Source organism: Coloeus monedula (assembly GCF_965178545.1).
Source record: "Coloeus monedula genome assembly, chromosome: 5".
Classification (NCBI taxonomy): domain Eukaryota; kingdom Metazoa; phylum Chordata; class Aves; order Passeriformes; family Corvidae; genus Coloeus; species Coloeus monedula.
In genome coordinates this window covers 47,361,539-47,505,717 of record NC_138785.1, presented here as the reverse complement: position 1 = coordinate 47,505,717, position 144,179 = coordinate 47,361,539, and the positions used below count along the sequence as shown (strand labels likewise).

Here is a 144,179-nt window from a genome sequence, read left to right as displayed (position 1 = left end):
AATGCCCAATCTGGGCAGAAATCATGCTATCTTTGGTGTTTTTTCACACATTTTGAAGGTATTGCTTCCTTCAATTTTTTTACTCCCAAGTACTCATTCTCTGAGAAAAAACCCAAACAACAAAACAGTAGAGGAAGCTGTGTGAGTCTAAACATCTAATTCCTTTTTAACAAGAATCAGTAACTTTATCTGGGGGAAGTAAGTCCACAGACCCCAAATTTTATGCATAGTTTCTTGTTTTGAAAGCAATGTAAATGGTTAAGAAAACAGAACTTGTGGTTTTTCTTTTTTCTTTGAATAAAGACTTATGAGCTGGAAAAACTCGTGGTGATTTCAGTCTCCCGTTTCTCGGAAGCTGTTGCTTTTGCTGTAGGACATCTCATTGGCCTCTGTGAATCCATGAGGTTTACAATCTGGCAAAATTGCAGAATGAGTGCCTATTTTGTGAAAAGATTATAAACTGCAATGGTTCAGTAAGGACAATATCCTTTAGGAAAGACGAAGACTGAAGAGATAGGGACCTGGACACCTAAATGCATTGCATCTCCCTGGATATGTATCCTGCTTCTGTGGAGGTGTTCCACAACATGGACTTAGCTGGTCAGGTAATACTTAGCCAGTTCTGTGGTACTTACATCCAGACACCTCTAAAGGAAGGTGATGACGGAGCATCACTGAACACAGAAGTGGCTTTGGAGCTCCCCCTTCCACTTTCTTACCAAGTCATGCTTACCATTTGCTAACAAAAACATACTCATCAATCAGTCACTGCCAACATGGGCACAAGACATCTGCGTTCACTCAGAGGTGTGCTCTTGATGCCATGGCTTGATCCCTCATCTTCCTTTTATGTGGTGACTGCTACTGTGCTCCCTGCCATGGTAAATGAAACTGCATGAGTAGGAAGTTATCTCTTCTGGCAGCTAAACAGATTTTTAACCACATAGTTTTAGCAATAGCCAAATCTGCTGGATGGTCAGCTTTCAAAATCTTGAGCTTGAATCATTCACCATGACACACAGGTACTGATATTAGTGGAAAACTTTGGTTCAGGACTTGTGTTTTACTAGGAGTAGTCTTCTCAACCAGAGACAGAAAATTTAACCTACATTACCCATTAACACAGCAGGTTCAGGCCCTGATGTTGTGCTACGTATGTGGGCTGAGCTGAGACTACTTCTGAGAAAGATGGTCACAGCTTTTTCCCCAGACATCCCTGTGGATTTCTTAGAGCCAGCTTTAGTGCTACTGTCCTAGAGGAAACACAGTTCTTTCCCACCCTCAACAAAGTACTGGTTTTAGGGCTAATGTGAATACTGCTGGCCAGCTGGTGCCTCAGAAATGGCATCTGAAAATGAAGCTGAACCTTTTCCAGCATGATCCAGGCAGCACTGGAAGGGATCCCATGCTACACCTCCAGGCATAAGTTGTCACTTCTCTTTATCAGCATAATCATACAGTTACAGTGAGTTGGTCAATTGAGTGCATCTGGCAGAAACAGACCTAATTCCAAGAAACAGCTTTTCATCAGCTCAGATCAACAGACCAACACAACCCATAATCATGCAATTACTAGACAATAGGGAACTTATGATAAAAACTGGGAAGCATAGATGAACTCCTTGTTGGCAGTGAGCAGTCAGGTCTGATTTGGTATATCATGAAATTGCACCAGAATGCTGCTGCCTCAACTGAGTCTAGTGGACCATGTTCCCTGCAAAGCTTCCTGTTTTCCAAAAAGTCATCCTCAGAACTGGCATAAACAGCAGTGTCACTTGCCTTTGCAGACTGAATCACATTCATGGTTCCCTCTTTGTACTCTCCTGTTCCTTCCTGAGGGCACACAGTCTGGAGGATTGCTCTGCCAACAGTTTTCACCAAACTTGACTTCATACAAATTTTGCTTTTCTTCCTCCATTTTGGAAGCTGTTGATTAAAAAAAGCTCATACTACTAAAAAGCTAAGTCCTGATCTGATACAATCACATTTCAAGACTCTGTCACGTTTTGACCACTTGTGAGCACCTCATGGCAGTAACCTTGTTCAGAACACCAGCAGGCTTTCAAATGGAGAGGAAACCTTTCCAGCAAGCTCTCAGGGAGGTGTGCTGGGAAGGCAAGAGCAGATGGGGAAAGAGGCAGCTTGGGGCTCTGGCCTGTTTGATGGAAATGAAATAACATCAGCAAATTTGTAAGAGCTGACTGAGGCCTTTTTCAAAGAAGCACAACAGCTGCAGGGCTGACTTTGAGGCTGTCATCCTGTGCTGTGCGGTGCACTTTGACCATGCTCTCACAAACACCATCTTCCAATTACAGGCAGGCTCGGTCACTTTGCTGGAGAAAACGTGGGGTGAAATGATACACCAGCGCTGCAAGACATATAGCAGTGAGCAACAAGCAGATCCACAGTAAGAGTAATAATGATGAGGATGTTTATAATTAATAAAAGCAACAGCATCACAGCTCAGAAGAAGAGGTGGGAGAAGTAATAAAATTTAAAAAGGTTCATTGAAAAAAAAACATTTTTCAATATGCAACTTTCTTTGCTAAAGAAGGTAATTTAATTTGGACATCACCTCTAACAACAGTTGTGATTTGACCCCACAAAGGTGCAGTTGTTAATGGTTTGTTTTAGTTCAGTCTTGCAAGGTCCTGCCCTTGCTATTCCTAAAGAGGTTTCAGCATGCGTCCTCAGTTTTAAACATATATGTATCTCCCATGGCTTTCACAAACAGGAAGAGTGTTGTGAGGCTGACATGCACTACGTTGACATGCACTATGGGACTGCAGCTTGGACTCAGCTGCAGCACCTTGTGAGATCAAGCCTTGCACGATTTGAAGCTGTGACTCAGCATGTTGTCCTTCATTATGGTCTCACTGGACTCAGAGAGCGGAGCCTAGGCTGTGCATCACTTGGAGCAAAGCAACTTTTGCAGTGAGAGCAGGAATATGTCTTAAAGGAGTGAGTAATTTTGCTGCGCGCTGCAGTTTCCACTACAGTGCCTTACTTCAAGTGCTGTTTCTTGCCTCAGGGAATATTTTCCCACTCTCTGGTGTTTATAATAATGAAAAGGCTGGTCTTGGTTTGGAAAGAGCAATGTGTGCAGATAAGATAAAATTGCTGCTGAGGAACTGAGAGCAGTCCTTTCCTTGCATTACCGTTTGCCAAAGGCCATCGTCTCGTACCCAGCCTCCCTCTATCTCAGGAGCAAGCAGCAGGGCCCAGTGCTGTATATGCTGCTCAGCCAGTTTCCCAGACATCAGGAAATGAACGTTTTGACAACTTAGCCAAAATAACAAAATAGCTGAAGTTAACAGGATAGCAGCTGTGAGGACTTATTTCTCACATGGGGCTTACCCACAACTGTTATTGCATGCTGAGGTGGAATGATGGGACACTGAGCTCTCCCTTAATTTTACATATTTATTAATAGAAATAGTTTCTGTAGCAGCAGATAGGCTCACACTCTTAAAGTTTGAGGTCTGAAGCCCTCTGACTGCTTATAGAGAAAAGGCACCAGCAGTCTTTCTCTATCGCAACACTAGCATTTTCTGTCATCATTCAGGTGAACACATTTGGAAGGGGAAGGTTAAGTTTCACTACAGTTTTAAGTCAGTCCTAAGTCTAAAGGTTTTAGCAAGAGGTTTTTTATTTGGTGTTGGATTAGGTTTCTTTTGAAAAGGGGACAAACAGGAAACGGGCATCTCTCCAGGATGAAGCTGTGCTCCTGCTGAGCTGTTCCATCTCACTGCACCAGGCAGGAGCAGAGTGGGCCCCGTTCCCCACCTCCCTGTGGCAGCATGATGAATGATGAGGTCTCAAGGCTGCAGCTCAAAAGTCAGACACCAGGAAAATCCTGCATCCCTGTGAATCATGAAGACAAGATAGGAGTGCAAAGCCTTTTGTTGAAGGGTTGGGAAAGTTCCTGTACATCAGGACTATCTACACCAACACAGGACATCTGGTCTCCCAGACTTAGACAAAATGGGCCAACATGGTCTCTTACTACACCAGTAATCATAGCAGGGTTTGTGGCCATTGATGCTGCTGTAACGGGGAGCAGATCCACGAACACATGGCATGACCATGAGTGACCGTCGTTCCCACACAGAACAGATGGAGGGTGAATCACTGGAGCAATGAGTTTTGCCCAGGAGTGAAAATTTCAGTTGCTGGAAAATCATGCAAGTGTTTAGCCTAGAGCTCTGGAATTAGGAGCCACAGCCGCAGTTAGGGAGGACTCAGCATCCTGAGGCTGTAAGATGGAAGTAGGATGCAAAATGCTCCATATTACCTCCAGATGAGCAGGTCTGCATGCACTGCCACTGGGGAGGGCTTCAAGTGGGACTTGAGGCATGCTCAGTCCCAGGCTGGTGACACCTAGCCTGGGTATTTCTGTACTGGGCTCCAGAGCACATCATGCTCCCATAAGATTTTTTGTCTTCCATAAAAAAATCGACAGGTGCCTTCCTGCACAAGTTTTCACTTACACTGGAGGAAGAGAAGTGTCATGGGATAAAGCTGGAGCTGGTATAAACTGGTGTTATTTATTCAAAGTCACTGAAACCATCTCCATTTATACCAACTGATTCGGCCATCGAGGTAAGAGAGAAGAACTTAGCCAGTGGGCAGCTCAGTTAGAGGGACTGACAAGTGGAAAGCAGAGTACAAAGTTGTTTATGGGATGGCCTTTATGAAATTCTCCCAACAATTCTCAAACATTAATGAGAAACATATCATGTGGTAACAGTGTTGACAAGTGTTATCCTTGGTCCTAGCTGTGTTATAATGCAGAGAGCAGAAGCAAAGGCAGTATTTGTGATGCCACAGGACTTCTGTAAAGAAAGAAGCATTTATGGAAGGTATGGCTTGTTCATTCTAGACTTGCAGAAGCTCTCACTGAGGTATTGTAAATACTTGGCATTGATAACCCTTGTCCTTTATGTGCCTTGGACCTCAGGCTTTTCATAATGCCATTCTTCTTAAGAAAAACCACAGCCCCCTTCAAAACAGGTTGTTGCTCTGGTGATTTCTTCTACCAGCTCCAGAAAAGAAAGTTGTATTTCATTCTTGAAGAAATAGCTGCTGAGTGGCATGATCCTGCACCAAGAGAAGAAAAATCCCTGGAAAAGGTTTTTACAAATAGAGGGCTTTTATCACCACGGTGTGACCTCTCCTTCAAGTTGGTATAAGAATGAAGTTGTGTCTCAAACATCTCAGAACCATTCTGCTTGGACCCAGCCAGGAGGATGCTTGTCCCATACTGACTGGGGGTGGAGGTGGGGTGCAGTGTATTAGGAGTGATGGAGAAGGTGAAGAAACATCAGGGATCAGGGAGCACAGCCCACCCAGAGCCACTGGGGTTTTGCTGCTGAGCGGAAAAGTGGGGCAAGGGTTGGCTGAGCAGGGGTAGAGGTGCCACAAGCATGGGGCCAGGTCAGGAGCAAGACCAGCACTGTGGCATCATTTTAAGGACCAAGAAGGGACACCCATTTTTTCTTGATCATATAATCTTAAAACAACTTTACTGCTTTTTCTCTTACACATGCTCAAATTAACTTTGACTTGACTTCTGGGGAACTAACCTAGTCCTTAAAGTTAAGCATAGGTATAAGTATTTTTTCTGGAGCAGTCACAGTGTACAAAGCCCCTGGCAGGATCAAACATACACTACAAGGAATCTGCAGAATCCTTTTATACACCCAGGAATCTGCAGAAAGTAAATGTGCCTTTTATGCACACAAGAATTTCTAAAAGAAACCTGATTCTAGCAGTTATATTCATTTAGCTAAGAGTGCAGAAATTTCTCATGTAGCCTAAAGCAAATCATCTCAAATGTCCAATATTGATTGGAAACTCTTTGCAAATGGTCTGCAGCCAAAACTTATGTGCAGAAATTACACAGCTAAAAATTCATGACAAGTAAGTCTGTTTACCAGTCATTTCTCTGGGAAATAATGGGCCAAGTTCAGTAAGTCTTTCAAATTATTTCATGTAATTTTATTTCTAAACAAAAGCTGCTTCCTGTCATAGCGGGAATGTCAGAGCAATGCCCAAACCAGGTGTGCAAACAGGACTATAAGCAGAAGCATAGGGCGGGCCAGAAGGAGACCCTCGGAATGTGAGGAAAGGTTTAATCATCATTAAAATCAAGAACTGAGAAAAGTCATAATGAGAAGGCAAGACTCAGAGAGCTGAAATAAATTTGGGTTTCTTATTTTAACTACCCATCCTTTGTGGTACCAAAATATGTTTCATTCAATTGATCTTGACTGATGTAACTGCATTTATTCTAATTAGGCTCTTACTCTAATGCATATTCTTCTAATATCCTCTCCAGCAGTGCACAAACACAGGTTTGCCCAAATTCACCTCGCGTTGCCCTTGAGAAGCAACAGTGACACCATAGTCCATAGGTCCTTTCCTTCTTGTGCCAGCTGGATCCACACTGAGAAGCTCCTGTGGCCTTCAGACTTACTTTATGCACTACAGACAGGATGCTGCTGTCTGTCCCATGGTAACAGCCCATATCTGCTCCTGCCTGGAGAGGCCCTCAAGAGTCAGCTGGGGCCCATTAGGCATTTAACAGGATTATATTCTCTGCTTGTAGTCCCAGAGAAACTTGTACTCATTTTACTGGTGAAAGCAACTGGTGCTTTCACACTCATGGTGCAGGTTATCTCTGGTAGGGGGACCATCACTGGGTCCCTGAAGCCTGGGATGAGGTTATGGCTGAGAGGATGACATGAGGAGGTGAACTGATGGCCAAGGAAGGGTCTGAGTGAGCCAGAAAAGCCTTTTCTCCAGCAGTCCCCACGACTCCTGCAGAAGGCAACAGTTGTGTTTCCTGAGCAAAATTTGAAATGCAGGTGTGATACAGCTGCACGAGAGCCTTGGACCATAGGGAGGTATATTTTATTACCAAGTAACCTTGACACACTTTACCAGCATTTACTGTCTGTTGTTGGCCTATTAGTCAGTTTTCCCTTCTTGGAATATGGCAAGAAATGTTAATGAAGAGGGTCTAATGTCACCATCTTCCTCAGCAGCCATCCTAACTCCAGTGCATGCCCACTGGAGATAGCCTTGCTTACTGTCTGCCTACTGAGTGCCTGTTTAGTCATCACTTTGCTGATACTTACAGGAAAGAGCCATTGTTCCTGGGCTTCCTCGTCGATAGCACAAGTTCCTGAATTTCTACTTGTAAGTTAAAGAAAACACCTCTGAAGAAAGCCTTTGGTTCTGATTCGTAACTGTCAACGTTTTCTGACTATAATCTGCATGAATTGGTTTCATTTTTTAATTCATAACATCTGAAGCAGCAAGGGGGATTGAAGCAAACTTCTTTGGGCAAGATTATAGGTGCAGCTCACAAGAATTAAAATGCCAAAACAATAGCAACCAGCAAACCTATGGGACTGCCTGGAGGATCCTTGAGTTTTGCAGCTGCTCAGCCCTGCACTGGTGTTTGGAAGAAGAAAGCAAGGTGCTTCTCAAGGGGTATTTTCAATGTAGCCAATGTATTTATCAGGTTAGATCACAGGAAAGGAACATGGGCAAAAGGGAATTATTTTAATTAATTGAGTTGATAAGCATAATAGCTGCCTGGTTCAACATAATAAGGGGCACAAATAATTCCATCATTTGCCAGTACCATCTGGTACATTTGACTGGTTTATAATGTTAGTATTGTTGTTCACCTAGGAAGGGCAAGAAATTACATCTACTGGAAATTAGGAAGAAGAGAAACAAAGCATACAAGATAGAAAGCTGGGGAGGCATCAGTGTATCTAAAAAAATCACTAGGATAGATGGGAATCTGAAAAAACTGGGTAAGAATGAGACATTTTTAACAAAGTAGAAACCCATATGGGTACATTGCTTTTTCTGTAGGCTGTGTCCTGAATATGCAGTAGCCTTCTTTATCTAGCTGACATTGGAGGGAGATACAGAATTTACCTAGTTAAATGTGCTTAGATAATAAGAGTTTTTCATGTGAGTGCTGCTCTGTAATAGACATGGCATTTGCTGAGATAATGAGTGATTTAGGTAAAAGATGGCCATACTGTATCAACTTTGAAGATATAATTTTCACTAGGACATTCTGAAAGCTGAACCTAAAATAGGGTTTTAATAATTGCACCTGTCCAGGAACATTTCAGTAGATAAATGCAACAACAGCAGCTGAAAACTGTTCAACTCTTTGGCTGCTAAAAATGTGATCCGCATGACATCTACATAAAATTACAGACTTGTGTCACTCACAAGAAGCAAAAAAAAAAAAAGCAATAATATTGTAAAACATTTTGACATTGCTTTGGGTGCTGGCATTAGTAAAGGCTAGGAGTTAAGGCTTTTATAGACTCAGGTCATGGTTCTGACTGTGTTTTCCTCTCAGACAGACACAATTGCATCTGTACAGCCCTGTGCACACCCAGACGAATAGCGCAGCAAGGGCACAGTAAGGCTGGTACATATGGTGTGATTTATCTGTAGGTGTGCAATAACCATTTTTCCTGGCAGCTGCCAGCCTGCACTCCCAAGCATCTGGAACAGCGGTGCTGCAAAAATACAGGAAAAGACACATCCTGTATCCTTGTCATATGGTGCATGGGAACTGGCCAGGCAGTACAGGAAATCCTATGCAATATGAGCAGTGGATAGCAACCCTGGCACTAAACATGCCTCGGGAGCTTGTGTGTAGGGAAGGGGGTGGCTGAACCTGCGTTGCAAACCTGTGAGCTCAAAATTCGGGGTGGTACTGTCTCTGCCTCCTCGGGGCCCAGCTGTACCAGTGCCTAAGCATCCTTCTCATGGAGCCAGCAGCTCACTCTGCTGCTCTCACTGACTTGAAAGAAGCTACTCATATGCTCAAAATTACCCCTGGAGCAGAGCCAGACTTCTCAGCACATTATGGGACAGAACTGTCGACAGACGATCTTAACTCTCTCGCTTGTGAGAAGTTTGTACACACGCTCGGCGGAGCTGCAGGGCCAAGGTCTTGGCCTCCCATTCTTGCTGAAAAGCCCACGGTGCTTTTCATGAGGATTAAGATATCAGGATCATCAGCCTGATCCGATCAGATGCTGATGCCAGTAAAACCCTCCTGCCCTATCCTCCCTGGGTATCTCTAAACATCTGTAAACCAGTCTGCCGTACCCCAGCCCCAAGCAGCAAGATTTTCAAACAGTTTGGCTTTAATTTGACTTTAATACTGAAAAGTGTTAATGAAGAAATGAAATACTCAGAAACTGATATTCCTAGCTGCTATTTGTGGTCACATGTTCTGTGTTTGTACAGAAACAAATTAGAGAGTACAGCTGAGGCATTCACAAAAAGCAAGGTGCTTCTGTGGTGGGATTATGCCAGCAAGCAAGCAGTTGAGTAGAATGGTTAAACTGGAGTAATATTTCATTGGGTTGAATGGCAGATTTTTCTTCTGCTATTAGTTTGGGCAGAATAATCTGGAGGGGATGGTGCATCCATAGAGTTACATTCTCGTTAAGAAAGAAGACCAAAGGAAGGAACTCAAAATTCTTGGCCCCAGCAAGACAGCAGACTTTTGTCTGCTAACCTTTATAATACTGATGTTACAATGAGGTGGCAAGGCAGAAGTGCCATGAGGCAGCCCCTGACCACAACAAAAACAGTAAGACTGTCCACATTAGCAGTATGGAGCATGTTACATTTCCTGGGCATCTTCTTATCTGCATCTTACTTGGGTTTTTGATCTATGGATGAGCGAGTCAGGAAGTGGCCTGAAAACATCCCTTTTGCCTTGTGCATGGAAATTTTGTAATTATAGGGCTACATCGACAGGCTCCCACTCCTGTCATGACACTTGCCATGGTTTATGTGGTTTAAACAAGAGGGGGAAGAATTCACCTCCCCAAACCAGTGAAATAATGAGGAACAAAATGCACTCTTTTATCTTTTTGTCAAGTGAGGCAAATCTATTATCTACCCAAGCCTGTCTGGCCCAGAGCAGCATTTTACAGGCTGATTAGTGTATAGCTTCCTGCAGTAAACTGCCTGCAGTGACCAGAACACAGGAGGGGAAAGAGAAATTTGGGGATGAGATTTAAGTGCCAGCCTTAGTTTTTATTGCCTATGCTGTATGTCAATACATATTTAACTGATAATTCACAGATATTGTACGACATGCACATACAAATGTGCATGCAAGCACAGAATAGCCTACATCAACCCCAGGAGTCACAGCTGACTTTGAACTCAGAACAATGCTAAATCAGGAAGGAGTGAACCAACTGGCTTTGGAAAAAGGCACCCCTGGAGCAGGTTGGAATGGCAGACAAGTTTGTAGGACAGTGCTGGAGTTCCATAGAGCCATGGCCTGCAGATTTGAAAAGAGCCAGAGTCAGTGCAGTGGAAAAGAGCTTCTGCTACACTAAAAAACTATTAGCTCTTAATATTTTATATTATTGGGAAGTAATTATGCCATGTTGAATTTGTAAAGGATTTCCTTTCATAATCTTGTTATTATTCAGTTAGACATGTCTGTTAAAAATGGCTAATTGTATAGATACAAGCAGATAAATATATTTGTGACAACAGGAAGAACCAACCACTTGTTAAGTGTCTAATTTGTATGGCAGAGTAATGATATGACAGTAAATTTCTTACACCTCCAAACTGCTAATGCTTTATTGCATTGTGCAAAGCAGGACAAAGCTTGAAAGTCATCAGGATCTTTTGGGTTTAGTGACTAAGAATCTTTGAAAGACTTGAAAGTAGTATTTGCTGTCAGATTCTATGGCTGTATGGAGTCTGTAAGCACTGTAACAGAAGAACTGGCACAAATGATAAGCAAGAAAGTGGCATTATTCCTAAAAAAGCTTTCTGAAGATGTCTCAGCAATGGAAAGAGGTGACTTGAAGGCTAACTGGGAGCTTGCAGCGCATCACTTTTTATGAGCCAATGCACAGCTCACTCAAATCAGCTCTGGTTCTGTGGAGGCAGCTGCTGTGCAGGTTTAGCAGGAGGAGTTTTTCTTCACTGAAACCAGAAAGATAATCAGCTTTTAGATCCCGGATGTGATTTTGTTAGGTGCATTGATCTTGATTTGGAGATACACTTCAAATGAGGCTTTGTAATAGAAGTTAAAGAGCCCAGAACCATGCTGCCTTTTATTTATTTATTGTTAGCAGCATTATACACTTTGTTTAGATGTAAATATTTATTCCAGGTAAATGGGATAACCTTGGAAAACCACGGTGATGATACCATGTGTATTAACTCTGTGCGTTGTGCAAATCTGATTTACTTCAAATATTTCTATATCATCCTTGCTGAGATTGTCACAAAAATTAACCACTGTGGTTTCTCAGATGAAGGTGAGTTAACGTAACTCCCATTATCCAGCTAAATCCAGTGGGCTACCAGGATTATAGAGGAGATGGCTTGGGTGCAGACCCTGATCTCTCAGCTCCCTGGGAGCTGCTGAGAGGTGCTGCCTCACAAAACAGAGATAAATGAAAATAGAGCAGAAAGATAATGAGAAAGATAAAATTGCACAAACCTTCTCCCTCACCCTCTCAATGAGCTTTAACATCCATTGAACACGACCTAGTCAGGCATGCAAACCTTTCACACATCCAGAAAGGAATTATAGACCATACAATCAGATGTTGTGAGGGAGAGAAGCTGTCCTAGATCAACTATTCAAGGTGTTTTCACAAGGAAGAACTGTTGCAGATATTGCAGCTCTGGCAGGCAGCTGGACTGGGCATTCCCTTCATGTTCAGTCACTTGGCACCAGTCTTAAATTGCCATTAGTATTTTTCACAAAGAACAAGTCCAGTACTCTTTTAAGCATATTATCTTCATCAGTAGACTTTCCAGATCCAGAAAGTTCTCTAGATGTTAGACTATTGTCAGAACCATACTGAGGGGATTTGCACACTCCCAAGCAAGGCATGATACAGAGAAAGCAAATTTAACTTTAAAAGTCTGCCAAGGCAGGGTATTGACCTCCCTCACCAGAGGATTGTGTTCTTTCCCTGTGTCAACTCCAAATGTTAACCTGTTCACAGCAGAGGCATAGCATGAGCATCAGCAGCTCCTGCAGAGCAGCCAGCCTGCTGCTATCATTGAGATAACCTGCCTGTGGTTGGCCCTCACTCATCTTAAATCAGAGAGAGCAGCTAGAAGAACAGTATGTCCAATTTTTTTTTTCCTTTTCATTTCCCCAGAAGCAGGGCAAGCTAGCTTAGAGCAGGATGGGGCACCATGAGCAGTCAGGGCACAGGACTGCAGCCCAGGGATCTCACCTCCATCCATGCTTGGACACACAATCACTGCCTCACATTCCCTGGCCACAAAACAGGAGCCATGGGGCATACCCAGATGTATGAAAAAGGACCTTCAGATCTACACACCTGAATGGCAGCAGAAGTGCTATGAACTAATTAATAATTTTAATATTTCTTACCTTAATATGAGCTGAGATTTTTTAAAAAATAACTGCTAAGCAAGTACAGAGGCTGATGAGCGAAATCACCAAGATCCCTTGAACACAGCTGGAATGAGAGCTGGATGATACACTTGGCACAGGAAAGGTTGGTGGCAGTACAAAAAGCACTCCAAAGAATACGCAAAAGGTGTCAGCTCAGAAGAGGATAAAAGCCCAATTTTACCAGGGCAGAGGGGAAAGAAGGAACTGTAGGGAAGGGAATGTGTGTGAGGATCAAGGTGAAGACAAAATCTGGCCCAACAAAAGACTCATGAGTCCCAATGTATAGAAAAGGGAAAAACACTACTTTTTTATCCTCTCTCACATATGAAACAGAACAGAAGATAAGTTAAAAATTAGACACATCAGTTTTAAAACATAAATTCGTTTGCAAACTCAATATATGAACTTAAGTTAAACTGCATCTGTTGTTCCCTTTTTCCCAGTGGACTAAAGAAATTATTGGTGATTTGACTGACAGTGCAATGGAAACTTTCAGAAAATGAAGAAAACCTTTATCACCCACCAACTCAGCACTTGCTAAGGTAAAGGACTAGGAAAAAGCATTTGGAAAAAAGCTTGTCTGAAGCCATCAGAATGTGCTCCTAAGGAACCATTTTTAGCAACCCCCTATTCAACTGGTTCCTACCCAATAATGAAGTTCCTTATTGCCTCCTTTTTCTGCACGTGGCCATTAAAGGATCAGGGATTTGTGGTTCTTTGGGATGCATCCCTGAATCACCCCCCTTCTTCATAGAAAATACACATGTATGCTAAATGCATAACTTTTTCAGCCTTTTAATACAGAACCAGATCCCTCTCCAACCTAGTGAGTAGAAGAGACTGATTTATTTCAAGTTATACTTGAAAAAAATGCCTTTATTTGCAAAGTATCTGGGACTGCAAAGACACAACTGATGATAAGACTTTTCTTTACCTAGCTCCTCCTAAAATGAAATAAGATGGCAGCAAAGCTAGAAGGAGTTCTCTTTCAATTCACAAAGCCTCTGCGTGTCTTAGCTGTACCTCAGATTTAAGCATTTAAGTCATAGCATAGCATTGGGTGGGAGAAGACAGTAGTAGTAGGAAGCTTTGCTCAGTTAGATTAATTCATCATGGATCTGGTAAAATGAAGAGTCCATAGGATATAAGCGAGTTTATTTCTGGCACATGAAAAAGGTCAGCACTCACTGTGATAAGCTGTAGTGGATAGTGATCATCAGTTTCCAACACTGGAAATTTAAGCTCTTCACTTGCATCTGAGTAGAGTGACTCTTTTTTTACCAAGTAATTGTGCAGAAAGCTATGATCCAAACGTTGTGTTTACCCCAGCACAGATACAGACTTTTATCTTGGAAAGCACAAAGGAAACAGGCTTTTCTTGCATGGCTTTGTACTGTCTTCAACCCCTGTCAGCAGTCAGTCCCAAAACTCAAGTGCCACAACACAACAGGGAATGAACTCTACTCACAGGGTTTTTTTGGGGTTTTTTTGGTTTGTTTTTTTTTTTTGTGTAACTTCCTCATGGTCCCTAGTCTATATTATTTAGTCTATATTTATTTAGTCTATATTTATTTTCTATAGGGACAATTTCTCCCACTGAACAGGGAAATTACCTTTAAATATACCTTATCTCATGCCTTGCTTTGGGGAAATATTCATGTGCTTGAAGTCTGGCCAGTTACATTCTGAAATGAAGGCTTTATGCCATTTTTCTTTGGGGAACAATTTACAGACATAACTAACCAGTTCAATACTTACTGTAGAGATCAAAAAACACCGTACTTTTTGTTTTGTGATCACTTGGTGCCAGAGCCCAGTGATGGGGGAGTATCCCGTGAGGGCCACTGAGCCCACTGCAGTAGCTGAGGCTGTGCCAGACTCCACACCTCAGTACAGGGACTAGAAGCAGTGAGTTTCAGATAGTGCTGTATGATGAATAACAAAACAAACAAACAAACAAACAAACAAAACCAAACAAAAAACCCCAACCCCCTCCCAAAAAAGAGGAAAGTTAAAAAGTAAGGAGAGATTTTGTTTCCCCAGTACCTGCAACTGCAACCCATCATCTTCCTCCCTCATCTCCACACTGGCTGCTACCTCATGAGGCTCTATGAAGAGGTGTTTGCCTGCCAGCATTTTGCAGCTTGCAATATGTAGTTTGATGTCAAATACACATTCAGAAATGCTTATTTTCTTCTACACAGGTGCTTACATTGGCAGCCAGGAAGGCTGCTCTTAAGTGGTGTTGGCTGCTTAACAATACAGTTTAATCTGTGTGATACTTAATTTGGATTAGAAACTGGCAATGTTTTCTCAAGAAACTGCTCCAATCTCCTTTGGGATTTCTGCTCTTTTGCATTTTATGTAAACTGCACTTATGTTTGGATCTGACAATGGGAAGTGTACAGGATCTTTCTCTTTTTAAAAGAAAATTAATTTAAGTCCAGCAGGAAGAGCTTAACTATGGAAGAGTCTATATTTAGATTATTTTCCTTTTGTGCACAGTTGAGTGTATTTCCAGATCCCTTGAGTGTCCGTCATGTAGTGGACAACTACAAAATATATGTATTTTGAAATATATATATAGCCCTTGAAAGCTATTCCAAAGGCAGAAAGAAGACAAGAAAAGAGTAATTATCTGCAATGATCACAAAACTTAGGAAGAAGTCCCTTCTTTCCTCAGAAAAAAATTTACCTTGTTTGACAGCACAGTTGTTGAATTACTTTCAGTATTCTGTCATAAGAGTTAAAACTCACCCATAGGAGCACAAAAGCGTTGAATAATTTAAGTTAGAAAGGATCTCTGGAGATCATCTAGTTCCGTGCTCAAAGCAGCTCCTGGATTAGACCTAACATAAAAATTAGACCAGGTTCTCAGGGCCTTGTCTAGTCCAGTATTTAATATCTTTGAGGACAGAAATTACATGGCCTTTCTAGACGACTTATTCAGGTGCCTGGTTACCCACACAGTGAAAAACTGAAAAATTGCTTGAACATAGTCAAGCAAAGAAGGACCGGTTTAAATATAAATAAACCATTTGGTGCTGTGTGAATACTAAGAGGCTTTAACGCCTCAAGAATGTATGAATTCCAAAGGTCTCAAATGGGAAATTTAGCATTGTCAGCAGCATAGAGCCATAACTTACATAATTTTTAAAATAAGTTAATTCAGCACATACTCATGTTTCTCTTCCTATTTACTGCTCTTTCTTTTGATCCAGTCAAATACTTCTAGAGAATTACATTTACAGTTTCCAGTAGTAACATCCTATTAATTTCAGTAATATTTTAGTAATAGTTTAATGGCCAAAAGCACAGACATTAACTTCCATAACATCTTTCTCTCTTTAACAGAAGAGAGCTTTAGGATGTGATATTCCAGAGAAAAACCCAAACCAAAACCAAAACCAGTTTTTTGCTAAACTGAAATTAGTTTGGCTTTAATTTTCATTCTAGTTTCTGTGGTTATAGTTTTTAGATGGATTTTTCTTGTATTTGTTGTACAATATTTATCAGTGCTGTGTTGAATAATAAAAACTATATTTGCTTGTGCAACAAAAGACACAGCAGAATGAATGTAATCTTTAGACATACTTATTTCAGACTTTCAAAACCCTTCAAAATCTGTCAAGCATCGAGAAAGATGGCCAAACGTGAAATTTGGAGGCAAAACCATAATCACACACTGTATTTAGATGGGTCATAAGTAGCCTCATTTAGAAACTCAAACAATCTTACAGTGGAGGTGATGTAAAAGATGAGGTCACATCCACTTCAAAGTGACCTCACTGAGAAGTTAAACATCATCTTTAACACAATTTTATAATTGAACCAGTGCTCTATCACTATTTTGGAGTTATTTTTATTTGCACTAGCATAACACTCTGGTTTTCATATATTACAACACAAGTTTGACCCTCAGGCTGCTTACAATTTTTGGAGATTTGTAGAAAAGAACTAGCTGTTTCCTTTCCAAGAAGATGTGGATCATGGTACAGCTGAACAGGATCACAGAATCTTATCTCCATTGTTATGACAAAATAAACAGTCATTACTAGCTGCAAAGAAAATAAGCTCTTCTGAAAGCAGAGCAGATCCCTAGCCTACGAGTTCACAAATATAAAAACAATGCTTTATGAAGGAAAAGTGTCATGAAAACCAGTTGATCATTAATTGCTGAGGAAAGAAAAATCCTCACGTAGTAGAGACATGTTGAAGACTGTTGATGGACCAGTAGCACTGTTCACATAAAGGCAGTTTTGATTTGCTTCTAAAGCTCAAGGTTTCAGACACAACCAACCTGGTGGGCACACAGCTGTCCATGGTGCAGGGGACACTGGCAACCCCAGGTGATGTGCCTACAGCTGAACACCCAGCCCCATGCTTTGTGCCCAGAGAGGTACACACTGCTGGATGGAAAAGTAGTTGAGCTTGGCATTGCCACAGTTTTGCCAGAAAGTCCACATGCTAATGAAATACACACTTAATGGGTGTAGTTAGTAACACTCAACAATGTCTGACAATTTGCACAGATAAGGACAAGTTCAGGCTGAGTAAGCAATTGAACCACTGCTTCTAGTATGTGATAGTGCATAAATGGTCCGAGCAGGGATTAAATCCTCCTTCAGCTAGGTACTGTACAAACAAATAGCAGAAAGAGAATCTCCCTCCGAGTTCACCACCTTGAGCAGTGCATTGCCAATAGCAGTATCACTTACAGCTGAGACTTGGCCACATTTTCTGAGTTAATAAGCAGTGAAGCAGTATTTGGTATTAGATGGATTCTGTGAGAAATCTGGAAGCTGGCACTTAGGAGAGAAGTACTGGCAGGCAAAATGTAAAGGAACAGCTTATAATTTAGAATACAGCCATCACTTAAAAAGACAAAAAAATCATATAGGTTATGGTATGACCAACTGATAGTCCAGGGAGAACAAGTAATGCAAAAAAAAAAAAATCATGGAATGGCACATAGGGTGGCATTTAAGTAATCCAAGAAAAGACTGAAGACAGGGTGTTTCTTTCAGAACAAAGACAGTATAATTATTTTTTTCTTCTGTTAAACTCTTAGATTCTACTGTAGAAAGGTGTGACAAGAGAAGGAAAAAACCAAGTCTTTCTCAGGAGACACCTCCCTGTGCAGAGGGAAAGAAAGAAGGAGTCCAGTAGCACCCAGCCTGCCCAGCATGGCAGGGGGCTTGCTCCTTGCTCACTCCTACTCGCTCCTCACCCTGCTGACTCTCCAGGCACCTCAAGTCTCCCCCCTCTCCTCAGGACATGGCCCCATGCTGGCAAGTCCCTTTGCCTGAACTGGAGCTTCTGGGGCATCCTCCAGAGAAAAGTCACTGCAACTATGGCCAGTACTGTTCCACCTGTGTCATAGGTGATGCCATGTCTTGAGTGAAAAGCTGCAGAGGGGCTAGAATAAAGCTAGAGAATTAAACTTTAAGTAAACAGCAATACATTTTCTTTGTTTTCCTGTCATCCTGTTACCCTTGTCCAGACCTTGTGCTCCATCTACTCTTCTCTTCCAAATTTTAAAGAGGCAAATAGACAGATCCCAAAGTCAGTACTGCCAACCCCTAAAGTAGCTTTTCCTTTGGACCCATGCAACTTTTGTTCCTTGGATCCCCAGCAGTCTCACCACAGAGAGCTGTCCTGGCCATTGAACACCCAGCTCCATGCTCCATATTCAGTATGGTATTTGCTGCCAGATGGAGACAGAGATAGTTTGTCTTAGCATTACGGCAATTAAGTCATAAAGCAGATTCCAGTAAAGGTGAGCTGGGGTATCGACACTTAAGTTCAATCAGAAAAAGGACGTGAGGGATCTATTTCTTAATCCTGGTAAAAAATGTAAGTAAAGCACCATGAAATCAAGGCATTTGAGATGCATCTTTATCCCAAACAGCAGATTTTCTCATTCCTGTAGTCCTATATCACATTTACTCAATTCACACAATTCATCTCATTATTTAACATTTTACAAAATATTTCCTGGTATGCAGACACACAAATATGGGCAGAGCTCTAGCACCACAAACTCCTTCAGCTAACATAGAGCCACTGAGGTCCATCGAGCAGAGGCTCTGCTTTGTAGCTCAGACACACAGGTTGTGTCTGCAGGGAGGTGATGTGGGGATGATTAAGCTACAAAAGTACCCTGTGAGAACCATTAAGTGTCACAAGTTGTCTGGAGAGTGATTTTTACACTTATCAGCTTAATGGCAAGCAAAGGCCATTAGCTGCACTCTAAAAATTCCTCCCTGCTATTTGCGGGTCCCCACAGCATGCCGTGGACACGCGCCGAGGGCTCGCGTCGTGAAATCCTGCCGTTCTGGGAAGGTGGAATCAATTACCATGTAAGATGTGTGCTTAGGGGAATGAGCCTTGTTGCGAACACCCGACAAGAGGTATCGGCCAGGCTGTTTGCTCACATGGAGCCTGTTAGTTACACAAACACAAGGAAAGAAGATAGTATTACAGGTGAAATCCTGCAGTTCTCCTAATGAAAGTGAATTTGTTTCTCTTCCTGTTTTTCTGACTTATCCTTACTATTTGACCATTATTAGAGTGAGGCTTGTGTGCTGGTTGAATGCCAGTTTTCTTCCTCCCATTCGACATTTTGTCTCTCTCTCACTGACTTTAACTCAGAGAAATTGCAAAAGAAGTACCTAGACTTTTCTTGGGAGCAACACCAAGGAAGCTGTTGCTGATCCAAAAGGCTGTTTCAAAATACAGCTGGGAAAAACAAACCCTCAGAAATGGATCAAAAGTGGCAATTTCAGAAAGAAAAGCATGCTTTTTAAATTTTTGTGTTCCAATGATCTTTGACCTTCCCATTTACATTTATCTTCTTCAGTCTAAGAAGGAAGCAGTGCTACCAATAAGAAAAAGTAAAGCCCCAAGAACAGCAGCTTCTGGGAAGGGAAGACTTGCTTTATCAGAAATGGCATAATCTGTACATTGATTTTAATGCAAAGCCGAGGATTTAAATTCTCTATTCTACCAGAGGATCTTGGGAAGAACAAATGTTAATTCCTGCTGTCTGATCTGGTGACACCCTAAGCATTACTCAATCCATGTGAGTAGTGAGATATCAAGTCAGTGTTAAATTCCTTTTCTTATTCTGAAAGATGGAGTCCATGGACAAGGGGAAATTATCTTTGCCTTAATGAGGTTTTCCACTTCTGGTCTTACCCCCTAAAACGTGGGGACTGACAGTCAATATAATGGGTGCAATCTGCCCTGGCCGGTTGCTGTCAGGCAACATGTGCTGAGTGGAGGTGGTCTATAACAAGAACTGAAGCAGAGGTAGTTCAGCAAGAAAAGACTCTTCTGAGATCTTGGCAATAACACCTAGATGAAATTTTCAGATTATGGCTACTTTTCAAAAGATCTGTAATTTGGAAAAAAAAAAGCGGATTTTTTTTTCAGGACCAATACATATCTCAGATTTAATTCTTTATGTTAAAAGGGATAGTTTTCCAAACAAAGCTCACCGTTTTAAGACTGGAAAGCAGATGATGATGATCATTATTATTATTATTACTGTTATTGAAGCAGACCACCAGCATGGGCAATATCAATTCAAAGGGCTGACATCTGCAGCAAGTAATAACATGTAACTTTAATAATAGCCAATACTACCAAGCAAATAAAACTGTGTTGTTTTTACTTTTAGAAGTCTGGGTGAAAGTATGGTGGAGAATCCTGAAATACTTCTCTTACCATAGAAATACAAAAACTAGTAGTTTTCTTGCATCTTTTTATTCTGCAAAACTATGCAAAGCCTGTCATTAATTTGAAAAATCCACAGGATTTTTTTCTTTGAGTTATCAACATAAGTGCCATTGACCTCAATATCAATTCACATAAGCTTCAATCTTTCAGGCAGCAAGAGGGAAGAGTGGGAGTGTCTTGAACAGAAAGCAAGAATTGAAAAATTCAGCGCAAAATATGAATACAATGAAGAATACATTAAATAGGGAATTTATAACACAAGCACTTTTTATTCCATCATCTCTGTAACACACAGATACGCTGAGACTTGAGCAAAATCAAACTGAAGATGGGTGGCATGAGATGCCCTCTTATTTGTGCAGAGTAAATGTAAAAAACATTTAGGATCTTGAAGAAACAGGATGGGTTAAAGTTAGAAATCAGCTCCTAAAATAGGAGTTACCTGTAAGGACTGGCCTTGAGCTGTATGGTTACAGCCTCAGACCAAGAGATGAATAAGGAGCAGAAAATGCAGAAATGTTTTTATTGGTTTTGGGGGGGCAGTAGTGATGAGCTGCTTATGGTTAAACGGTCATTTTAAAAAAGTGATAGAAAGGAGGGACTGATTGAAAACATAACACAGAGTCGGGAGAGGTATCATCAATCGTATATCATGTTTTTCCCTGAAACTATGAACATCCTCTACCAATCTGAAAGCTCTTGTTGCTCTTCAGGATATGGACCTGAAAGAAATAATTACCAAATTACCATTACTCTGCAGTAAATAAAATTTCAACTAATTACTCTATTATAAACATATTTGCTTTTACTGACAGATCGCAGGTTTTGAAAAGTTTGAAAGACTTCCCCTTCCTCCCAGAGCTTTGAATCTGTATTGTCCATTTGATGAAAATATGAAGTCATGTTCTTCATATGACAATGCAGGAGGGGAAAAAAAAAGGAAAATGAAAAAAATAATATCAACTCAGCACCATAATTTCATAACATTTTGGCATATTTTATTGTTTCCTCTTTACCACCCCCTCCTTCTTATCTCATGTACAGGCCCATCTACAGTAATGTTTTAAATGAAAAGCCTTTTAGTGAGCCAACTGCACCTTTCTCTAGGGAGTTCCCACAGAAATTCCTGATAACACCAAACAATGGAACTTTTTTCAAAGAGTTACAAAGCGCAATGAAAATGACATAAATTATAATTTAGAAATTTCATCCCTTTGAATACATTTTTCCTTCATTATTCAGAGCATTTTTTTCTAGAAAAACAAACCATGATAAATCTTTCCACAGAGTAACTTAATTAAGCCAGAATACTAGCTGTAGTAGTGGGCTCCCCCAGTTATTACCATTTCTGTTTTAGATTGCTTTTTATAAAACAAGCAGTTAGAGAGCTGGGGAGCTCAGGAGCCAAACATTTCCAAATATTTACAGCAACCAATTAAAACCACAGAAGAGGGGACACAGCTTAATATGTTGCAGGCTTCACTCAGCTGTGTATATCTATTGCATTTAGACAGATTTGGATTTATGGATACATGGAAATGTATGTTAATAACAAATTGACCTCCAAAAATAGAAATCCTGAGCCTTGTTCACGCAAATCAATGTTGAACAGACTTGTGCTGCCTTTCTTCATATAGGCACGTAGGAGATGGAGAGGTGTAGTTGCTTGGGCCTGTTTCTAGTGCTCCCTCAAAGCCATGCTGTCTGTCAGGGATGAGAATGGAAGTCCAGGGGAAAGGGGACACCCACAGAGATCAAGGGACTCTGTGTGGAACATCTTCACCTGGTGGAAAAGACAGAGTCATTTCATGTTTTAGCTTATTGATTGCCCAGTTTAGGTGCCTAACTTACCTACATGCTGGTAAAGTTCTCCAAATGTGGACAGTTACTTCAATTGCACGTAAGAAGAAAGGGATGAGTTAGTCCTCTGAAAGTAAGCTCTTAAATTCACTACAAAGGCCCTGGCAGGAGGAGTGTCTCTGAAAACTCGCAGAAGCAGATCCCATGCCGTGAATTGGACTTCTCACCCACACGGGGAGAGCGTGCCTGCCCAAAGGGTGGTTTGCTCAAGCCAGGTTTGGTGCTCATGCCTCTCCTGGGCACCCCTAAGAGGGGAAGAATGACCCGGGGGTACCCCTGCCTGGAGGAAGGACACCCAGCCTTGAAGGGCTGCTGCAGGCTGCATTCGCCATGGCTGCTCAGCAAGTGGGTGGATGGATGCTTATCCCAGCCGAGTGCATGTAGAGGGGCTCCTTCAGACTGGGGCAGACATGGACTCTGTTTTGGGGGAGATCTCTAGCAATTTGATTATTGCCTAAAAGTGCGGGTGTGGGTTGCTAATACTATGCTTATAATTTCTGGCATCAGTAGAGAGATTAGCCAGTCCAAGAAAGTAGGATCAGTATGGGGTTTAGGCAGACTAATTCCCATCCCAGGTTTTATGCTATTTTGATTTCTTTAGTCTTCTGCCAGGCCAATACACAGATCTGCAGGAATCGCTCTTCTTCCAGCTTCACACAGGCTTACAAATGCCAAAATTAACAAATCAAGATTGCCTTTAATTCCAGATGAGCACATCTGAATTTCTCCATCTTATGATAATATTTTGCATTTTACTCAGAAGAAATGTTTGCATACTTAAACAACTAAGCAAAACATTTCAAAAATCAACTTTTAGCTCACATCTTTGTTCCTGACTCCAAGACTACAGAGTCCTCTCACTCTTCCTGGTCAGGGCTGTCTGGTGCAAGGGAGAACTAAGGAGTTGGGCTCCAGCAGTGTCAGGAAATGAAAGAAAGCGGTTGCAGACCCCTCGTGGGTGAGATGCAGGTATCATGGCGCTGCCAGGACTGGGATCCCTCCAGACAATTCCAGCTGTGGAAGTCAGTTTCCAGCTGTGGGAACTGGTGGAAGTGCAGTGGTGAAAGCTGGGGTGCTGAGCACCACACTCCTGAGTGCTGGGGCTGGTGATCCCATCAAGTCACAGCTTGCCCTGTCATTTACAACCTGCAGTCCCAGGGCTTGGCCACTGCTGCACAGGAGGACTGCAGCAGGGAAGGCTACTGCACATGCAGAACCTGTGTGCAAGGATAATTTCCTAACCATTGTACCCTTCTTTATTGTTCTTAGTGCTTCTTCAGCATGCAGATCTTCTATTTGCAAAGGCAGGTGCAGCATGCCAGGGTCTCCCTAGGGGTAACACAGGACGACTCTTGATGAATTTCAGACCTGACCTGCAGCAGATCTAAAATATTTCAAGTGAATCTGAGAGGAAGACTTGGCAACAATTCAAGAGGTTTGAGTTCTGGGTTGTGTAGTCTATAAAACCACCCCCGAACATTTTGTTTAAACATCTGTTGCCCACACCAGCCTTCTCTTTCCAACCATTATAAAGGAATAGCAAAGCCTAAACTGTGGAATTTCTTAAAAATACTTCCCTTGTGTAGGGGACTGTGACAAATACTAGGCAAATCACCAAGAGATGAAGACCTAAATCCCTAAGAGCTTATACATATGGATTAAAAAGAGTGGTTTGGATGTCAAAATAAATAAATATAAAGCTGATTTTACACTACAGGATTATGCTTGGGAGGGAAGGTTTTCCTCCTATCTTACACAACCAAACTTCAAAAGAAAACTCTCTGTTAAACACTACTGGGTTTCTGCAATCATGTGGACAACTTGGTTGAGCAGGACAAAGCTTTTTTTTTGTTTGAGGGAAAAGCTCCATTTGGAAGGTTTGGAAGCAATTTCTGCTCTCAGTTTGCAAAGTGCAAATCGGGACAGTTTGTAACAACATGGAGCTATTGAGATGCAGGGAACTATTTACATAAGTAAGGTAAGCAGGATTTGACCCAGCTCCATGAGCTCTGCAGATAGCATTGTCCTGTCAATTTTCACTCCCTACAGCAATGAAGCCAGATAAATGGCTTCCTGCCATATGGCATCACCTTTTTACAAGAGATCATGAGGGCACTACCACTGGCCGATAGATGCTTTGGAAGGAAAATCCCACTTTGCTTCACAAAATAATTTCCAGAATGTTTTCCAAATCTGCCATGAACTGTGAATCCTCTGCTGAAATATATAAAGATGTCCTGGGTATGGGTACCAGGAAAAATGAGACTTGTGTGTGCTACCTATGAGGTTTGATATCTTCAGCCCCCACCACTTGACAGGTCAGAGATCAGCACATGAATTATGTGATCACTCAGGGTCACTACTGCCTATTTTTGTCAGGCATGACTCTGTATGATCCCCCCATGGGCCATTCATTTATGAGTTGGACCCCATGACCCTTGCGGTCCCTTCCAACTCAGAATACTTCGTGATTCTATATTTTGATCTATTTCTGATGCCTTCAGGGAGAACAGATACCAGCCTGAGTTTTGAACACAACCTTTCATCAGAAAGCTTAGACTGTCACATGAATGAAGTTTAATAGAAGAGTTTAGCCTGTTAGCTGGAGATCTTCCTCAGTATCCAGGCTGTGCTTTATCCATAGGTGCTTCCTCTCATCCTCTCCTGCCCATCAACTATAAACTAGCTAGTTGCTATGTGTCTCATGACTGTGTTACACCAAAGAAAATCAAAGAAAATTAACGATGTTATTCAAACTTGACTTCAGAAAAGAGCAAATCTCTCAGGAAAGCACTCCTCCCCTCTTATTTATGATATAAAACTCTAGATTCTCACACCTCAGGAAGGGATTGCTTTATACTCTCACTCTATGTAAAATTTAGCCTGCCAAGAAACAGCTGATAAACTCAAATCTCTTCTCACAGCATGAGTTTCTTAATGCCTCTGCCTCATTTGTTCATCAGCACTTTATGAGAAAATAAACAAAAACACAGTCTGTTTGCCCATTGTCATCAAGGGCATCTGAACACTTCCTGCCGGGAGAGGTGGTTGTACCACCCTTGGAGCAGAGGTGATCGCATCTTTCTTCTGCCTCTGCATTTACAATGGCCCATCTACAAAGCTGGAATCCTAGGGAGCTTAATCAAAAGCCTGAAGACACCCCAGGGTACATGTTATTGTCTAATAAGACTAAGCAGTGCGCACTGTTAGCACCAGCATGAGGCTAGTGTCAGCATCTCTGCAGACTTGGGCATCCCTTGGAGGAATCCTACTGCTCTTATGGAGCAGAAATTTTTACAGATGTAAAAAGCAGGCTATGGCAGTCACACAATGATTTTTGATAGGGTAAAAAGTAAAAATAGATCCTTGGTGCTCCCCTCTGGAAATAGTTTTCTTTCTCATATCAGTTTGGAAAGGACATTTATGCTTTTTTTCAGTTCATCCTATCAGATACCATAGTAAAGCAGTTCAGCAGTGCCCCAAAATATCCCAGGATAGCAGGTTTGGGTTAAAACCCACAGATTTCATCACAAGTCCACTGGCCAACATTTCAATGTTTTTTAAAAGTGCAGCTCTGCGAGAGGCTCAATGCAGTTGTTACCATCCATCCCTCAAACTGGGCAGCAGTGAATGTGCAATCTTCAAATGATTAGCACAATGGAATTTTGTCCAAGAGAATTGTTTTCTTCTTGTCTGCTGCTTTTTTTTTTTCTATTTTTGCAGTTCTGGCTTTTTTTGCAACCAGTCCCCCTCAAGTCCTTTTTTTTCCCTCCACAGTCCCTTTTAACAGTACTTTTCTTCCTTGTTTTCAGCTTCTTAACTGGATAGACATGGATTATTCGACCCCACTTCTGCACCCACATGTGCTCCTGTCAGAGATGTTCAGCTGGGAGGGACATTGTTCATGCAGGCTTCGCTCATCCAGAATCTCACTGAAGAGAGGGAGGAAACTGGTTTATATGAAAGACACCTAATAGTACTCATTTGCCTCCAACCTTTATGTGAGGTGCAGCATGGAAAAGGTGCTGGGGAGGGGATTCAGTCTGCAGGGAAGCTCCTGTGCCCAGAGACAAAACAAGGGCCTGCTTCTGCCCTGCTCACTGTACCCTGAAAGTGAGAGAGAGAATGTACTTGTGAGACTGTAACTGCTATAATCAGGAGGAATAAATACTCTGTTAAGTCCTATTTATACCATTCTTAGGCAACAGGAGACCTAAAGATCTTTGCATCTTTCCTTTCATCAATGAAATGGTTAACAAGGGGAAGAAGAGCCGAAGCAGAAGCATCCTGGGCAGACCTACAGCCGTGCTGCCATTCCACACGGCAGAGTGCCAAGAGTTCAGTTAAATGTGTTGTCCCACGACCCGGACTCCACAGCGCTCCTTGTCCTCCACAGCCACAGCGGGGCGGGATGATCTCCAGCCCACGCACTGGGCTACACCTCCATGCCCACACACTGCATTTGTGTGCTGCTAGCAGGGTGAGGTGGGACAGCCTCTCAGAACTGCTGCACAACCTGATGCAGAGAGCGCTCTTCCCAGCAGAAGTACCTTCTGTAGAAAAGGTCTTTTTGTTTGAAGTCAATTCCAAAGTGATTCTTAAAGGGTTTTGCAGTCTGCTTCAGTGGGGAACTGGGACTCCTACAGAGATCTCAAATGTCCCTCTTTAAAAGTGTTTATAATCTGGTACCAAGTGTTTTTCACATGGGATTTTTGCATTTTAACATTACAATATTGCATAAATATACCCAGAGACATACATACACACAAAGAAACAGATGTATAAAAAAAGTGAAATAAAATAGAACACTAAGAAAACTAACCAAAGCCAGGAATATCTCAGCAATTCTCACTGATTTGGTTTCTTGTACTGCCAGGGATCATTTTAAAAGTCAAATTCTCATCAGATATTGAGGAGGGAGGGAGGGAAGGGAAGGAAATTCATGACAGATTGTGCTGCGAATTCCTAAGCCTGGAGTTTTGTTTGTGATTTATCATTGCTAAGCCTTATCAACCACTGATTGAGTCTTTCCTCTCTCAGCCCTTGAGGGTGCAGTCTGTGGTCTCCTGCGGTTCCCTCCCAGATGACCAGCTTCTCTAAATGCTAATCAGATGATACGGACCCTTCTGTGATCTTGTGAAGGGCTCTATCAGCAGTTTGGTAGAAACACCGTCATGTAAAAATGATACTCCCTTGTCATCTCTGAGAGGTGTCTGCCAGGAAGCAGGGTAGAAACACAACATCAAATGGTTTGTATACTGTCAGCTCCTGCAGTTCGCCCTGTGATGTGCTGAATTGTGGACAAATACTTACCTGACATGACTTGTTACAGAACTTGGGCTTTTGTGAAGAAAACAGATGCTTTATAACTCATTAATTTTGTTTCTTTATTCGCTAAACTGAATGAAAGTCAAACAGAAAACTCTGCTGTTCCAGATAGGATAAACTTGGGGCCAAAATCCTAGCAACTTTAGTTTCCTCATGGAATATATCATAAACATCTACAGGCAACAAAGCCAGCAATCTCCTAACACATAAGCAAGCAATGAAGCAATGTCTCCCAACACATAAATAAGAAGGCAGCTATGCCACCAAACCACTATTCCTTGGTGCAAACTGCCATGCTAAGGGCAGAGGAGGAATTCTGCTTTTCCTCTTTGAGGGTAAAACTCCTTTGTGATAGGGACCTGGCTGGTAGAACGTATATGTGATCCTTCCATTGCCAGCTGCTAGCTGAGTGGTCCTTGGATCAGAGGGTGGCAAGAGGCTGCCTCAAGAGCTCTGTGTCTGCCCAGCACCTCCCTGGTGTTACATCCACCAAGGGCCACCTCTGTGGTGTGCTATGGACAGACTTGTCCAGGCACTACCTGGGATGCAGGCTCTCCAAGGAGTTCTTGTACAGATCTCGTGGGGCACTTTTCAGATGCTCACAGGGTTGCAGCTCCCCATCATGGGCAAAGTGACCATCTGACCACATCAATGTAACCCCCTTTTAACCAGGAACCAAAATGTAATATAAGATAATAAAAATGCTGGGTACTGCCTGCTCTTCCCTTTCAGATGCCCTTCCCTATTCCACAAGATGCCCAACCTCAGCAGAGAGGACAATGGTCTACTCCTCTCCAGCCTCAGAGGAGGGTCTGGATTGCCCTTTGTGGACAATTGGTTTCCTGGGATAGTCCAGGAAGGGAGGAAGGCACCTTTTCAGGACTGGATTTCCCACCAGAAACATGCAGAGGCATCCACATAGAATTTGCCTATGGAGTTACAAGGGAAATCCACTCCAGCTGTGCAATATTATTCCACTATCCAAATACAAAAAACATGCAAAATTTAATTAATGTCTTTTTTGCTACTACTATTCAGGTTAAAGCTATATCAGCTTGTGTCATTGAATATGCCCAGAAGTTTCCACCTGGGATCAGTCGAAAATCATTTATTGATTTCAGTTTGCTCACACAACAAACAAAAACGACCCCCTCTACACCCAAAAGCACCATGACAGCCTTTAAGAGAAAAGCCAACCACCTGTGTCACAGTATGTTAGAAATACTCATCAACCAAGCCTGTTGAATTTAAGCAATCTATAGAGATACTGTCTTATAAAAATGGCTAATAAAATGTGTCTTAGGAACACAGAGGCATCCCCTAACCTAAGACCACGAGGAACTCATTCCCCAGCCCAAAAACTGCTTGTGTGACAATTCTGGGAGCAGATCTGCTACCTGACTCTCACACACCACCCACCCACAGACCCTGCACAGATCCACAGGTCATTTCTTCTCTTTCAGCTCTCTGCCCCTGAAGCTACAGTGTCCAGGTGAGAAAAACCACTGGGGTTTCAGGCAGCACAATGGCCCCAAGCTACCCACAATCACCACACATTATTGGAGTGGGGGGGTTATACTCACTGCAGGGCTCTTTTGCTTAATTAGTGGCAAAGCAGTTTCAGATATTAATTACCGCTGGCACTGCAGGGCCAAGTTCAGTTCCCCAAGCTTTATCCAGAAGTGTAGGAGACTATGGAGATACAACCTGATATGTTTATCTTTGTGAAGCACGCTCTCTGCCTCAGTCGTGTGCCAGATGTAGCCACAGCTGCAGGAAGTTGTTTATCTGCCCTCATGACCTTGCAGAAGTGTCGGGTGATGGTAAAATCATGTTTTTATTGAACATCTCTTCTCTTCAACTGGAAATTCTTCACCATCAGTTAAAATATATTTTAAATTCTATAAGGAAGCCAAGCACTGATACTGCAGAGCTCTGTAATCCAAATATATCCTTTACGGTGTGCTCACTGAAAGAGTTTATTTTGGTGAGCTAGCTTGAAAACATTCACCTTAGGGAAAAAAAAATTGAACGTTTGAACACCTGTGGTAGCTACTGTTATTAGCACCCTTTCTAAATCTCATAAATCTGTATATTTATTGCTCTTTACATCACCACTTTTAAAGAAACTTCATCTATCCCATTAGCTGTACTGTGACATTATTCTGGAGCATAAGGAAGATCCTACGAGCCTTTGGCTGTGTTGTCCAGGACTACTGGGGCACACGGGCACTTGGTACCCCTAGGATTTCACTAAGAGTTGGAAACCAAATTATACTAGGTCCCTCTGAAAATTTTATTCTTTACAGTTCTCCAAAGGAGAAAAAGGATACTGTGTGTCAGATAATCCTGTCAAAATAAATTTACAGCTGCAAACGACAGAACAAGAGCATTTGTCAGTAGAGCTAGATACTAATATACATTGATTGATCAACACTATGGTGTAAGTGATAGTCCTGAGCATGGGAGAAAAAGAATTAAGCAAAATACAAATGGTATGCATCCATCAACCTTATCACTCAGAAGAAAAAATAACAGTGTCATTAGCTAAGTTTCCAAAATAGCCCAGTTTCCTGCTTGAAAGTCAATCCTTCAGAAACAGGTTAAGCCTTTATTTTGTTATGACATGCTGGTAAAGTCACAAGGGTGCCTTTGGTCTTTTTCTGTCAACATTAACGTGCTAAGTGAAAATAATTGATGCAATGGAAAATACTCACTTGGTGCACAATACATTATAATTATCAATATTTCTTTTTATTTGAACAGAAAGATCTTGTTTACCAAAAAATAGTGAGTAAAAGGATTTGGTAATGCTTTGTTTTCATTTTTCCCTCTACTTTTAATCCCTTCATTTGAGTTGAATGAACACAGTAATTTTAGTCATTCTTTTTATCTTTTTCATTTTTAGAATGAGCAATGCAATTAATAGTAACATAGTCACTTGAATATTAAATCTTCCATACAACATTAAAATCAAGGCACATTCATTACGCCTGCTGGTGCTGTATTCAATTAGCTGCTTCTGCCTTAGCTGGTAACTTCCAGACATTCGCAGTAGCTATGTTTAGACACATTTACTATGTGCTCATGACAAAACCAGAGCCATAGATGCTTTAAAGCTTGGAGTAGATCCCCATAAAGACGAGGCTGCTCTTGAAGGTTTGCATCAACTGGAGGTCAAATTTAAGAATTACATAATTCTTCGCTGCAATCTCATTTGTTAGGGTCCAGAGATAATCTGTTTACATTTGGATACAGAGCTGATTTTTTTTTTTAAGTTAATTTAGTGTTCTTGAAAGAGCTGGGAGCAAATATCTTATTTAGCCACAGGGAAATGACAGCTCGGGTAGGAGCAGCGTAAATTCCCCACCTGTTCCTGATGAGGTGCCTCATTTCTTTTTCTGAGAGACATCCTGATGGGGCTGAATGGGTAGGTCTGTCTCTACAGTCATTTTGGCCCTGGAACACTTACTTAGTCCTTGGGAAAAGTGCCTGCTAAGAACAGCCATGGTGGCAGTACCGTGGTGTGGGTACTTGCGGTTATAAGACTCAATAGTTCCTTTCACATGGGACACCCAGTAACTATTAAAGGCCAGTAACCCTCACTTACCAGTGACATGAGAACAGACTATACCTACAAGTAAGTTCCTCATCCAAGATTTTCTAGCCTGCCAGTGGAAAGTAAATCCTAATTTGCCCAGATGGGCAATTAGATGCTGAAATACACAGATTTAGAGCACCCATTTTTTCATAATGTTAGCTTGAGTCTGTGTATTACATGAATCTTTACTTCCTAAAATCCTCTTTTCAAAAGGTAAAGAGCTCCACTCTAGGCAAAATAACCCTCAAAGTGGACCTAGAACATCATATGATTATACGTGAACACAGTAGAAACCTGCTGACTTCACAAAATTATCCTCGTGCATTTTCAGTGCCATATGATCTTGACACGCAAAATCATTGAGGTTTCAAAACAGACAATTGGGTGGACCAAACGAACACACTGTCACTCAAACTAAACTGTATTCCAGTATTTACAAAGTACTGACTGAACTCCTGTTGCAGTAGGATGCCTTGTGCAATTCTTGGTCATATAGGTCCTACTGAGTAGGAGGGTTAGATTTCTTCTTTATGCATCACGGCTTAGATTCCTGCAGGAACAGTGGGATTCATTCTGGTGCTTGCAATCAATGAGCGACCCTACTCAACTGAAAGAGATTCAAAGAACATCCATAAAGGACATATGTCTTTCATGGACAGGTAAGACACCAGTGTTAGTTCATATTTAAATTATCAAAACAGAACAGAGATGATTTGATCATAGGTGCATGCACTTGTGCTGAGCCTACAAGCTGGATATTTTAATCTGCAGGAGACCAAGGTATAATAAGTCCATAGAGTGAGAAGCTCAACCCACACAAATTCAGTTTAGAAATAAAGTGCAAGCTCTTTGGCTAAAAGGATAACTAATCACTGGAAAAACTTACCAAAGCTTGTGGGAATTCTCCACCACTGAAATTTGTAAGTCAGGACTAAACATCTTTTTCTTTTTCCTAAAAGGTGTTCTAGGTCAAACTTTCATGGAAGTTTCATGTGTTTGCTGGGGAGGAAGGTATCCTGTATGTCACAGGGGCTTTGGAGTCTATGGCACTGTCAAAACTGAAGTCACAAAGACTCATTTTGATTAGAATTATTTAAAATACCATAAAAAGTTTTAAAAAAACCCCAGAAATTATCTATTTTTTCTTTTCTCAATTAAATATCATGGCAACATACACATTTTCACAAAACATTCAATCTGAAATGAATCAAAAAAGTGCTCCTAAATGCACCATTGGGAAATTTTGGCCAGCTCTTGTTTAAAAATACCCCATGAACTCTCTGTGCTTGCTGGTGCTTTTTCTGTAAAAAGCTCCAATTGAGAGCAATACAAACTGTGATGCTAGGAGAAACTTGGGGCTGCACTCTATAGGCAATTTCAACTGAAGCATAAAACAAAAGAGATGATATTTTTTATGTGGCATCACTAATGTTCAACAGCTTCCTTGAACATGAACATTTTAAAAATGAGTGTTCTGATCTTTTCTGTTATTCTGTTTCATTAAGAAACAATCTAAGAGTTGAACAAACTCTTTCATGTCTCCTCCAGAGATTTATCTTTTCATGTCTCTACCATCTATATTCCTTTTGTTCACACCATAAATCAAGGTTCCAAGCCAGATATTTGTAATAAGTCTATAAAGAAAACAGAAAGAGGTGTGGTGAGTTTATCAGCTTGAACCACACATTTAAGTTTCTGGTGTACATAAAAATTCCAGACTTAAGTCTCTTGACTCTCCCTTCCAAAACATTTCCTGTATAGTTGGGGAAAAAAAAAAAAAAGAAAAAAAAAAAAGAGAGAAGAAAAAAGAGACAGGGACAGAGAAAGAGAGAGAGGGAGATTTTTGGAAGGACACACATAAAAAAGCTATAGTAGCAGGCTTTATTGGATCTTCAGCAATGGCACAGGATGTTCAGACAAGCCCCACGGTGCTCCCAGGCTGCAGGACTCACCAACCACGTTTGATTTCCAAAGCAGAGAATGGAGGTAAGAAGCCTGAGATTTATGCCTGTTCTTCATTTCCATCGCAAAAAGAAGAAAGATTCCTCTTTTGTTTTTCTGGGAGTGCACACAAGTTTTAGTACAGGCCAGACTGGAGCTCCTGCAAGGTGAGAGCCAGCCCCCTCCATGTGCAAGGGCTCCGGGCTGCTGGTGGACAGCAGCGGGATAGCTCCATGTCAGCCCCACAAACAGGAATCCAAAACCCCAGGGTGGAAAACTCCGTGCTGGACAGAAATCCCTTTGTTTTTCCTTCCCTGGCATCTCAAAAATGCTGTACAATAACAGCTTAGTACTAGTGACAGAAAGACTTGGGGAGGCAACAGAGAGCTGCATAGATTTATTTTCATTTCCTTCTAAGTAGTGTCTTCTAATTCATCATATCACTTTCCAAGTCTCTCTAGATCTAAGTGGAAACAAATGCTGCATGCAAAAGAAAGGAACTGAGCAGAGACAACCGTCCACTGTCACTGCATTTTTAGGTGTGACAAACACTGAAACTGCCTCTCCAGTACATCACTCCAGCACAGGTCACTGGGAATTAATCTCTGCTTTTCCTTAAGTCCTTACGCCAGATGGAAGCTGTTGATTCCGTTTGGAGGTGAACTAGGGAATTTAGCAGGATAAAACTGTCTGTATTGGGGTGAAATGAAAAACTAGATGTTAGATGCATGTTTCCTCAGCCAGGATGAATTTTTGGGGAGCTCATGAGCAGATCAGGAGTTGAATTCAACCACAGGTGACCTTGGTAGTAAATGCTGAATCCAAAAGTTTCCAACAGACCCTCTGGTCACTAAGAACTGGGAGGCAGACAAGATACTGCCAGAACTGATTTTTGCAGAGGTGGGGAGGAAGCAAATGCTGCCATCCCCGGACACCTGGTCAGGCAGGGGCTTAGGGCAAGCAGAGGGACTCTGCATGACTGTTGCACTGATGGTCCCAATGAAATGCAGCAGTGACAAGCAGCAGGCTGGCCATTCAGTGGGCATTCACAGTTCTGACATACACTGCTCACAACAGTCAGACCTCTGACTATCGTGCTAATAAATACGAGGAAAGTCCTGAGCTTAACTCTATCCCTGTTCAGCAAAGCCACTGAAGCTTGTGTTTAATCCCTTGCTGAATAGGGAGGGACTCCTGAAATAAGACCTAAGTCAGCTGCAGGATGACTAAATTTAAAGGATCAGGGAGAGTGTCTCTTGCCCAGTTAGAGCACTGACATGCCATGGTCTGTCCTCTTGGCCGGCAACAATTGCACACCTTCTGAGGCAAGCCCATCAAGCCCAGACCCACCATGCAAGATGCCCAGTGCTTACATCCCTACGTCCCTGCCAAGACAGGGTCACTTATACCACTCTGATAAGGTGTAAATGAGTGGCAGTTAAGGAGAGGTGTTTATCACTTATTGCCCTGTGCCCTGTCTACGCTGAGCACTGGCTCAGACAAGCTAGCCTAGAAGGTTTAGTGATGTGGCTGTATTTCTCCTCACACCCATGGGCTGCACAGTTGGAAAGGAAAACCTAAATTGTTTACATAGTGGTACAAATTGCTGTGGTTTTCACCTCCCTCTCTCTTCCTTCTCTAACTGCTTCAGGAGTGATTTCAGTAGGAATAGTATTCTGTAAGTAAAGCCCAGCAGAGCTATGGGTATAGCACATTGCTCTGAGCTCCTGGCACAAAGAGCAGAAGCACACCCAAATAAAACATCCCCATTGCTCTGACAGCCATCTTGTTGCTCTCAGTCCAAGGGGTTTGTAACCTGTTAGGATAAGATTTCACTAAAACAGCCAAGAAAAAAGCAGCCTGGAGAGAACAGCCTGCATCTCCTCCTAGGTAACAGTGCCAGCCCCAAGTGACCTCAGCTTTGTTTTGAGTCCGGACAATAAGAATGTTTATTAACTGCTGTCTCAGCTGCTGAACCGAGATGAATCACACAATGAATCTGGCAAGCAAGTGGTGATGTTAGCCAAAGCTGCTTGCAGCATCTGAACACAGGGGCTGGGATTATTTATTGCCAGAGACCCCCCATGCCTCTATCATATCTACCCACTCATAACCGTTTATTTTTCTAGCCCTTAGTTCAGAGAGCAGCAGAGCAGCAGAGCAGCATGTGTCAGTGCAAATACACAGGTAAGGCACTACAAGTAATTAACTCGTGGGTGACCTTTCATTTGCTTTAACACTTCCAGGATCCTTCTTTAAATTATTTTTCCCAGTCATACACACAGATGCCAATGAAGTGGACACCAACATGCTTGCCTATCTGTATCACAAGAAGCACCTCTGGCTTCTCACATATCTATGAAATCCAGAAGCCTGTTTCCACTGGGAGAAGACGGAGAATATTTTCAAATGTGCTTTAAAACCAATGTAAGCTCCCAGCTCCTCTGGTTTGCTGCTGCCATTTTATAAAATTTGCTTCTTAATTCTGAGCCCCCAGCTCAGAAGCTAATCCTGTGCCATCATGTGTGTGACAGACCTGGTAGGTAAGGAAATCTCAGCTCTCCTACCTAAAAATCACCACATATTTATCACTGATTGGCTGCATCTGAACATGCTTGCAGCAGGCAGTGCTCTTCAGGCACTGTTTGTCTCTCGGCTGAAGGCAGTATTTATGACAATTCTACTGGCGTTTGTAATGTTAAGTCTCTGATAAATATTTATTCAGAAAAGTACTAGCATAACACTTTCTTGAATGAATGAATACTTACCAGAGATTTTCAGTCAGTAAGAACACCAAGGAAAAAAGTTTCCTTTAAAAATCTGTTACTGCACAAAATGAATTAGAAAAACAAGACAAGACAAAAAGTAATCAAACAGCTGGCAAAAAGGAGTACAAAACTTAAGCACATGCCAGCAAGGGAAGAAGTATACAGCAAAGGGTTTGAGAGAATAAAAGATGATGTGTGAGCTAAAGTGGAACTGATTCCCTTCTCACTCCAGGTTTCGTTCAGAACTAGACTGGGATTTGTAACAAAAGCCACAGATAAAATTGATTTCCTTTGAATAAAATCCCACTCTCTTGCACCTTCACTTGAAAATACTGCAAAGCCGGCATTCGTTTGTCTCATTTACCCCATCAGACTGAAAGCTCAGATGTATTTAGGATCAAGTCCTGCTAAGGTAAATTAGCAGTTTGAAGTACAAACCATATACTGTTAGCACAGATCTTGCATCTTTTTTTCCCCTTTCTAGCAATGTGGCATTAATAACAAAGCAAAGATGTTAAATTTTCTTTCCAATATTACACTAAATTAGTTAATCAGGAAGAGTTAATTTGCCCAGATTATATTTATACAATAAGGATAAATGAAAAAATTTTTGAATATTCATAAACAGCTTTCATTTCCCTTGTGACATGTTTACCTTTAGCAACACAAATTATTTTCTACAGCTGTTTTTACAGCTGTTAACTGTACTTAGTAGTTGAAAACCTGAATTTCTTTCTAGTCACAGGTCACAGACAGTAAGGGTTCATTGAGTGTCTGCATCTTTCCCAAGGCAGGATCACCAGTAAGTATAAGCAGATACATGAATTTAGCCTATGACTTCCTGTTACGGCAGAGCACTGATAACATAGGGAAAAATTACCCATCTGCATTCTGGAACAGGGGAGTAGCCTGGCATTTTCAAACATAACGTTTGCCATTTTGAAGCAGGTGGTATCCCTGGCACACAGGCACATTCTTTAGCTCCCCTACAAAGGGAGAGGTACCCACTCCAGATAATGCCCAGTTGAGAAGGTGGTTCTGCTACTCAGTAATGTCATTCTCATAGTCCATGACAAATGTGGGTCATGCTCCTATTTATGAGTTCATGTATAGACAGGAACACTTTCTACCACCCCAGACAATGGGACCTATGTCTTAAAATCCCTTCTGTTTTTGAGATTATTCTTCTTAAACAGGTACCAGCATTAAAGTATTATTCATTCACAGTCCTAGAGGGTGTGGAAAAAGCCCACTAATGTCATCCATTTCCATGGAGTGTATAAAGCAGCATAGAAATGGTCTGTATTTCCTTGAGGGAATTTTGATTCTTCCCAATTGTGAGCCATAAGTATTGTTATTACCTTTCTCACTGCCTGCCAAGTTTATTTAGAGCTTTCCTTCTTCAGCTGATATACCTGAGAAAGCTAACTGCCCTTCATGACTTTTATCAGCCTTGGTCTTTCTCCTCTGGCAGGCAGTTAGTGCCCCTGAACTCTCAAATCTGAAAGTTTCAAAAGGAATCTCAGGGAGAAACTGTTACTTTTGAACCCATGCCTGAATGCAATCCACCTATTCCAGGAAAATCCCAATCATTTTGCAAGCAAATATGTTCTGGCAGATTTCTAAATTAAAAAAATATATACAGAAGACAGAGACAGGTATGTCCTTTGAGGATTTTTGTACAGAGTTAGACAATTATTTGCTACTCTTAAGGGCCTGAATTCTGCCCCTGCCAAACCCTGTGGTTGTAGCATGGACCGGTGCCCTTTGACAAAGAAACTATTAATGATTCATCCCTGAGAATTTTAAGTTATCTTCCCTGCTCTCATTTTAACCATAACTTACTTATAATCTTAAGTAAAGTTGTATTTACTTTTCATTAAGCTATTCTGAAACTCAAAATTATTCAAGTGATAATTATGAGCTTTAGGTAGTTTTCTCCCTTACAAACTTCCTTAGATAATGATAGTTTTCTAAAAATCCAAATGCCAGTTCAAATAGCAAACAACAGCTTGCCCAGACTTAGCCTTCACAGAACATTACCAGTCTGAGATCAACACCATATCATATAAGCTGAAGAAAGCTGCTTTTATTCCCAGGGTGAAACTCCAAACTGTCTCAGATGCCAAGCTAACTATGCTGGCAAGATACTGGCTAGCTGTGTTTGGTGAAAACTCAGCAAATAATACAGCTGAATAGTGAATAAACCATGTATCTTAGTATCATGGCTCTAAGACATGTAGAAGTCACTCCTTGAAGTCTATGGATTACTGTGCATGAATTATGGATTGAGATCTATGCAAATACAACAGCATTTATCCCAGGAGCACAGCACCAATCCTGAACAGGAGCTCTCATCAGAGACTGATTCCTGCTTTCAGTCAGCCAGCGGAAACGCACACTTTTTATAACTTGAAAGGCAAGGGCACATAGTGATTCCCTGAATGGTGGGAAGTGCGTTTCAGTGCAACTGTCTCACATCTCTAAGCATGCTTTTTTGGTACTCTGTGATTTATGTTTTCTTGGCTACAGTATCTCAGTATATTCTGCCAGTGATCAAAACCAGTAGAGCACAGGCTAGCATTTTAAACTTCAAAATGCAGCAGTCTGATGGCTTTCATGGTTTACTTGCCCACAAATCACAGAAGTGTATGACTTTACTCCATTGTGTTAATTAGTTGAATCAAAGAATGTTTTGACAACTAAGGTTTCCAGACCCACTAGTACCAGCCAGCTAAACACAGATCATTACATCCTATATCCAAGTATCTAGATTTTAAAATCCTCACCGTACTGACTTTAAGCATGTTGATACAAGTCTGAAAGACTGTGGCCTCTACTTCTACTTTCAGGGTTGTCTTTGTGCTAAATTCACATTGAATCCTATCTTAGAGATTACCAAGAAACCTAACTGTAGCTATTTCGTTCACTAAGTTTTTGGGCTTCATTAGCAAATGAAAATATTAGTTGGAAAAAGAAAGTCTGAACAAAGCAACCAGCAAAAAGTACCTGAGTAACTGAATAATTTCCCTATTCTCCCTTATAAATGAAAAAAACAACAAAACAAAACAAAACCAACAAAATCACTACACAATATAAGTGGGTAAGTCTATTAAGTTTGGAGTTGCAGTGAAATCTGCTGTGGGCTGGCCAGTAAATGATGCTGATTTTTGTCCCTCATGCAGACAAATTCCTTTGAATAATATGATGGCCTGAGCTGAAAATCTCCAAAGCAGAGCTTTCCTCTCCCACACCCTACAAGCATTTTGTGAAGTTCTATCAGACATTATGGACCCCAGTGGCCCATACAAGTCCAGCTTTGTGACACATAAATTTGAGCTCTTGCCTGATCTCTCCAGCTTTTCCTATACGGTTCAGCCAAGCCTTGATCCTCCTTCTCCACTTTTGCACTGCATCTTTTCAAGCTCTCTCTCCATTCTCCCTATACTAAAACCTAGTAAGTTTTGTTATAAGTGATGTCTCACAGAAGCCTATAAACTGTCTGGGTAGGTCTCCTTTAACAGGCAGGAAACACAAAGCAGTTACATTTACAGATAACTCTCTTGCATGACCCAGGCTTTTGTGAAGAAGTTTTTTTTTTAACTTAGTGAAAACCTCTTTGCATGACTTATCAAACCAACTCTACATCCAGGAGCATAAATAATTTATACCCATTTTTATTCTGGATCCTTTAAGATTCTCTTTGCCTCATGCAGATCTTCACCAGGGAGGAAAATTCAGCTCAATAGTTGAGACACCCATGCTTAGGAAGAAAAAAATTGGCACTCTGGGGATACCTGTCTCAATCAGTCATATCAGGAACTCACCCAAATAGTTTCATCCATTCGCCTAATTTTCAGATGGATAAAGTTAGGTAAACTGAACTCCATTCATCAAGATGCAGTAAGTGTCACAGAGCTGAGAACAAGTATTTGCCACAGAAAGCCAACAAGCAACCACAAACGTCTGCAATTGTCGAAGTTCAAAGCCTACAAATGCAAAAAATCAGCTGTTACAGACAGCCGACGCGAGGAGAGGCCGCGAGGTGGGAGACCCGCAGCGCTGCTGCTGGGAGGATGCTGGGGGGATGCTGGGGGGATGCTGGGGGGATGCTGGGGGGATGCTGGGGGGATGCTCCGGGCCCTCCCAGGCAGCAGGAGCCGGAGCGCAGCGCAGGGCGGGCGGGTTTCGGGGAAACCGAAGAGTGCTGGTGCCACCTAGAGGCAATTACTCGCCTAAAAAGTGCGGAAATCGTTACCGCACATGGTGTCACACGATTTGCCACAGGTGTTCAGCACGGGGGCAAAAAAACCTAGAAAGAAAGGCTCTCTCTCACTGCTGTGCAAACTATATACACAATATGAGCAGTAGCACCGTACAACTTAAATCTTCATCTCAGTATAGCTTGCAATTATAAATGCAGACAGCATATTTAAGACAACCAACTGCTGATTCCTCTTCCCTTCAAAAAATTTCCCAGCCCCACAGCTGTACTCCTTCCCTTCTTCCTCCAATTATCCAAACTCTGAGGAAATAGCCAACAAGCTGACCCCATCTGGAGGCTGGATCCCACTTTCCTGTAGCAACAGCCATGGCTGGAGCCAGCTGGCGTGGAGGGTGCCTTGGGCATCCAGAAAGTACTATGTGGTCAAGAAAGCCTTGGGGATGCAACTCCACAGCCCTCTGTAGACAACCACCTTTTCTAAATTACCCACCTGGAGTCTAGCATCTTCCTGTGTAACTCAAATCTGCTCTGCATTATAGCGGGAAAAAGGCCAGCATCCACAAGCAAAGGAAGGATTCAAGCATAAACATAAATCATTGCACTTCTCTCATCATTAAATCTCCCACCTACAACCTGTGTTTTGCCATGATTACAGCAGTGACAATAACTTGCAGGGACACTGTGGAGCTTGGGGGAGTGTTGCTGATGGGTAGACTCTGAGACCTTTTCATAGGAGATTAAAGCAATTTATGAGTAAGTGTTGACCAAAACATTGTGGACCACAGCACTTTCCTGAAGCTGCTGCACACAGTCACTGCCATGGGTTGGTCCATGGGCACAGCATTCATGCTGTGGCTCTTATTTGCCCCACAGGAAATCCCACATGGCAGCAGTGCTGAAGCCAATTGTTAAAATTTAAAAGTGACCTGTTCTATCTCTTATGGCTGCAGTTTTCTCAAACACTAATTCTCTCTGTTCCCACCTTCATGTCCTGGTAGAGTGCAGAACAAGTCTTGGGCCATGCCCTCCTTGCCTGGCTTTGCTGGTAGTAACACTTCAGTCAACACATCACAGCTGGCAACACAGCTTGCCATGTAGAATTGGTGCCTTGTAAAAACACCCACATGTAGAAGATTCCTGGTCCTTATTCCTGAGAGCTTAGTTCGTGAAAGAGTTATTTGATATTAAATATTTGGTAGTTCACTGACCTCCATGAGAGCTGTATCACCAAGGCTCTGGGTCAGATAAATTTGGAAGATTATTGAAGAGCCAAAAAGTTGAGTACCTGTCACCCTAAATAGGAACACGGCAAGATGCACTGTGTGTCTTCAGTTATGTGGGACAGTCCTGCTGTCATACACCAAATCTATTCCTGAGCAGCACACCTGTAGGCACTCTGGCCTTCACTGTCTCATAGGCACTGTAACAGCCACGTTCCTCATCCTTCATTTTACAAACATCCCCAAAGCCCAAACTCCACAGAAAAATGTAGCTTGACAGCAGTGGAAGCCAAAGATCCACTCAGACGGCTGCAGAGCCATGCCATATACCCAGCCAGGAGTGTTAGACCATGATTTCATGAAAATGGCAACTGCACTGGCCACCAAAATTGCTGAGCAAAGCTATTTGAAGTTTTAGAAGGTTGCTGCTCAGACAAAGGAAGGACTTGCTTTATATGCCAGACCACTGCTGCCCCTTGTCTCATCTGTCTTTTGGAAGCCGTAAAAGGAGCAGACTGCAGAGGCAAGGCTGCAATGCGTCTCCTTTGTGTTTCAGACAGGAGACGAGGCTGAAAAGAAAGAGGCACATCTGCAGTTTTTCAGAGAGCCACACTTCAAGAGCAGACAACGTCCAGCTGTGGGGAATGTGCAGCACAAAAGGACAGGGTGCCTCGCATCAGGACCTGCAGAAGCACATTGCAGCTGTGACTTGCAGGCTGTCACAAACAGCTCTTTTGCCATCACTGCTTGCAAAGCAGACATGGCTGCTCCCTGCTTACACACACCCTGCTCTGCCAGAGCCAGTAGCCACAGCAGCACTTCAGAAATGTGGCTGTGTGGGACGCAGAGATAAGCACAGCAAGGCAGCTGCTGACTGAGCTCCCCAGCTGCAGGACTGGGAAGCAGGAATGGTGACACCCCTAACTCTTGCCCAGCACAGCCTGGATACACTCTCTTTCCCCCTTCTCTCACCAGCTGGGGGATTACTCACACATGGCTAGCTTCTCACTCCCCAAAAATTTACACCCATCTGCCTGATATACTCATCTCCTGCTAATTACTAAAACCATTTGGCCATGAAATCCCTGAACCAGATTTAGGTTTCAGTTATACAGAATTAACAAAAGAATTAGATTGAGCTCCAAGCATTGACAAAAATGATACTGAATTTAACATATTTGTATAACCTGTCATGCAGATAGAACCAGAGAGCTACCAACATGTTTTAGCAGGAAATGGGAACGTCAGTGATTTTTTCCCAAAGCAGTGTTACTGATGCCATGTGTGCTTCAGCAGAGCATGTGCTGATTTGAAGGATTCACTGATAGGATTGATTAATGAAGTCATACCTCAAAATAATCTAGGCACGGTTTATACCTCTGCTTAGTAAAGTACATTGGTAAAATATAAAATTTGCACCTCAATGTGCAAATTTGCACCTCACCTTGTAGTGAGTGAGGGGCCCAAAACTGAAGACAGCACTCGAGGTATGATGATCACTGCCCTGATCCTGCTGGCCCCACTATTGCTCATACAGGCCAGGATGCCACTGGCCTTCTTGGCCATCTGGCTACACACTGGCTCATGTTCAGCTGCTGTTGACCAGCACCCCCAGGTGCTTTTCTGCTGGGCAGCTTTCCAGCCACTCTGCCCCCAGCCTGTAGCACTGCAGGGGGTTGTTGTGACCCAGGTGCTTGACCCAGCACCTAGCCTTGTTGAACCTCACATTACTAGGCTTGGCCCATTGATCCAGCCTGTCCAGATCTCTCTGCAGAGCCTTCCTGCCCTCCAGCAGATCAACACTCTCACCCACTTGATGTTATCCATGAATTTACTGAGGGTACACTCGACTCCCTCATACAATCAACAATAAAGATCAATAAGAAAGACATTAAACAGGACTGTGCTCAATACTGAGCCTTGGAGACCAGCCGCCAGCTCTATGCAGCACCATTCACCACCACTCTCTGGGCCCGGCTACCCAGCCAGTTCTTAACCCAGCGAAGGGTGCACCTGTCCAAGCCGTGGGCTGCCAGCTTTTCCAGGAGACTGCCGCAGGAAACGGCATCAAAGGCTTTGCTGAAGTCCGGGTAGACAACATCCCCCGGCGCTGCTCTGGGCGTAGCTACACGGACAGCGCGCAGCGGCCGCAGCTCCGGCACGGCCCCTCGACCTCCAGGAGCCCTGCTTTTCCCCAGAACGGGAAGCGGAAGGGACAGCGCCGCCGCCGGGGCGGAGCCGGGCGGGCTGGGGCGGGGCCAGGGCGGGGCCGGGGCAGGGGCCAGGCGGGGCGGAGCGGAGCGGGGCGGAGCGGGGCGGGGCGGAGCGGGGCGGGGCGGGGCGGAGCGGGGCGGGGCGGGGCGGAGCGGGGCGGGGCGGAGCGGAGCGGAGCGGGGCGGAGCGGGGCGGGGCGGGGCGGAGCGGGGCGGAGTCGGGCGGAGCCGGGCGGGGCGGGGCGGAGCGGGGCGGGGCGGGGCGGAGCGGGGCGGAGTCGGGCGGAGCCGGGCGGGGCGGGGCGGAGCGGGGCGGGGCGGGGCGGAGCGGGGCGGAGTCGGGCGGAGCCGGGCGGGGCGGGGCGGAGCGGGGCGGGGCGGGGCGGGGCGGGGCGGGGCGGGGCGGAGCGGGGCGGGGCGGGGCGGGGCGGGGCGGGGCGGGGCGGAGCGGGGCGGGGCGGAGCGGGGCGGGGCGGGGCGGAGCCGGGCGGGGCGGGGCGGAGCGGGGCGGGGCGGGGCGGGGCGGAGCAGGGCGGAGCCGTGCGGGGCGGGGCGGAGCCGGGCGGGGCGGGGCGGAGCGGGGCGGAGTCGGGCGGGGCGGAGCGGGCCGGGGCGGAGCGGGGCGGGGGCCGGGGCAGGGGCCGGGCCGGGCGGGGCGGGGCCGGGCCGGGGCAGGGGCCGGGCGGGGCGGGGCGGGGCGGGGCGGAGCCGGGCCGGGGCAGGGGCCGGGCGGGGCGGGGCCGGGCCGGGGCAGGGGCCGGGCGGGGCGGGGCCGGGCCGGGGCAGGGGCCGGGCGGGGCGGGGCCGGGCCGGGGCAGGGGCCGGGCCGGGGCAGGGGCCGGGCCGGGGCAGGGGCCGGGCGGGGCGGGGCCGGGCCGGGGCAGGGGCCGGGCGGGGCGGGGCCGGGCGGGGCGGGGCCGGGCCGGGGCAGGGGCCGGGCGGGGCGGGGCGGGGCGGGGCGGGGCGGGGCGGGGCGGAGCTGGGCCGGGGCAGGGGCCGGCGCGCAGCGGGGCCGGGGCGATGCTGGCGGTGCTGGCCGCCGCCTGGTCCCTGCTGGCTGCCGCCTTCCTGGCGGCGCTGCTGCTGCTCCGGCGGGCCCCGGCGCCGCGGCCCGGTGGCGTTGGCCTGGTGATCTCCGGCCTCTTCCAGGACCTCATTCGCTACGGAAAGACGAAGCGCGGGTGCGGGCAGCTCCCCGGCTGGCTGCAGCTCCTCCAGGTGCCCAAGAGGTGAGGGGCGGGTCCTGCCGCCATCGCGGCACGCAGCGATGGCCGAGCGTGTCTCGGTTACCGCAGGCGGAGGCCGCGGCAGGGAACAGCACACGCAGAGGGCACGGCGGAGTTTTATCGAGCTGGGCTCAGCTTTGTTGCAGAAGTGTTCGTCTGGTTCTGCAGATGGGGATCCGAGGAGCGTAGATACTGCGAGCGGTCATACAGAATCTGTGTGTTCCGAATCGGAACAAAAGCCTAATCTCTTCCAATCGCATGCGAGGTCTCCAAAACAAACCTTCCTGCAAGACTCAGGTCAGGCACCTGGGAACGTGGAATCCTGAGTAACTGTGACTGTGCAAATATGCTGCAGCTTGACTGTCCTGCACAAATTCTCAGTCGTTGCCTTCTCCCTTCAAGGTTTCTTTTTGAAATGTGACCAATAACAGCAAGGGAACACAGCAATCTAGATCCTGCATGAACAGTCTCTGATAAGGCAAAGAACCACTGCGTTATCCAAATCCATCTTAATGGATGCTTGGTGAAATGAAATTAAATATATGCATATGTTTAGATGTTGAATGAAATTAAATAGATGTTTAGTGAAATTATGAAAGGGGGCAATCCCCCCACCAACCCCACCCCTCCATTTACAGCTTTTTATGTGTTTCTGGTTTTTTATATTATGGGATTTCTTACTTTTTGATCAGCTGAGATTCGTGACTCGAACTAGTCTTTGACTTGAACGTGGGCCAGACAGGATCTTGCAAGGCCAGCAGGACAGGACTGGGAGGCTACTTAGCCTGAAGATCTGATTGCCCCTGTTGTAACAATCTCTGACACATTTTGTATACAAAGCTTTCAAACCAAATGTTAAATGTTAAAAAAAAAGCTTTGTGACACAGCATGTTACTCATGGAAAGGTAGTGTAGTATTTTGGTTATCAGGCTTCATGATACAGCAAATACCCAGGGATGTGTTTAAGATGTGCAGTACTCTGAGCGAAAATAAGGACTCATAAAGGCTTTGTCTTAATCACTGTGTACTGCAGGTTCTTGTCTGAGTTGACCTTTCTCCAACAAGTTTCCCAACATCCCTTCTTAGGGAGATTGGTGTCTGAAGAATGTGCTTTTTCAGGGCATTGGTCTCAAGGTCTCAACATCTACAAAGCAATTCTCTTACTTAATTAGTGAATCCATAACACTTCTGAAAGAATAGAGAAGATCTTAAAGGTAGCCACCGAGGCATTTTCTGTTCTTTTCATCTGTGTCTTTTTTCCAGACAAGAATTGTGTTTTTACTAGCCTGGGCTTGTTTTTAACTTTGCCATTCTGTCTTGTAAAATGTTGTGTTGCATTTCAGATTGGTTTGGCAAATAGTGAAAATTCCTCTCGTTGAGGAGGGATGGCACGTGTGCTTACTGTTGTGCGGGTTTGATCTCTAGGTCAGATATCCTCAGTGTAATTGGGATTACTGAAAGATCTCAGGGTGTGTCTCTTTTAAGGTGTCAGGGTTTGTTTGTGTGCTGGTAGCACAAATCAATGTGGAGAAAGTTCCCTGGCAAGTGGCAAGATACGGGTCGACTGAGTAACAGGACAGCAGGGAAAGAGCTTGAAACTTGGAGGTGGTGGCGAGTTTTTATCAACATACAAATTCTGTTTGTCTTATAAACAGAAAGTGAGGGAGGGGTTAAATTTTAGTTCTGCTGTTGCGAATCAGCAGACGGAATGTTGCAGTTTCTGCTTGGTAGGAGAAGGAACTGAGGAGAAGTGATAATCTGGAGGGGCAACCAGCTGCTAATGGGCAAGGTGTTCTGGTGCACGCAGGGATGCTCGCTGCCTCTGTGATTCTGACTTGAGCTCTTTTGTGATCTAGAGATACCTGATCTGCCCTGGAGGGGCGAGTCATTTTCATTGGTTTCACTACGAAAGGGTGTTGTACCCCTTCACTGCCCGAGAGTAATATAAAGTCTTCCCTTGGCTATACAGTTATATTCTAGTTTTGTACCTATAGTTACATTGTCAAGTCAAGGCCATCAGCGTCTTCCCATGGGATGTATTTTATGTCTTTGCAGTTGTTTCCTGAGGTCCTGATTTGTCTTCACTCCCAGAAGGACTTTTAATTTTAAAAGCAAAAGGAAATACTGGATCACTTAGTTTGAGCTGGATGTTGTAAGCAGCTGTAGGCTGTTTAACGCAACCCAGTTACCTGCCTTGACTGTCATGTCTTGCATTTTGTTAATGCACAGTACGCTTTTATAAATGCATTATGGGGTTGGGAGATTGTTTTCTTAAAAAACCAAAAGTGTGGTCTTGCCTTGTAATCACCCAGCAGTGTTGATGGTCACTGCTTTTTTCCTATATGATTGTTGCAGACCTTGACTTTGCAGAGGGACAAGATATTTTAATGTAGAGCACAGTAATTACTTCTAGGTGCCTTTGATGAACTTTAACATGTCATGTAATGCACCCACTGGAACTGAGAAAAGTGGGAGTGCTGTGAGGTGCAGCAGCTTGGAAGGAGAAAACTAATCTGGATATGCTTTGAGTGGTGTAAATTATAAAGAAAATGTTATGTACATCACAATTAGCTGCAAGCCTTGAGGAATACCTTTGCAATGTCTCCTCTTTAGTGCAGCTATGTTAGTAAGGTAAGCTAAGCTAAGTTAGAGGTTATTTCAGGCAGCATTTCACTGGGGTAAAATGTGTTAAGGTTATTCCTGCTTGGTACCACTGAAGTCCTGAGTTCTCTACTTGGACATTTGATGTGGGCACCAGAAAGGAATGTCCTCACCATCAGGCAAGCATGTCCTGCAGCTGCATTTCCAACTAAGGAATGATGAGAACATTAAGGAAAATCCTTTTTTGCTCCCACAGGTGGTTTACTCACTTTTATGTGGTTTCTGTGCTCTGGAATGGTTTTCTGCTGATCTGGCTTTTCCGAGCTGAGTTCCTTGGAGAGTCACTCCCATCATGGATTCAGGACATGCACCGTGCTCTTGGCAGAGATTCTCAGAGCGAGGACACGGGCAAGTATTCCAGCTATTATGATGTAGACATATAAATATTAAAAAACTGTATTACCAACGCTGTGCTGAATTTGTATCCAAGTGCTACTTCATTGGTCGCTTTTCAACTACGCTCCAAATTACTTTCCTGGTACACCAGGTACCTTTGTCAAGGTACCTTATTCAAGGTAGAAATATTTCTACCTTATTTCTACCATATTCAAGATAGAAATATTTCTAATTTATGGATATGATGGCTTTCAGCAGTCCTTTTAACAGAAAGGGCCATTAGCACCTTCTGGAAGAAATCTTGCTCTGGTCAGCAGTGCCTCACCTGTACAAATATTTTCCCCAGTTAATTTAAAATGAGGGTAAAATTTGGCTGTGGGTAGAGGGAACAACAGTCTTTTTGAAGCACTGCCAGGGTAAATTGTCCCTGTCTGTTTCAAAGTTGCTATTTTTTATCTGTAAGCAGATAGTGAGCACTTCTCTGCGCTCCTGGTTCTCTTGCTCCTTTGGCTGCATAGCTGTCGAAGACTTGCAGAATGTCTCTGGACCAGCGTGTTTTCCAGTGGTGTCATTCATATTGTGCAGTATTGCTTTGGACTTGGTTACTACATTGCTGTTGGCTCAACTGTGCTGTGTCAAGTGCCTACTAATGTCAGGAATGGTAAGTGCCTGCTTAGTTATCATCAAAGATGCAATTTTGCTCTCATTTGTTTCTATTGTGGCAAATGGTTTCATAGAGGGCTGCTTGTTTGAGAAGTGTGTTAACTGATGAGACATAAAAGTACTTCCTGGCATAGTTCAAAGTAATTACATTTCAGTGTATCATACAATCAGCCAGCATTATACACAGACAGTGACACACTTTCATGTTAACTGTCATACTTATTTGCTGAAAGACATTCACAAAGATACTTTCAGGATATCGATCATATGCTTTGTGAAGGACAGTAATAAGTACCAGTTCTCAAATGCCACTACACAACTTCAGTTCTAAAACTGAAGAGGAGTTTTTTTGTTGTAAGCTTTCCTGCAAGGTGAGTCTGCAAAGCTGTCTTGGCCACCTTGTTTTTCTTCCACAGAGAACTTGCCACTGCTCTGCCTTGACTCAGGCAGACTCTTCTTTCCCTTGGTACTGTAATGCTTTCATTAATACATGAGAAATTTGTATTACATGACTTGTTTCTGCCAACACGTTCCATTGGGTCTCACAACTGAGCTGCTAAATCCTCTGCATAGACGAACCACCAGCTGGTTGTAGCACTCCTCCTGTGATTAATTTTTGTGAGGCAGTAATTACCAGGTTTGGTGAAGTTTTTCACCACTTTGAACCACATAGGGTGGGGAGCAGTATGTAGGTGTATGTATGTATATTGCTGTGAGGAAGACAACTGTGTGCTTGCATGTTGACCTGAGCCATGACAACATGTTTAATTAGGATAACAATAGCTACAAACAGGGTTGAATATTGAGGTCTTGGGCTACCAATTATGTATCGCTGCACATCACACTGTATTTCAAACTGCTGGATTAATAACTAGGTATTTTAGTATAGAGCAATCAAGGGAAATGAGCTACTAGCTGGGCACTTAAATGATGCAGGATTTAAAAGCATCTTTCAAGGAATTAGAGGCTTGCTACTAGAATTTGTAAGACAGTAACATTTTAAAAAATGTATATAGTGTTTTGGGATGATGCTTGGGAAGTTACTTCCTGGGTGTATATTAATAAAACATGTTTCATTCAGGAAAAGAGCTTTCTGTGCAGATCTGCTGGTATCACATTATAGGAGTTATGATGTACATTTGGGCTTCTCTTCACCAACATAGATGTCTTGCAATTCTAGCTAATCTTAGGAAAAGCAGATCAGGTAAGATGTTTCTTTTCTGTCTCCTGTTTACTTAGGAATTATATTCTGGTTGGTTCAGTAGGCTTCTGTAACTTCTAATACCTTAAACACAAGTGTTACTCAGTTCCTGTAGTGTGTAGATTAAATGAGGCTGTTTGGAAAAGAGATTGGATGGCTGAATTGGGGGGAGAGGGTGTGGTATGTCTGTATATATAGTTCTGTAAAACTTAAAATGAAGCTCTCTCTTCCAACATCTTAAGGATGGACACATCCTAATGATTATGGCCTGTGCCACTCCTCGGGGGCCTCACTTCTGTTTCCATGTGGGATAAAAATTGGTTTCCTTACTCTGTATTTGCACAGCCAGAGGTGTCATCTTCTGAAGTGCAAAGCTGCCAGATCAGATGGAGGTGGATGATGATGATAACTTTAATAAGGATATTGTTCTGTAACTGTGAGAAGAAGAGTTTGTTTAATGCATCTTCCCAATTAATTTCTGTCTGTCTGGTTGCAGGAAAGGTCGTAAGTCTGAGCCACAGTGTACCTTTTGGAGACTGGTTTGAGAGTGTTTCCTGCCCTCATTATTTTGCAGAGCTTCTCATATATGTTTCTATGGCCATCACACTTGGAATTCACAATGTGACGTGGTGGTGTGTAGTGATGTATGTTCTTTTTAACCAGGCACTGGCCGCTGTTTTGTGTCATGAGTTTTATCAGAAAAGCTTTAGCTCCTATCCAAAGCATCGGAAAGCATTTATACCATTTGTGTTTTGAGAATTTTTTTCTGAAGTATCTTTAGTGCAAACTGGAAATATAAGAGATTAATGGTTTATTACAACCAAGGTAAAGTTGCACACTTTCTCCAGTTCTACCTCAATAGGTCATAATTTTAATGATAATCTCATCCATGTAACCAGTTTGTGAGGAAATGTAAGATCTCTGCATATCATACAAGCTAAAAAAGGTTTACTGAAGACCTTAATTCAAAGTGGAGAGATGCTAATCATGTCTTTTCTTTTTTATATCTTATGCATAAAACACTTGCTGTTGTGCAGCAAGTCCAAATACATATATGTGAAGACCATTGAAAGGAGGGAATCATTTGAACTACTGTATTTCATGTCTTGACTAATATTTAAGCATATTTCTTTCCAAGTCTTTTCTTTGAATCACTTCAGAGGGAGGCAAATCGTGTATCTTTCTGTGCTTCCCTGCTGACAATGGAAACCAGCCACTGCTTTACAACTGTAAACACAAAAAGCAATGGAAAAAGCTGTGGTGGAGGAATGACTCATGCTCAGCAGTGGAAATAAACACCCATTCGCTGCATTTTCTCTCCTGCTCCAAAGTGTTTTCATTCATTGATGAAGACTGTTTTATCCCTAAAGTGGGGAAAATAGTGGGAGGTTCTCTGACTAAAAAGACAGTAGAAGAGAATTGGCAGAAAATTAATGTTCTTGGTTGTGGTTCTGTTGTCTTTATAGTGGGTTGAGTCCCTCGTGTGTTAGAGGGGACAGCTGTGCAGGATGACCATGACCACAACTACACTGGTTTTTAAACAGATATAATGAACTGCTAAGGCAGAGACCACACAGAAACCAGTACCTGACAAGCATTGCAAAGAAATTCTTTACTGGGGAGGTGATGTCACTCAGCACAGGGACTTTTTTTTGCACTTAACTACTGAATATTTTGGTCATTCTCATGATACTGGTGTGAATGATCAGTCTGTGTGATGAAGTATATGGGTGCTGGTGTTTCAGCATGTTGTCTATTTACATGCACTATTTTGTATATAAAAGAAGTATTTTTATACACTGAAGTGTATCTTATGAATTGCCTAATTAAAAGCTTATTACACTCTATTTCCATTTTGTATGATTTTTCAAAATTGAACTTACATATTTGAAAAACATGAGCAATCACTTTACACAAAATGTTGTGCCTCTCTTGGCTGTCACATCCCTCTCTCTATCAACACTCCCATAGTTACAGTTCACCACGGAACATCAGTAGCCATGTCTTGGAACTGCATCTATCTGTATAACTTTTTAAAGTGGTTTTCAAGAGGATCCTTGAGCCTGTGTCCAAATGCGTTCTGTTTAAATGGTGTTCTTGTCCTGTTTCCAAAATTGCTCCTCAAGAAGCATATTCGTGTCCTTGCTCTGGGGAGAGCATCAGGGCACGCGGCTCTCCTGGGGTCCCCAGGGAGAGCATCGTCTGGAATGCTGTGTCAGGTTCTGGGCTCCTCAGGACAGGAGCGACATGGAGCTCCTGGAGCAGGTCCAGCAAGGGCAACAGAGGTGATTAAGGGATTGGAGCATCTCTCTTACACAAGGGAAGGTGGAAGAAGCTGGGCCTTTTCAGCCTTAAGAAGAGACTGAGAGGGGAACTCATGTCTGTATCTAAAGGGGGGATGGTGCCAAGAGGATGGATTCAGGCTCTCCTTGGTGGTGCCAACCAATGGGACAAGAGGCAATGGGCAGAAACTGATGCACAGGAAGTTCCACCTGAGTATGAGGAAGAACTTTACTGTGCGGGTGACCGAGCACTGGAACAGATTGTCCACAGAGGCTGTGGAGTCTCCCTCTCTGCAGATATTCAGGAACTGTCTGGACACAACCCAGTGCCGTGTGCTCTAGGATGACCCGCTGTGGTCGCTCCCAGCCTGGCCCGTTCTGCGATTCCGTGCTCGGGGCGCACGGCCCTGCGGGGGTCACGCATACCCGAAGCGCTGCTGTGCACTTGGCCATCAGTGAAGCCGAGACGTGTTCGGGCCGTTTCTATGCGGATTGTTTTGCCGCCTGACGCAGCCGCTCCCTGTCCCTCCCGCTGTGCCCTTTCCCTGCCCGCAAGCAACTCCGAACGGGGAAATGACGCGCTTGGACTCGCCCGCTCCCCGGGAACGCCGCACAGCCACCTTTGCCCGTCCCCTCGCGACGCCGGGAGCCGGAGGAGGGGGTGGCAACCCAGGCCGGGATCTCGCCCCGAGCGCTGCGGGGCCACCCCGCGACCCCCAGGACACAGCGGCGGCTCCCCCCGGCGGGGCGGGGCGGGGGGCGGGACGTCCGCGCGCGGCAGGAAGCGGGTGGGGGCGGCGGCGGGGCCGCGGCGCGGGCGGTGACGCGGCTCTCCTAACCGGGGCTCGCGCCGCCCCCCAGCTCCGTGCTCGGCCGCCATGGGGTCCCCGCCGCCGCCGCCGCCGCTGCCGCCGCTCCCGCGGGCCGCCGCACTGCTGCTGGCGGCCGCCCTGCTGCTGGCGGCCCCGGCGCGGCTCCGCGCCGCTCCCGAGGAAGAGCCCGGTAGGAAGAAGGAGCCGCCGCCACCGCCGGCGGCGCAGGGAGCGGAACCGCGGGCTGAGGTGAGGCGGGGACGGGCCGCGCCGGCTGCCCGCGCTGTGCCCGCCGCGGCAGCTCTCGGCCGGCGTCGCGCCGCGCCGTCCGGAGGCCATGGAGTTCCGAAATTCCCCGCTTTTAGCAGAAAAAAGGAGGGCTGCAGGACCACCGCATCCTCCCCTTTTTTTGCTAAAAGAGGGATATCTAGGTCCGGCATGGGAAGGGGTCAGCGCTCTCTTTCCCCCGCAGAAGCAGCTGAAAGCAGGCTTTGTTGCTACTCCGAGCCTGCCGGGTTTTTTTCCCGTCAACATTTAATATCAATTTCTTTGCGTTAAAACTTGTTAAACAGTGTTCTCGGTGAGGGGATTCTAGTGCCACTGATCACACAGAGGTATGGAAGAATTACTGGCATGTGGCTTGGTGTAGCACATCGAGCACGCCAGATGGTCACATACCCGAACCAGAAAACAGAGTGCTGAAAAAGGTGAAGGAGCTCTGGGAAGTCACAGTGTGTCACACAGAGCGTGGGAGCTTCTAAATATCAACACCAAAAAACTTGGAGCACTGCTGAAAGTGGAATGCTGGGAAGCCGTCATGTCAAAACACGCTGCGGGGCTGTCTCTGCTGGTGGATGTGCTGGAACAAGCTTTCTCAGCCATGCCTGGTGAAGGATGTGAACACCGACACAGAGATCTTGTGCCTTGCTTTTGATCGTAGATACCTTACTGTGTGTAGAAGTGAACACTTCGGTGAGTGGGTGGGAACTGGAGTGTGCTTGTCTGGTTTCACCACTGCAGAGTCTTAAAGTTAGTTTTCAACAACCACAGAGCAAGTGCAGAAAAAGCTGATGAAAACTTGCACAAAATTTGCCTTGGGCTCAAACTGAAAGAGGAGAAATGTAGGTTAGATATTAGGGAGACATTCTTTCATGTGAGAGGGGTTAGGTGCTGGTACTGGTTGCCCAGAGAAATTTTGGATGCCCCATTCCTGGGAATGTTCACGGCCAGGTTGGATGGAGCTCTGAGCAATCTGGTCTAGTGAAAACGTTCCTGCCCATTGCAGGGATCATAAAACTAGATGATTGCTAAAGACCCTTCCAACCCAACCCAACCCATTCTGTGAATCTATAACATTTTAAGGCATCTGAGATGCAAAGATTTTGCAAGGGAAGAAAATGATCCTGACCATTTTTGAACGGGCTTCTTACTTTCCTAAGGTATCATAGTCACCCAGTTCTATTTTGAAGCACTTACTAATACTTATATCAGAAAACTGTTTAAGGTTAAGGTCATAAAGTAGGTAAGTATTTTAAAGATTGCAGTATTAGACCTGAGCTGACCATGTTTTGTTGTAATGGTGGTTCTCATGTTCTGGTAAATAGTGTGTAGAGTGAAGTAATGTTTTCGTAATCAGCAGGATCTGGTCCTCTTGCTAAGTGCCTAACTGGCAATTTGAGGTAGGTGGCAGCCAGGAACTAGTTAACAATCATTAATGAGCATGAGAGGTACTTAAAATGTCACTCTACACAGTATGGTATGACAGGAGAAATACAAGGCTCTGTACTTCTGTCTCCTAAGTGTTAAAGCCTAATTGATGAGTGTTTAGGATTTGTTTTGGTTTTTTCTCTCCCCCCTCCCCCCCCCCCCTTCTTACAGAAAGGCTCCTCACTAGTTGCTCCAGTCCACATTGTCAGTGAAGAGTCAGCTGACAAGACTAATTTGGGCTTTATTCATGCCTTTGTGGCTGCTATATCGGTCATCATCGTGTCAGAGCTGGGGGACAAGACCTTCTTCATCGCAGCCATCATGGCCATGCGGTACAACCGTCTGACTGTACTGGCTGGTGCTATGCTTGCCCTGGGACTGATGACATGTTTATCAGGTTAGCAGTCTGTTTTTTCCTTTTTGTTTTCTCTCTTAAGAAGTGACGGGTATGTATTTATCAAAAAACCTTATTTGGAATGCACATAGTACATCCATGCAGTTTTCTCTTTTGTGGAGAGTGTGAAGCTTTTCCTGTGGAGCATGGAATCTCAGATGGAATATTTAGGCTTTTGGCTCTAATGAAGTTGTTGTGTTCCCTAGGCTTCAACAGGAGTTTAAGGAAGGGGAATGAGATGGAGAGCCTAAGCACTTTGTTTGATTTTTGGACCCCTGGTTTCCTTTTTTTTTTTTTTTTTGCTCCTGCCGAATTAGTGTGCCTGAAGGGAATGTGGGAGTGGCTTCTGTTTTTCCTCCTAAGGCAAAAGATTCTTTATATGATGACACATTTTCCTCATCTGACTTGTATTCCTGCACACGTAGCTGTTTGGATTTGTGCTGGGAACTGCATAAGTGGAAGATGAAGGGGAGGGAGTAGGAAGTAAGGTATCAGGTGGCACTTGAGGAACCTGTAGCTGTGGGCACTTATGTAGCTGTGATTGTAAAATGGAGCAGCCTTCAGGTACATCAGATGCAGCACAGAGTTTGTCTGTGTGCTCATTTCTTACCACGCCCATGTCAGAAATACTTGAAATAGTGGTGATTGGTGTATACCCACTGGAGACAGCCAGTTCACTGGCTCAGGCTGCTTGGCAAGGGTTTCTGTGAATGGTTTCTGGGTGTGTAGCTGTTGCTGTGTACACTGCTGCGATTATTGCAGTTTTAGTTAGAGCAGTTTCCACTTGCATTGTGTGTAGTTTCTCCTGCCCATTATGGCTCTCTTCTTCTATACAAATTCTTTCTTCAAATCTTTCTGGATGCTTTCTCATAAAAGCTTCCTTTTCTGCTTTTATCCCTCAGTTTAGAGGTTCCCAATTATTTCTTCCCTTTTCAGAAAGGAACTTGTTTTGTTGTTGGGTTCTTCCTCCCCCACACCCTTTCCTTCTCCTATCTCTTGCCCTTGTTTTATACAAGCTGAGTTTGGAAATTCCTGGGGGGTTTGCCCACCTTAATTTCATGAAGACATGCTCATTTAAACTCATTAGTTCCAAGTAATCTACTTGAGATATTTTTTCAAGCTGTGCTTGACTAAATAAGCTGTCTTGCAGTTCTGATTATTTCACTGTCTATGCTTATATATGTAATAAATGCTAAGAAAAAGATAGCTATTTTTTGTCTAGCTTTCTTGCATTGTTTTACTGTAGTATTTTCAGTCTTTTTAAAGAAGTTTACTTTAACTCCTGGTTAATTTAGCTGTGCAAATAGTACTGCTATTCATGTAGGTATGTGCTGTGTTTATAAGCGTGATTAATTTTGGTCTCATATTCTTACTTCTGGTAGTGGCAGTGCAGAGTTATTTCTAGATCATGTAGTGACTTCTGAGTGTATTTTTTAACTAAGAAGGTGTGTACAAGAAAGCGCACATGGTAATATGCTTTCTTTTAGCTGATTGCATGTGGAGTAAAACAGCAGAAATACTTGTGAGTTCATGGTCCAAGCAACCTTGAATATAAGGTGTAGACTTTTAATTTCTTCCCATTTATATAGGCCTTTTTGTGTCAAAAAATGCTAAGTGGTCTTACTTTGTGAAAAGTAGGTACTCTGTCCTGGATACATATTTCTTATTTAAGAACTAGTTTTGGCTTAGTTTGATCAACTTCAATACTTCTAAAAGATGCACTGTGGAGGTTGCTTTTCCATCTCTAAGTGGGATTTGCCTTTGAAATAAAGAAAGATCAAAGTTAGTCACATTGTGTGTATGGGGGGATGAGGGAAATAGTAATGTGCACTTGGCAAAGGAAGACAGACATGGATTCACCCAGCTGGATGGTTTGTAGATATGCCTGATAGATTTAACTTGTTGATGATCTTATTCTAACTTTATCTGATAAATGAAATTATTGGAAAGAGATGTTATCCAATATGTAAATGGAATTAACTGGGGTACAGTGTGACTAATCTAACACAATTACAGATGGTAGTTTCATGGTGTGCATGGAGAAAGGCAGGACTGGATAGACCTTGATGGGAAAGATAATGTTGTTTGGACTGGCTCTCAGGAACAACAGCACCCTAACTTTGGCTGGAGTGCGTTGTCTGCATCTTAGTGGACTTCAGCCTCTGGCATGACTGGTAATGGTTGGAGCGCCTAGCGTGTTATCTTCCAAAAACTTAGAAAATTATACAAAAATAACAAAAGACGCAATATTTATTTATCAGTGGATATTTGGATTTCAGACTTTGCTAGCAAGCATTTCTTAGAATGTGGGAAAAACAACTATGATCCTCATGCTTATTTTTTTAAATGACACATTTGTTTTCTTTTCAGTTTTGTTTGGCTATGCCACCACAGTTATTCCTCGTGTGTACACGTACTATGTGTCTACAGCACTGTTTGCGATCTTTGGCATCCGAATGCTACGGGAAGGCTTGAAAATGAGTCCAGATGAGGGTCAGGAAGAGCTGGAGGAAGTTCAAGCAGAAATTAAAAAAAAAGATGAGGAAGTAAGTAATAAAATTGCTGTTGGTTACAGCTGGTGGAAGAATTACAGCTGTGAAGCTGCAGAACAGCACTGTCATGTTTGGGGTGTTGAGCTGTGTCTGTGATTGGTAATCTGACACAGAAAATGTGTGGTAGATAGGACAGAAGATGCCCCTGGAGGCTCTTTTAGCAGGTGATTCCAGTCCTGTGGCAAGCCTGGCTTCTTAGGACAGAAGGGACCTTCTGCTTAGTGTGGGTGTTCTTGAGGTGTTTTTAATGCATTACTAGTAGAGGACACCGACAGTTTATTCTTGGCTCTACTTCTATTTCTTTTTATGGTCAGACGCTTTATTTGTAAGCAGTACAAGATGGACATTAATCAGAGGTTAGAGCTGATTACAACTATATATGTGTGTGTATTTACACATACATGCACGCATATACTTAGCATTTTTTTTGCAATTGTGACTGTATAAATAATATGTTGATAATGCAGCAGTCAGTGGCTAACAACATTCTAGAAACTAAATGTCTAGCTGTATTGTTAAGTGTTTCATTTGGGTTGTTCAGATGACATTTTTAATTTTATGGTTATTACTTTTTTTTTTTTTCCCCTTGACCTCCACAGCTTCAGAGAACTAAACTGTTAAATGGGCCAGGAGATGTGGAATCTGGGCCAGGCACCACTATACCTCAGAAGAAGTGGCTGCACTTTATTTCTCCAATCTTTGTTCAAGCTTTTACTTTAACGTTTTTAGCAGAGTGGGGCGATCGTTCCCAATTAACAACCATAGTCTTGGCTGCCAGAGAGGTGAGTGTTGCAGAATCCCTGCTGTTCTTTTGCCTTCTTTGGGTTGCCCTTAGAGAGGTATGAGGCAAAATACTTTTGGGAGGTATCAGATTCATACCTGCTGCCTTGATGTGGCTTAGTGTGTGTCAAGACCTGACAAGAAGGGCACTGAAGCTCTGTAGAGTATTAAAACTACTGTTACATGATTGGACTGCACTGGCATTTCTAGAAATAGCTGCTTTATATCATGCAGCCGAAATCAACTGGATTTTGTTACAGTGTTGAGAGATGCTACAGAACAGATGTTTCTTTGCTCTGTGCAGTCATTAAGTTTTAACTGGGTAACTTTAAAAGATAGTTCCATTCCATCGAACTTAAAACTGTTAGATACCTCAGATACCTCTTGTTAAAATATGAGTTCATATGGTACAGTGTATAGAAGGACAATAAACTCTAAACTGCTGGGCACTAAGTAATGCTGTAAATTAAATTACATTCATTGTGATGATTAGACTGTACGTAACTGTATTATATTTTAGGAAGATGAAGGCTTATAGTCAAGCTTTTAATAAACATAAGTAACTTGCCTGTGCTCTTTCATGCACTGAGATAATTTACATTTCTTTCCCTAGGACTCATGCTTCTTTTCAGGTGCACTTTCAAACATTCCCTAGGGATAAATCAGGGCTGTGTAATGAAGGAGGCTGTAATCTGCAGGAGCCTCTTGTCTCCATTACAGTGTAGGGAAGATGTTTAGAGCTAGTAGCAGGAGAGGATGATCTCATTGTTCAGGCAGTTACACGCCATCTTGGAAAAAAAGGAAGCCCTATAGCCTCTGCCCAATTTGCTGGGCAGGTTGCTTAAGCCCATCATTTCATGGGGGATTGTTGGCTTCTGGTTTGCATTTCCTAAGTGTCCCATTAGGAAGTGTCTGTCATACTCTTTGGTCTGGTTTGTGAAGTGCTGAGCATTGCAGTTAAAGCTTGTGGGCTGTCATACCTGTAGAATATGAAATGTTCATAAGAGTGCTACCAAACAAATGCTACAAAAACTTAATTTAAGGTATCTTGATACTGGCTTTCAAAATCAGTGAATAATTATGATGGAATGGGGGGATGAGATCCACCTTCTGCCAGTGAGGGCTGTATAGGTAATTGCTGGCTGCAGGGATATCCAGAGACTCTGGGTCCTGAGGCCCTGTTTGTTCTGCTGGCCCAGCCCTGCTTCTTCCTGCACTTCTTGGTGCTTTCCAACCTGCCAAGTGCTTGGTGGTCACTACCTTTTCTTACTGGCTTGTGGTTTTGGTTCTTTTGGGCCAGTGAGTGTTGTCTTCAAATGATAGAATTTCTTAGACAGTTTTGCTGTTCGTCTCTTTGAGATTTCATGCATTCCTCAGGTGATGGCAGCAGCTTTTTTTTTTCCTCTTGGAGCTAAGTGTGACATAGAGATGAGCAGAGGACATATGCTGTCCTTAACCATGTCATTTCTAAGGAGATCTGAGAAACCTCTTTATGTAGTACAGTTGTTCACACACTGAGGAGCTGCTTGTTATTCAGTGATGTGAAAAGCTGTTGTTGACAGTAAATTATAAAATAGTTTCTTATCCTCTGGACTTTCATGCTTCCCTCTTTGGATGACGGAGGGGGGCAGAGTGTAGAGCACAAGTGGGTGAAGCAGGGCAAAGAACTTGGAATGTTGTAGCTGCTGAAAGCTTTCATTTGCAGTTCAAGTACTTATTTTTCTCTTTATAGATAGGTTGGTGTTCTTCCAGCTGATGCATATTGTGTTTTTCAACAGCTGCCACCTTCCCTCTAGTGGTTGCTTACTGTTTTAACTACAATGGAGCGATTTCTGGATCTATATTTAACAACTTAAAGATGTTGCTTGGCTGAAACATGCTATATGCTCCTATCTTAGGCTGGATTTAAGTCTGTCTCACCAGCTGATGTTCACTATTACTAGTCTTTAAGACAGTGCTGAATGGCAGAACAGAGGAATCACCAGATGTATCCTCCATGCTTGACAGTCTGCAACCAGGGAATCAAAGCACTGCTCCGAGGTTGTTGTAGGACTAACGGGTTTTTAACACTGCTGATTTATCCCTTTGTGCTTTTTTTTCCCCCTCAGGATCCCTATGGTGTGGCAGTAGGAGGAACAGTGGGACATTGCCTATGCACTGGTTTAGCAGTTATTGGAGGGAGAATGATAGCACAAAAAATTTCTGTTAGGACTGGTAAGTGAAAGCTCACTCCAACCAAAAAAATGTAATGCTGGTAGTGTTTGTGGTGTAAAGGGCTGCATGCTTGGGAATGGTGTTTCTCAAAACTTTTGGAAAACCCATAAACTGGTAGTTTGGATTTTTTGGGGACTTTTTTTGAGTCTGTCTTACATCCCACCTTGTTTTGCTTCACTATTAGCTACTCCTTTTAGGAGGAAATACACTATTTTGAATGGTCAGTATTTATTGTTTGACAGTGGATAATAGAAATTCTGTTGCAATTCTGAGTCTAGGCCATCAGGTGAGCAAGAGGACTGCATACTAGTGACTTATACCAGCCATATAAAAGCCTTAAAAGCTACTCTGTGTGGCATAAATGTATTTTTTTTTATCATACCTGCTATCTGCAACAGGCAGGACCAGTAAGGTTACATTGGGTTGTTTGTTTTTGCTTAGCTTGGGTTGCAGCTTGCTTCCACTGTCAGTCCTATGATGTGGGAGATTTCTTGCTCCCAAGAATAATCCTGTGAAGCTGTTTCCTATATATGTTAATTCAGAATATTTATTCTGTAGTTGCAGAGGTGGTAAAAAAACCCACCTTCGTTGCTTAAAGTGAAACAGGCATGCTGTTGTGTTTGTTTTCCGAGGAAGGTGGTGACAAAATGCTAATCTAACAATGATTTCATATGTGCCAAGCACAGTGTGGATCTTGAGCCACAGGAACAGCCTTAGATTTAAGCAAAGATCCTTCTAGCATGTTAGTTTGTTTAAAGAGTCAGAGAACATATACAGTGGTGCTTTCCCAGAATTCTGTCCCAGCCTCTAGCAGACTGTGGCCATTGCAAGCATTTAATGTTTTTGATACTTTTTCTTTCAATACAGTTGCCTAAAATGTGCAAAAAATGCTAATTATGTCAGTCCCAATTGATGGCTTGCTATGGCATGAGAGTATTCTATCCTATTTTCTGCCCTACAGCCAAATACTCAGCAGCAGTTGTTAACCTAGTTTTATACTGGCTTAAGTAATGAGTAAAACAAAGCTTCCTTCTGTGGACCAGAATATATTCTTGGAGATGCAGTTAGACAGTGGCTTGGCATATGGGCATCCCCATACTGAGCTGGAAACAACATCCACTGCTTGTAGCACAAATTTTTAAGTAAGGTTATTTGGGAATCAGACATTTAAAAAAATAAAGTCTGTAATGTGTCATGGAAGATAATTACTTTTTGATATCTAATTTCATCTTGGTTTGTGTTTCCTTTTCAGTGACAATCATAGGAGGCATTGTCTTCTTAGCATTTGCATTTTCTGCACTATTTATAAGTCCAGACTCTGGTTTTTAAAATTTTTCATTGCTGTAAAAGAACAAGGATTGGAAGCATCAAGCAGTTATCCTTGTGCGTTTTTGTATATAATGTACAGAATTCCAGTTAAACAAGTGCTGAAGATGACACACTGAACTTTTTATAGCGGATGATTCATGGGACTGATGCATTTATGGACAGCTTCTGCAGTGGAGATCTGCTGATTGTCTGGTTTGTTTGTGCTGTGGTGCCTGCTCCCACGGTGGGATTTGAGTGGTTTTCTCACTTGCTGGACCCAGCTCAGCTGAGTTCAAGGATCTACTCTCTGAAGTAATGAGAATTCCTCTTTTCTTCCTCCATTACACACAACCACCTTTCCTGTTTCTTCAAGAGCTGATTCTTCAGGTGTCTTAAAGCAGACTGTGTCTTGTTCCATGTTGCTCAACAGCAGGTGTTAAGGAGAAAACTGCTGGCTCCCACCTCCAAAGATGGTGGTTCCATGGTGCACCTGAGGCTGGATAATCTAACCAACAAGAAAGCTGGGAGCAGTTCCTATGCCATCCAGTGGCTGAGCCAACCAACAGAGAATGTTACAAACTTAATTTAGAGGGAAAACTTCTTAATCAGGGATTTTTATCAGGAAATTGATGTGGGGTGATTAACAACCTACTGTGTTCAATATGCAATCTGCCTGGAGCTAGTATTATTCGACTTTTTTTTTCTTTTTTTTTTGATTTTTAAATATTGAGGTATACAGAAAGTAATGAAGTGGTCCAACTTAACCATATTCCATTCCCAGGATTGCACAGTAACAGAATTCTTAGGTTTAGATGTGTTCCTGATTTTTCTTTTTAGGAATAGAAATGTAATCTGGAAGAGTATTAATAAAACATAGTGTCTCCATTTGTATTACTTTCAGTATTGTTTTTGATGGCTGCCAGAATTCCTGCCACAAAGATTTACCTAGTGATAATGTACTTAAGGTGAGGAAAGTTTGCCAAATTTATTTTGGTTACTGATAAATGCCAGTGTTATAAAGACCTTGAAAATGTTGAGTGCTGAAGGTACATGGGTTGCAGAAATACATGCTTATCTCTGCTCTCCAATGGTGATTTGGATTCTGAGCCTGTATAACCCACTAAGAGCTACCTTGTAGCAGTCTTGGAAGATAGAAGACATGGTTTCTAATATAATGAATCTGCCTTTTTTTGAAGCTGAAGTAATATGGAGCATTACAAATTTGACCATTCCATTTGTATATCACAAACAGAGCAGCCCCTAATCCTTCTTTTAGGTGTCTCTTCCCAGAAAACCCCTTAATGCCACATTTCTGAAACTCCTAAGACCATAGCAGTGCAATGCCAGGCATGCACAGTGGTATGAAAACAGGCTGCCATTTCAGGCTCCAGGTCTGCATGTTCACATCTTGGCCCAAAGGAACTGCATTGGTTTGCTGGTGAGATTTTTTTTTGATTGATTTAAGGGTTTTTTTTGTTGTTTTTGTTCTCTTTTGAATCAAACTTTGTAGCCAAAACCTTCTTTCCCACAGTCTGAGGACCCACGCTGCCCATGATGAGTTTCAACTCCTGTAGGGAGTGCATTTGTGGCAGAGGTCATGTTAAAACAGGGCAGGAAGAGGCATCTGCAGGGAAGAGCCTAAACTTCTAACTGTGGGACACCTGCTTGTTGTGTTAATCAGAAGCGGTGCTGCTGTACGTTCACACAGATCTGTCCCAGGTAGCATAACTGTGGTGCCACCTGATTTTTCTTTTTAGGAATAGAAATGTAATTGGGAAAAGACATGGAAATTTTTTACTCAAAAATCCAAAAAGCCAACCCAGTTGGCCATGCTCTAATTGTAGAAGCTTCCCGAAGTTTGTGTGTGCTGCTTAATGCTATTTTTGGTACGAAAAGATAGGATTGTAGGATCAACAGGAGAATGAAGCTCTTTAAGAGGTTGTTTGGAGAGGTGAGTGTGAAGTTGCAGAACAAATCTCTGCAACTTCCACATCTATATTTTACTATTACAGACTTACACAGATGCCCGGTACTGGTTTGGCCTAGTCAAAGCAATGTATTTGGGTGCTCTCAAAGACCAGCTAGGCAGGTTAGTTTGAGTAGTGCTGTTTGGGTAGCTTTTTGATTTTTTTTTTTTTTTTAAGCACAAACCGACTTTTTGGAAGTTTTGCATGAAATCAGATAGCTCATGAAATTACAATGATTGAACGTTGTCAGTGCCTGTTGGAATTTTTCATGGTTTAAAGAACTGAGTTGGGATGCAAGGAAGGACTGTTGAAGGTGATGGAGGGCTCCAGTGACATATTCTTAGTAGTGCTGTGTCTTACTGTGCAGTTTCCCACACAGACTTGGCCTTGTTGCTCCACAGTGTCTCTAAGGACTTGCACCCTGGCCAGCTCTCACCTGTTGGCTGGGTCAGGGTCTGGGATTTTAGCAGTTTTCATCAGCCTTCTTATCATCCTAGCACATTGCCAGTGGAGAGGGGTGTGCTGCTGTTCCGTCTCAAAAATAGCTGGATATTTAGGATACAGGCAATATATAGTGTGTATGGGCATTTTTATATAAGGTAACGAGCTGAAGTTTTGATTGCCACAATCCTGAGCACTTTCTTGTTCTTTTGTAGCTGGAGAATGTGAAATGCAGTGAGTGAGAGCTCAAGTGCTGAAGGGGAAAGGATCTGCCAACTGTTGCATCTGCAACATGGGAAACGGGCAGCTGTCCACCACAGGCTTCCCATCCATCCTGCAGCTCTCCCTGCTGGGGTGAGATGCAGCTGATTTCAGCTGCTACCAAAGGAATCTCGAAAGCAGCATCTAAAGCAGGAATTTACATCTCTGACTGCACATTGCACGCAGCAGAGGTTTCCAAATGCACACTGCCAGCAACTGCTCATTTCCAGGCAATAGAACTAAAATGGAAATGATGGTCAGTTCTACTGGAATGGAAAATTCTCACATCAGTGGAAATGTTTACAATGAGAAAAACTTGTGATTGTTATTTTCAAAAGTGCCTATTCCCAATCCTTAGGTAAAGCCTGTCTCATTACTCTGTATATGGCAAAGTGCAATTAGCAAGGACTAAGATAAATATCTAATCTTCCATCCTGCCAGGACAAAGTTTTTCAAAGGAAACCTGTTGAACTGAAGTACAGTACCAGGTCACGAGCAAGCCTGCTCTTCCTGGGGTAATGCCAGCAGGTGTCTGAGTGCTGGGCTGGTGCCTGGGCTTGTTTTGAGATCTATGAGTCAGACACCAAGTCAGAAAACCAGAAGTGAGAGAGGGGCTGTGTTCCCTGAGCACTGTAAGAGGCAGCCTGCTGCCATACAGGCTCTCCCTCACCTCAGCTGCCCCTCCAGCTCAGGCTGGCTCTGGAACGCTGCCACTGGATTCATGTGAGCGGTTTTAAAACGTATTTCCAGAAAGAGATTGGTAGTTCAGTGTACCTCCGTGTTTGTCCCAGATACTGTATATTAGAAAAAAAAAAAAAAAGATACTGAATCAAGAGGATCAGACTCTTTCATCCTAATACAATCAGAGTTATCCTTAATTTCCAGAGCCATGGAAATAATGATGTAATGGCACTTGCTGTACTGACATGGCATTTTTCCAGAGATGACCGTGGTACGTTACAGCTCCAGGCTCCTGCTAATGTAGATGTACGTTCCCGTAGCATTTCCCACTGATGTGGGCCTGTACTATAGCTGTGGTATCTTTGGGATTACTTCAATTTACTTCCCAAGTGAGAATGTCTGTGCCAAAGGGTCTGACAGTGACAGAGACTGTGTGCTACAAAGAATTCTAGGAAGGCTCTTGCTATTATATGTTACCCTCAAACAGCTGAAATGATCCGGAATTAATATCACTAATGCCTGAGAGTAAGAAGTGCAACTAACCTTTGGATTGCTAATCTTTACAAGTACTTAACAGCTTCATTCTAATATGAGCATGGCTTTTGTTTTCAAGATTGCATGACAGCAAAATGCCATTGAATAGCATTGCTTCAGGTATGGCAGCAGTTGTAATTACCACTCTTTCTCCTGATAAATTTATGGAAAAATACACTCCTATTTCCAAAGTTCAATTTTAAGAAAACTGTCAATTGTGCTTGCTATGTGCTCTCAGTCTTATCACTGATGGGTGGTGACAGTTCTTAATTACAGCTACAGCATTTTTACAGCTGACTTTGTTTCACTCTGGGGCACGGGGGCCTCATGCCATATAGAAGTAATATACAACTTGCACAACTATTTCTCAAAGGCAAATGCTCAATATCTTCCTCTGGGCATCCAGTGTGGTATTCCAGAAAAAAAAAGTACTGCAGACTGTAAAAATGGCTATGTGTATTTATAATTTTCTCCAGGAATTCAGTTTCAATTACAGAATTTTCTTCCCACCCTCCTTTCCTTGAACATTTAATTAATTTTGAATTATTAATGTTTGCACTTTGATCAGTGAAAAAAGGGTCAGACCACCCTGACAGGTTACATATTATCACACAGCTCTCAACAAGTTGTGCTTGCTGCTAAATGCAAGTCTCTGCTTCCTTGCTCAGTGCCACAGCCAACATTTCAGACCACCTCTACTTTAAAAATAGTAAATTTTGACATTTCACCAGCAGAAGAAATAGCCAGGGAGGGGTTTAATTTAAAGAGAGGGGAGTTTTGCCTGTGACAGAAAGTGAGGGAAGGGCTATGCCCATCCAAACACGCTGCAGTGCTGCTCCATCCTTTGGCAAGAACAGGGACTGTAGACAGGAAGGTGTGAAAGCAGTTTTTAAGTTGTGCACACTCAATCCAGTGCTGTGTGCGTAAATTCCAAGGCAGTAAACACACAAATCAGAGGTCTCTAGCCTTTAGAGTGGGGCATCAGTTTATAAAGAGATACAGAGAGAAGACAAGGAAAAAATACAGTATGCATTTTTACTGAAATCTCACAAGTCATTTGTCTGGGTAGGGGAGAGAAGATAAAAGTGACATCAAGCAACTTCTCACAAGTCAGTTCTGTGGGTGGGGGAGAGAGAGTGCCTTTGGTACAGTCGTGGGAAGGGTAAGAGCGCTTCACTGTGAAACTTGGATAAAACTGACATCAAGCAACTCAGAAAAAAAATTTCTATAACCTTAGAAGCTACAGAAAGCAAAATTTTAAATGAGTTACATTTATTCAGTTAAAAAATTGACAGTTAGTAATGGTCACATGAACACCAGGGAACTGTATCTACATTTCCTGACGTCAATATGAACGGCACTAGGGTTTTTCTGTTTGTTTTCTTTTACGTATATAAATCTAATGCCAGTTAAAAAAATACAAAACAAAACTGAAACCCAAGACACTGTGAAATCAACACTGCTTAAAAACTCAAATTTCAATCTGATATATCTGAAAATAAATATTTTTTACCTTTCTTGTTAGAAAAAGACAACTCGCCAACTGCTTTCAAAGCAGTTACATCTTTAAGACCATTCCCAAAAGTGTTTCATAAATAATTACCCATTGATTGATTGTCTATTAATGCAGCATCTCTCAGTCATAGCTGGGGTCTCTGTATTAGGCCATAAAGTATTTTTTTCAGACACAGTGTTTTGTTCCCCCCCCCCTTCCTTTTTATTTATATCTTTGAATATAGCATATCATGCTGGCAAAATTCATGCAGGTGGCATAGCATGAAGTATCACAGAGCTTAAAATCACCTGTTTAAAAAAGAAAAAGACAAGGAATGTAGTGTTAAAAATCATGATCGTGAAAAAGCAACTATCCAGTCTCATGGACAACCAAGTCAATTTCAAATGTTCTCTCACAGTTGTCTCATCTACTATGATTTGTTTAAATATGTCTTTTTTAATCCAAATTCATTTCATTCTTTTCAATTTTTTCCACCAGGGATAAGTAAAAAAATAAAAGGTTAATTATTAAAACTAGTCTCTTTTCCCTTTTAATTAAAATAACCATTTTCCAGCCCTCTGACTGTACATCTAATTTTAATAATTATTTCAAATAGAGAAGCTTATGAATCTGACATGTTTGACATCTCCTGATGCCGTGACATTTAAAACACTCATAACAATACCTGGGTTAAATCTCTGAAAATATAAATGATTCTTGAATCGACTTCTAACATTTGAAAAAGGCCACATCTTTAAACCTTCAGACCATTCTCACACAATTTATAATCCTAAGGGACACTTAGAATTACTGAGCAGGCAAATGAGCCTCCAGATGATTCTCTCTCATAGGCAACTGTGCAACTTAAAAAGCCTCCTTCCAAGGAAGCTATCATCACTAATCCCTTCCCCATGCCATATAAAACACAAAGGCAACTGGTTTTAGAAGCCTTTTTAATCCTGCACTTTGAGCCTCAAAGGATCACCATAAAGAAACATTTTCCAGAAATGTCTCTCTTGACAGTTTTATGTGTTACTCCTTGATGCCCCCACTTTTTAACAGTTTCACTGACTAAAGAAATAAACTGTTTTTCAAATAGTCTTTTCAGTAAAGTGCTTGTTATTACTCAAAAAAATAAAACAACAACAAAAAAAAGAGAAAGTGCTATTTAAGTCTTAAGAGAATTTCTTCCTGTGAAAAACTGCCTGATATATCTTTATTTTATTCATTTTTACATAAAGCTGAAATGAAACCTATTTCTTGTAAGGATACTGGGTTACTAATTTTGGTGTTTGGCAGTAGGCAAGATGCCCACAGAAGGTGGTGACACACTGGAACCGTAGTGCAGAAGGTAAACCTTCTAGATGAAGTGGAAGGCATATGGAGAGTTCCTACTAGAATCCTTTCATATTTATATACAAATATAATATATATTAAATATAATATAAAAATAGCTATATTCTTTTTTCTCTCTGAAGTTATCCCAGACACTTTTCTTCAAAGCCTCACTCACTGCAGACAATGTCTGTCTCCTAAACTGTGCAAATGCTGCCCTTTTCACTCCATTATGTATCACCAGCCCCTTTCTTCACAAATACAATCCTCCCCTTAACAGACTCCTTCCCTTCTGTCAGAGTCCTTCTGTAACATTTCTGCTCCAGAACCTGCAGCATCACAGCATTCACTGTCGTGCTATTTATCAGGATGTTGCAAATAAGTCTGTAGTAAATGAGCTGGGCAGAAGCAAAAGGCTGCTTAAGAAAGAAGCAATGGCCTGATCCTCTTCTCACTAAAACTCAAGGACAGTTGATTCAGCAACAGGGGAAGCTGCAGACCTGTTAAACATACATTTTTCTAGTCACTGCTTGTGAACAAAGCATCTGCATACTTGCACACAATCTGGACCAAGTTCTACACACTTGCTTTTGTAAAGTTTGCCTGATTCACAGCAGGAATTCTTCAAATGTGTGCCATATTGTTCCAGTTCCTTAGAATTTCCCCATCTTCTATCCTTTCTCTGCTAGCTGGCAGTTCTGTAATTGAATGACCTCTCTCTGAGGCTACAAAAAGCTTCTTGATCAAAGCATGCATTTCTATAGTTCCCTTTCAGCAGCCACGCTATCCCATCATCTAATTTCTCTCTCCTAGTTTAGCCTTTTTACTGACAGACCTATAGCAGCACACCCAGAGTATTTGGGAAGGGGGGAATGGGAAGAGAAGTTGAAATGAAGCTTTATATAAAAAGCTGCATCATTAACTGTCTGGCATCTCTAATTTCTGTAATTCTCTGTACAATAGCTTAATACACCTATTTTACCACTATTCAGTAGTTCTAACAGCACTATTAAAGCTCTCCCAGTTTTCGTTTTTAGTGCTATATTTTCATTGTAATTGGTTAAATAAATTTGTATCTAACCTATTTTCCATTAGGAAAAGAAGTGATAGCACAGACCTCTAGTCAACGCAGCTTCATACAGAAACAGGTGGAATGGAGTGGCAGGGATAGCAGAGGGAGGCAGGATTTCTTTATATAGAACTTTACAGAAACAGGTCTCTGACAATTATCCCAGTCTGAAGAATGCCAGAAATCCCTTTAAAGAAGGGAAAGTGTTCCTTGCTATGTTTGGTATTGGCATCTGTTCCTTGCTCCAGGTTGCAATAGGCTTCTTGGAGCAGAGAGCAATCTGATTCTCTTTGGTACTGTGTTTCTCACACTCTCCTTCCTTGTTCACTGCTTGGCTTTTTGGTGCCAAACATTTGCATTATGACTGGGGAATAACAAAGGTCTTATGCTGGGACACGTGCAGAGGCAAAGGCTTGCCCCAAGACGTAACCAACGGCATCAAAGGCTTGGCTAAACTGGTATTACCTCTTGCGGGTTTGGTTCATTCAGTAATACAATCAAACTGTTCCATAGTACAAAATAGACCATCACCATTTGGTTACATTCATTCAACTCCTCCTCACTATTCAAGATTAATCCAGCTTTCTCTCCCTAGCACTAGTTTTAACTGCTTTTACTGTTTTTTGTTCTTAATTAATTATCAGATCTATCAGCATTTATTTATTTTCCTCTGAAGTTCTGGTTGCCACAAACTAGTACCATAAAAGCCTACCAACATTTACTTAAATAGCACATATCTGTTGGAACTTTTTATTTTCTTTATAAAGTGAAGTTGCCTTCTGAAGTCTTAGTTCAGTGATATCTCTTAAATCAATACCTGGTAGTGTTAAACACAATCATGATCTCGCCCAAAACACACTTTAAATGCTTCCGAAAATGATTTAAGAAAAAAAAATCAGCTTATTATTCCTCCTTCCGCAAAAAGAGTCCTGTCTTTTAAGGTTTGCTTTTTTTTTTTTTTTTTTTTAAGAGTATTACCTTAAAGATCTTAGATTTTTTGAGAATCCTCTATTTCTGGCTACTGTCTGAGGGGGAGTACCAGTCAAAAATATTCATGGTCTCAACTCAGACCACTGTTAAAATTAACACAATACAGAAATATCTATGAAGTAGATACACAAGTTTGGTTGACAATGTGCTAAGACTTCAAAATTGAAAATGGTTACAGATTCAAGACATTGTAATTCAAGATGTTCAACATTATCACCTGAATTAAAATCAAGGCACTATGGGTTTTGTTGTTGTTGTTAAAATGACCCTGAATTAGTTCTGACTAATTTTTGAAGGAGAATAAAAAGATTCCAACATGGTTTAACAAGTTACAATTCTCACCACAGAGAAAGTGGTTAAAAAGTGCCCAAAAGGTTATTAAATGTAAATATATTTTTGTGCAAATTACTCCTATAACTGAAACATTCTTGAAAATTACTGTCATTTTTTTTTAAACCTTTTACATAAATATTTCCAACTATGAACTATATCAAAAGATAGCTTTGGGGAATAAAATTCCAAACCATCCGCAAGAAAGCAGTGCAAATTCCTATTTTTCAAATAAAATGATGAATTCATTATGAAATGATGGATGATATTCATGAATCTGAATGTCCTGAACCCTGATGCATGATCACCAGTTCAAACAGCTTCATCAATAATTTAACTTCAAGCAGTCAACTAACCAACACACTATACCTCACCGAACAAACCCTGACATCACGGACAAAGCACAAACAAGAGACTTGTGCCCACAATAAGGGTGAAAATAATGATGCATCATGTTGTAAACAAAAGGGTAGAACAGAGGAAAACATTAGTCTGAGTATGGCGTGAGAATTTAGGGAAACATATTCAAACCTACAAATAACAGATTACACTTTCATGCATCATATAAAATATTTTGCTCTTTCTCCTTTTATGCAGACATATACACAATATTTTACAGCATCTGTACAACAGAGAACTGGATTTCACACAACATTTTCAAAATATTTACTGTCCTGTAATCATCTGAAAAAAAATTAGATGGTTTTTGGACTATATTTCTGGCATTTTTTCCTGCTAATTCAAAACAATTGCTTCATGTCCGTTTTAATACTTTAAAAATGTACAGGATTGATAAAAATACCAATATTTTCAGCATCACTCTCATTTCAGTCACATTTGGAGATTTCACCTGGACAAATTACAACATGGCAGCAAATCCTTTAGAACACAGAAACTGGGGCAACTCTTGAAGTTGGCCATGTCCCCATCATCATCTTGTGGCTTTTCTTAGCAGATTCCAGACGTTAGAAGTAGATCTCAACACCATGGTGTTAGAAAGCCTTCATACTGTTACCTCTGTAGCTTCAGTGCAACTGTTTGTGGGGCAGCCCCTCTTGGCAGTCTGCTTCAAGAAGAGGCAGTGCCCACACTACTGTGGCTGAACTTTGGAAGGATCAGTCATCTTGTCAGTTCTGTGTCGTGACAGCTGCTGCTGCTGAGACTGATGCTGCTGGTGGTGGGACTGAGTGAAAGTGCTTTGTTGTAGTGGGAAAGCAGCAGAGAGAATAAGCTGAGCCGACTGATTTCCATGAAGTAACCTGGATGTCTAAAACACGAAAATAGAAAAAAATTATTTTTCCTGCTGCACTGAGAAACACAGGCCTAGCTGCTTTTTAACTTTTCAAAAGGATTCAATCAAAATAAACTTCGGATTTTGCCAGTTAAGCTGAGCAAACAATGCAAAGATTTGTTCATACTAATACATTTAAGCAGTGCATCTGACCAATTAATAAAGCAGCTGTAATTGGTCTTTCTAATTTCTGTGGTGATAGGTAGGAACACACAGAAATTTGTCTTCATTTCAAACCACAAAAGCATAGCGCATAGTGGGGTGTAAGGAATCTATTTGAGGAAATGCATGGTTGGCACAGATCACATTTATTCCCCATAGACAAAATGCATAGTCAAAGAAAATGCTGCATTTGCAGACCCAAATATTCCCTTTGAAGGAGATTTATTACACTGGAAATGGTACATAGTTTTAATGTTATTCTTCATAGAACAACAACAACAACAAAAAAAAGATTACTGAAGAAAAGCAATGAAGGATGGGTACAAATGCACTAGGACGTCTCAATCCTGAAATGTTCTGCAGCAGAAAGTAAAGTACATCAACTGCTCCACCTACAGAATCAGACTGTAAGATGCCCCAGTGAACAGAAGGCACTTTTGTCCTTTTTAAAGAGTATTTGCTTCACTTTGAAGTCTAGCACTTTAACAGTTTGTATTAAAAACACTAGACTTTTGCCCAGAAAGAAATTCTAGAGTACCTACAAACCTCTTGAGATCTTCGTATTTCACATATCTGTTTGATCAGGATTAAGTCAAACTTGTATAAACTTTTAAATTTAGAAAGAGAGATAGAGACACTACCAACCTGCTAAACAGCACTGTTGTTACAGTATTTATCTGACTTGTCAGAGAACACATTCAAATCTGCACTCTGGTTTGATTCAGTTGAAGTCTCCCACTACATAAAGGAGTGCTGAAATGCTAGTTAAAGAAAATTTTACTCAGCCCTAATCAGAACTGCATCTATTCCCTGTGCCTATAAATGTAGGTTAAGCCTCCAAATACTTACTGCATTTTTATACACTCCACCTCTGCAGAGGATCCCAGATTTAGTGGAAATGGCATACACAGTACGGAACACTTGCAAAGTAAGAGTTTTTAATTATGTATACTCTTAAAGAATAAAAAAGACAAAATAAATTGACTTTCCCAGAGTAGTCAAAACAATGTTAAGAATGTGCACAAACTACATTTGCACTTTAAAAGACTTTACCTTTTTTTGAAGAAGGCAACATCAGAGGCCAAATTAAGATTTTTTGAACCCATGTTTTCTTGGAGGCACTGCTTCTCTAGTGTTCCAGCCACTACACCTCCTTCACCAACTCCAGCTGCTGGGTGACCCACGTGCCAGTAATTAATCAACAAATGCCAACAGATTTTCCCATCAATTCCTTCTACCTTCTATTTCTTTTTGAGAGTTCCCATTTCTAAACTTCTTGAGTTTTTTCTTCCTTCTCTTTTGACCCAATCTCTCTTCCTTCTCCACTACAACAAGGTTCTTCCCTACTCTCTGCTTACAAAGTTACTTGCTGCTCAGCCTCCCCTGTAGCCTAGACAGAATTTCACCCCTCACGTTATTGGGACATGTCTTGCTTTGGGCTGTGTGCTGCTTTCCAGACCATATCATCTCTCATACCTTATTGCATTAATATGTCAGTGCAAAGAAAATGTAAACTGTTTTAAAGGAAATACCTGTTTTTTCATCCGATAGTCAATTAAGAGCAATTCAAAGGGAAAAAGATGTAAGATAGGACAATGCATGGAGTGAAACTGCAGGAAAGACCACCTCTCCTTTAAGTAATAGGACTTTAGAGAACAGCTACAGAATAAACTTACCTCATGCATCAGGCTTATTCACAGGTTACTATTTTAAGTGCTTTGTTTTCAAGTAAAGCAACCCTGGATAACCTAAACATGATGAAAGTGCCAGGACTTGGAAAAATTTGTAGACAACTCTACACTCATTACCTGTAGGAACTGCTGGGGCTGCTGGGTCAGCTGCGACTGAGCTGGTTGTTGAACTGTGGTGAGCTGCTGCTGATGGTCCTGCTGACTTTGCTGCTGCTGCTGCTGTGTTATTGACAAAGTCTGTGTCTGCTGCTGTTGGGCAGCAAAAGTGGGGTAGGCTGTCACCACCTGTCCCATAAACATAGTACTTGGTACCATTACCGCTCCACATGCTACCGGGGCCGTGACAAGTTTTGTTACAAGCTGCTGACCTTGAGAAAATCTGTCAATAGAAAAAGACATTTGGAGTCCCTTCAGGAAAAAAAAAAATCCATGAAGCATCACATACACTTGAGAAAGGCAGATTTTTCAAAGTCATACTTTACTACAACAACATGGCTTTTGATAAGCCTGCAAATATGTTACTTAGGGCAAAGTTTAGTTTTGGGGGTTGCATCCATACAGCTGAAACACAATCACACAACCTTTTCAATGCTACTTTAGTTACTTTTGTATATGGTGCTGCTGCATAAGCATACCATTATAGAAAGTCATCTTGAAGATTTACCTGATTTGTCTGTCCTGTGTAAAAGTGGTTACTGCAGCAGCATTCTGGTTGTTGTTCTGTGGTAAGCTAGAGGGAACCTGCACCACATTTCCTGCTGTTGGCTGAGAAATCACCATAGTGTTGTACAAAGGTGCCGAGACTGTGTTCTGTGACTGACTGGCAAGAGAAGACTGTTGATTGTGTCCACTAAGTACATTTTGTTGATTATGCTGAAAAGAAATTTTGAGATAGTAAGTGGAAAATGGTCACATATTACAGCTGTCCTCCTCACTGTCACTGCCCACACTTCAAAACTACCAGTGGTTTTCTTCCATTCAAATGAATTCTTAAAGTACACAGGTATTTCTACGTTAACATCTTCTCCTGTTCAGATTTTTTTTTCCCTGAATTTTTCAGCTACTTGCAAACTGTTAGTTCAAAATTCTTTTTATTCCTTTAGTGTCTCTGTGCCCAACTTAGACTAAAATGTGCAAATAATGTCACAAATTTCTTACTTGAAAGTTTGGAACTAGCCTACTGCTGAGATGGTAACATGCACCACTAGTCCGTCTCTTCATAAATCTCAAAAGGAAAGTATGGAATGTGGAAAAGGGTACAAGAGGAGGGTGACCACAGATATCAGAAGTGTAAGGAGTCTCCATACACATAATGGTCAAACCCATTAGAAGTGTTTGGCATGAAGAACCAGCTTCTATGGGGATACCTCTGACAGAAGACTTGAAAATCATGAGTCAGAAGATGAAAAGTGGAGAGCTGCTCAATACATTTCCCAGTATATGAGGTGGATGATATACTGAAAAAAGCCAACATAATCACATTTCATAGGAAGTAAAGCTGTAGAATTCACTACAAGATACTGCAACTTTAGAAGTATACACAGAATTGAAAGAAACTAAATAAACTCATGGAAGAAAAAGGCTATTACAGTATAGATGTCCTACACCTATTGCATCTGATGGAAAGTGTATGTTCTGTCAAAAAAAAAAAATCACACATTCAAAAAAAGGCAAGCTAAAAGTTTTCTTGAGACTGGTCTTTCAAAAAAGTTACTTCTTAATAATTATTTACATACCTAAGTCTTAATGAAAACAAGATCTGAAATTGCATTATCAAGAACCTAAATGCACTTCAATTGTAAAGCTTCAAACATAAAGAAATTAATGACTCAACAGACATTGTTCAAAAGAAATTTGGGAGGGGATGTCGTGGTGCATTCCCCCCTTCTCCTTTCCAGGCCACACTGTGATCTGAGAAATGCTTGTTAAGCCTCGGCCTTGAAGAACCTGGGCTTAGCTCCTCCCGAGCTTATCAGCAGCACGGTTTGCTTCCAGGAACTTGTGCTGCCCGACAAGCATCGTCTTCCTTATGAACAGTCTTGGACACTGTTCTTCTTGCCTGAATGGCATAACTTTCCTGTTCTCAGACTTTCAAAGAGAGTGTCGACCCAAACTGTGGTCAGGATGAAACACTGCTATGACTAAAGTCCACTCTCTTGTGACCCTATAAACAGCAGTCCAGAATGAGACCCCTGGAGCCCTCCTGGGCCGCAGCACGCCTGCAACCAGCAATGTCCCTCTGAGGGGGACGCCTCTCAGAGCCAGCAAACCCTCAGGTTTGCTATACTTGGAGAATCGCCGAACAAGGACAAGTCCTGGGCTGATGCCCTGACTCCTCAAGGTCCAACCCTTTGCCCGTTGGGAGATGCAAAGGCATCAAAGTGAGTATGTCACTGACCTCTGAGGGGAATTTTTCACAGGTACCTTGCTTGTACTGACTCTATGTCTGTGTGCATGCACATGCACACATATGCTATAGCAAATCTGAGAGAAATGCTGCTTTCTTAGATGTTTAAGTACACTGGATATCCAAGTAAGTTAGGCCTGTAAATAAGCCTGTGACTTATGACATGAGCTTACTTAAACGCCTCTAAGTGTTGTTCTTTTGCTAAGCTGTTAAGTTCAACATAACTTATAACCTAAGTCTTGCCAAGTGTTGCTCTTTCAGTAAGTTGCTAATTATAACTCTGAAGTTATAAGTTAGGTAAAATGCTGTTGAGTGTTGTTCCTCTGTTAAATTAGTAAGGTTAAGTTATAAATTAAGGTATAAGTTAAGTTAGGTGTGAGTTACATGTTGCTCCTTTGTTAAATTACTAGGTTTAAGTGAAGTACTGTTAAGTTTGAGTGCTGTTAAGCTTTTAGGCCATGTTCCTTTTTTATCTTTGCCCTCACTGTCCTTTTGTCACATGCACCAAAACACACACACACATATACTCCCCTAGATAGTTCTCTGTTCATTTCCATTTTGATTGCCTGGATTCTATTTGGTTTTGTTGCTGCTTGTTTTTTCCTTGTGCCTTAACTGCCCTGTAAGTAGTAGAGTGAATCTTGCCAAGGAACTTTGTCGCGCTGTCACTTAATATTAAATTCGGCTTTTGCTGATACCCTTGACGATAATTTTTTTCAACAATCTCAAACATTCATTCATAACAGGGAAGCTGTTGTGTTTCAGCTGTGGTTTTGAGCATATATTCTATCCAGCAAAATCAGTAACAGAATTTTACCTGTGTTGCAGTACTCTGCAAAGGCTGCTGCTGTATCATGTGTGGAGTACTTATATGGCCTGTGTTCATCCCACTTTGAGTCTGATTAGTCTGAACAACTTGACCTTGCATGTTTATTGGTGTAAGCTGCTGAACAGTTGAAGAATTTCCAGAAGGAAGCTGCACAGAACCAAAGTTGAGTCCAGAAGCTGACTGCTGCAAGAACATCTTAAAAAATTCCACAAGTTATAGGGTCAGTATTCAGAGACTTGACACTAACTGGTAAGAATCAGAATCCTCATTTTCTACAGTTCTAAACATTAACATTCAGTATTTATTCCTTCAGAAAAAGTACCATCTAGAGACTAACTAGTAATGTAGTCCACAACTATCTAAAGACAAAACATATTTGAGATCACACTTCTATTTGTAGGCCCTTCAGCAGTAACACTAAATCAGATGAAGGAAATCTCTGTATCAGTAGATCTAGGCATAGCCCCAAAAACATAATCTTCCTTGACAATCAGGAAATCATAATGATTATACTGAACTTTCCAATTGTTGTAATAAACAGAATTCAGCACAAAAATATTTGGTTCTTTACAAAAAGTTAGGCCCGAGCCTATAACAAGGCAGAATGTGCAGCACTGAAGTATTCTCTCTAGTTTTCACATTCCTGAACAAGGTCCCTCCTCACTGCAAGGGAAGAGAGCTGTGAATCTCTCCCTGTGAGACATGGATAACGCAGTCTACTGCTGGCATGTTTACACTAGACATCACACAACACTGAAAATGGCACATGCCAGAAACTCCTACTCTTTCAACAGAATTTAAGCAACATACTCAATACTTCCATGAAGTATTTTTTCTACTCTTTAGTCACAATCCAGACTGAAAATATTAAATTATTTCCTTAAAATGTATCCTAGTTTGAGGTGATCACTTTTTTTTGTTTGGGTCTTTTAACTAGAAAAATCCAATAGGGTAATTATTTTCTTCCAAATATAGCTGAAAAGACAATGAAAAAAATAGAAAAATATATACTGGTTAAAAAAAATCAGAAATCAGGTAGTCAGCTGCGAGACTGAGTAATGCATCCTCTAGACTTCTTGTCTTTCTGGCTCAACTCCTTCAAGTTTACAATGCACAGTAGAGCCACTCAGCATGATAGGACAGTTTAAGAAACAAAAGCATGGATTTGACACCCTCAGAGCTAAAACAGAGATGCTCATCTTGAAGATTTTGGATTAATATTCCAATGGCTAAAAAACTTTGCAAGAATTAACAACCACTCCATCATTCTACATTTATTTAGGTTAAGTCATAAGCTAAGCTTGACCTGCTTAACACTGGGGCATTTCTGGATACATTCAGAAGCAAAACATCAGGTACCTCTGGAACAGCAGCTTCACATACTATGGATTTTAGATATATTAGGCCCAGATGGCAGCTGACAGAGAATATGGAGGATCATGCTGTGCAATTAGGTGCCCAAGACACATTTCAGATGCCTAAATTCTCTACAGATGAAACCTGTGATACACGAACTCACCTGGAGTCCTTGACCATGAACAATTTGAAGCTGCTCTTGAATCTTACGCAACTCTTCCTGCTGCCGATGAATATTTGCCTCTATCATGCGTGTTCTCTGCTCTAGCTGGTCCTTCAGATGCTGCATAGCTCCTAACTGAGCTGAAAACTGAAACACAGGCTGTAGTGCAATGAATAAATTAAAAGCTGAGCAAAAATGACATTTTATTTCCAAGAGGTAAATACAGGCCTCCACAGCAGCAAAGAAATCAAGCACTGCTCTTTACACTACTAATAAACCATAATCTGAGGACCAATTCATTCGTATGAAAACGTCACAGAATTAACATTTAATTGATGCATCAGAATTTGTGAACTAAAAATATCCACAGCATGAGAAACTTGACTGTGTGTCCAAATCACACACACATATATATGTAGCCTTAGTAATTTACATGGTGCTGTGGATGTTAAAGCTCTCTCATGTTAAAAATTAGAACTGTGCCAGTTCAAAAAAAAAAAAAATTCACCCAGAGCTAAAACATAAAAATAACTTGGGAATACCCTCAATCACAAAATGCTGACGGCTGAGCCCCCAGAGAAACTATTTGCCACTTCTATTCCTCCTCAGACATCTGCTACAGGCCCCAAGTCAGTATAACCTTTCGATACCTGTATCCTGTTCTTATTAGAAGCATTTCACAGACCAAGCAGCCTTGTGTTATAAGCATATGCCTGAAAGTTACCAGCAGAGTTGATGGATTTTTAAATTCATGCCCTAAAATATTTTAGCTTTAACTATGTTTATGTCTATGTTGCTAATGCGCATGGCTGAAAATTATATCCCCACAAATAACAGGAAGAAAAAGTAAAAGTGTCAAATTAGGGAATTTGCTCATTTCAAGAGAATAATTTTAAAGATGAATTTGGCAACAAAGGACTCAATTTCTGAAAGAGAAATTAACATTATATTCAGAATATAGAAGCAGAGAATTGTTTAAGATGGAAAAGACTTTAACATTACCAAGGATAATCACTAACCCACCACTGCCAAGTCCAACACTAAACCACGTCTCTAAGTGCCACATCTACATGGCTTTTTAATACCATCAGGGATGGTGACTCCACCAATTCCCTGGGCAGCCAGTGCCCGCAGCCTGTTCCAATGACTGGCCACTCTTTCAGTAAACAAATTTTTCCTAATATACAACATAAACCTTCCCTGGTGCAACTCAAGACCATTTCCTCTTACCCAGTTCCTTGTTGCCTGAGAGAAGAGACCAACAGTTGCCTTACTACAACCTCCTTCCGGGAAGTTGTAGAGAGGAAGTAATGAGGTCTCCCCTCAGCCTTCTTTTCTCCAGGCCGAACAACCCCAGCTCCCTCAGCCACTCCTTGTCTGATTCATGTTCCAGCCCCTTCACCAACTCCACTGCCTTTCTCTGGACTCACTCCAGCACCTCAATGTCTTTCTTGCAGTGAAGGGCTTAAAAGTCAACACAGCACTTGAGACGTGGCCTCACCAGTGCCAAGCATAGGGCCGTGATCACTGCTCTGATCCTGCTGGCCCCACTATTGCTCATACAGGCCAGGATGCCACTGGCCTTCTTGGCCATCTGGCTACACACTGGCTCGTGTTCAGCTGCTGTTGACCAGCACCCCCAGGTGCTTTTCTGCTGGGCAGCTTTCCAACCACTCTGCCCCCAGCCTGTAGCACTGCAGGGGGTTGTTGTGACCCAAGTGCTGGACCCAGCACCTAGCCTTGTTGAACGCGGCACTTGGCCTTGCTGAACCTCATACAATCGGCCTCGGCCCATTGATCCAGCCTGTCCAGATGCCTCTGCAGAACCTTCCTACCTTCCAGCAGATCAACACCCCCACCCAACTTGGTGTCATCTACCAATTCAGTACATCTGATTTACATTTACCTCTGCAGACTCACTGATGGTGACCTCAATCCCTTTGTCCAGATCATCAGTAAAGATGTTAAACAGGACTGGCCCCAGTACTGAGCCCTGTGGAACCCCACTGGTGACCGGCTGCCAGCTGGATGTAACTCCATTCACCACCACTCTCTAGGCCTGGCAACCCAAACTGTTTTTCACTCAGTACCTGCACCCAAGCCACAGGCAGCCCATTACTCCAGGAGAACGCTGTTCTCTAGGAGAACAAGACTGTTTAAAAAATAATAATAAATTGAGTTAATCCATACCTGAGTCATTCCAGACTGGAGCTGTAGAGTTGCAGGCTGAGATATTGCTGGCTGTGTTACTGGTTGTCCAAGAGACTGTGAGCTTAAAGACTAGGATTAAAAAAATTGTTCCATAATCATAAGAGAATGAACTTCATACTTGACCTGAAGTATTTCTTTAAAGTGTCAAATACAAAACAGTATCATATGAAAATATGATAGAAACTAGTAAATTGTTTCTTGAAATATCTAACCTTAATTATTAGAGAATTAAGAAAACAAAAGCAACTGATTATCCACATAATATACACATTATTTTCCGGCTGCTAAAAATATATATATAAGCAGTAGGTATAAAACAGAAATTACAACTATAAATATTTTAGAAGTCTTAATTGTATTAAGGGAAAGACTTTTTCAACAAGTTTGGAAGTTGACACCTTTGATTTATTCTTAAACTAACAATTTTTAGAAATACATCTTTTAATAAGCATTCTGTTTTTGAAGTGAATGTATTAGTTCAATGGGAAAATGAGCACCAAGTACATGAAGCATGACACTTTCTCATACTATCTAGATTTCAGAAAGGATACAGAGGTATTCACTAATATTCTTAGTCATCAATTTGTATGAATTCTCTATAGGAACACACACACAGCATTACATTGGCAATTTTACATATATATGTGCGTGTGTGTGTGTGTATTAAAAAATCCAGAATCACAGAAAAGAAGCTCCATGTGAGTGAAAGCAGAGATTCATTCACATTCTTGCAAATCCTAATGACAAAACCTAAATACATATATGCTTAATTATTATATTCCTTTAAAATCTAGTGTACCGAAGTTGCATATTGATGAGGCAATTCTAAGAGACGTATTCCATGCAAAACTCTTACGGTTTAAACTGTGTTTTTAGAAGAAATAAAACAAAGCTTATATGGATTTAATAATAGCTTTTAAAGGTGAACTACACTGTTTAAGTGCATTTTTCTCTGAAGTTACCTGACTGCTCAGAGATGATCTTCTTTGCGCAGTCTTTTCATGACCAGATAAGCTTTGCCTTGGAGGAGTGCTAGTGTCCACTGTCATTTTAGTTGGTGTTGCTGACAATGTTGAGAGTTAGAACAGAAAGAAACATGTTAATAGTTATCTCAATTCTGTAATTCAATAATCAAATCACAGGAAGCTTTTAATGAATAAAAAAACACTTAAGGCTTGGACTCTTTTTTTTCCGCCCCCGACTATGCACCAGTAGTGCAACCTGATGGATTGAAATGGGGTGTTCCAGTGTCTGATATTGTACTCTTAGAAGTAAGTCTTTTTCAGAGCAGTCTGCAGATCTCTGAACCATCAAAAAGGATGTTTTCACTTGCACACCTCTCATAAAATTATTATTAACTTCCAGTTACACATTTAATTAAGTAGAGAAAGCTTTCACTTTCAATAGAAGGCAATTCTATTTTCAACAGTTGGTGCTTACACGAATGATCCGATACTGCAGTATGTGAAGATTTTCTCGAACTCCTGGAGGAAGCAGAAGGTGTAGGGCTAGTATCAAACCTTTCCAGTGCTTCTTTGAGACTCACTGTGTTTATGTGATTGTCAGACCCAGAGTCCTGACTCTGAAGAGACAGACACAAATAACAATTATTTCTTTAATTCAGCACACAATGTATATTTCTGCTAGAAAATATCTCAGACCTTGCTGTTTCTAATCAACTCCCTTACACAGGTGACCGTGCAGAAGTACTGGCCTGTTTGATGGCTGTAAGATCTGTTTCCATTTGAGGCTTTTATCCTTGGAAACCAAAGCTATATAAGCCTAGAAACCAAAACGCATGCAGACTCAGGCCACAAACTGACTACCGAGCTGACCTCCTTCTCTAGCCCCTCAATTCACTCTGAATAACAGTGTAATGAGTGAACTGCTTATTCTTTTGGAAAGGATAAGTTTGTTCCACTAGAAGGAGCACCAACAGATGAAACTTGTGAAACTGCCAAAGGAAAACATTTCTGAACTGTGAGACTAAAACATGACAGATCATATCCACAAGCTTATAACACACATTGAGTTTCCAAGGGCATTCATTCAAAAATAATTTTGTATACTTCTAAGAAGTGGGACATAGTCATTGAATTAATGATTTTCCTATTGTGAATTCCTTCAAGTCAACTTTCTGTGTTGACCTTGGTTTTTCAGATTATGGGTTACTTCCAGTAAGGGGAACGTTTATTTAGGAATCTAATGCTGCAGAAATCAGATCTTAATAAAAACTTATGGGTGCTACCGTGTTATAGTATAACTACATGGACATTTATTCCTGAAAAGAGAAGGACATTATAGGCAGAGTACAGTTCAACACTCTTTCTAGACTTCTTTGATCATTTTAAATAGTCATATTATTTAGAGACCAAATAATTACTTTATTTAGGGACAAATGCGACAAACCACTTTTTGCTGCTGTATATTTGCGTGCGTATAATTTTTAGTATGTGAAGATGTAAAATAAAATTGTATAAAACACTCACTTTATCTGCTGTTATCTCTGGGAGAGATTCCTCAATACCAAGTTCTCGTCGTCTTTCTGCTCTAACTTCTGCATAACTAGAAGAACAAACCAAGTGTGACTACTATATTGCGGGATGATTTAAAAAATATACCTCAAAGACCAAACTCCTCAAAGCCACCTTGCTTATAAAGTATCCCAGGAAGTTTTCCAGTGATTCTTTACGCTGCTATAATTTCTCTACTTCCAGAAATACCATCAAGGTAGCTCCCATGCCAGTAGGATTACTTTAAAAAGTAACCTACCTTACAACAGTGTGCGTACAGACAATAAACTCTGGCCTGGAATTCCACTGGTGATACGTGATATAGTAATGTGTTTGCAGCCAAATCCACTGTTGTCCCTTTGTAAGGAATCTGTAGTAACATGACTTCCCTTTCCCATATTGCATTACTATAAAGATGAAGAATAAAGTTTACTGTCTTGCCAAGCTGTAAATACTCCGGTTACATAAAAAGAACATTATTTCCCAGGTACATATAGCCCAAACCCATGTCTAAATCCAGTACTACAACCACTATCAAGAACAGGTTTGAAAATTTTCCACCAATTTTTGCACTTATTAAACAGTATAAAGCCTTTTAAATGCTACTGGAAGAACTGAAAAAGTATTAGTCATACAGCTGTGCACTTCTATTTACCACAATGAAACCCTGGAGTTATAAGATAAAATTAAATGTGTTTTGTAGTTCTGTTTCAAAAGAAAAACAAAGATAAGGAACAGCAGTATAATAATGTCAAACTTCACTCAAAATATCACAAAATTTCAGCAGAACAGTTGTACAATTTAACAAACTTGCTCATTTTAGTGACTTAGTTGTACTCACAATGCTCATGACATTTTGCCAGATTATCTAGATCATCCACGTGATAATAATCATAGCCTGACGTTCCCAAAACTTCAAATGGAAGATAACCTATTATCGGAGGTGCCCTAATTTAATAGAAAAATCAATGTCATTTTATTTTCACACACACAAAAGACTCTCAAAGAAACCAGAATTAGTTATATAAGCTGTCTTGTTTACAGTATGTCTCTGAAAAAAAAAATTAAACTCAACACAAGCTATGAGTAGTTAATGCAGGTTAGTGAACACCAAATACTACAGCCAGCAGTATGATTCAGCTGCTATTGCTACTACACAGAAGGAACTGCACCTGTGATCCAAGAATAGGAACTTCCATTCTAAGCTGTGTCTAGATGTGAACTCTTCGTTGGGTTCTTCAACAGTGCACATTTCCTACAAAGGAAAAAAATAAAAATCTCTTAAAACTGCTCTATTCTAGTAGATAAACTGTCAAAATTCAGACTTACCTAAAGTTAGTAGATAACTCCACAATAGTTATAATGTTATTTTTAGACTGCTTCATTGGTTTTGCTTGTTTAAACGCATAATACTGAGGTAGAATCTAATCTCAACTGTGCCAAGCTGACACTCAGTTGATTTAAATGGACTAACCATGTCATGAGATTAACTCAGTATCTACAAACACAGTAGTACTAGCAGAAATCAATAGTTCCTGCAGTTATGCTTTTAAATTGGAACATGTAAAAGAAGAGATGAAACGTTCCCACCAGACAGTCTGATTATAGTCCATGTTTATAATGGATAAAACCCAACACTAGTAAGATGGTCACATATACTCTGAGTTTAGGAATACGATTCTTCCCTTTAGTGAACACAAAGTACTCTAAATCTTTTTGTGCACAGACATATACTACAAATAACACACTATTCTTATGTTTAGAACTCATGAAAAGTAAGGGAGTGATGTATTTCCATTGCAACAAAACCTCAAGGTATTCTGCACATCATTCTAAATGTATTCCATTCAAACATATTCAGAGCATGTCAGCCAACTTCTACTGTCCCCTTTGAGAAAGGTAAAGATGCCCCACCAAGTACTGTGCCTCATGCAGAGACAGTCACAACACCACGCACCCCAAGCCAGTCAATTCTTTTGCAAACTCCTCTAGTACTGCCTTACAAGAAGGAAGATGGGTGATGGAATACATGCATACAAATGTATCCCTCAAAGAATTACATTAATATTAGAGATAAGTAAATCTTTCTTTTTTGGACACATGCACACATTTGTCATTTGTAGGAGCTTGCAATGGTATTTCCAGTGCCAGGAACACCCTGGGATCTATTGACAATCAGTTACAAGAGTTTCCTAAAGACTGCAATGTGGAAGCTGCTGCTACACTGATAGAATACTCGTAAGTGTGGACAGATGAGCACATTGCTGCCCTGCAAACATCTGTAACTAAAGCAGTCCTGCAGAAAAATACAGTGTAAGACTAACAGAGGGACCTTTCTTTTCATTCTTTCAGGTTATAATCCATAGAGTTTAATTGGATACTTTTCAGTTTTTTAAATAGATCTAAGTTTTCTTTCTATGAAAGGAAAAAGTGACCATACCTAGGCAATGTTTTTTTCCTCACCTTCATCACTGTAAAATCTAAAGACAGTGACTGAGAAAATGATGGATGAATTAGATGAAGGCAATGAGCTAAACAACTCTGGGCACAAATTTACGACTCTTGATGTGAATTCCAGTTAGCAAGATTTAAGCTTCAAATCTGAAACTACCCCTAGAAACCAAAGCTCACCTACTTTTCTAAAATTACAGCATTTAATAAAGCACCACTCATACTGAAGTAAGAGAAATGAAAGAGCAGAGTAAAATCCTTGAGATATACTTTTGATTTGTTGTTTCTTTTGATCTAATTATTTTGACGCAAGTCAAAACAAAAGTAAAAATCACTGAAGTGCAAGCAGTAAAACCACAGTAAAAACATCATGGTTAGAGAGCAAATGGCAGCAGGTTAGTATCCAATTACTCAATGCATTTATATTAATGATTTGCAGATATTCCACTGTAAAATACCCCTGGGCAGAAGCCAGCTTGTTCAACAAGGCGTCTTGTTGAAGTTGTCAACAAGGCATCTAGAAAAGAAAGGACTTTCATTTGTAACAAAAAGTATTTTGGTAGAATCTTTTCAGCTGGATTAATCCTGCCTTCTTGATAGAATGCAAACATCAACTAGCCAAAATGCAAGACAAATGTTTTAAACAATGTGTAGAACCAAATGCCTTCACTAGGGAGCAAAATCCGTGACATGTTTTATTACGAAAGTGGTAGGGTCATATGCATAAAAGAAAAATATGAACTTTTAAGATGCAAAAAACATTGCATATCCTGAGAAATTGCATTCAAGGAAAAAAAATAAAGAATCCAGAACCATATACCAACTGAAAGAAAGAGAATAAGTGACAGATGAGCAGGAAAGTTCTACCTTAAATAAGGCAATACTAGAACCCACATCTCATTACTGGCTGAGCATTTGTTAGTGAAGTTACTGGGATGGTAAAATTCCTGACATACACTCATTCGCTAAAGACTAGTCAATGCTAGCCTCAATAATAACAGAAGGTATCACGAGTATAAAAAGGTATTGCCAGATTAAGTCTTCACTCTTATGTTAGTCTTCTTCAAAAGATTTCCCAAATGAACAGCACCGGTTGAAAGTCTCGAAAGATCTTAAAACTTTTGTAACATGGAAGCTTCCTTGGACACTGAAGGCTTAGAGGTTCAGATACAGTAATGAAACTCTGGCCAGAGTATAATCTGTAAGGTTTTAGCCTGCAGGAGACTGAGACACTTGAAGATCATAAATGGATGTTCCTCAGCTTCCAGGAGGAGGAAACATAGAAGATTTACTATGAACTGTCAGACTTTAAAAGACAAAAGCATTTGCAAATGTCAGGTTGGTCTTTTTTCCACAATTACTTCATGAGGCAAAAATCCCATATATAACATCTCTACCAACTGTAGGCATAACAGGAAACATATTTTTTAGACCTGCATGAGAAGTAAAATGGCAGATGAAAGACTTCCATAGTTTTAGAAAAAATAAACAAACGTTCTCTGGCATCAAGTCTGGAGAGACAAAATCCCTATTCAGCCTGATAGAACTGAAGAAGTTTCTATGATTTCTCCACATGCTCCCTACTATGCTTTTGAAGTGCAAAGTAGATAAACATCCTTCAGAAGCTACCACCAACAGTCTTCAGCTTAAGACATCATCAGTGCTTTAAACTTGTTTAAATGTTCAGAGCTCTTGTGTTACAGACAACAGCTTAACACTGGGCTACATGCACTTCATGGCATTACTTTACAACTGAATTGCAAAAACAAACGTTAGATAGCAGACTATCCTGAACCTTGATTCACATATTTGTATGAAACATATAATGGAATCACAATCACAGACCATACTGTACTGTATCCTGAGTATTTATTTTTATTGGTTTTGGAGAGAAATAGGATTATACTTACTGAACTACAAGTATCATATGCATCCAATTCTAAGCTTGGAAAGGCACCTTCACATTGTACATTAGTAGTTAAGCAAAATGTTAGGTTTAAACCACTGAGTTACTGAATAACTGCATAGAAACAAAAGATTTCTATTACCTCAAACCCAACTCTTCATTACTGACAAGTAATGTAAGCTTTCTTTAAGCCCTCCAAGATTTACTTCTGTGTCAAACTGCAGAAAGACCACCAGCAACAAAAAATTCATGTCCGAGTTCCAACTAAATCAATCATTTCTCCAGTGGAAGTGGAATCTTGATGTAATCTTTCATATTGCTTAAGTTCATCTTGCTAAATTATATTCCTATGGACTTCCTCGAAATTTATTTCTTGCATATTTCTCTTTTATATTCCTATTTAGAATTAATGTTCACCATAACCTGTTTGATACTTTGCATAAAACTTAGCCTATTTGAAGTAAGAAACAGACACTTTCAGTTTCATATCATAAAATTCCTTATGGTTTTCCATGAATATTTTAAATGTTGTTTGCATTCTCTCTGAAGTTTTCCCATTTAGAGTCCATTTAAGAATGATATAAAAGTGATTTCATTTGTACATACCTTGATAAATTGAGGTGTAGCTAATCTAACTGTTGCTACAAAGCAAACTTTTTCTTCATATGAAGGCCGGTGTGATCTCTGAATAGTTCCTTCAAAACCATTGTGCGCTGAGTTGGGAACTGAGGGCAGACAGAGGAGATGACAATATAAGTATGGAGGAAAATGGCAGTAATATCACAAGACAAGTGGCCCAATATTTATCTGTGGTTTGCTTGTAACTTAACATGCATTAAGAAAAATGCTACATATCTACATTTATATGCGCAGGAATAATAACACAGTAATAGGAGTAGTTACAGAGTAATAATGGGAACATGACCATCCAGTTACTTACTCAAAGAACTAAAATTACAGTTAATACGATATTATTACTGACAAAGTGTTTTTAAGAAACTAATAACAGTTCTAATCCTTGCTAACTGGTACAAATGACTGGATTACACTTTCTTCAAAAGTATCTTTAAAATTTATCTTTTGCATCAGGTTTTGCTAATTTTTTCTTTTGAACTCTGAAGTAAGTATTTACTTTGTAGACTTCCATCACATTTAAGCAACACATGCTGAAGACATACCAAGTAACAGAACAATCAAAGGCACAATTACAGATGTGAAAGAATCAGGATACTGAGCTGAGAACAAATTCCACTTATTGAATCACGGAGATGGAATCAAAAGGAGGCAAAGGATGGACTAGACCTCAAAACAGATTAACCTTATCTTTCATTTCCATCCATTATCAATTTAGTTTATCTTTACTAAGGCCTAGAGATGGTGACTTCAAAACACTGTGAGGTCTTTCAAAGCCTGACTGGTTTTAATTCAGCTCTAGATTAGAACTCCTACTAAAGTTTCTTCATGCAATTTCAGCTTACAGCTCCTTGCTCTTTCCATCAGAAAGAAAATAAGCAGTTTCCTTCCTCTTTATCTTAGCCCTCGTCCTTTGTTCTTCAGAGTTTATCTTGCCTTGTAAGTTAGATTTATAAACAACTTCTTGTTTTGTTGCTCTACTCTGAACTCTCTCCAACTTCTTTACTTCTGACAAATAAGTATCAAAACTTGGATGAGGATATGCAAGTGCTAAGAAGTGCAGTGGGATTATTTCAGGTGGTTTTGACTATATTTTAGAAAGGCTTTTGCATTTTCAGATTGATGGCTGGTCAAGGTGGGTGATTTGGTCACATTCAGTTTACATTCCACAGTAACCCCTTTTCCTAAAGGACTGCTATGTAGCTTGCTGTAGCCATCCTTGTTCATATAGTTTGATATTCCTAAACATAGTAACCTGCATTTTTTCTTAGTCAATTTTTCTGGGTTTTTAGACCAAAATAATTTCTTTTCTAAATTTGGGGATGAATTCTTCTCTTGTTTTTAGTGGACTATTTCATGACTTCAAACTATGTTCCATTGTTCATAACATTAATGAAAATACCAATCAAATCCAGAAGCTGTCCATTAAAACTGCACTTCGATGGTGAACACTGGTAACCTTTCCAATCAGTTTCTGCAGCTACTCTCAAGCAATTTCAATTAACATGTGCTTCCCTTATACGTTTGTGAGAACAGAATATGATAACAAAACCATATTTTGAAAGTCCATCATTTATTTGTGCTTTATCCTCTTATCCATACAGTGCGTTACTCTTTGGTAGAGGAAGCTGAACTGATTTGATGCTATTTCTACCTGGAAAATCCACAATGGTTGCCATTCAATTCCCTGCAGCTTCCTGAAACTCATATATATTTTAATTATTTGTTCCAGAGTATTTCCAAATATCAAATTGCAACCAATAGGTCTGCAGTTTCCCAACTCCTCATTCCAAGACTAGCACTATATTTGGCCTTTTCAAGACTGTTTCTTGTATTTCCTATAATATTACATAACTGTATTTGCATTAAGACTCAACCTCTTCCCATTTTGTGAGAAAAATAGTGGTATCAGATAAAAACTCCACAGATTTATTTACAACATACTGGTTTTCATAATATTTTTGGGTGATCTTTCTAAGAATCTACTACTGATCACACTGCAGATCCCACTTGGACACAAAAACAGGCTTCCCAAGTAAATAGTCAGCACAGCCAGGCCAAACGGATTAGAGGTGCAGCACAGATGAAGAATATTATACATAGCTAATAAAAATAATTTCAATGGTAGGGAGTAGCAACTCAGTGCAGAAAACGGTACTGGCCCACCCACTCATCTGAGTGGTAACTCCTGTCAAGTGAAAGCACAGAACTGAAATGGGGGGAAAACCTACATTTTCCTTCCCAGTTGCCTGTGTAATGAGAGCTGCAGGTATTCAGTACCACTAATCTTCAGGTTAGACGCCTGCTTAAATATGGCTTATGATGAACTAAATTCAGGCTCCTTATTTTAAAGCATTTACTTAAATTCCTCCAACATTCTTTTAAAAAATGTTTTACAAAATACTAGTTTCCTTTAATTGAAAGCATTAAGCATAATTACTACGTTTTGCATTCAAATACACAGACCTGTAATACCTGATAGGCAGTTTTTCTTCTTTTCCATTACACTAATACAGAAGTGATAAAATTCTGCTTCAAGATCTTCTTTTGAAAGCTGGATTTTAGTTTACCTACATTTTGCACCATGGTCCCAAGCCAGTTTAGCTGTGGAGCTGCATAAGTATTCCACTCAAACACTGCTGAAATTACTTACCATGATTCAAACACTTGAAATTTCCTATAAATTTTACATATTCATATGTAGGTTGCTCTTTTGGATCTATTGTTCCTCGCAGCATATGGCAACAGAATTCTAGCTGATTTTTTGCTAGAAAAAAAATAAACAAAGTAATAGGCTATATGCTTGATGAAGCACACAGGCAACATGAAATGGAAAGCAGGTATAATAAAGCTGAATACATATTGAGATACTGTAAGTGTAGTGATTCCAACTGGCTACAGCCTCTGCTTTTAACCAGCATGACAGTAACTAACCTAAAGAACTCCTTTAGATTTTGTGCATGAAGGGCTTTGAATATTAGCAACATGAAAATCTCTGAGAACTAGAGCTGTATTAAAGAAGATGCCCTGAACTTAAGTTCACTAAAGCACATGCTCCCAAACTCCATTAGCCTGCTATGTATTTATTCTTGCCAACTGCTAAAACTGTCTGAATAGAAGCTCTATAAACAATATGAACACTTCTAATACACGGGGAAGTTATGATTGAAAGGCAATGCAACTTTGAAAATTCTACTCTAGAGCAGGGGGGACACTAACACTTCTGTTCTTCAGGGCTCTGAAGCACATCTCTGCTCAAATAACACTGGAAAAACTGATCATGTAAAACTCCAAGTAAATAATTTTTAACACAACTGCTGTACTGGTTTTATCTGGGATAGATTTAATTTTCCCCACAGCAGCTCACATGGAGCTGTGTTTTGGATTTTGACTAGAACAGCATTGCTAACAGGGATGTGCCCATTATTGCTCAGCAGCACTTACACAGTGCACAGGCCCTCTCTTTATCTCCCTCTGCTCCACTGGTGAGGAGGCTGGGGGTGCACCAGCAGCTGGGAGGGAACACAGCGGGGAGAGCTGAACTAAGGGATATCCCATACTGTATGGCACTGTGCTCAGCAATAAAAGCTGGGGAAAGGAAGAAGGGGGAGACATCTGGGTTTACGGCATTTGTCTTCCCAAGTAACCATCACACATGACATAGCCCTGCTTTCCTAGAGATGGCTGAACAACTGCCTACCAACCAGAAAGAGCAAACTAATTCCTTATTTTGCTTTGCTTGTGCACACAGCTTTTGACTTCACCTGTTAGTCTGCCTTTATCATGACCCACAAGTTTGCTCACTTTTACTCTTCTGACTCTTTTCCTGTTCAACTGTGAGGAGTGATCGAGCAGCTGTATGGGGCAGAGCTGCCTACAGGGGTTAGCCCAAAATTACTACTTACATTTTAAGTATTCCGGTGTCAAGGAATCACTTTCCAGCAGATGAGAAGACAATATTTTATAAATTTCTGAATGTTCCCCCTCTGGGATAAAATTAAATACACTCTGATCCACAAGATCAGACTGAAAGAAAAAGATTTAGTAAGTGTTAATTCAAGACATCAATGTCACGAAGCCTACTATTTTAATGCAAAACAATTCCACAGTTCATTACTGACTCAACAAAGTCACCTGCTGGAATACATATTAGTATTTTGCAAGAAAAAAATCTCGTTCTGGTATGCCTGCCCTATGAGGAGTGGCAAATGAAATCCTTGCTTTGATTTGCTTGCATGCATGGCTTTTGCTTTACCTATTAAACTGTCTTTATCTCAACCCACAAGTTTTCCCGCTTTTACCCTTCCAATTGCCTCCCCCACCCCACTGAGGGGTGATGAGTGAGCTGCTGGGTGAGGATGAGTTGCCAGTTACCACATTTTATAATCGGTTCCATAGCTACATACACAAAACCACAAACAACAGAGATGAATGCAGCAAAACTGAGCAACTGATTATATGCATAAATGCATTTGGTTAAGTATTCAAAAAAAGAGGAATCATAAAATGTATGTTTAGAATTCATAAATCACACCTAAAAACCAAGAACAAACGTGCCTCTGAGAACCTGTCAAATTCTACTGAAAGAAAAAGTAAAAATCACAATTACCTGCCCATTTAAAAAATTCTCATACTGTTATCATGCATACTTTAAGAGAATTTATTTTATCTCTTACCACAGTAAGACAACTAACATTTAACAGAACTTGTCCTTCTCTTCTAGAAAAACACTCAATTTAGCTCATCAATTGTTTGCACTTATTAATTTGCTTCACTTCAGAATAACATTATTCAAAGATAACTTTAAAAACTTAAATGAATGTTACACGTACCAGTGAGCAATCTCACCCAGATTAAAGATGAGCGAATGTGATAAACCCAAAAGTATATACTGAACTTAAAAAGCAGAACCAGGAGCAATGTATTTATCAGAGTGTGTTGTCAAGAAAGAAGTAAAAAAGTAGTTAAAAAATTTCAATTATTTAGATCTTTAGTAATACTCTTCTGACTCATGTAGAGGCTGTGAACTCTAAAGGGTCCCCTGCAATCAACTGTGTTACTTCAGCTATGCTGAAACTGATGCTAGGCACTTCATAATCCTTTCTAACAGAGTGACAACTGCATTCTGCATTTCCAAAGGAAATGTTTAATATAGAAGACAGACCAGTAGGAAGGAGTTGTGCTGAAGAAAAAACAGAAACACTAAAACAAAGCATACATCTGTCCCATCTGTCTGTTGGCCAAAAATGCCAACAATTAATCAATACTCATATCAGAACACCAATCAACCACAGACAAACTGGTATGTTACCAAAAGCAATTTGTTACTTACTGGTAAATGTTCAAGTAAGGGAGTTATACTTTCAGACACATATATTATATTTCCATCTGTCATAATTGCTAAAAAAAAACCATCAAGAGCCTGAAATTAAACATAACGGGCAGTTAAATAAAAAAGAAACAGCATACTAAAAATGTTAAGCTATATTCAATACAGAAAATAATGCAGACCAACTTTAGTTTAGTTTATTGCAGAAATGGGAATGTCTTTCCCTACTGAAAACCCTTAATCTTGTTTTTACACTAAAACGATTACAATTCCCATACTGTTCCATCATTAAATAATCTGTGGTTTCAGAAGCAAATACATATATAGACAGCCACTGTTTTCCCCAACTCCCACTCTGCCTGCCTGTTATTTTTAATTCCATCACCATTTTAGACCTCAGAAAACTCATAAAAATGAGCTAGAGACAAAACCAAGATGTGGGAAAACTACAAGAAAAACAAGTAAAAGAGTCAGCAAAATCAATGAATTTTAGTGTTTAAAAAGCTCAACATTCCCAATCTCAATGAAAGAAGCTTGTATTGAGATTTTACTGAGACTTGAAATCTGTGAGATACAGTTCTGACTGCCTTATCTTTACTGAACTCAAACTTCTTTCCTTTGAATATAACACAACGTTTCAATTGAAAGCTACCAACAAAAGCACAACAGAACTGTATTTCTAATAAGGAAATTTCAAAGCTCACATCTTTGAAAAAAACTCTTATCAGAGGACTTTTCTGAAAATTTTTTAAATACCAAAACCCACAACTTATAACTTTTTGCATCTGTGCATCAAAGCAAAGGTTTAACTATGGAACAAAAATAAAGAAGCATTTGTTAATTTGTAATATTTTTCATTTAACTATAATTAAAAATTGTTTCACTAACAAGATATAAATGACTTATGCCCATTTTCAATGAAATAATAGCTTATAATTAAAGTTTCTTTCTAGTAGTTTTGCAACTATTCATGTAATCTTCAGCAAAGTAATGCTCTCAACCAGTTTTGGAAAGCATAGCAGGTAAAGAAATTAAACACTTACTTATTGCACTCAAGTTACATGGATATGTTGAGCCTTTTTCATAACTAGAATTTTAATTTATGCATAATAATTCTTTCTCTAGCACCTTCCTCATGTTGCTAATTTAAAATATCCACTTTGACAGTAAACATGTTCTTTTACAGACTTGCTGTTATTATGTTTATTTAATTGAAAATGTAGTTCAAAGCAAAGCTGCTTTTCTGAAACAACATTCTGAAACTCTGCTTACATAGGAACTTTGATGGCTTATCTTGATGAAAACATATAGTTACAACTCAAATATGAGAATAAAAACATATGTCATCAAACTGAAAAATTTCATAATGGAATGACTTCCAGCAAGGAATCCTTCTACTCCCAGAAAACCAGAAATAATGTACCTCTAACATTAACTGTGTGAACTCTTCATTACTAAGGAATGTCGGTTTCCAGTCCTGTCGAATTTCACTGGCATCTGATTGTGCAGTAATTTCTACAATCAAACACATACACAGCATAAGGATTCATACTTCCAAAAGCCATTATTTTTCCCCTAAGCTACATATTCGTAGTTAAGGAACAGCAGAAAGTTCTCCAGTCTCCTCTGTTGTTCATTCATTACATACAGAAGTTGTTCCGTAAAAAGAAAATAAATGTCTTCTTCCATGTCGTAATTAAATTTGTCTTCTCTTTCCTTCGACCAGTTTGTGTTACAGTCCTGCCAGATTTCAAGGCAATACTGACGTTAATGGCAGTCAGTAACAGATTTTGGTGATGAAAAAATACTCTTTCCCCTGAGACTATAATGAAATGTTTTATAAAGAGTGTTGTTTACAAAGATTTAGAAAGCCAAAATTCCTGATCAGTTTATGTCATTAAAACAGCTAATCCTCAAGTATCTCGGCCAGCCCTTGTCATTCTAACCCTTGCACTAAAAATTGTCATTGTCCTTTCTCCTTTTCCTGCTCTTTTCTGGTTATACTTAAAAAGAGTCGTTTTTCAACAAAGATTCTTAAGAGCTCTACGACAGACTCCACTCTAGAATTCCTGTCTGTTACAGACACATAAATGAATTTTGACATAGATGAATTTTGAGTAAAGATTCCAGCAGGAGTTGAGGAATACATAGATTAACTTCCATACAGAGGTGAGAGAATCAACAGCTGCTAAGCAAAGCCTGACGCCAGGTTCTGAAACTGATGCTTCCTTATCAACTGATAACTAAAACAACAAGAAGCAGGACCTCATAGCTCTTCAGTTTTGATGAATAACAAGAGCATCACAGAAGTACTGGTTGTAAGAACAATCTTGGAAAAGTAATCAAGTATTTAGACAAATCAAAAGAACCAAACCAATTCTTTAAGGTTTTTGATTTTTAAAGGACAAGTCTGTACAAAGATCATAAGCTAGAGTCTTAGTTCAGGTGCCTCAAAGAGCCAGAAAACCTGGAATTGAATTAAATATGCAAAGAGCTGGAGCAGTTCGTAGTTTTGTTTACCACACTGAAGTGGGAAAACTTTACAAAAAAGCTTTAGACTTAACTAAAAGAACAGTAAACAACAGCAACATCATGCAAGAAACTGGCCGAAAGTGGAAAGCTGCAAGAAGAAGTGAAAAAAAAAATCAACAAGTAAGACCTTCCAATTATCCGATCTCACAAAACATTCATCAGGCTTTTGCAGTCTGTTTTGAAATGGTATCACAAAGCAGAAAGAGTGGGCTGGAGAATTAAGAAAACCTATGTACAATCCCAAATGTAGCTTTTCAGTCAGAATGAAGATACTGAACACTGAGGGGCAAGTCACAGGACTTGAAAATTAAAAGCTCTGCCACCAAAGTGGAGGCAAAATTCCAGGAACTTACTGCATTCATTCCACAGAACACAGATAATCTTCACTTTAAACTGGAAAAGTCTGATTCATTGGCTCATTCTAGCCTTTATAACCATCCTACTTCAGAATTAAAAAGACTGTCTTTTGCATTAGAACAGATTTATGCTAAATAAAAGCTGAAGTTCATGCCTTTAACAAACCATTCTGAAATATCTTATCACAAGTACAGGTGTTCTTTTACATTTTCCATAATTAGAGCAAGCATGATACTAGCAAACAGAGCCAAAGCAACAGAATGAACCTGTTTCACTTGGCAACTTCAGAGAAATGCCTAGAAGTTCTGGCAGAAGGTTGCACTCAGAGATAAATGGTGGTAATGCCACATTCCTGAGCTAGATACCAGAAGGAGGAGCATAACCAAACTTGCACATTAAACTTCAGTCTTCAAGTTCTGTATCTGAAGCAATTCTACACCAGCACCAAGAATTCTCAAAACAAATTGCCAGCCAAGCCAAGATCTGTACCATTTATCTGTGGGTTGTAGGAGTATCAGTCTACCACCTGCAATTATAGGCAGCTAAATTCTTCAGTATTTACTAATTTTAAAAAATTTGTTTACAAATTCAGTGAAAGATGACAGGCAGTACTAGTCAAAGAGAACCTCCCAGTGATACAATGTCAGTGTGTTTAGCCTCCTGTATCTTCCCAGTGAGAAACAGAATCCACATTGGCCAATAATAATTAACTCAGATAGTTCATTTGGAGCTGCTGCCAGAGTACCAAGCTTGGATAATGTGGAAATAGCCCTGGAAGAACCAGAAGCAATGCAGTTAAATCCTGGTGGCTCAACATAGTAGGACTTCAACCATAAAGCAGCTACTCAGTGCTGAACAATCCATTTATCCTAGGTCATTCAGCTTTATTGCAACATATCCAAGCACTTCAGGAGATAAAATATTCTTCTGAACTTTACCAACATTTTGTCCAAAACCACTTTAATGTAAAATGCTGTACAGCAATGCTAGTAAGCACTGACAGTCAGAGCTTTAGGGACCTTAATATGATATGTGCAGTCACACAGAGCTGCATTCTGTCACACTAAGTGAAGGACAAAAGTGCCCTGCCCCAAAAGGCATCCTTCTCCAAAGCTGCTTTTTGCCCCTTCATTTAAAAAAAAAAAAAAAAAAAAAAATCTCAGCACTTTGAAGAGAAAAATATGACTGCTGGCTGGCTGACACACGTTTGTTCTGCATTCTATATTTTATGTCAGGAATTACCAATACAAGATAAAGTAATTTTGAAACAGAACCAACTTTCACAAAGGCCTTATAACCTGAAGAACTGGCTTTTACAGAAGAGGAGCCTTCATGCTGCTTTTCTTTTCTTATGAGACAAATGTATCTCAGCAAATTAAAACAGCATAATCAATATTTAATTGGGAAAAAAAAAACCCAAACCCATGAATTCTCATACGAATTATACCACCCTACTTTTTTCATTTAAATTATGTTTACAATTTTAACAGCAATGTTCAGTACACATTTGGTGTTACTGGAAACATAACATTAATGGAAGAGATGTGCTAGGGTATGGAAAAACATTTCTCATACCTTAAATTGACACACATACTGTTGATAAATACATAGCTATTCATCCACTTAATGTCTCATTTTATAACCTTATAGTTACTTTTTTTGACCCTACTGCTTTCTAGTTAGCATACATTCTCAGAAATTACCCAAGGAAATGAGCAAAAGAGTAAATTTTCTTCAGTTTCTAATCTTGTTTTTGCAGTGTGAACCACAAGGTGCCATATTAAGAACAAGTGTAGGAGCAGGAACAGAGATTTTTTTATATATATAATATCTAACAGCCATAAATCAGTGTACACTTGGTGGAAGAATTTTTTTCATGACAGAAATAACCTGTAACAAACTTCAGTATAACATATATGGGTATATCCCACCGTCAGTTGATGCAAACAGCAAAGATGTACAAGGATATCAATTGTTTTGACATTTCACATGACCTTTAAACAACACCACACACACAGAGGCTTATACATCCATGTGTATATCTTAAAACTTAAAAAGTTTAGCTAAAAGTATTTATAGATTTTCTGGCATTTTTTTTCCCAGCTGAAAGGGAAAAAAAAAAAAAAAAAGCCAAAATGCCCATAACTCCTGGTCTCTATGCTCTCTGTATTGCACTTTCTCTCGTCAAGCAACCAACCCAGTAACACTGCTGGAAACCACAGTGCCCTATCGCCTTATCATCTTTGTTTAAGCAGCCAGTTGTGTAGGCGGCACCTGACGCAAAGAGAAGGAGCATTAACTTCTCTTGGAATAGCTTTTCAGTGCTTTATCTTGCTTCATGTAGAACCTGGAGAGACAAATCAGCTGTTCAAACCAGGCTTATCTAAATACCCAAATAAGTATTTCCAGCAAGTACTTCCACTAAAATGGATCAGCAGTTTTCCTGTGAAGCAAAACTTTAGCCATTTGCACCCATGTCTGTCCAGAACAAAAAACTTTGAGGTTATTTCAAAACTAAAACTTCTCTTTGTGAAACAGATTTCATGTTTCACAAAGAGAACTATGGGACAAAAAAACTCAGTACTGGCTTTTGCTAAGTATTAGCAGAAATACAGGTACATCTCTGCTACCTAGATGATCTTAAGAATATCTTTCTCCAGAAGCACTTCACATTTTTTTGACAAATTCCTTCAAGGAGCTGCAGAATTTTTACTATTTTATGTAATAATTGAGTATCACTTTAAAAAGTAAGAATTTATAAATAACATTTACTGTTACAAATAATTACCTTTGTGCTTCCGTAAAAAGTCAATGCTCTTCTGCAGCACAGTGGACTTATCCATCTTCCGAGCATTCCCTGGAAGCATGGAACCCAACTCTTTGATAAGTACATTGAACTGATCTCGACGTTTCTTTTCGGACTTGTTTCTAGACACTCTGAAAAGGAAACCAGAAAATGTTTTATAACAACTATGAGACTTTCTTATACACTGTATACTACTGCCAGGTTCCTGATGCAAACAGCCCCTTAAGAATTTCTGCTGTGATAACTGTCAGAAAAACACCTACTCTTTATCTCAGACACCATTTCTGAAGAATGGCTTCCTCCTTAAGGAACAGTGCAGCAAAGCCTTTGGAATAAAGCACCCTTTTACAAAACACAAACAACTGAGCCACACTTGTAAATACACAATATACCTGAAAAGTAACAGTAGAAGAAATGCTGTTGAGTAATGTTTATTTATATAAGAGCAACATTTTTATTGTTTAGAAATCACACTGGTAAGTTAAAGCATATAAGTATAGGACATTTCTTAGCTTTAAATAACTTTGAAACTGACCTTTTTGCTTTATCTTTGTCATCTTCTTCCACCAGCCCATCAAAAATGCTTCCATCATTTCTGAAAGAAACAAAAAGAAATAAATGTTGGGAGTGAAAATTCCTCTCCTTTGAAGTTCAATCACAAAGAAAGGGGAAGGAGAAAGAGCTGACTATTCATCATTGTCATCATCTTCATTACATCAAGAAAGCAAGGAACTGTTTTACTGTGATGTCTCACAAGGGCCATCATCAGTAACCTGAATCTAAGTCTTCTGTGTTCTGCTTGCGTTTACTAAGGAAAAAGCAAAAAACCTTACATTTCTGACACAATTCAAGAGATTCTCAGACTGCTTCTCATAAGAACTTACAGCCCTATGCAAACACTTAATTGAACAATGCTTCATTTTGGTTTGTATCTTCTTGGTTATTTGCATTACCTTACCCTTTTGAAAACATGGGAGAGGATACACGTAATTAATTTTTACTTACTGGCAATTTCTATTCTAATTACTGAAAATCTATTTTTCTTAAATTATGAAGTATTATTAGTGGAAGAGAGCTAAGGAATATGCTATACTTCATCCACATATGTAATTTCATAAATATACAATTAATATCAATCTTAAACAGTAACTATTCATTATATTTGCTTCCTCAGTAATTACGACATAAATTTCTTAGCTTGGCAACTGCCGATCTACTGCTAAAGAGGTGTTAAAATACCAAAATAAGAATGTGTTTTCCTTTGAAGATGCCTCAGTATCCTTCATACAATTCCTTTGTTACACTTCCTTTTGCTTTGAAAGTGAAGTCAAAACTGTTCTGTTTTCCAAAACTGCTGTATAATGGACTTTCACATGTTATTTCTGTAACTTCTCCCTGCTTCCAGTCTATTTAGTGCTGTCCACGTCAATCTCTGTGTGTCTATCCTTAGGAATTTCTTACCTTAATGTTTCTTTCCCTTAAGCAAAGTAACCTTTCTAAAAAGTTTACCTCATCTCTCTGACTCATAAACCATCAGGCAATTGTACTGTACATTATGATTACAGTGATGTTAGGAAGTTACTATTTTGTATGCTACTACATAAACATCAAGCTTTTAGAAGCAATTAATATATTCAAAAGGCTGAAGTTTCAGTGAGATGCCAAAGAACTTCACTAGAAGAAGCGACAAGTTAGACAAGCATTATAGAAGTTTTATCCATTGCTTTTACTCTTGTTTTTTTCCACTGACATAAATTAGATGCAAGTTTCATTTCCCAAAGTCTCAAAAATGGTAATACACAGGAGATTAAGTACAGATATTCACCTACGCTGCTAAGAGAGTGCAGCACAAGGAATCAAGTAGAAAAACATGCCTCAGTTATTACTTTTCCCTTGAAATAGGTTAGCAGGTCACTTTACTATCATCCACAGCAACACTAATCATTTAAATGTATTTGCTTTTCTTAATCAAAAACTAAGTACTAAAAAAATTGAAAGTTCAAGTAAACATTAAAAATCAGCTCAACTTGCAGAGATGTTGTCCCATGGCTGAAAACAAGTAGTGCATTTTAAGATTAACCTCAAGCAATCGAAATCACTATTTTCAGTGACTACAAAATGACACATCTAACAATTACCAAATTTACTTTGTCAAAAATAGCCAAAACCTCACTCTTTAATTTTTGCATAAATTAACATCTAAATGTATTAACCATACAAAAAAGACTATTAAAGAAAGAACTGAACAGTAATTCTCCCAAAACTCTCCACATCTATTAACATACCTGTCTGCAATGGAGCTCATTTTATGGGTGCTTATGGTAAAAAACATAACATATCACACTTTAGTCTTGTGGTAGACATTTGTACGCTTGCCTATAAGAGAAGAAAAAATATCAAACTGTGCTGAGGGAAAAAAATGTGCTTTCCATTACAGCATACTGATGTTTTCATTTGTTCTACAAGCTGTTCCTAATCTTCCCCTCTCTTCCAACCTTCTGCTCTGCCCTCCTACCTTCTCTAAAGTAGTCTCCATTACCATCATAACCTGGGCCTTAATAGCTCATTTTACATGACAGGGTTCAAGAGAACATTATTAAAGGCTACAGTAAATAAGTCTGCACTAAACAAATAGAAACCTTTTTATGACTCTGAATTCAGATATAGCTTTTCATTTTTAACTTTTTCCTAAAGAACCCTCATAAGTTTGAAGGCTCAACAGATGTGAAATACACTTAGGAGTACACTCTCTTTAGAAACAGTGCAAACAGAAAGCATTTGGCATATAGTTCTTTACAACTATAATTTATTCTTACTGCATTTTTTCTTGGGCACATTGTTATCATAGACACTTGAAAAGATAACAGTAAGATACCAATTAGAATATGATCTCCGTACTGGGAGAAAGTTAATCTGACCATTTCTTAAAGCAGTGACATACTCAAGACATGAAGTTTTTGGTTTTCCAGATGTGCATTTGACTTTGAATTAAGAATGTGAACAAAGTATTATTAGTGAGAGAAGGAATATAACACAGGTTATGAAAATACTGAAGTCAAACATAAAACAGTAGAATTAAACCTTTTCCTTTCATATGAAGTCAGTTGTCAGAAGCTGCTAAAACAGAGCAGCAAGATTGTAACACTGGCAGTGATTAGGCAACAACTGCATGCAGCAAGTTTTATATGAGCTGAACTTGCAGATCCTTCAGGAATTTTTAGTAGCCTACAAACTTAATAGTAAAAAGGCACTACATTTATTTCCAAGATGATCTTAGTCCATTTAGTGACTCAGTATTTTCTGAGAAGGATTTGTTTGTTTCTGAGAGTACTAAAACCAGTGGAATGAGCAGTGTCAATACCACAACAAATATGGCAGCAAATGCATGATGAGGGAGCTGAGGAAGAAAGCTTGTGATTCAACCAAATTGACTCTGAATCTTCAACAACATATGGTGTGGATTTCCCTCACAAGAACAGCATTTTTCACCACAAAGTTTCATAACTTGAGCACAGCAGGAAAGTATATGGGAAAGCTGTGCTGCAGCACAATCTCTTTCAAGGCACATCACAAGGCATGCTGGTGTTTTTCCCCAAATGCCCCACTTCTTCAATTAGTATGGACCACTTTTGTCTTGCCTTCACTCTCCAAAATCTAGTGCTACAAAGACACACTGGCAGCAAACCACTTCTTCCCTCAAATTCTTCAAAATAACAATTGCATCAGCCATACTGACAAATTAAATTTCCCAAATTAGTTGGCCAAGTAACAGAGTTGTAGCATTTGAACACCAGCCATAAATGGCATGAGAAAAGTAAATTATGAAGAAGTGTCTGACTTTTTGTCAAAAGTCCGCAACGACAGACAGGTTGCTCAGCAGTAAAAGCTAACTATCATGACTGGCATTGAACTAAGTTTAAAATCAAGACAAAAGCTATAAACTTGTTTTCATTTAGCTTACATGGCAAGCACTAATACAGCTATGCACTAATTACACTTCTAGCCCTTTGTTAATTTTTATACAAAAATGGTACCTAAAATTATAGGGATCAAGAGCAATATGAAATTCTGTAGGACAAATTATACACTTTCCTTAATCTGCAAAAGAAAAATACCTGTACAGCTAAATACAGAAAACCTTCACTTGCGACATAACTGACATCTTCATTATGCAGAATCAGAATTTAAAAGTCAGTATTTTCACTTTAACAGAGCACTCAATTCCCAGAATTCAACAAAATTATTGATTACAATATACAGATCCTGTATATTGCAATATATACAGTCAGAACTGGCAACCTAGATCTGGTATCAAGACAAATAGTTTAAAGTGCTGAAAAGTACAGGAAATGCACCTGTAGCACCCTTGTTTCTCATCTTTCAAGGTCTGCCTCTTCTGTCTTTGCACCCAAATTTGCAAGACACTGAACACTCTCAGTACTTATACATACCAAGGATAAGACTGCAGAGTAATTCCACCAAAACCAGTCAAGCTGAAAGTAAACACTAGATAAATAAAGGACTATGTCTATTTCTAAGATTCAGACTCAGTCATGTTCTAGAGAACAAAAGGTACTACTTAACACTGCTATTCAGCCCATCTGTGTTGATAACTGAAAGCCATGGGAACCTTATTAATTATAAGAACACAATTTTACCTTTTACACTTTGGGACTTGTTAAAGTATGAGGTTTAGGGACAATGCCTGGTTCCTGTGAAGCACAACGTGGAGTTAGATGTATCCTCTTCTGCAGAAAATAAATTCCAAACTGTCAAAAAATAACAAAGGAAAGCTTTAAAATTAATGAGTTTAAAAGCTATAGACTTCTTAATTTTTTAATAAAGACAAGCAATTCTTTTAACAAGAGTAATCACTAAATGCAATATTCTGCTTATCAAAAGTATCTCAAGTATTTCACTATCTGAATTGACGTTGCTTTAAGGTTCTTCTTGATAAGCAGGATATTCTGACACCGTTTCATCTTGGCTTTAAGCTATCACTTTATGCCTGTCTTTAGTCTTGATGTCCTTTTCACTTTTGAATTTGGTTTCACCCATACCATCTACATCTTCACTTCCACTTGCTACCTTCAAAGTATATTTATACACCATTATTTAAACACCTTTTCACTGAAGTTCTTATTAGGATCTCTTCTGGCTTTCTCTGTTACATCTTCTCCACTCTATGTCTCCAAAATTATTATTCTCAGGACTCCAGAATGCGTAGAATGTTTCTGCTGCTGACAACTAGCGAAGTTGCCCAGTTGCATTATTGCCTCTCCCTCAAACACAGCCACTAACTCTTTCTTTCAAAACTCACTTCAAAATCAATTCTTGGAATGTATCCCAAACTTGCTTCACAACTGTACTTCTTGCATACAAAGACTCCGCACTGACATAAAGTTATTGCCTACTTCCAGTCTCTCTATACCATTACATTTCATTTATAGTTACTTCTCTTGAACCATGCCACTTTCTACATTTTTAAGCTACATGAAATCAGGTTTTTTCCCCTCATCTTTATCCTGTTTCCATCTGCCTTGCTTACTGGTCCTAAAATAAAACAAATTCACTATAATATGTACTTCTTCCATTACTAAAAAATTTTATTTTAAAGTATATTAAATTCTAAAAAGGAAGCTGGGATCTATAAACTAAGGTTATGCTACTCCTAAATTCACTGATGACTTTTACAGAAAATACCAGAATTATCACTTATTTGATTTGAAAAGTGCCTTCTCCTGCACCTAACAGAGGTTCTCAAGTGGTTGAAATACAGATGAAAATATTAACATAGGAAGTTAAAGCATAGCAGAGCAATCTGCCAGCAGGAGAAAAACAATTACAGCATGATTCAATGAAGCCACTCGTTCTTGTCTGGCCAAATAACCTGCTGGCCCATTGACCTACTTTTTTTAGGGGCTTACAGCCTCCTCTCCTATTTTGTTTTGTTCCATTTGACAAGTGCAAGCATTAATAGTGACAGAAAGTCCCATGGAAGTCTGCAACATGAAACCAGTGTTTTTAAACTGCTTGGAGTGGAATAACTCTGCCAACTCTCACCCAGTGCCTAACAGTTCTAATGATGAAAATTTTAGACCTCCTCTCTACAGTATGTAGAGGTGCACTTCTTTTAAATCACAATTACACACTTAAAATAAACATCACAGGTCTTAAACACAGAACCATCTTCTATAATGTTTCAAAAAAGGGAGCTTTTACACATATTTCAAAAAGGTATTTTAAGAAGAGCAGGAAAGGAATATGTTTATATCATAAATGAACACATGCAAGCTTAAATCAGACAAAAGAGAAGCTAATTACAGTGGAAAAGCTTTTATTGCCAAAACCACATAGATCTCTAACTTAGTAGAAATAGCATGCATGTGAAAGCCAGCCTACATGCCAGCACTGGCAGCCACAAGAGTTCAAAGGTCATTGTTCTGTCTCCACAACTCATTAGTTTTTTTAAAAAAATAAATTACATCTGTCTGTCACTTGATACCATGTGTTTTGAACACATACAGGCATGTTTTCCAGCTTTTCTGTAAACCAAGGCAGCTAGAAACTTACTATCTTAAAGGAAGCTGAGGTCCTCAATCAAAAATCTTATCTGCTGCCACGGATATGCAAACCATTACTACACCAAATTGCTCAGTCTGTACAAAAATTACAAAAACTAGCAATACTGCAACTTCTGCACTATGCTGACTTATCACTCATGGAGAGGCAATAAGTTATTGCATCCCAAGTCATTGCTTGGCCAAATAAAAAAGGTTCTGTATAAGTTACAGGATAAAAAGCCGTAATCCAAACTAAAGTAATAAAGTTCACACCATCTGATAAAAAATTCCATTTTTTACACTGAAAGAATTTCAGTACCTTCAGTCCAATTTTATTATCAATATTGGCATGTACACTGGTAATATTAAATATTGGAAACAAATTCAAAGATTGAAGAAAGTATGAAATTACAGCACAGTCTTGCTCATGACAGATGTTCTGTCAGGACTGGACTGAAAAATGAATGGGCCAATGGTGAACACATTGCCTGTACTTCATTTTGTATAGAGCCAGTAACTGAAATCCCTATGACTCCAGCACTTCATTCTATTGGTAACACTGATAAATATTTTTGAGGAAGAGTAAGTATTGTCCTTATACTGTAAAATATATTTTTATAGAAAAACCTTGATTTACGTAAAATTTATGTCAAGGCATACAAGTAATACATGATTTTGCAGATTACAATCCTCAGAAATAATGTGTCGTGGCTTGTATTATTAAGACAATTTCACACAGGGAACATCACAGGAAAAACATATGAAGCAATACAGTTTTCCAACACTACAGTTTCTTCTGTGTACAGTGTACATAAATAGTGTACAGAAATAGATCAACTTCTTTAATACAACCTGATCTCTGTGCTATAACCCAATTTTGCCAGGGGAGCAAACTAGTTATTATAATAATTGAGGATTAGCTGTAGAGAAGATCTTGTTTAAAGAATCAAAGTCACAGCACCCAATGCCCTGCAGAGCTCTAACACTAGTCACCCACCAGGGTAAGAAAGACCAAGAGCAGGAACATCACACTGAGCAAACACTCAGCAGAACCTGACTCCCAATGTAAGCACAGCATCAGAAGCCCTGCTCATTATAGAGATTCTGAGGATAATTATAAACCTTCCTGATACTCCTTTCCATGAGCTTCTGATCATTTGGATTATGAACTTCTGGGGTCTTACTCTACTAGGACATTATACCATAACTGGGGCAAGCAGTGATCCAGCCATTATCTCCTGCCCAGAATAGTACAACACTATCACTCATATTTTCCATTGTGCTCTTTGCTTCACTGGTTTACCTCCAGCCCAATCATTCTTCTCTTTATTTTTCTCTTTTTTGGAGGTGGGGTAGAGGGGAGGAGAAAAGGAAGAATTTGCGCTGGTTTAGTTTCTCTCCAGGAACCACAGACTTTTGTAGAGAGCAAGAGATTTTTAGACAGATAAACCATAACCACCTGCATAACCACCTCTCATCACATATAGTTTGGTAGAACTACAGAACAAGCAAGCAGGTTTCAAGGTAGTTGCTCCTTTGCTTGCAATGATATGTACACCAACAGAAAGCAAATTATGGTAATGACTGATTAATCTTTTCTTGCTAAGCAAAGGCTGGCTGTGAAAATATGGTGGTTTTAAAACTGACACGTCTCCTTTTTTGCCTCCAAAAAAAAAAAAGGGCAATTGAAAAAAGACCCCAAAAGATAGGGCTAAAAGGAACTTCAAGGAATGCTGTTCAAACTTTGCAGCCGAACAGGTTATTTAGGCAGCTGGGAATAGTCACATATTGCAACCTCTCCTCTACCACATCGACAAATCAGTTTTTGGTCTGTATTTGTGGAGATGACGCATCCTAGAAATGTCATTTTCTGAGATAAAACAAGCTATAGCAGCAGGTGTTCATCTTCCAGTGCTTCACAGGACAATGGAGGAGAGGGCTGCTTCTAGCACAGATGGATCCTAGATGGCTTTTAATAGGAAAATTTGTGAGTGGCCATGAGTAGTCTGCTGTGGATGAGCAGCTTCCTTAGGTCCATCACCTTTTCAGAGAGTACTGAAGAACATATAATGGAGAAAGAACAGTAGAACAGAAGACTGGTGGTGTGGGTTGCCATTACCTGAATGGCAGTCTCATGTCTTCCTCCAAAAGGACTTTTGGGAAGAGAATAAGTCCAAACAGTCTACAGGAAAGATGAAATGCCTGTTAGGAGGCCTGCTATGGTAGTAGTCAGTGATATCACAGATTAGTTGAGTTATAATGACATTTGAAAGAGTGCATACTATTTGCACACCATCATTCACAGTTCACAGAAGCTAGAAGAGGCTACAGATCACCTTGGGTAGCAGAAAACGTAACAACAGAGGTAAAGACAGGTTAAGTTCTTAGAAATGGTTTGTCACACAGATGTGTCCTAGTCTACTCCCTGACAAGGTAATGGACCTAAGCAAGCTGTTCAAACAAGTCTGGTCAAAAGTCACTGCAAATATCATCTTCATAGAAGCATGAATTATGAGGATTACAGGAAAAAGCAATTCTCTCCTGCATGCTTCACATATTAAGACTGTCCCGCCATCAGGACAGAGATTTCATCAGGAGAGAGATTTCGCTACAGTTTGGGACTGACCACAGTTTGCAATTTCCATCTCTCTAGCTCACAGATAATGAAAACACCCCTGCTCACCACTCCACTGCTCCAGATCATTCAGGCTGTTCTGCTGCCACTCTTCTACCCTTCTCTGTAGTCTGTACCTCCTTGCCCTTACTCAACACAGAGGTGGCCCCATAGCTCCCTTCCCGATACAGTGCAGCTCTCCAATCTTGGTCCAGACTGCAGTGAAGATGCATGCAAGAAAGCTCTAATAAGCCTGAGACCTTTACCGGGGCTACAGTGATTACAAGCTGGTGGAGTTCTGAGTCTGGTGAGCAGTGAAGTTAGGCCTCTGGAGCCAGCCAATATGAACCTCAGGGACACTGCCCTCTGGGACAAGCAACAGAGCTGGCGATCTGTACGGATGTCCTCCACAGAGCACAAGAGCTAACAATCCCCAGGCACAAGAAATCAAGCAAGGAAGGCAAGAGTCCAGCAAGGATGAGAAGGGACTGCTGGTCAAACTAAAGGGCAAGATGTAAATGCACAAGCAGAAGCAAGGACAGACATCCCAGGAAGACTGTAGGGATGCAATCCAGTTGTGGAGGAATGGGATGAGGAAGGCCATGGTGAAGCTGGAGCTGAACTTGGCAAGGGATGCAAAGAATAACAAGAACAACATCTATAGGTATATTAACGACAAAAGGGAGGTCAAAGAAGGTGTACACACCCACTACACAAGGCTGGTAAACTGGTAACAACAGATGAGGAGAAGGCTAAAGTACTCAACAACTTTTTTGCCTCAGTCTTGGCTTGCAACCTCTCTTCCCACACTTCTTGAATGGATGGACTGCAAGACAGAAACTAGAGGAACAAGGTCCCTTCCGCTGTAAGGGAAGATCAGATTCACGATCACCTGAGGAACCTGATTGTATGTAAGCCCATGACACCTGAGATAAGATGCATCTCGGAGTCCTGAGAGAATTGGTTGATGTATTTGCACAGCCATTCTCCGTAATATTTGAGAAGTCAATGCAATCAAGCAAAGTTCCAGATGACTGGAAAAAGGGAAACACTGTACCTAGATGATCTTTATGGTGCCTTCCAACCTAAATCACATGATGCACTCAAACCTGGCCCACACTTGTCCATGTACCCCACTGATCTGGCCTCTGACTCACCAAACTGACTTCTCAGAACATCCTCAGACTTGCCACCTCACCAGGAATTTGCTAGCAATCTGGGCTCTTTGCCTGAGACTGGCTTCCCTCCAGCTCCCTGGGAGTGACCAGGAAAGCACTCAGCAGATTGCTAGGTGTCTAATAATTTATCCTTGGCTGCGGGGTGCTGAAGCACTTACCAGGCTTTTTTCCCCTCCATCCTTTTCCAGGCTGTCTGTATTTTGCCTTCCAGGATCCCAACTAACTACACTTAAGGTGTCTCCATCAAATTACTAACAAAGATACTAAAAGAAAGTGATACAATACAAATTTTCTGAGTCATCAGTGAACAAGCTCCCCAAATCAGAAAAACAAAAAGGACAAACAAAAATAGTACAAACCCAAGTTCGTAAGATAAATTTGAAAGGCAGGATTTAATAACCTATCCATCAGAAACAGCTGCTATTCTCATTTAAAATATTTTCTTAGCCATTTGTACACAGTTCCCTACAAGAGATCCCCTTCCTTCAATAACAAAGCTGTAAGTGTGGCAGAAACAGTATTTGCAAATCCTATGCAACTAGTCTGTACAAAAAAAGACAGTGGCTACATGTTATGATCCCACTTGCTCCCATTTCTATAAGGCTCCACCCTTCCTTGGCTCTCACTGGAGGTGCGCACCCCTTTAGCTCTGGCCACACACTGAAGCAGATTTGTGAAATTATGTGTTTAAAAGAATGCACATATCACACAGTTTTAATAAGAATGAAATAATAAAGACTACTTAAAAACTGTGGCTCCATGTACCTTTGAAAATTGGCACAGCTAAGAAACAGTACCCCTCGACAAAGAAGAGCAGGAACCTCTTAGCTACATCTGCCACTCCTGGATCTATAACAGGGTACCCTGGATTAGACTTGAGTATGTGCTGTGTTTGCACATCTAAAATACAATATATATTGCATAATCAAGTCTGGCTTAAAAGTACACCTACTGCCTCTTTAAATGGTGCTTAACACAAAAACAGGACTTCACAACAGGAGTTTAGGTCAAGAGAAGCTAATCACTAACCAGTTAGTGTTACAATTCAAAACTGAAAGGTTTCACATCCCTGTGTAAATCTCCATTTCCTTTAATGGAATTCTGGGAAGATACAACCTGCAGTCAGCTAGCCAGCTCAAGAACAGATCCTAAATTAAAGCTCACTGTGCTAAGGAAAAAAGTGCTATAGATGGTATAAAAGCTGCAGTCCGGTATTCTCTCACAGGACTCATCTAAACTTGGTACATTTTACAATGAACAAACAAAACCAAGCTTCCTTCTTCCTTCTTAGATGGAACGGAGAAGGTAGACAATTAACAGGTTTTTTTCAGGAATTCAAAAGGTGAAAAAATTCCACACACATGTTCTTAGATTTAAATTCCCTCCAAATATCATAACTATCCCATAAAATTATTTACTATAAACAAATCAATTTTTTTCTACAGAATAAAGTTATCAGACAGTAGAAAAATTGATTTCTCAATATTAACAGAAATTTAAAGAAAAAACTTTAAAGTACCAAGATATCTATCCTGAAGTTAAAAACACTTTGAAATAATTAGTCCAAGTAAAAATGTGCATATTTATGAAACTGAGCATTATGAATTTTAGATGCTTTGTATCAGACACAAACATTAAACAATCAATTTTTCTAAAATGGTTTGTCACATTTTCATCAAAGCATAAATACTACAAAGAATGCTAACAAATCAAACCAAAGGAGAAAAATTTATTAAACATTTTACTCCTATACTGGAAAATAAACATGATAATTCACCAAGAAATGAGACAGATCAAAGAGTCAAACATTGGTTTTCCTCTACCCCAATAATAAAAGGGAAGAATGACTAAATACAGAAAGTCAACTACTTTTTGAAAATTGTCCTGGAGAAAATTACTTATCAATTTCAACAGACACAATTATTACACATTCAAAGCAAGATAACACCAAGGAAATTCTTCTTCCATTCCACGTAAAATTTCTGTTTGGTGTTGATATAAATGCAAGCTTAAGTTTAGAAAATGAGGCTTTATCGTTATTATTACTGCTACAAGACTCAGCTATCCACCTCAATTAATCTTCCTGAAATACATGAACCTACACATTATGTGAGCACTTCAACTGCCAGACTTTTAGCATGCAGATGTGTCTTAAAAGGTGGGAAAGAAAGGTAAAAAGAGATTATGAAATTAACACAAATGAATCTTTCTAAAATTCTATCCTAGACCAGAAAAAAAACACCCAATGAAGATTTATTAGCTTTTACATTCAAATGAACACTTGCACTTTTTACATAAAGAATTCTGACTAATCAAGAGAAAACTTCAGTCAAAATTTCCTGCTCTGTTCTCATTATCCTATTCTAAAACTTTCAGAAATTAAGAAAGTCAACAGTTGGCCAAGAGGGTCTGTAAGAAGTTATATAAATTATTTCCGCACCCAGTGCTTTTATCACAGAATCACAGAACAGGTCAGGCTGGGAGGGACCAAAGTGAGACATCCCATCCAACCCTCCTGGTGAAGCAGGGTCATCCACCGGGCACAGGGTTGTATCCAGACAGTTCCTGAGTATCTCCAGTGAGGGAGAGTCCACAGCCTCTCTGGGAAAACTGGTCCAGTGCTCAGTACCCACACAGTAGAGAAGTTCTTCCTCTTCAGGTGGAATTTCTTGTGCATCAGTTTCTGCCCACTGCCTCTTCTGCTATTGCTTGGCACCACTGAGAAGAGCCTGGATCCATCCTCTGACATCCTCCCTGCAGATACTTATAGATATTGATGAGGTCCCTTCACAGCTGTCTCTTCTTGAGGCTGAACAGGCCCAGCTCCCTCAGCCTTTCCTCACAAGAGAGATGCTCCAGTCCCTAATCATCTTTGTTGCCCCCCACTGCACCTGCTCCAGGAGCTCCATGTCTCTCATGTCCTGAGGAACCCAGAGCTGGACACAGCACTCCTGATGTGCCTCACCAGGGCTGAGTAGAGGGGCAGGATCAGCTCCCTGGACCTGCTGGCAATGCCCTTCTTAACGCAGCCTAGGATACCATCAGCCTTCTCATCCCCATGGGCACATTGCTGGCTCATGGACAGCTTGTTGTCCACCAGGACCCCCAGGTCCCTCTCCACAGAGCTGCTTCCCAGCAAGTCAATCCCCAGCCTGTGCTGGTGCACAGGGTTACTCCTCCCTGGGTGCAGGACCCTGCACTTGCCTTCACTGAATTTCCTTTCTGCCCATCTCTCCAGCCTGTTGAGGCCCTTCTGAAGGGCTGCACAGCACTCTGGGGTATGGACTGCTCCTCCCAGCTTTGTGTCATCAGTGAACTTGCTGAGGAGGAATCTGCCCCTTCATCCAAGTCATTAATGAATAAGTTAAACAATTCCCAGTACTGAATCTTGGGGGACACCACTAGTGTCAGGCCTCCAACAAGACCCCGTGTCACTGATAGCGACTCTCTGGGGTCAGCCAGTTCTCAATCCACCTCACGGTCCACTCAACCAGACCATGCTTCCTGAGTTTGCGTACAAGGATGTTGTGAGAGACAGTGTTGAAAGCCTTGCTGATATTGAGGTTAAACAATATTCCACTGCTCTCCTCTCATCTCTCCAGGTAGTTGTTTCATCATAAAAGGCAATCAGGTTGGATGATTTGCACTTAAGTGAATGCACGCTCCTGACCACCTTCTTGTCACCCACATTGATAGAGATGGCCTCCAGAATGAGACACTCCATCACCTTTCCAGGGATTGGGATGAGGTTGACTGGCCAGTAGCTCTCTGGGTTCTCCTTTTTGCCATTTCTGAAGACCAGGGTGACATTTGCTTTCTTCCAGTTCTCAGGTCCCTCTCCTGATTGCCCCAACCTCTCATGACCAGCCTCATTATGGTGCCCCCAGCTCTCTCAGCACTTGTTGATGCAAGGCCCCATCAGGGCCTATGGACTTGCTGATGTCTAGTTTACGTGGATGTTCTCTAACCCAATCCTCCCTGGCCAAGGTAAAGTCTTCCTTCCAATATTCCTTCACCCTGGTTCTCTGAGTCAGATATTCCTGAGAGCTGGTCTTGTCAGTGAAGACCAATGCAAAGAACGCATTCAGTGTCTCTACCTTCTCTGTGCCCTCTGTCACCAGGGTCTCCTTCCATGTAATAACAGGCCCTCATTATCCTAGGCTTTTCTTTTGTTATGTGCTTGAAGAAGCCCTTCTTGTTGTCCTTGACATCCTTGATCAGATTTAATTCCAGATTGGTCTTGGTCCTTCCTGTCTTATTTCTACTTTGACAAACTCTCTATATTGATTCCAAGCGGTCTGACCTTGCTTCCGTCTCCTGTGTATTTCTCGATTACACTTGAAATATGACAGGAGTTTTTTTCATTCATGCAGGTCTCCTGCCCCCTTTGTCCAATTTCTTGCTCATTGTTGTTGAGCCTTGAGGAAGTCATGCTTGAATATCAACTAGCTCTCTTGGACTCCTGCTCCCATGGGATTCCTTCAAGAAGATCCCTGAAGAGGCAAAAGTTAGCTCTCCTGAAGTCCACAGCTGTAATCTTACTTGCTGCCCTGCTTCATCCTCGCCCCTTACAGTCCACAAAGGATATAGCTTATGAGTCTTAAATCAGGTTTAAGGGACATCATATTATTCTATATCATCAACTTACTCCTTTAAGGTACAAGTATCTAGCACATCCAGAAACATCTTACCGCTTCTCAGTTATGCCCACATGAAAAAGTGAAGGAGGGGTTAGAGGGGAAGTGGCACACCATGCCAGACAACTAAACAAAATGAACTCAAGGGATTTTTGTAGGTGGTTGTTTTGTTGGGGTTTTTTGCTTGTTTTGTGGGTGTTTTTTTTTGGTTGGTTGGTTTTCTTTAAACAGGAGACAAAGACTTATTCCTAAGTGGTCAGGGTATTTACCTAGAATGTGGGAGTAGTAACACTAAGTACTTCCTCTGAATCTGTCCACAGATGAAGACCTACCACATGAAAGATAGCAAGAGCAAAACACACACAGACCACACAGGTAACTACATGGCTACAGAGACCAGGCACTTCATGCCCTAGCAGCTACTTATGTTAGTAAGCTCTTTTACCAATCTCCTTAATCAAGCCAGAAGTTTTCATAATGTTAGCCTTTGATCATTACTCTGACCACTCATTTCCATGGCCATATTAAATTCCTTTTTTTCAGCTAGAGTTCATATGTGATCAGTTGACAGAGCCTAAAACTGGTCCAGCCCAAAACTAACCCAAATGTTGTTTCATTCAGCTAAATCAACTACATTTGTTTCACCATTTGACTGCTCAAAAGCTGCGTTGGCACAGGGGAAGGGGAAGCAGCAAATCATAGGTTATACATCTTTTGGCAACAGTGCCATTTCATGCTGACCTACACCACATGTTAAATTACAACCAGGGAACAAAATTAGGAAAAATGAGATTCAAATTTGTGCTCAAAGAAATGAGCATTGTAGCTACTACTTGAGAAGCCTGCTTCGTATTTAAATGAAACATCTTTACTCTCCCATGCGCTGTTTCATCTCATATGGCAATCCATGACAAAAAGCTTCTGGGCAGAATGCGGCTTATTTCTATATAGTGATCCAGACTCATGGATCAGCTTCTGGATATGAAAACAAACCCAGAACTCAGCCTTAGAATCAATGGGAATCTCAAGCAAAATGTAAATATGTACACCTGATGTGTTGCTTAGCTGTCAAACTATCTATCAAATAGCATGTTAATTAGCATCAACTTGGATGGTTTTAGGCTGATCCTCAGTACAGATACTTATACAAGGATATTCCTCTGAATTAATAACCTGAAACTAAGAAAACTTGACGAGTGATTTATACAACCAGTAGCTATTTGTAACACTTAGAATTGTACAGGTATACCAAATGGACATAACTTTTTAAAAACGATGACAGTTGCTAGCAGCAACACCCAAGAACATGTGACAGGTGTTTCAGAAAGTTAATATTTTATCTGAAACTTAATTATCATGTAGAAATGCATGTATGTAAGTAAAACACTTCTAAAAATATTTAGTGCTAGTCATCACTTTATTTTTTACAAGTTGATTGCACAATCCATGATTTGTGCAGCTGTGGCAGTGTTTCTGACGCCTAAATTTCCCAGCATGGGTGACTCATGCACAGCTAAATTATTCTATAAAGCTTTTGTGAAGAGTGGACTGTTTGCCTGCCTGAAAAATGGAGTAGGCAGTGCACTTCACTGGAAAGCATCTTCAAAAAGAAAGAAGTGAGACTTCACATTTCCATAAAATGAGAGAGTTGGAAAATTTTAAGCTTCAACACTGAAGTGTAGTCCAAGTCAAAAATTACCGAACAAGCAGCTCCTCCTCTTCCCCTCTACCTCCACCCACCACTTTCCCCAGAAGTCCTGCACATCATTTTGGAGACCACAAAGTGGTAACAAAAGGAAAATGAATGAGGTAGCAAAAAAAAAAGAACAGAACAGAACATGGGAAGCACCAGGGGATGGTCATTTCAGTGTATTTCCACTGTAAGAGAAGCGCAGGTTTGGGACCACTTGATGAAACTGAATAGCCACAAGCCTATGGGACCTGATGAGATGATGCTGCCATGCCACTCTCCAACATATTTTAAAAGCCATAGCAGTCAGACAAAAACCCTGTTGACTGGAAAAACAGAAACATCAGTCCTATTTTTTAAAAAACGGAGAAAGGAAGATCCAGGGAACCACAGAACAAGGAACCTCACTCTGTGTCTGGGAAGATCATGGAAGCAATTTTAAGGCACATACAACACAAGCAGGTGATCAGAGACAGCCAGCACAGCTTTACAAAGGGCAAATCATGCCTGACCAATCTGGAGACCTTCTGTGATGGTGCAACAGCGGACGAGGTTAAGACCAAACAATGTCATCTAACTAGACTTCTGTAAGGCCTTTGATATGGTCCCACACAACATCCCTTTCGCCAAATTGGAGAGACATAGGTTTGAATGGCGGACTATTGGAGGGAAAATGAACTGGATGGATGGACACAGCCAGAGAGTTGTGGTCAATGACTCTATGTCCAGATGAAGGCCAGTGACAAGGGGTGACTGCATCCAGCTCTCAGATCCTCAACACAAGAAAGACATGGACCTGCTAAAGCAGGCCCAGAGGAGGTCATGAAGATGATCGGAAGACTGGAGCACGTCTCCTAAGAAGACAGGCTGAGAGAGCTGGGGTTCTTCATCCTGAAGCAGAGAAGGCCCCACAGAAACCTCACTGCAGCCTTCCAGTACTAGAAGGGAGCTTTTTAAAAAGAGGGAGAGCAACTTTTTACACAAGCAGACAATTACAGAATACGGAGGAACAGTTTGAAACTGAAAGAGTAAAGGTTTAAATGAGAAATTAGGAAGAAATTCTCTATTCAGAGGGTGCTGAGGCACTGGAACAGGTTTTCCAGAGAAGTTGTGGATGCCCCATCCCTGGAAGTGTTCAAAGCCAAGCTGGATGTGACCCTGCGCAGCCCAATCTAGTGAATGGCATTCCCTGCTCATGGGGGAGAGGGATTGGAACTGGATGATCTTTAAGGTCTTTTCCAAACCAAGCATTTCTATGATTCTATCCAAAAAATATGGCAAAATACATTTTTGTATTAGCATGCTTACTATTATATTCCTACCATTAACAAGCTTTAACAGAAGAACTTAATTTTCTAGAATTCTACTGTCTGCCAGATCCTGCAGTTTATCCCTCAATACAACTACCTGTAATTGAAAAAACAAGCTTCTACCCTAAGTAAAACCCCAACATTATACTTACAGAATTCCAAATTTTAATTTCACTAAAGAAAACACTAGAATTACTCTTTTGTCAGAACTTTCAACAGAAGAATGTGGGCTCAATGGGAATTACAGTGATTGCAAGACCTGAGATAAAGAACAAGCACTTCCTATTACAAAGGCAAGAAGTGCCTTAACAGGGAAAGGGGACACCCCTCCCCCCCCCCCCCCCAAAAAAACCAACCAACCAACAAACCCAAACAAAACAAAAACACAACCCCCAAAAAATTAACAAACCAGAAGAGTTTTGCAACTGATACAGAGAGGAAATAACTCTTGTTTCAGATAAAGAATGAATAAAACTAAGACAAAACAAGTTTACTTTTCTTGTCCCTAGGAACTTTTGGCAAAACATTTTGCAACCACTTTGGGTACAGATGCTACGTATCCCTTTGCCACCCTGCTACAAGCAAGATTCTGAAGGAAATGGAATCAGCCAGCATTTAGTCAGTCATTGGACTTGTTCAGGTGGGAAAGATGATACATTAATGTAACAAAAGAGACAGTGCTGCATGAACTAAACAGAAACAGCCATGCAGCGATAGGAAAAAAAGTATATAAAATCAACTCCAAATTTAATTTTATTGTAATCATTCTGTATATATTCTTAAATGGAAATAAAGGAAGAGTATCTTTACTTAATTCAAACATTGGAGCACTGAACACAACGGAATTTCTGAATGTTCAGGAAACAAAGCTCAAAGAAAAATTACAGTCTGAAGTAACACTGTAACATTTAACATTTTTTAACATTCTGTGTTTCTACAACATTATCTATTTATGTAGATAACAAATTTTCTCACTTTTTCTTTATTCTTGAGCAGTAGAAGCATGCATTCCTCTGAAACTTTCAGAGCTTGTGCTAAGTCCAGAAAACCAACTGAAATCACCTTCTGAGGGTCACCAGAGAAACAGCAAAAGACAAACAACAAATTCCATCTTCTCATATATGAGTATGATCTTCAAAATGTTGGGTATAGTCAATTTAATTGTAAATTAAGTTGATTAATTATGATGAGAATATTACTCTTCAGGCACTGGGAATTTTTATAATGAAGGCTTTCAATACCTTGCAGACTAATTCAATGCTCATAGCAAAGTTCTGTCATATATCTCCCATTCTTTCAAAAATATTTTAAGATCATGATACTGACTGAAAGACAAAACGTATCAGGAAATTCTACACCAAGCTCTTATAAACTTTGCAGCTACAAGATTTACGACAAGAATTTTCAAGATTAGATTGGGGGGGGGCAGGTCACAATTCAGCTCCTTTTTGTACTTTTGGAAACTCAGATTCTATCCTGGCACCCTATATAAACCCTACAAAGTTTCAAATGAATACTCAAAGTTATTTCTGTGAGAACTATTTGTCCTTTTTACCTTCTAGAATACTCAACAAAAAATCCTATCAACTACTGAGGACCACACTTGCTACATTTGTGTGACTTCAAACTCTTTTCCTCAGTTTTTTAATTTTTATCTTTTACAATTCACAAGTTTTTCTTTCACAGAACGATCAGACCACATGATTTCTATGTACCAAGATACATGTTTCTGAGTGCTTATTTCCTGCACCTCAAAGTCTTTGCACTCTTGAGATCCCAATGTTAAGGAAAGTTCCCTGCCTGACCATCCAGGAGCCACTCTGGCAGTCACCCCCACCATCAGAGACCTTCGCTGCTGGGACCAAGGCCCCTTCACAGTGGATGCTTCTATCCCTCATAGGCTCTTTTCCCACTTAATTAACAAAACTTGACTTAGATCATCCAGCACTTAAGTCCCTAAAAGCAACATTAAGAAATATTTATAAAAGCATTATAGGTATTTCCATTTACAATTAATGTATCAGCTATCAAAAATGAAAATGACAATCAGGTTTTATTTAATTCCCTTCTGCTCACCATATTGCGAGAATGGTTTCAAAGACCTAGGATCTTGCTAGTGGCCTATTAAACACTGGTACTGAGCAATGGGATACCAAAAATTATCAATAGTCACAGGAAATCCTGAAACTAACATGAATTTTATGTTCAGGCCACATGCTAACAGGGTAATGGAAACAGCTGTATTGTATTTAAGCACACATTACAGCTTGAAACCATTTACTTATACCAAACACATTAAAAAAATAAACAAACTTAGTACTTCAACATAACAGTGAAATAGTTTTAAGGCAAGATTACTTAAAATAATGAGGAATCTTCCTAACTTACTGGCTTACAACTCACATTTTGACTCTCAACATTTTTCTTCATTTTAAATTGAGGCTTGTATCTCAATTTTGAACAAATTAAATAATACTGCAAATAACTTTATTGTTTTTATTAAAGCCAGTGATTTTTTTCAAACCGTTTCAAAATGTTGCTGCTACTTGTGCTGTTACAACCTTAGTAGTTTTGGGAAGATTTTAATGATTATATTAAAAGGCTGTAGGTTTAAACGTCCTTATCAACAGAAACCTTAACTGAATCCCAGAAATTTTCTGGAAAAAATGCTGAAAGCCAAGATTTAGATTCTGCAAGGATCTAATAAACAAGAAACATAACTGAATTTAGTCCTAATCACTGGCATAGATATGTGGGATATTATGCTACCATTAAGCATGCAAAATTCTTGGGAAACTCTGAACTTAAAATTAAACAGGGCAGATGGAGAGGACTCTTTCAACTGCTATGTAGAAATAAAATTATTTAACACCAGCACCTAAATATTACTTAGATTTTCAAAACCTTAACAACCAAGGAATTCATTCCAGGCAAAAAAAAAAAAAAGTCTGTCATGATTCATGACAGCTAAGGCATGAGAAAGGGTAATAACTGCAAACACCTGCGAAGACCAACACTTTTTCAGTTTTTGTCTTGTTCTTACTTAATGGCTGCCATAAAACACTGGCCTTGGGGTTTTTGTCAATGCAGATGAACAGTTCAAGCAAAACATTTGGGGTGGGAAGCATACATATTTTAGAGTTCCATACCAAAATTTTAAAATGAAAGAAACCGGAAGACTCCTCTATTTAACAATTTAAAAATATAAACACGGCAAAAACCCAAACTAATCAATCAGAATTACAAAAGTCAGTTACGATTTAGTCGTTTGAACTTCTGTCATTTATAGTATTTATTGACAGTTTATATTAACAAAATTGAAAAAAACAGTATTCATTGACAGTTTATATTAACAAAATTGAAAAAAAGTATTCTTGGCACTTCAAAATTTTTCAAAATCAGCACCCAAACTTATGGCTGGATTTGTAGCAGAGATACACAGATCTTAGAGATTCACTGCCCTCATCTACTGACCTATAACCAATGTGAACAATTATGACTCTGTCCCCACTAGAAAGTAATGTGAAACCGTAGAAATGGATCAGTAGATCAAAGCAGCTGGTGCTGACACTCCTATGCTAGCTGTTCAAGAGGGTTTATTTTGGATTAGATTTCATCTGGTCTCCAGCAGCAAACATCACTATCACATGGACCATTCAAATTTTTCCAGGAATTTCATGATTGATGCAGAACTCTATGTCCCCAGTAGAGACAGAAGAGCACTTTGCACCTTCAGCAGAACTCACAGACTAGTCTTCTGAGAAAGACATGGAGTTCAAACACATTGAGCAAGTACATGATACGGGGAGACAACAGTGAGATTTCCTCCAAAGCAGTTTTAATCATCCAAATCACAACTGTAATGCATATATTGGAGTTACACCCTACCTTTTCAAACCGGACTAATCAACAGAGATGTCATGTCACAAAAGAGAATACTTGATGGCACTGAAAGGCTTTAGAAAAATTCTGTAAGCATTCTTCAAAATGCCTCACAATTAAAAAAAAAAATTATAAAATACCATTTACTGGCTTCTACAAAAAATTTATTTCCCCTGTGCCAGAATTCAGCAGAAGACATAAATCAAAATATCCCTATTCCTTAGGCTTCATTTCTTTTTTCTTTGCTTATTTACTTCATCTTTTATGCCCTGTTTTCTCACTTCAAATATTTTATTTCTCTTCTTCTTTCTACCTTATTTCTTTCAGCCTTTCATTTATTCATTCATTCATTTCCTCCTATTACCTGTGCTATTAAATACAGTAAGGGAAAAATAAATATTCTTGCATCTCTGAACTTTCAGACAGAGGTGTCAGTATTGTTTTTCCCCTGGAAATTCAGATAGTATACTCTGAGTCACATCTGTAAGCACTACTACTGTGATTTAACTTGCCCTAACTCAAACAAAATTTAAAAGGGATAAAGGTAATCATGGTATACTGCAATGACTCAAATTGATTTCTAAATCCAGTGGTAACCAACTATGGGAATTGAGAAAAATCAGATTAATGACATGGGAATATTAGTCTACTGTAAGACTGAAATCAGCCCGGTTCTAAACATCATCTCGGAGAACAACCACAGGAACACAGAAATACTACAGGAAGCTAATCAAGCAATTTATGGAATGCAAGAATTTCATTAAAGAAACACTAGATAAAATATATTTGGTGTATACACAGCTTTTTACCTTAGATGTAAAGCCAGGAATACATTGCTTAATCTCTGCCCTTTTTTCTCTTGGCTATGTTATTTATTTAATAATTTAGTCCTCTAGATTTTAGGTTATATGCCAGAGTTTCTCCTAGAACTGTAAGTTACAAACAGGATTTTTTAATCTTTTTTTTCACATACAATCAATTCATTAGTTGCTTAGAATAACCAAAATATTCAGACTCACCTAGTTTCACTGACGTTCAGTATACAACATCCAAATAAATTTCCAGAAGATTTCGCAAATGAAAGAATGGGCTTCTCTCTACATTTGCTAAATTTAGATGAAAACAAAAAAAATCAGTTCTCTTTAGAGAATTGTCTTGAAATTGTTTTTTAAGAAAAACACTATACAAATTTTCACATGCACATAATTTGAAAATTTAAAGTATATTGCCTTTCCATTTCAGAAGAAATATGGTTGTCATGTTCTAAAAATGTCACTTGAAAAGCAACACCATAGATGCACAACACACAGAGGTTTTCAGGATGCTCAAAAAGAAGTATTTCATAACTTTTAACCACACACAGCCTGCACTGCTCAAAATCATCAATTTTATTACTATGTGATGTGAAAATAAGAGTAGAAATAAAGAGAAAAAGCAAAGAATAGAGAAAAATTGAATGAAAAAATGGACAACACTTATGGAAATATACTGCTGAAGCAGAATCTGAAGGACCAAATCAAGAGTAGATGGGTCATAGGGTTAAGGAAAAGCACAAAGAGTACAGAAGAAAATCTTCTTACTCAAATGTTTGTACTTGACACTACAATGGAGTGGAGGAGATTAGACCTGTTTACTTCTCACAGTCCAGCTACAACATGCTCAGTAGCTCTGTCTGCTTATGACTAAAAGGATTTGGAATAGATCTACCTCATCTGATTTGGACAGAAGAAAAGGATTTAGGAAATTCACTGAACTGGTACAAAACATATTTTCAGAAATCTATCATGCTGCCTAATGTAAGTGGGATAGCAGAAAAAAAGCAGGCTGATACTGCAGCATAACAATTTGTTTCTCCTAAAAACTTGAGTGCTTGCTCCAGCATATGCAGGTGCTTTATTTTTCCAGTGGCAAGATTGTCACTGCATTTTGCATCAAGAAAACAGTATGTTCTGCCCTCTCAACTCATTCTCTTGACACAAGCTGATGTTTGGTTGAATTTTAGGTGAAGGAGACATATAACACAGAGATTTAAGTCTTACTAAATTATAAGCAACTAAAACCAGGGTTCTGGAATAGAAAGTGTCAAGCATCATTAACTGCAAGCACTGCTACCTGTAATTCCATTCATGACCAAACTTCATGCATGACCAAGCACCTCCAATGCATTATAAGCTACTAGGAATACAGGAAGGTTTTCTGCCAGCAAGAAAAAATAATCCTGCTGCAGCAAGATTGGAACAATGTCTGATCTACAAAAATAGATCAATTTCTTGGGGTTTTTTTTGACCCAGTATAAAAGTATATGTTTTGAGCCAGTCAAAAAACAACACAAAATCTGAAAAATAACACCTCCTTAGAAAGATGAAACATAAAAACACATTTATGGAATCTACAGAGGGCCATGGCCATGATCCTCATGATACATTGAATCAAAACCCCTTTGTTGCTCAAAAGATGAACCATAAGCAAACTACCCTGCTGTTCTGTGCTTCCCTCCGTGTGATGCACAAAGCAACCAGTAATCTTACTGCAAGATACAACATGGACAAATCTTGCAAAGATGAAAATCTGCACCTCCTGGCCCATCCTCAGCTGGACAGTACACAGTGCCCAGTCAAGGAAGTGGGGAGAAGCAATCCTTTCATAAGAAAGGTGACATGTGAACAGAGATATTGGTACTTGAACCCAGTAAGATGCATTCTTCTTCTATATCCTTACATGAATGGGGTATTAAGTAATCTCAACTTTAACAAAAGCATCTGCAAAAAAAAAAATCCAAAACAAACAAACAAACAAACAAAAACCACTAAGAAAAGCAGTGAGCATGGCAGTACATCTGCTCAGTCACCACAACACAACCCTGGGAGAGATATTAGTTTAGTCTCCAGAAACCACAGGGCCACATTAGCACACTGTATTTCTGGGGACAGTGCCTTCATAAGGTCTGGGTTTTCTTCCTTATAGTTTCCAAGGCAGCTCAGGTACAGTTCAGTTGTTTCATTCCATGCTCCAGTGTACAGGATAAATGCTTATAAAAAAGCTTATTTGAAGTTTATTCTTGCCCACACACACCATTAATTTGAATATCAAATTGAAGTGGAATGTCTACCTTGCCTGAGGTTGAAAATAGATGTTTCTGTTTAAAGCATTACTGTTCTAGTAGCAATAAAATCTACATACTTACTTAAATTACCTAGAAATACATTGTGCCTTGTAGAGTGGGTGGGTAGCATTAGTAGTCCAAATGTGATGTCATCTGAGTAAGTCTTCTTTGGCACAATCTTCTGAAAAACAACAGAAAAACCCACAGTTTAATAAAAGTTATTCTGTTCAAAACAACTTCCGGGGATGAGCCCTTGATTATTTCTGTTTTCTCTCCTGCCATTTCAGTCATTTTATATGCATCCTTAAATTGTCCAAAATTTTACTTTCCAATTCCTCTATTCAGTATAGCGAAGTAAATACTCATGAAGGAGAACTTCAACATTGGATACCACCTTTTATGTAGCTCTGGCGCTGTCTGAAATCCAAACAAATGTGAGACAAATGCAATATCCCAATGGTAACATAAAATTTACAGAACGTAACGATGTCTACAAAGCATTAATATTACAATTATTGCATTACAATTACTTTGGATTGTATTATGACCTTGCAGATCATCAGTAATACACTATGCAAACTTCTGGAAAGAAAATGCATCAATAAAACTTAACTGTGTGTACTACGGTTCAAACAGGACACGTGAGCTACCTCAGAACACAACCTGAAACTCTCAGAAAACATGGCATGCAACAGCACAAGACTCCATCCACTCACGAATCAAACCTCCCTCGCTAATAAAAAACTAGTATCAGTAAGATGTGCTGAGCAAAAGCTAACTATACAACAGAGATTTCTATACACAAATATTCATTCAACGAAGAAATAGCTCCCCACCTGCTACAGATCAGAAATTCTGTATTCCTACACACCGCACTGTGTTTTAAATACACACGCACCAACTTGGTAATATCACCTAACTCATGACAATCCTGCTGGAAAATCTCCTGCTAGTTACCCACTGTTGATATTTTCTATTCAGCACTCCCACGTGGCAAAGCATATCCTTTAAGGCACACATAAATCTATTCCCTTCCACTGTATGCAAGGATAGGTGGATTTCCTTTGACATAATATAACCAACACAAAGTAACTTCTAAACCTGCTCTTTACCACCTTGTCCCCCAGTACATATAACAGAAAGAAGAAGCTGTCAAACTGAGGAAGAATGCCAATGTTTGAGGAAGATCTACTGCCAAATCTAATGGGATAAGAAAAGCAGACCATTATCACCTACATATCTATTTTTCTATGTAGTCAAATGAAATATTCTAATGTTAGAAATCAATGTTTTGAATCAAATACCAGTATATAGATAAGAAATGGTAAACTATATTCTACAGGGCAGGAAGTCTAGGTGCATTTAAAAAAAATCTATCCCAGTTTATGAAAGATTATTTTTCATTTCTTATGTCGACAACACAAAGTTTAATGTATATCAATCTGAATCAACCATAAATCTAATTGTCTATATAAAGGCACTACAAATTTACCTAAAATAATTTGGAAAAGCAATTTCAGTTATTTTAGTGAAAAAAGTTTGTGATCTTTTTGACTTAGATAAAATGATAGTATGTCAATCACCACTGATGTTAAAAACTTCATAGTCGCACCCTCAATTGTACTGAAATTCATATGAAATCCTCCAGCTTGTAGAAAAACTGTGTGTAATAGAAGATAGTGACAGAGCAACAGGAATGCCTGAGATGAAATTTTCAGGCACAGCTGTCTGTTGTTTTGCCACTTACTTTAAAAGCAAGTTCGAGTGACAGCTAAATTTCTTAGAGTTAAAAAAAAAAATCTTAGTACTAGAATTTATGTCCTAACCTCCCTGCCAAACTGATCAAAACAGCATATACTCAAATCCTTTTCCTGTCTCATTTTTTCTTCAGAAGAGCTAAACCCATCAACATAATTTGTAAGTTTCTACAACTCTTTTTCCTGCCCTATTTCTAAAAACCTTCTAGTTATTCTTCCTCTTGATTCAGACTACTTTTCTGATTTCACTATGCTATCAAGATCCTGTAAAATATTTTGCTTCTTTTCCTCCAAATCCCTGTATTATTTGGACTTGCTTTATGCTGTCTTTTGCTTCTGTATTCTCCATATTACTTGTTGTTGATCTATCTTACGTTCTTAGAAATGAAACTTTAATTCACTCACTACAACTCGCTTATTAATTTGAATCCTTGTCCCCATTTCTGAGGTCATTCTCCTCATTTTCTATGTCAGTGAAATTCAGATCACAAGCTTCTCAAGGCTGAAACTCTATCTTATTTTCCATGAAACATCATTAAAAGCTTTAAGGCAGCACAAAATGTTTAGCTAAAGCTTCTGAGCTGGAAAAAAAGACGACATAAAAAAATGAAGTAGAACATTTTAACAACATGAACATTTCCAGAAAATTATATTACATGCAAAATTGCTGAGATGTTAGAGAACTATCAGTGGAACTACCGTACTAGCTCCAAACCATAGTTCTAAATACACAACTGCTAGTAGTAGCTTGGTTACATACAATGGATGTTGCTGCTGTGGATGGCAAGAAAACTATATTAAATCACATTACTACATTAAAACTGACAGGAAAGTGTGTGTATATGTGTGTGTGTGTGTGTGTGTGTTTAAGAGAGCATCTGCATTCCTATCCTGACAGTTCTTGGAAGCTGTGATTCATGTTGCTACTTGCTTTTCTACTCACAGTAGAGGAAAATCCAGTTTCCTTTAGAGTATTTGTTGTTACTATGAAAACTACTTTAAAATAAGCACAAGCCAAAACCACCGATTTTGCAGTCTGCTATGATATTTTGAAAATGAACTATTTTAACACTTGAAATCAATAAATTACAATTTGTTAAGATTATGTTGGTCACTAAAGGCTTGACAGGTATATTTCATATTATACAGCAGAGAATTCTCTAGAAATGAAAGCAGCACAAGCTAAAAAAGTTTTCTTCACTTTTACCATTACTAAGTTTTTGAGTTTTTCTAAGCCAACCAGCAGGAGATATTTCTCTATTGAGACTTGATAAAAATCTTCAAGTTGAACATAAAAAGGTAGATTTCAGTCTGCTGTTTATCATGATAAATAGGTACTGCAAATACAGGCCAGACAGGAAAGAAGACGAGAAATGCCATTCTAGACATAAGTTCAGCTCCTGCTTTTCAACCAGTAACTCCGTGTCACAAGACAGAGGAGTGAGCTTACTGGAAATCTGACTTGGGAAACAGTCTTTTGTTCTTATACTGAAAGACAGTATTATTATTATTATTATTTTGCTATAATATCACACTACAGTATTCTTGGTCCCGATCCCTTTCCAAAACAGCCCAATGTTCCTCCTGTCTCCTCAAGCCCTGATGACACACACAACTCCCGTTCTCCTATCCAACACAGACTTACTGCATGCTAAAAAAAACAGGTCAGTACCAAAACCCCATTGCATTATCTGGCTCTCAAGAGCGGGCAGTGACACATTTTTCTCTACCCAGCTTGCCTATTTTCCCAAAACCTGTGGTAACACTACAGTCTGCAATTTCCATCCCTCCTACAAACATGGCTACAGCTGGTCAACTATTTCAAAAGCTACTGGTGAATATGTAAGGAAAGAATGAGAGAAAACAAGGAAAAAGCATAAATCACATTTTCTTAGGAAATCAGGCTTAAAAAAAGGTAACTCCCTACAGCTTTTAATCGAGGAAAATTTCCTAGTTGTTTACTGAGCCAAGAGAAATAAGCAGATTGTGGCAAAATATTTTTTGATTTATCTTTTTACAACTTCATACATAGGTTTCAAACAAAGCTTTGGGAAACTATGGACTGGGAAAGTTACCACATGAAACAAGACAGGTTTTTTCTCCTAATGTATCTGGAGGCTTTTGGATGACTGACGAAAATCCAAACCTTTAACATGTCTCTAGTAAGAGTAAACTGAAAAATTACATACCTCCTACCTTAGCACACCAGCAGGAGTTAACCTTGTCTGTATTCACAACCATCTCTCAACAGCAACCACTAAACTCCTAGAACATTATTCTGCCAGGGTGCACGTCAGTAATAGCCAAACCTCAACAAGCAGTTGCTGAAATTGCATTTAACATGCAATGCAATAGCCACCAAACACTTCAAATACCCTTAAATGCCAGAAACTATTCTTTACTATTTCATTAAAAACTTTATTCAAATGTAAAAATGGAGACTTAAGTTTTATTTATAACACCAGCAGGATTCTCAGAATTTGAAATATTAAATTAGCTGTATTAATGTATTTTAAAGTATCTTTTTTCTAGGCAGCTTAGTATCTCATACTCTCATTAAGATCATAATTTAAGATGTAAAAATATATATTTCCTCAGTGTTTCTAATGCACATTAGGAAACTAACATATTAATCTCCTACAAGAGCCACTTCTCACAGTCCAGCCTGGCTCCTCTATGTTCACAAATACTTGCCCCAATGAAGAAAGTGCTGAAACTTTCTGGAGATCTACCAGTTCGGCAGATGATGACACACTTACGGGATCTGGGATCATTCTTCTGCAAGCAATGGAGATACGCTCACAAACTTGTGGAGCTACAGGCTAAAAACATCTTGTAGATGAGGTCATTAGCAATACTATTCCCTACTATAAATCACTTAAAATTCTGACATCATGCTGGATGATCACCCCATTCCCAGGTATTCCTCCTTTTCTAAGCGTCCCACAGCAAGACCACTACCATGCAATGTGGTTAGCAACTTCTGCTGCCTGCTCTGGCTGTAATAGGCAGCACAACGCCAAAGCAGTACAGTCTTCACTAAAACAGGGCACAAAAAGGGGATTCCATACAAAAGGATCTACAATTCTTAAGTACCAAAGCCAGGGAGAGTTGTATCACTCAGCAAGACTTTTACGAAAGTTAATAGAGATGCAAACTATGTAAGTAACCAGTGAACACAGTATTTTGCCTTCACCTGTTTCTGAAGGCCTAGGGCACAGGTAAGATTGTAGTCACAATCCTGGTCCCTGTCCTTGTCATACACATAGCTAAGCTTTTCCCAACAAAGCAGGAGTAATATATTCTTTTAACATGCCAGCAGGGGAAAAGATGTGCTCTCATTTTGTCCAGCAGCACAGGGTTACAGCATACTAACCTGGAACACAGAAAGTGGAAAGCCAATCTCTACTCTGCCAAATGGTGTTTAAACCATAATCTCTCAGCAGGCTCTGCATCACATTGGGAAGATGCATCAACTCCTAACTTCTCACTTCAGTGGCAATTTTCAGAATATGGAAGCAAAGATAAACAGCAAAGCTTTGCTGGACAGAGCAGCACCAGCAGTATGCATGCCTCTCTAGGCAGAAGGGCAGCAAACACGAGACACAAATCATGGTTTCCAGTTCGTAATGGCATTCAAAATTTTAAATAGAACACAGGCCAGAATTCAGGTATATCTATCATCTCCTTTTCCTCCAAGAAAACAACTGGCCTAGTATAGCTCTTTAGCCCAATTAGACTTTAGTCATCTTGTCTGCAAGGAAAAGTGAGGTTCTAGGCTTTGGAGTTTTGTTGGTTTGTTGTTTATTTTGGGAGTTTCTATTTTTTAAAGGAGACATGAACAAAACCTCTTCCTCCTCACTCCTTTGTGCTCCTGAGCAAAAGGGAGAGTCACCACAGGGTTTTGGTCCAAGTCCAATTCCATAGGTGTGCCTGAGGTGTGGTTTGAACATGCCTTTGAACAAGTGAAGGCCTAATTTACAGATTGCCTAATTTATGAATAGTAAATAGATTTAGAAGCCAAGATGCTCAGTTGTGATAAGATTCTGGAAGATGTGAATGAGAACAAAACTTCAATGTTCAGCTTTGGAAAACTTCACTAGTGAAAACCCAGAAACCTCTAACATGGCTACAAATTTTATTTGGGGCTGGACACACAAAATGCATCTAAATCTATTTTTACTCCTCTGTATTATTTTATGGATCTGGCCATATACCAAAATAACATACATCAAAAACCATCTCAGAGGTACCTGCAAACATCCTTTTTAATGGAACTCTAGAAGGACCTCTATAGAAAAATGACTTCACATACATTTATTTTTAAATTCCACTTTAATTGGATCTGTCTTACTCCAAAAAGTGTTCTCTTCTATTCTAAAAAAACATAATAGTCTAACGCCGTTTATCTTGTAGTACCAAGCTGTCATTATCGGTAAAATGACATTAGCCTCAAAACTGAAGCCTTCTCACATACCCTGAGATTATCAAACACACAGTTTTAGGAACAAAGCATTGAAGTAGCCACATTTATGCCTAATTTGGCTACATTTTTATCATGAATATGAGGAATGCCCATAGTATCTACTAAACTTCAAAAGCATCACACTCTAAATATAAGTCATTATCAGTCTTGAATCTCATATATATAACTAATTTTTAAGGATCTATATTTAATAAAATATTAATACTACTAATGATGATTTCATAACATACTCAGCAATGTTTCTCAGAACATCAGTACACAATAAGAAAACTAATTCACTGATTTTAATAACAAAATCTAACTGTTGGAAAGAGTCCAAAGTGTGCAGATCTAAACTGCTGAAAGAATCTGTGAAGCTTTGTTGCTTCCACATAATATTAAATACATGACAACCACAGAGGACCAAAATGTTTTATGTATATGATTATATATTCTAAAAGCGGCTATGAAAAAGAATTTATAATATACACAAGAAGTATGGTAAGAGAACATTAAGACTATAAATTTAAATACTCAGGCGTGAGGTATGCCAAAATTAAAGTGGCTTTTACATGACAAAGGAATTTTGTGGCAGCAATAGGGATAGAGAATTCAATCCTTCAGGGCAGTACACAGCTGCATGAACCCTGAGTCTCCTTTCTCTTCCATGATTTTGCATTTCACATCTTTTAAGTCCTACAACAAATAAACAGTGCAATGTCTGACAGAGTTTCAAATTATTACAGATTCCCATTGAGTTAACAAAACAACCAACCATACTAGTAAGTTCCTTTCCCCACATGGACCACCCACAGAAGTGAATGAGGTACCTTCCTAACAGATATAGCCAAACTTGCTTGAGCCAGAATTACAGAGAGACACTGGAATCTTTCATTTGAGATTCTGCTAAGAAGTTGGTGCTTCCAACACGTCTTTTTATTCTGAAAGACCACTGGCTCCAAAATAATAATGCCAATATTACTAACAATAATTCAGCATTAGCTTAAGATGAGAGAAACAGCTGAATGGTTTGGTCACTATCTGTAGTCTCACACTTTTTTTCTCCTTTAGAGATAAAGCTACTGTAAAACAGCTACTGTTCGCCCAACAGCCTGGTGACCCTCCTGGTCTTGTGCCACCCCTTCAGGGGTGAAGCAGCTCATCAACAGTGAAAGGTTAAAAATACTTTGCGAAGTAAATAAACAGAAAGTAAGAATGGTAGGAACAACCACTACTGACTTTGCTATGCCACTACCTACTAATATCACCAACCCTCAGAAACAGTTCCGCATCTGCTTTCTCATTTGGCCTTTACAGTATCCAGTGTTCATAGGGAAGCTAGTACTTTAAAAAGGCTAAAACACTAAAGTGAACTTTTCTTTACTTCAGAGATCTACCAAAGTCTTTGCCTCAAGAAAAACGAATTCATTACAAGGTGATGAAAAGGCCTTTTTCAGCTATAATTCCACTTCTTCTGAATGATATTTTGTATTTAAAACTGTATTAGGATACTAATTTTCTATTCTTAGAGGAGAGCTATCCATAGTCTTCATCTATTAAACTAAGTTGAAACCATGAGGCACTGACAACAAATTATATGTACCTCCTAAAGGAAAGCACAGATAAAAAAGGAGCTGTTTCAAATAAGGACATTACCTAGTGAAGAAAACTGCATTTTTGATTCACAACTATTTTCAACACAAGTTTATTGGTTTTTAATAAAAAATTCACAACTTTCCAAGTTGATAAAAACATTCCATATAAAGAACATGTGGAGAAGGTGGGGGGCAATAACTCTACTACTAGTTTGTATCTTCATCTTTTTGCAGAAATTTAAAATACAGGGGGGAAAAAAGCAAAAGCTCAAAGCTCTTAAAAGCAGCAATTTCTTTTGCAAGACCAATCCAACCACAAAGATTCATGACTTCTGTGAAATTCTATACTAAGAAGCTAATTAACTAACACTACAAATTAAATTACCACTCAGTTTTTAGATTGCTTAGTACAAAGAGAGTAAAGTTACCTACAGCAGAGGTTTTGGGGTCCTTAGAAGAGTATTAGTAATGAAAACACTCTGCTTTCCTCACATTCTTTTATTTTGCCTGAATGTGTTAAGCTTTTCCATGTAAGAACATGAAGCGGAAGAAATAAAAAACAAGACATGGCTGAATGGCACCTTAAACTATTAAATATCAACCCGGAAGTTTGGGGTTTTTTTCCCTGTTTGAATTGTTTGTTAAGAAGCAGTAACCCTTGCCTTACCAACAAAATTCTCAGACAAGTTGTCATATTCTACAAAAAGAACCTAAACCAAATACATTATGTCTGGTAATCTGAAAGCAGTGTCTGTAACAAGTTTGAGGAAGTATCTTAAGTGGATATGTATGAAAATTAATAACAGTTAAATTAAAAAGCAGAGTTACTTTCAAGTAGAATCCCTCAATTACAACAATCAAATTCTGTCCAATTTCAAGTAACAGGCCCAAATCCCACAGATATTTATAAACAAAGTTAATATTATTTCTGTAAAACTGAACATTGTGAAACAACTGCAACTGCTCATACTGAACTTTGCCAGGACTACCACAGTCAAGATGTATTTCTCAAGTACTTCTTTTGCTAGGGTATTTGCTTAAACAGTCCTCTTGCCTCCTGACACACCTGTTTCCCAGAGAAATTATATAGGTTAAATATAATCACATTAAAAAGAAAAAAAAAAAAAAAACAACACAAAAACAGTAGTTAATTTTAACCTGGATCATTTCCTCAAGCTAGTTACGGGACACAACTCCAAGAACCGTTGTGCTGGTGCAACTGAAGCAAGGAAGAGGCAGGCCAGGTCAAGTCAATACTGCCACCAAAAGCACTGCTCGTCAACCAGTCATTTAAGAAGTCATTTAAGAAAAAATACTTTAAGGATTTAGAGGATCAGGTTCTACGATCAGCCACTCCACCTCTACCTGCCATTTCATATTCCAGCCAAAACGGTACCTGACTCTCCCTGTGCTTCTTGGTAGGTTAATGCTTACCAGCACATGAAAACAACAGCCTTACAAAATTCTCATTGCAAATACGTTTCATTAGTTCACAAACACTCCTCTTCATGGAAAAAAAAAAAACATTTCCAATTTATATCGAGGCCTAAAGTAGCTGGAACTTGAAAGTGAAACCAACCAGAAATCCTGATCCACCTTAACCCAAACACAAAACTGAAGTACCACGGATTTCCAGTCCCTCGCTGGTCGTATTTCACACCCGCATGCACGGAGTATTTAACACACTGACTTTAAGGCCGCAGTAACTCGAAAAAGGGCTGGGGGCTAGTAAGAATCCCTCAGGTTTTACGAGCGTGAACACGCTGCAGTTATCGCAATAAAGTTACCGGAACTAAAAAAAAAGGTGAGGAAAAAAAAAGCCTCCGAAGTGCATACGCAGCCCCGCAGCTCCAGCCCACCTGCCGCAGGGAGAGCGCCGGGCACGCTCTCGCCACCGCCCGGAGCCCGAGGCCCCGCAGAGCTGTCCCGCCGCGGGGAGGGCCCGGGGCCGAGCGAGCACCGACCGCCGCCCGTCCGCCGTGTAAACACCCGCGCTCCGCAGGGCCGCCGCGGAAACCTCCCCCGCGCGTGGGGCGGCGGGGGCAGGCGGGTGCCCCCGGCGCCCGCGGGACGAGCCGCCCCACGGAGCGGCGGCGGACGGGCCGCGGGGGGAGGTGCCGCCCGCAGCTCTGCTCGGTCCGGCGCGGCCCGGCCCTGTGGATGCCGGGGAGTCCCGCGCCCGCCCTGCCCGGTTCGCGGGCGCGGGGCCAGGCGGGCAGCGCTCCCGACGCGCCCGGGAGTTGTGACAGGAGCAAAGTGGGTCACCGGGCCTAGCGGGTGCCCCGCGAGCGCCCCCCGCCCCCGGCCGCGGCCGTGCCCGCCCAAGGGCAGCCGCGGCACTCCCGCCCCGCCAGTTCGCGGCGGGAGACACGCCGGCACTGTCAAACTTCCACCGCTCGCCTCCGCGCCGTCCCCCCGCCTTGCCCTCGCCACCGCACACCGGGGCCCGGCGGGTCCGCCCGCACCGTCTCGCGCCGCGCTCGCTGCTCACCTGGCCCCGCGCTGCCGCTGCCCGCCCGCGTTGCCCCGGCGAGCGTCGCTCCCCGCGCGCAGCCCCCCGCCCGCCGCCCACCGGCACTGACTGACTGGACCTCCTGCTCCTCCGGCGGCGGCACCAGCAGCACCCGGGCCCGGGAGTCCCCCCGACACCACCGCGCCTGCGCCGCCGAGCCCCCACCGCCGCCGGCCGCCGCGGCGCCTCGCGCCACCGCGCGTGCGCCGCGCGCACTGCAACCCGCGGCACCCCGGGGCCGCCGCCGCCGCTGCGCGTGCGCGGGGACGGGACACCGGGGAGGCGACCCCAGCTCTGCGCGCGCGCCTCGCCACGCGTGCGCAGGGGGGTGGGGGCGGAGTGCGCGCGCCGCGCAGGCGCGGGGGGCGCGCGCCTCCCTGACCTCGGCTCACCTCGCCTGAGCTCACCCCGCGCCCCCCGGGGGAAATGGCGGCGGCGCGGAGCCAGCGGGGCCGCCGGGCTGCGGGCGGGCACCGGGCTGCGGGCGGACACCGTGCTGCGGGCGGACACCGTGCTGCGGGCGGGCACCGGGCTGCGGGCGGACACCGTGCTGCGGGCGGACACCGTGCTGCGGGCGGACACCGGGCTGCGGGCGGACACCGTGCTGCGGGCGGGCACCGTGCTGCGGGCGGACATCGTGCTGCGGGCGGGCATCGTGCTGCGGGCGGACACCGTGCTGCGGGCGGGCACCGTGCTGCGGGCGGGCACCGTGCTGCGGGCGCAGAGACCCTTCCCCACCCGTGCCGGCACGGTGAACCCGGCACGGAACGCGGTCACACGCGCATTCCCAAAGCGGAACAAGCGGCATCCCGGGTGCTCTCCGGGAAGTGCCTCCCGAGGTATTTAGGGGTTCAAGGAACCCGTCCCAGCGGTGGTCCGTCGTTTCTTCTTTCCTGTGCATAAACCGGTGAAACTCCCCAGAGTGTCTGCCTCAGCCCGTTTGTGTGTACGAGGCTTTTAATACCATTCGATAAATACGCAGCGACTATTTAAACATAAACCTGTTACGCCTGTAGCAGAACATAGCGGAGAGCTGTTTTCTGTAAAATAAAATGCTCGAGGGTAATGTTGTGTGAGTAATCCCAATTTTTTTCTCCCAGTTACAAGGGTTTTATTTTTCAGTTGATACCGGAATAGCAATATATGTAAAAGTATCTACAGAAGTTTAATTCGTGTTTGTGTCTAGAATGAAATAAAGAACTTGACTGCAAATTGTCGTGGATTTCCTTTCTGGGTTACTTTTCAGATAGTTCAGTTTCCCAGTCTGAGTCACAACTGTGGCCAAAGTCTTATGCAAAGATACTGTAGGGACAGGAGCTTCTTTACCAGTAATGCTCCCAAAGAGCTAACCATGGACTTTTCCACTGGAAGAATTCTAAAAAGCATTAATAAAAACACTTGGTTTTGTTACTGATTCATAATACTCTAATTCTAGCTTTCAGTTGAGGAAAATGTGACATGAGAAAAACTAATAATACTCTTACTCATACAAAGGATAATGCTCCTCTGATGAAATGTAGTGGAGATAATAGGATACAGCAGGAATGGAACATCCAGGAGAAAATGTGGGAATATTTTCAAATGCATAATTATCAGAACTAGAATACAGCAAACAAACCAGAGGCTAAAAATAACATCAGGCTGTATCTATCAAATTTGCCAGAAGGTCTTTAGTAACCAACCAGTGATGATTCTTCAGGAAAAAGTAGAGATGCTGCACTATCTCTTCACACTTTGCATGAATGGGAGCATAACAGCTGCTTACTGCGATGTTGCAGTAACAAATTACTCTTTGACAAGATCAAAACAGGCAACACAGCTGTGGAGATGACACACATTTGCATTTTCTGCCAAGGCCATGGCCTAAGCAAGGTCATTTTCTAAATGCTATTTCTCTTTTGGAAGTATTTTATAGGATCCTGAAGGAACAGGACAGCTTAGAGGTGTTGCGGTGGTTTTATGAAGCTATTCTCCTAGAAATACTATTAGTCTGCTCTTGTCATCAGTGTGAGTTTGCTGTGTAACGATAGTTCTGTTTCACTCACACAGGCTGTGTGACAGCCAACATAACTTTTAAACAACGCCAAATTAAGAGCAGCAGGTCTTTTGTGAATTGGTAAATGATGGGGCTGGACTGGGCTGGAAATGCAGAAATTTTCAGTGCACTTCCATTAACTATGGCCATTTTTCCAACAGAAATGCCATCACCATCCTGCATGTGATACAGTTCAGAGCCACAGAACAAACACCTGCTCAGTGTGCTCCTTTTTGATCCACAATGGCCTATTCAAAAGAGGATCTGTTTGAGGAAACTGATTTTGAAACTAAATTTCTCATCGCTCCAGAATACTAAAATGAGTGGATGTTGACTTGAAAGCCTGTCACAATCCACATAATCCTTGTAAAGTAAGGTTGGCTAACATTCCTGAAACCTTTTCTTCCAAACAGTGTAACTGACTCAGCACCAGAAACATCTGGTTTTAAGGTGCAGATTACCTTGGATTTTGCTGCTGCTTTGTCACATCTGATGGCTGTGATTACAACCATGTGGTCACTTTGCTTGGACAAAGACGGGGTCACCAAAAGGGAGGTTTGGCTCTTTTCCTGTTGCATTTGTTTCCACTGTCACACACTGTGCCTGTGTCCCTTGCAGCAACCACAGTAGTGGGAAGGAGGCTGACTGCTGAGGGGAAGCAATGCTACTTTTATAGTAGCCAGCTTTGATACATGAAGTGACTGTGCAATCATATCTAAAGTCCCTGATGACCTGTTTAAGTTTAAAACTACTAGCTAGCATTCTAGTTTGAAGTGGCAGATAACAGCAGATTAGCCATTGTCTCTGAAATGCATCTACTAGTTATCTCTTTGAATCTGCAGAACAAAAGCTTCCAGAAGTGGTATCTGCCAGTAGGTATCTACCAATAGGCTTACCAAAGGAGTAAAAAACCATATTTGAACTAACTTATGTCAGAACAGATGATCTTAATCAAAATTTTCTCAAGCAGTACAAGGTTTCATCACATCAGTGTTTTTTGTGTTGTCCAACTTCTGCTGTAAAAACAAGTTACAGTTTATTCTGATAATTGCAATAAATTCTCACAAGAGAAGAAGGAACTGACTTTTAATAAAGGCCGAGATATGTCTCACAACAACAAAAATTAGAGCCAACCCAACTTTATCTCAGTAAAATATCTAACCATGAAATTGCAAAATACCTGTGCTTAGGCAATATTCTTACATAAATTCTATGCAAAATCTTTGCTTTTTGCAGTACATTTTTTTTCTTTCAAAAATAATCAAATACCTTTTCTACCTTTAAAGAGTGGCCTTTAAATCTAATGATTACAAAAAACATAAAAAATTTACATAATGTGAATTATTTAAAAGTATTTCTCATACTTTCTGCTTTCATATATATTCCCCCATGTTCAGCTATTCCAATGAACCTACCTTGTATTTCACTAGTTTATATACAAGTTTGCATAACTGAGACTTTTCCTAATGGGTTTTTGATTTGTTCAAGTCAAAGGGGAAATAAAGGTAGAATAATCCTGTTAGACTACTCCTAATGAGAAAAGAATCTGCAAATAAACAGTGGATACCACTTTCCTAGTGAAATTCAGAGATCTCAGTAAGGTTACATACATGGTGATAAGCATGCACAGCAAAATAAATCTTTCATGTGTTTGAACAAAAGTGAACGATTAACTCTCACAAAGTGAGTTAACAAATTGAGGAGTTCAGATGCTCTGTGATTCCACTGCCTCCAAACAATTGCTATTTCGTTAGTCTCTGTATTTAATTTTTCTAGGTATTGTTTTTTAATTGCCAGTTCAATTCTTTGTATTGTAGTATTCTACATCTGATACAAGAATGTAATTACCTTGGCCAATAAAGATTAATTATAACCCAAACATTCTCTGGAGCATTTGTAAGCTTCTTTTACATACTGCATTCCGCAGTATGCAGACGCTTACTTCTCTTCGCTTCCCATACTTTTGCCTTCTCTGAAGACATTTCCACTCCTGCAAGTGTTGCTGCCTAATTAGAAAGTAAAAATAATATTAAGTAAATAATAATAATAATAATCTTTGGAACACTTTACATGCATTTTAAAATAATATCCAGAGCATCTCAATTACTTAAATTGTTTGAGTAACTCTTGAGCTTGAGGTCTTACAATTTTAGAGCTAGAAAGGCTTCTATGCCAATTTTTATTCAATAATATAATATTAAAATAAATTTTCTTATTTCATCAGTGCCAGATTTGGGAAACTTGAGTAACAAACAAATTGTACAAGCATTTATCATTTGAGATTGTAGGAGCCCAGAGTGCTGAGAATATTTCTCTGCCTGTTTTAAAGGGTTCTTACCCCCTTGAACAGCACTGTTTTAACCTTCAACCTTGGGAAAACTTACCAACGATCAGACAGGAACTAGAAAATACAGTGGTGTGAATTAGGTGATAGACTACTATGTAAAAATGTCACAGGGTGAAAATTTAGAGGTTTTGGGCTTCTCTTTGTAGTAAATAGATAAGAGTAAAAAATATCAAAGTGGAGGATTGTTGTTCTCTAAACCTTCTCCTTCTTCTACTCCATGTTCTGCAGTAAAAGTAGTGCAGAATGATTGGATAGAAAATTCCGCAGTTCCTGGCCATGGTACCGAATAATCGGTAGTAAAGTGAAAATAAAGTATGTTTTTAGTAACTATTGGTTAAATTATCTTTAAAAGGCCATGTAAATCTTGATAATTGGCTCACTCCTGCTTTCTGTGCGCTATGCTGTACCTGGGTCACACTAGTGGCTCTGTTCCTCTGATAACACTTAATAAACAACTATCCAGCAGCATTGAAACTCCAGGAAAAGTCTTGGTTTATCTGTGAAACTCCTTGCAAGGACTTTTAGAAAATTCTCTCCCATCAGGAGGGATTTGATTTATGGCACGGTTCAGTGTCAGAGATGACACAAGAAAACATTAGAGCGGGTACTAAATATTTGTGTGATTCTGAAAATGGGATTCGTTTAAGGAGGAACTACAGTACTTTTACTAGTATTTACAAGACAGTTTTAAAACAATTAATGGAAACTGAAATGTAAAATCAGTAGATGGCAGTCTTTGTCTATAAAAATACTTGCAAGGTAGAAAAGGAAAAAGCTTTACTGAAATTTGTTGAACTAAAAGCAGCTATTAATTACAGTGACTGAAAGCCACTGTAGAATTGCTTTTCACAAAAAATAAATATACATATATATTTACAATGTTATTATACTCTAGCAACAATACATGATAGTTTTGATCACAACTTCCACGTATTTATATGAATTGTTCTCTGAGAGTACAGCACTAGATACACAGTATTAGTCCTAGAATTATTTTAGTCATTTTAACAATGCAACAGGATTAAGTAGAGGTAGAATCTAGACAGAGAAAATGTTTTGATCACATTAGCTTCTCTATTTTGTGTAAACTGCACGTCTCATTTTTCTTAGTTACAATAAAATGCTGTGCAGAACTCAGCAGAGTACCTTGTAAAATATGTACAAAAATATACATGTGAATGTCCAGTGTACTGCTAAAGTCTTGGTACAAGGTGCCAAAGTTTTCTGAACTCGAATACATAAACACATTGTACAGTACTGTAAGTAAAATGACTGGTGTACTCCTATTAAATAGTTGAATAAGGTTGATTGTGTCACAGTTATGCCTAAGAACAGTGTGCTGTATATCACAGAGTTCCAAAATTGCAGCATGGCTGGACTTGGAAGGGAGGTCACCTGATTCAACCCTCCTGCTCAAATAGCATCACCCTTGAAAGCAGGCAGTCCAGAGCCATGTCCAGACAGCTTCTGAACATCACCAAGGAAGAAGACTATGCAACATTTCAGTGCTTGGTCAACCTCAGTAAAAAAGGGTTTCCTGATATTTGGAGGGAGCCTCCAGCGTTTCAGTTTGTGCCCACTGCCTCCGGTCCTGTCACGGGGCACCACTAGAAACAGCTTCGCTCTGTTTGCTTTATACCCTCCATTCAGGTATTTATAAACATTGATTTGGTCTCCCCTGAGCCTTCCTTCAATATAAACTTCAAAAGAACATTTCCATGAAGTAAGAAATAGAAAAGCCATTAAAACCTACCTCGAATAAGAGGCAAACCAAACACAGTAGCTGTTTATTAGGGATCCACAGCTGGCTTTTGAAACCACACAGGTTTATTGACTGGAGCATCTCTCTTATGAGGAAAGGCTGAGGGAATGGGCCTGTTCAGCCTCAAGAGGAGAAAACTGAGAAGGGACCTCATCAATGTCTATAAGTATCTGCAGGGAGGATGTCAAAGGATGGAGCCAGGCTCTTCTCAGGAGTGCCGAACAATAGCAGAAGAGGCAATGGGCAAAAACTGATGCACAGGAAGTTCCAGTTGAATATGAGGAAGAACTTCTTTACTGTGCGGGTGACCAAGCACTGGAACAGGTTGCCCAGAGAGGCTGTGGAATCTCCCTCACTGGAGATAGTCAAGAACTGGATGCAATCCTGTAACCTGTGCTCTAGAATGACCCCGCTCTAGCAGGGGTGTTGGACGAGATGACCCACTGTGGTCCCTCCCAGCCTGATCCATTCTGTGATTCTGTGGTTCTGCAGCTACCACCATTACAGCACAGAAATTGTAATGTATGTTATAGTGAAACTATAGTAATTACTATGGTAATTCATAATAAATTTCATTTTTATTTCAGTAATATATTTAGAAACCATATCGTACCAGAAATGAGTGCTACACTAGAAGCAGAAATGTATTTTGCTCATAATGGTCAAATTAATTATGTAATCAATTAAAAATTCTGAACATTTTGATTCCAGCACTAAAATACAGTTTTCTTCTTTAATGGCATGCCATCTCCATACAGGTGGCATGCACCCCATATGCAAATCTTTCAGTTTTTCTTTTGGAGGAAGAATTCCAAAATCTCTTGATGTGTCATTCCATTCAGTACCCCTGACCCAAGTCCCTCATGGCACTCAGCTTCAGCTGCTGCCTGCCCTGGGCAGCTCGGGGCTGGGGTGACCCTCGGTGCCGCGTGCATGGCTGCCCGGGGCACTGCCTCCCCTTACACAGGCTGAAGGAGATGTGAGGGCAGCCCCAGCCCACCCAGCCCATCCTTCATGGGTTACTGCTGAGAAAACTGATCCCACTTAAAACTATTCCAGAAGAAAAGGAAAAAAAACAAACCCCGACAAACAGAAGATTAACAAAATCCGAAAAAAACAAATGTCAAAGAGTGACCTGCTCCAGGTGGTTGTTTGGGGTGACCAAAGGCAGCCACCCTGCTCCCTGCCCTGCCCGTCAGCCATGGGCTGCTCACATCCTGCCTGCTAGAGAGGGAGCTGTCAGCCCTGTGATGTAAGGCACTTCTGGGAAAAGCTTAAAACAAATAACCTAGTTTAATACAATACAATATAAAAAGCATTTTGCAGGAGGCCCTGCACTAGTTCTGAGCAGGGGTCATACATAACTAGATCCTCTGTTCACAAATAATTATGCCAGTTCAACTGGAGACACAGTGAACTGCAGAGCAAAAACAAGTGGGCAGGAAGAGGAAAAGGTCTTCTCAATCTGGCTTCCTTTGAGGCCATAACTTTTCCAGCTACCTTCTGAAGTTTCACTGCTCATCCAAAACTGCAGAAGCAGGAGTAGTAATGCTGAGGCCAATTCAAACCATGACCAGCCAATACAATGTTAAAAACTTTAGTCCACTGCTAAACTGAACCATACAAGCACCGGATGGTTTGGGTTGGAAGGAACCTTAAAGAACATCTAGTTCTGAGTGATTAGTTACTTTCAAAGTAATTACAACCTCAACAACATCATTTAACACAATTCTGATGTGAAAATAAACTTGGACAGAGAAGCTGGGAAGATTGTGAGGCTAACTTGTGCTTCTGAGTAGAGTTTCTTTCAGTGTCCATCAAAAGCAGTTGAGTTTTCAAGCAAATTTTAATCCCAGTTGCAATTAAGTCTTCCTCTGAATGAGAATCATAGTGCATCTGTGTTCTTAATAGCTAAAAATAGATGCCATTATATTTTAGTTGAATTCAAGTCCAGATATTTCTTCAAAACACGTAACTTGTTCATGTTCCTTTTATTAAGGGAAAAGGGATTCTCATCTGTTTTTTTTTCAACCAGTGAAACACACAAATCACAATGTATTCTGGAAAAAATGTGGTAGTATATATTGCAAACATTCTCATTAAAACAACTCTCCGGCTGAGGGCCTTTATTTAGAAGGGAAAATTTGCTTAACAGTGTTATTAGAGGCAATGTCTGTTGCATGCAAACACAGACTCTTTTACATGTGGTTGTAAACATCAACACTAGGAAACAAAGAATTTTAATATGCTTTTAATATAATCAAGAAAGTAAAGAACTTCTTAACAGAATCTGGTTTAAGAACATTTACATTCGAGTGATTTCTGATTGTACATTAATAATGAATAATTACTGTAAGGAAAACAGTATGTCCATGTACTCAGCTTTCCTGCAGTTTTAGTTCTAAATCGGGAATCTAAAATCCTGAAAAATAAGATAAAGCATTAGCTGTTGATATAACACTAAGTTGGATATAACACTTAAAATATGATGGCAGTATAAAATATGTTAGAAAAGAGAGCATGATAATATTGGTCTACATTTTTATATCTCTCCAAATTGTTGAATGCACTGAAATTAAATCCTGAAGTTTGCACTTAGTTTAGTGAGATTTTTATCGCTGTAAGATTAGGGGATTACCTTCAGGATGTCAGTTTACTTTTTAGCATTCGTTTGACAGGTAGTTGACTCAGTTCTTTCTTAGAGATACTCATCATCAGCAGCACCACTTTCCAAATTGTTTACAAATGTGGGATATTTTCCATTTCTTGCTGCCTGAAACACCTCTCTCCTCTCTGTTCTGGGAACTGAATACCTACAGCTTCTGTTCACTTCATCTATAGATAAGTGTATTTAACACACCTGGGAGAAGTTTGTGGGCAGAAAGCTAAGTCGATTACGCAGTTAAAGGCTTTCTGAGACTACTTCTCAACAAAAATATTGTGGTCTATTTGGATAAAAATGAACTAATTTACATGTGGATCATGATTAAAAGTATTAAATAAATACCTCCTTAGCGAAAATCCACTGATCTCTTTCCATTACGTGGCTGAAAGACAAATATTTAGTAAGTGCTCTGTAAAACTGACAGAATTTAGCAACAAAGCCCCAAAACATCTTGGTGTGTATAGAAATTGGTACATTTCTCAATAGCGTCATTGTGATTATCATCAAAGATAGATCTGACATAAGTTATTGTTTAATCTATATCTACCTCTGGAGGAGAATTATACACTAAAATTTACTGCATATCAACTGAAGAATGAATTGTCTATCTTGTATGATTTTTTAAGGGGGAGAAAGCCGCAAGCAGTCACTTCAAGAGATCATGAATCCTTATTCTTTTTGCATTTTCTTAAAATGTGCTGATTGTTATTATTGCATTGTAAGTGTTTTTTTGCTATTAAACAAATACATGTCTTTTTAGACTGTATTCTTTGATATAGGCAGATTTTCTCCCTTTTCACTGTGGTGTTTTTCA

At 40.6% G+C, this 144,179-nt stretch overlaps 4 protein-coding genes across 9 annotated transcripts in view; 2 read left to right on the top strand and 2 right to left on the bottom strand.

Moving 5' to 3' along the window:
* The first annotated feature begins 44,386 nt into the window (after positions 1-44,386).
* On the top strand, positions 44,387-51,151 carry SRD5A3 (steroid 5 alpha-reductase 3). Its single transcript, XM_082281729.1, has 5 exons — positions 44,387-44,603; positions 47,458-47,609; positions 48,064-48,258; positions 49,342-49,464; positions 49,958-51,151. Exons 1-5 carry the CDS (start codon positions 44,395-44,397, stop codon positions 50,215-50,217), a joined length of 939 nt encoding a protein of 312 aa, XP_082137855.1. The 5' UTR covers positions 44,387-44,394; the 3' UTR covers positions 50,218-51,151.
* A 1,470-nt stretch (positions 51,152-52,621) lies between these two features.
* Positions 52,622-64,326, top strand: TMEM165 (transmembrane protein 165; the record flags this gene model as incomplete). The annotated part of the gene is made up of 6 exons (XM_082281633.1): positions 52,622-52,804; positions 54,434-54,659; positions 57,027-57,202; positions 57,808-57,990; positions 60,097-60,202; positions 61,455-64,326. 6 exons carry the CDS (start codon positions 52,622-52,624, stop codon positions 61,529-61,531), a joined length of 951 nt encoding a protein of 316 aa, XP_082137759.1. The 3' UTR covers positions 61,532-64,326.
* Positions 64,327-65,909: 1,583 nt separating this feature from the next.
* CLOCK (clock circadian regulator) lies at positions 65,910-134,678 on the bottom strand. Of its 6 annotated transcripts, none has more exons than XM_082282076.1 (24): positions 134,536-134,678; positions 124,309-124,408; positions 122,144-122,230; positions 103,909-104,019; positions 101,536-101,626; positions 99,786-99,845; positions 99,233-99,381; positions 94,979-95,070; positions 93,559-93,648; positions 92,132-92,252; positions 90,880-90,993; positions 88,200-88,318; positions 84,409-84,491; positions 84,078-84,184; positions 83,496-83,643; positions 83,213-83,288; positions 82,164-82,305; positions 81,686-81,786; positions 80,703-80,792; positions 78,513-78,671; positions 76,982-77,188; positions 74,422-74,630; positions 73,875-74,136; positions 65,910-71,880 (listed from the first exon to the last, which is right to left on the bottom strand). In XM_082282076.1, the coding sequence occupies exons 5-24, from the start codon at positions 101,580-101,582 to the stop codon at positions 71,704-71,706; spliced, it is 2,553 nt and encodes an 850-aa protein (XP_082138202.1). In that variant the 5' UTR covers positions 101,583-101,626; positions 103,909-104,019; positions 122,144-122,230; positions 124,309-124,408; positions 134,536-134,678; the 3' UTR covers positions 65,910-71,703. The 6 variants fall into 6 exon arrangements, with proteins under 6 accessions (XP_082138202.1, XP_082138206.1, XP_082138205.1 ...); XM_082282080.1 differs by having other exon boundaries at positions 78,513-78,659; XM_082282079.1 differs by having other exon boundaries at positions 124,318-124,408.
* A 9,033-nt stretch (positions 134,679-143,711) lies between these two features.
* The window catches only part of NMU (neuromedin U), a gene marked incomplete at both ends in the record, with an annotated part of 13,209 nt that continues 12,741 nt past the window's right edge, over positions 143,712-144,179 (bottom strand). Inside the window, one exon of the mRNA XM_082281568.1 lies at positions 143,712-143,747. Coding sequence (XP_082137694.1) covers positions 143,712-143,747 — 36 coding nt within the window. The remainder of the gene's footprint in view (positions 143,748-144,179) is intronic.

Bases quoted from the DNA above. Each gene is read 5' to 3' on its own strand.
- CLOCK (XM_082282076.1), bottom strand. From the start codon at position 101,582: ATGTTTTTTACCATAAGCACCCATAAAATGAGCTCCATTGCAGACAG. The intron at 90,994-92,131 runs GTAAGTAGTAAT...TTTTTTTTCTAG, and splicing joins GACACCGGAATACTTAAAAT to CAAAAAATCAGCTAGAATTC. The intron at 71,881-73,874 runs GTAATGAGTGTA...TTCGTGTTTTAG, and splicing joins AGCCCCAGCAGTTCCTACAG to ACATCCAGGTTACTTCATGG.
- SRD5A3 (XM_082281729.1), top strand. From the start codon at position 44,395: ATGCTGGCGGTGCTGGCCGCCGCCTGGTCCCTGCTGGCTGCCGCCTTC. The intron at 44,604-47,457 runs GTGAGGGGCGGG...TTGCTCCCACAG, and splicing joins CTCCTCCAGGTGCCCAAGAG to GTGGTTTACTCACTTTTATG. The intron at 47,610-48,063 runs GCAAGTATTCCA...ATCTGTAAGCAG, and splicing joins TTCTCAGAGCGAGGACACGG to ATAGTGAGCACTTCTCTGCG.